Below are 121,975 nucleotides of genomic sequence, written 5' to 3'. Positions count from 1 at the left end.
CTTGGAACAGAAGGGTCAGGACTGGGGGGAGGGCAGGGAAGGGACCCAGTCCCTGGCCCCACAGCCCATCCCTCTCCCGGCTCCTTCCTCAGGGAGTTGACCCCAGGCCCAGAGAAGGCATCGGCTGCCCCCTGCCAACCCCATGCAGATTATGGGAGGTCTGGGCTGGAGGCAGGGACAGGGAATGGGAAAGAGGCTGAGTCAAGGCAGGTTGTAGGTCAGGACTGCTAAAACCCAGCTCCTTTCACACATGCTCTCACACAGCCTGCAGGGCCTGAGGGGGCTGGGAGGGCACATCCAGCCCAATCCCCCGTTACCCTCAGCCCAGCTCCTGAGGAAGCACATCTTCCTAACCGCCCAGCTATGAAGCTGTGAAATCCTGGGCTCTGTCCCAGACCCCGGTGCTGATAACAAGGTCCCGGCACCCTGCCGCCTGCCACCCCCGCCTGCTGCCAGGACCCCCTCCTCCCTCCCACCCACGCCCTGCCCCCCATTCTCTTTGGGTAATTAGATTCCTCTCAATTAGCAGATTACGATCATTACCAGCTCATCTGGCAACTAAGCTCCGCACCCACAGCTGGGGGAAGGGGGGCACCAAAAGGGGGCACGTGGGGGTCATGGGCAAACATGATAGATGATTGGGTTTCTCTGGGGCTTCAGGAATGTGGAGAGGACAGAGACCTCCCAAAGGGCCGAGTCAGGGTGGTGGGAGGTGGCCAGGGACCCTCCCCTCCCAGCACAAGGGGCCCCCACTGTGCTTGGGAGGGCTAGGCACCAGCTTAGGTCTGCCCCGCCTGCCAGGGGAGTAAGAGACACCAACCAGGCCTCGGGCGGGGAGAGCCCCCCACCCCGCCAAAAGCCAGGCTAGGAGCAGATGGAGCTGGCAAAGCGGAAAACAGGCTGGGGCTGGGCTGGGCAGGAACTGAGAAAAGCAACCACCGGGTGATCCAATATCAGGCCTGTGGCTCTCAGTCCCTGAGCCACCGCCAGCACCCCACAGCCCAACCAGAATCCTGCACCCTTCCTTTCAGAATCCTTACACTCAGAGCCCGAGCCAGGCCCATTGAAGAGAAACAGGAAGGCGGGCAAGCCGGCAGTGCTGGGGTAGGGGTGAAGGCAGGGGCCAGACAGGCTGGGAGCCTTGGGGGCCTTCCTCCCAAGCAGAGCAGCGCAAGAGGCTAAAGGCAGTGGGAGGGGGAGATTTACCAGGGCTCCAGATTCATTATTCATGAGCCCGCAGCAACGACTCCAATTTAAATGCTAATGTGGGGGGGCCTGACTCAGCTGCCCCCCTTCCACCCTCACCCCCAGCCCAGGCACAAGCAGGAGTCTGTGCTGGCTCCAAGGTTCACTGGGGTTTATTAAGGAGTGAAGAGGGAGGCCAGGAGTCCCCCGGCCACCCACGTTGCTCCTGGCACGTGAAAATCCCGCCTGGCTTCCTCTGGTCCTTTTGGACAGAGGCTGGCCATGCAGGCAGGAGCTTCGAGGGGAGCGGGTAGGAGGTAGGAGTTGGGGGGGTGTGCCTTCTGGCAGTCCCCCTCAGAGGATGATCTGGTTGGTGAAGCTGCGGCTCAACTCCTTGTGTGGCAGAACAATCGAGTTCAGGATGAGCACCTCAGCAGGGATCCGGACACGGCAGCCTGCAACGGGGACATGAGGGCACCAGGAGGAAGCCGTGGGGAGGGGAGGCCAGAGGCAAGGAGCTGGGGCCACTGCCATCGGGGAGGAATCCCTCCCTGCCCATCTGTGCCCTGGCCTCACGCTCCCAGTGACTCACAACAGGGCCTGGCACAGAGCAAGCACTTTGTAAATGTTTGCTGAAGGAATAAACACAAGCAAGCAAGCACGCACGCATGCACACACGCACACGCGTGCGTCCAATCCCCACAGGGCAAGGCCGTCACCTGTGGAGGTTTTCCACAGCCCTAGTCCCCTGGGAAGCCGTACCTAGGATGGTGATGGCAGGCAGCAGCTTCCCATCCTTGAAGAGGCTCTCACTGTCCATGTGCGCTCGGGGGTCGTTGGGATTGGGGTCATTGGGGGTACCCTCCACACGGGCCCAGCGCCCCACAGTGCTCCCCCAGCCCACAATGGTGTGCAGAACACATGTGTGCTCCTGCCAAACACAACAGTGTCAAGTGAGGGAGGAGAAGGGGCCAGATGCAGAGCCCACGGGGCCCACCCCCCCCCCCAGCCAGCCGCGGGGTGCCTACCTGCAGCATGGCCCCATGGAGGACAATGCTCTCGCGGAGCCGCACCCCCTCGCCCACGGTCACCCCCTCCCCAATGGAGACGTTGGGACCTAGCTGTGGAGAGGAACAGATACCATAAGCCCTGGAGGGCCTTGGAGAAACCCGAATCCACCCCCTTCATAGAACAGGTAGGGGGGAAGGGACCTGCTTGAGCCTGTACGATGGATGATGACAAAGCAGAGCCCCGAGCTCTGAGCTCAGGAGCTCGGCGCCATCCCACCCGTCCTGGCGGCCTAGCCCCCCACTTACCACCGCCGACGGGGCCACCTTAGCTGTGGGGTGGATGTAAACATTTCCTAGAAGCAGAAGAGAAGATCTGGGGGCAACTACCCCACACCATACCTGGTTCGGGGTTGGGGGGCGCAGGGACTGGAGCTTCACCTCTGAATCTGAGGTCAGGAGTCCTGGCTCAGAGGGCACAGGGGGCTGGGGTGGGGGGCAAAGATGAGGAAGGGGGGCAGGGGGCTGTACCTCGGATTCGTGGACCCCCGGGAGCGTGCTTGGCCAGGCGTTCTGGGTGAGTGAGCTGGTACTGGCCCAGGTAGAGGCGGGAGGCATAGAGAGCTGAACTGGCGGGAGCCACAGAGCAGAATGGGGGATTCAGGGGCCAGCAGGTGCCTACCCCCTGAAAATCTCAACTCCCAGGTGCCCCAGCCACCTCACGTAGCCATACCCCGCAGACTTGATCTGGCTCCAGATACCATCAGTGAGGTGGACATAGATCTGGCCCTGCCCAGCCAGGGCGGAGAACACGTCCTGCTCCAGGCGGATGGTACCTGCCCCTGGCCACAGGCCTGAAGAGTCCTCCCTGGCAGAGAGGAGATGCGGACATCAACTCCCCAGCTGAGCCCGCCCGGAAGGCCAACATGGTGTCTCAGGGATAGGGATCTGAGGGAATCCCACCCCCTCTCCAGGCCTGGCCAGATCTTCTCCAAAGGGATGCTCATGTCCCAGGAAACTCTGCCAGTGCCCTTACCCACGTCACCCTCCCATCCCTAGCTGGGGTGCAATCCCAGGGGACCCCCGGGCATGGACCCACACCTCATCTCTGCCCCAGGTCCAGGGAGTTCGCCCGGACATAGCTTCCCCCCATTTTCCCCTTCTCCTCCCCATCCACTCCTCCAAACCCCACCTCGGGTCACCCTCCCTCTCACGGGATGGAATGAAACACAGACACTCACCCCAGAGGAAGACAGCTGGTGAGGGCAGAGACAGTCACAGAAAGAGAGGGAGAGAGAGAGAGAGAGAGATGGTAGAGATGCCAGCTCAGCAGAAACAGACAGAGGCCCGGAGAGATGGAGAGAGAAGCAGAGATGGATGGGAGTGAGTGGGGCATGAGACAGGGAGCCAGGCGGGGAGGAGGGAGTGAAGGCCAGGACCCACAGTGGGGAGGGGGGCGGGGAACAGGTCCGGGGCCTACAAGGATGACCTGGGGAGGGGCCTGTGGCCAGCAGGGCTCTGCGGGCTATGCTCTGAGGGGAGCCTCAGCCTGACAGTGTGGGGTGTGGGTGTGTGTGGGTGTGGGTGTGTGTCTCTCTCTCTCTTTGCATGTCTCTGCACCCAAGCGTGTGTGCGCCCAAGTGTGCATGTTGCCGTCTGTTCTGAAAGACATCTCCAGGACACTCATCAGGGCTTGAGAGAAATGGACCAGAAGGGGAGTGGGCAGGCAGTGACAGAGGAGGAACTGGGATGGCTAAGGAAGAGGGACAGAATGAGGTTAGAAGGGGAGGGGACCGGGAAGGCTTGGCTGGGGATGACAAGTGGAAAGGAAAAAGGAGGAGGAAGGTGAGCAGGTGGAAACGGAGCCTGCAGAGCCTGGGGGCGGGGGTGCTCTGTGACTGGGGGGAACTTGGGGTTACAGGGCCATGGGGCCCGCCTCACAGTTGCCCATCCTGCTGGTTTCGCTGGAAGACATCCCGAAGGGGCTTCAGGGCTTCCGGGGAAAAGAGGTAGATGCCACAGTTGATGACATCACTAACAAAGGTGCTGGGTTTCTCCACATAGTGCAGGACCTGAGGACAGGGCAGGCTGGGTCCAGTAGAGGAGGGGGCCCCCTGCCCCCCAGGTCCCCCACCCCCCACCATCCCCTAAGACCTTCTGACTGCCAGCTACTCCCTGCTGCCAGGGTGGTCTTCCTAAAATGCACAGTCACTGCCCTTCACCTTCAAGGTAAGTCCCAACTACATACCTTTTCCCTCCCAATCCTCCCCACCTCCCAGCACCCCCAGCACACCATTCACTGCCATTGCACGCCTGTGCCTGGAATGCCCTTTCTCAGTGATTCATCTGGAAAACTCAGCTTTCAAAACCCAGTCAACCTTGCCACTTCCTCTGGGAGCCTGCGCTTGTCCCACCCTACACTGAGCCTCTCAGGTCTGGGCTCCCCTGGCGTCTGGCCACACCTCACTGTGGGCCCCTGTGTCATTTGCCATGGTTGACTTTTGACTGTCTTTCCCACTGACTGGGGGTTTCCTGGGAGGGAGGGATTCTATTTCTTTCGCTCTGTTTCTTTCACATCTAGCTAGTGCCTAGTATAAAACTTAAAAAAAAAAACAACACACATATTTATATGTGTGTGCCTGTTTAAGTGTATTTTTAATACTAACGCTTGAACAAAGAAAAGGGCTGTGCGAAAGTCAGTTAGGCTCAGGGGCAGGGAGTTTCACAAACAAGGACTGAGACCCTCTGCCTTACGGATCCCGCTCCCACCTCTGGAATTCTAGAGGCACAATAATACTGTTTCCTGCCTCTGTGCCCTTGCACATCCTGTTCCCTCTACCTGCAACGCCTTCCTGTCTCCTTCTTCATCTCCACAAATTTAACTCAACTCAGACTTTGCCTCCTCCAGGGAGCTCTTCCTGCCCCCAGCCAGGCAAGGCTGGGGTAGGCCTCCTTTCGTGTTCCCATAGCACACAGCGCATACATCTATCAGGGCACTGCACCCATGGAAATTAACTGTTAGCCTTTGCTCTTTGCCAATCTCTAGAAAAGATGGAAGATGAACAGCCAAGGGTACGCCCCACCTGGTTGACAGCACTGGAGCCCACCCAATTGCCTTCTAGCGTTCTCTAGAGGCAGAGGGGCGGGGGCATGAGGATACAGAGTAAGAACCCAGCCAGCCCCGTCTCTGCTCTTACCTCGTGTGTCTGTGGGTTCTCTACAATGCAGCCGTAGTTGAGGGACTGTGTCCTGTTAGCCTGAAAGACAGACACACCAAAACAATGACCTGCCTGCTCTAGGGCAGCAAGGTCTGTTTTCTTTCTTTCTTTCCCTCCCCTAAAGCACCTGGCACGTATTTCTGGCACTGACAGGCCTTCAGCAGGGGGTGAACTGACAGCTGCCCTCCCCCTCCTTCCTTCTGAGCAGCCAAAGGGATCAGGGTCTCTACCGCCGCCGCCTCCTCCTCCTCCTCCGCTACTTGCTAGGACTTCTGGCACATTCCCTTGTTGATGCCCGTTCCCACTCCAACTCTCTCTCGGCTGCCCCTGCCTCCCCGAACGTCTCTGGATCACCCCCTTTACCCCCTCCAGCCCTCCTGGCCCCCTCACCGTGGTGCCAAGGAGCAAGAAAGGGTGAGGCTGGTGTCTGTAGGCATCCAACATAGCACTCAAGGGGAAGTCGGAGCAGACATCAGCGTTGAGCACAAAGAAGGCCTCAGGGCCCCCGGCCAGGATCTGGTCCCGGAAATGGTAGAGACCACCTCCTGTGCCCAGGGGCACAAATTCTTGCAGGTACCTGTCACCGGGGGACCCCAGGGCCAGCTCAGTGAGATGAGAGGAGGCAGATAGCATGAGCCTGGGCATCTGACCCCTCCTGCTCCCAGAAATACACCTGCCTGAGGCCAATATACTCAGGGATTCAGAGATGCCCAAATAAGACCCCTCCTGGTATATAAGGGTGAAGTCTGCCAGATGCTGACTCAACCCACTCACCAGGACTCTGAGGCCTCGGGCACTGACCCCACACCCCATCCCCCCCATACGGCACATGTACACAAACACCTGATGGGGAGGTTAAACTCCTGCTGGGCAGCCTCTAGAAATCGGGTAAGGGGCTCGTCAGGTTGGTAGAAGCCAATGAGCAGAATCTCCTGCATCCCAGGGACCTGAGAGCAAGGGAAGAGGTTGGGAGGAAAAAGAACGTATCTGATAGGAAGGAATGTTGGGGGAACCCCTGGTACTGGCCCAGGAGTCCAGAGACCATAGTTTTGGTCTCAGCTGTGGGTTCTCACTTTACCACCCTGGCCTGTGTTCTCCTCCAGACAAAGAGGAAGCTAGAGGAAGTCTGTCCCTGATCTTTCAATCTTTTATGATTCTGTTGTTCCCCCGACCCCATCCCCTCATCTGAGGATCACCCTAGGAAAGATCCTGCCTACCAAACTGCATGAAAAGATAATCCATTCATTTTCCCCCATATTTATTATCTGTCAATATGAGCTTGAGATCAGCACGAGATAAGGGTACCACTTATCAAGTGCCTACATTGCACTAGGCACTTTACCAACATCATCTCTAAGCCCTGCCGCCCCACAAAGTAGGGTTAATCACCCCATTTGACCAGTAAGAAAACTAAGGCTCAGAAAGGGCGAGGAATTTACCCAAGTAAATTTACTCTCCAGGCAGAGACTGGATCCAGATAAAACCCTGCCCATCCCAATGCCTAAAGCAATAAAGAAATTAGCTCCACAGTGAGCAAGGGTTTGAGTTCCGTGCTTTGCTATCATTCAGGTTCCTCAGGCTGTTGCTTTAAATGGTCTCTAAGATTCCGGCCTGATCTCGCATTCCATGCTTTAAAAATAGGAGTGAAATCTGAACAAGAAGAGGCCAGATGAGAGACCAGATTAGCGAAGACAGCAGGGCAGCTGTACTGCACAACTCCAAGGTACACCATTCACACTGTCATTTATAAATGGCAGTCCCTGGAGTTACACCTGGTGTGAACAGGACATGGTTGGAGAGGGGGGGAAATAACAGCATGAAGGAGATGAGCAGGAAGTGAGGTGGGAGGGGGAGCCTCTGGGGTTACCTGGGCACAGGCCTCAATGTGGTGCTGGATCATAGGGACCCCCGCCACTGGAAACAGAGGCTTGGGCACCTCAAAAGACAAAGGTCTGAAGCGGGTCCCTGAGAGAGGAGAGAGAAGCACATTTCAGCTTCCTGCCTCCCTCTGCCTCCACCCCCCAGTCATTCCAGCCCAACCTCCCTACCCCTTTCCCTAGGCTCCTCACCCTTTTGAGGGCCTCCAATCAGGATCACAGCTTTGAGCATGGTGGCAACTGCTACCTAAACCTCAAGTCCCAACAGAGAAATCAGGCTCAGATCTCACACCCCAGCCCAAGAACCCCACTCACATCCCAAGCAAACCCCAAACTCCAAAGAGCAACACTTAGCCCTCTCACAGGATGTAAATCCAAAATTCAATATAGTCCCTCCTTTGACACAACACCTCACAAATCCCATACATCTGAAACCCCAACCCAGATTCCAAAGTGGCCTTAAAACCCCACAGCGATTTCTCCTAAATTCTGAAATTCGCACCCCACAATTTGATCCAACAGACTTCCCTCTGGCTATAGACACATTCAGCAAACTCAGAAACTCAGCGACAGATCTTAGACCCCAAACCTCAAAAACCCGAAACCCCAAACCCACTGATTCCCAATTGTTACATTCTTATGCTATAGGTGTTAAGCCCTGAATGCCAACAGTGAACCCTGAATACTGAATCTCAAATCCTGAGTGAGCCCCAGATACTTAACTGCGATCCTAAGAATGAATCCCAATAAAGTAACACTGGTCCGCATCTGATGAATCCCAAGTCCAAGCAAAACCCTCTATATGCTGAATTTGAATCCTAAAACTAACCTCTAAGTGATGAACCCTGAATCAAAAGGCAGATTCCCTCGGCATCTCAAACACGGAATCTACCCCCCCCCCCCAGGGTCCCAGTACTGGCGACAAGTCTGAAACTCTGGATTCGCAGGATTGATTGCTGACCCTCTGAACGCCACAACTGACTCCGTCTAATAAACCCTAGGCTCGCGTAGCCAGGGGTTGTGGGACTAACAAGAACGGACCTCCGAAGGGCCAGCCGGGACCTCCGAGCAGCCCTCGGTGTAGGGGCCATCCCCTGCCCTCTACCCCTTTCGCCACCCCTCCGTCAGCAACCTTTACCACTAGCTCTTTTTATCCCAGCTCTGTCGCCCGCTACTGCTTGCTCCTTCCGCGCACGTGTCTTCTCGCGACTCGCGAGAACTCCTTCGCGGAGTATGCCGGGAATAGCAGTTCTTAAGAGCCTGTCGTTTCCCGTAGCCCTCCCCCGTCCCCCCCCCACACCCCTCCACGCGCTTCTGAATACAAGAGAGGAGGGAGATGGGACTTATGGGAGAACAAGGGGCGTGGCCAAGGTATCTAGGAGGCGGGGCTAAAGAGAAGAAGGGTGGGGCCTAAGAGGCAGAGGCTGGAAGCTAAGATTAGGACCTTGAACCGTCTGGGAATGGGCCCAGGGGTAGCGGCTGAAGTGGGAACAGGGTCACAGGGAGAGGCGGGCCTAGAGACGAGAGGGGGTGTGGCCATCTGTGAGATGGGCGTGGCGAGGACGCCAACCCCGGCGAGTGGCTGGGGCCTGAGGTCAGAAAAAGAGAAGGCGGAGTCATAAGCTCCTTGCGCCGTCCCACTGGGAAGCGAAGGAGCTCCGGACGGTGAGAGAAAACTTATCTCAGATTTACAGTCCGTAACATAAAGCACTGAGCCAGGCACTCTCCAAACATTCCGACCCCAACATTCTGTGACCTTGGTGTGTGGGTCTGGAGTAAGCGTGGGTGCGAGTGCGGGGGAGAGGAAACGGCGTCCCCAAAGACCAGAACACGCGGAGGGTCAGAGAGAGCAGCTTTATTAAGCAAGATGGAGGAGGGTCGTCGGTCCCACCCACCCCGGGGCTTGGAGCCAGGGCGAACGGTCCGAGCGTTCCTTTCAGGCCACGTCCACGCGAGCAAAGCTCTGGTCCATGCCCAGGCTGTTCTCCACGTACACCTCGTACTTGCCGCTGTCCTCGGGCGTGGCCCGGCGAATGGTCAGCGTCGTGGTGGTACTGCCGATCTCGAAGAACACCCTGGCAGGGAGAGGGGGAGCGGGGAGGGCGGGCCGAGGTCAGGTTACGGGCGCCCGGGGCCAGGCTGGTTAGCCAGCTCTGGTCTTCAGCTCGCGTTCCCCGCCCCCGGCCCACTCTCGCCAGGGCTCTGGGCCCCGTTCCGCCCCAGCGGCAGGTCCCCGCCCTCGCCTGTCATCCTCCTCGATGTCCTCCCCGTCCTTGGTCCAGCCGACGTCGGGCGCAGGCTCGCCCATGATCTCCGCGGTCAGCGTCACCGTGGTGCCTTTGCGTGCCTTAGTGTTATCCGGTCCCTTTTGAATCTTCGCAGGGACTAGAAGAAGGGAAAAGGCGTGCGACCCAGTGAGGGTCTTTAGGGGTGAGGCGGGGCAGGGGCATCACTTCCCCAGATAATACCCCGCCCTCAATATGAGATGGATTTAAGCTCGTAGTGTGACGTTGGGCAAGTCTAGCCTCTCTGGGGCTTCATTTCCTCAGCTGTTAAACCGGACTAGTAGCTGCCCCTGCTCCTTCCCACCGTGAGGTGGAGGATCAAAAGAGATACTATGAGTGAAAGCCCGGGAACGTTTACACATCTCGGTGCCCTGGATGGAGACAGTTCCGAGGAATGAACATCGCCCTGGGGCGGAGCCAGGAGGCCCAGGCCCTAACCCTGGCTCTGCCTCTGGCTCGCTGTGACCTTGGGGCCCTGGAGTGGAGTGATTGGAGCCCATAGCGGACTTCTCCGTCTTGGCGGGGAGGGGGACCGGATGGGATCCTGAGGCAGGAAGGGCTAGCCAGCCCGCGCGTCGCCGCTCCCCAGCCGGTGCCCGCAACCCCATGGGGACTCGGCTAGGCCCAGCGGTGAGCGCGCGCTGGCTGGACCCAGCTGCGGCGCCGGGAGGCGGTGCTGCTCTCCGTGGTGGCACCGCCCCCGGGGCGCGCGTACCTTCCACGAGGATGCGCGCCGAGTCAGAGCACTGGCCGAAGGGGTTGGTTACATTGATGCTGTACTGGCCCAGGTCGGCCAGCTCGCCGTCGCGCACCACCAGGGCGACTACGTCAGGGTCCTCGAAGACATAGCGATACTTGGGCCCGTCGCGCAGCTCCTTGCCATCTTTGCTCCAGCGGATGAATGGGTCCGGGAAAGCGGCAATGCGGCAAGTCAGCTTGGCCGCGCTGCCCTCGATCAGCACCACGTCCTTGAGCGGCTCCAGCACTCGTGGCGGCCCCTTCTCGCGAAGCTCCTTCCGGGACCTATCCGAGAGCCGGGTCAGGGCCCAGAGCTCCCACCACGCGAATCTGGACCGCCCGCACCAAATCCCCTGCCCGCCCCCTCGGCCCGCTAGAACTTTAAATGTGGGGGTGGGTTGGGAGGGGGCCTGCTCTTGAATTGTTACCCTGATGAAATGATGTGCTTTTGTCGGCCACCTTTCCACACCTCGCCAACCGCTCTCCCCTAAGTCCAGTGACCCCAGCGGTCCGTAACACTGCTCAGCTCCCAGCCACCCCCACGCAGCAGTGCGCTTTCTGCAGTTCCCGCTCCCCTCCTCCTGAAGGCTCCGGGCTCCCCCTCACCTGTGGCCCCGGTAAGAGGCCTGGATGCGAATGGCCGCTCTCTGGACCTGGGGGTCGTTGATATCCAGAGTACATCCCGGAGGCGGGGCCTTAGCGGCTGGTTTTTTGGCGGGAGCTGCCTTGGACATCTGGGGAGTGCAAAACAAACATGGAGTCTAGGCTGACACAGAGACTTTGACTTTCAGCTTTTCCCCTGTCAATTCAGAACATCCTGGGGATGGGAGTGTCTGGGGCTGGTCTGAGAATTGGGACTCACCGTGGGCGGGTCGACTTCGGGACTTGGGTCCACTAGCTGGGTTGCAGGTGGGACAGAGCACTTCTGGAAGGCACAGTAGGGGCACGGGCAGGTGCTCAGCCCAGGGCCCTGGTTTTATACATCGCTCCCCTCCTTGCCTTGTTTGGCTTGGTTGCCCCAAGCCCCCCCGGGGACCCCAGCCCCGCCCCATGACCTAAGCGGGCTCCTTATTTAGCCTGAGGATGTTTGGGATGCTGGCTCAGCCGCTGAGGCAGACCCGAGGGGGAAACCTGAGCAGCTCTGGGGTGCACTTCATGTCAGCACCCGGACAGCTGGGCAGCTGGATGCGGCCCCATCCCCTCCCAGAGCAGGGGGTAACCATCCCACTCCTGGTAGTACCAGACAAGGGCCCAGGCTGGCAAGAGATTCAGCTCCCCACTGGGGCAGCTTTACACCCTGGTCAGTCCCCAGACAGTTGGACAACATGCCATTCCCAGGACACTGTCCGTTAAAGGGTGCAAGTGTTTGTGGGGGTGCCCCTGAATGAAGCCAGAGTAGTGGGGGCGGGGGAGGGACTTCACTGTCCATCCAGCCAATTATGAGAGGGCAGTGTGGCTGTCAGGACCAATCCGGAAGCACTTACTCCCCTAGTCCCAGGAGTCTAGTCTAGGCTTCTCATTTCTGCACTGTGCCCCCTGGCGGTAATCTGAGATCAACCTAGAGGGGACGGTAAAGATTTTTCAGAACAGCATCCCCTCCTACCACCCCAGTCCCACTCACTTCCCTCCATGTGACATGATACAGTCTGACTGGGCTGGGTCTGACTGTGCCTGGAGATTGGCATTAACACTGACTCCCCAGTTCTCTGCCCAAGCCCCTTTTGGGTCGTAAACCCAAAAATTGTGGATAGGGGCATCAGACTGCCTGGGAGAAGGGGTTCAGTTCACCCCTCTGGGACTTGCCTGGAGTCCAGGCTAGCCAACCCAGGGCACTTGCCTCCATGCCTTGTAACTGCCCGCCCAGGTGTGGAGCACTGTCACCTTTTGATCAGAGCAATTTTGACACAGCTCTGCTGACATAAATTACCTTTGCTCCTCCGGGTTTGGAACAAGCAGTTCACATTCCATTTTCAATGGAGATGGGAAGGGAGCTCAACATCAGAATGGGGATGGGAGAGAAATTTTACCATTTATCAAGATATGAGTTCAGGCACCTCATTTTTATATGAAAACACTTGTGGTGAGTAGGGGATTAAAGATTCTCACAGGCAAACTGTGTATCTTCATCGCTAAAATGACAGGTGGGCAAGACGTCTCTCTAGTCCCTTCCAGCTGGCTTGAACACTCTGTTATTTTATGATGATGGGGCTTGCCTCTTCCCTGGGGTCCTGAGAAGCCAGAGAGGCTGGGCTGGGCTGGGCTGGGTTGGGCAAAATGTTGTTTGGGCCACAGCCAAGGGGCCCTCAACCTCAATCACAACACACCAGTGCTAACCCTCTCGGCTCATGGTTCGGAGGAGACTTTATTCCTTTTGCTTTGCCAAGGACAGAGTTTCCAAGGTGGGGAGAGGTGGGGAGAGGTGGGAAACAGCCTCCCCTGGACACAAGAACTGGCTCCCCCCTCCCCTCCACCTCTGGGCAGGACAACTCAGTTGTAGACCCAGTGACCATTCTGTGGTTCTGCAGGGAAGCAGCTAGAGTCAAGGAGTCTTAGCACCCATCAGACTCCCCAGCATGCCACGGGGACAAGAATGTTCAGGTTGATGTGTCCCTTGGCTCTCGACTGTGGCCCCATCTCAGCAGACACACCAACCAGAGCGTCATGCAGCTGGTGGCCCACGGCCCTAACACAAAAGCATGGAGTTGAGAGGCTGTCCTCTGTGGCACTTCACACCATCATCACAATCTCGCCAATCATCATGATGAAACTCCTTCTGCTCCGGGGGCCAGGACCAGAGCTGGACTGTCTCCAGGGCAGAGTGAAGGAGACTGAGCCAGCCTTGGGGTGTGGGCTGGTGCATTCCAGAGCCCAGCATCCTCCAAGTTGCAATGACAGAATATGTGAAAAGAGGTGGGGGCCACCAGAGTCTGGTTAGATGGTAGTGGTGGAGTCCTGCCAGGACTCCAGAAACTTCAGGAGAGGCAGAAGTCCCTCCTCCCTCTAAGAATAAGGGAGAGGTGGGGCCCAGGAGGGTCAGGGTCAGGAGCCATGGTCTGAAGGTGCTAGCTCTTACAGCTCAGCTCTCATTGGCCAAGAGAAGGGTGAAATGCCCCTGTCCCACCACCCCCAGCACCCTGTACCCCCAGCCATCCCTCCCCATCGACCACACGTAGGTCCTGCTGCTTGCCATTTTTATTTTCCTTGTGACAGACAGACAGACAGCTGCACAGACAGCTGGATGGCTGGGGTGGGGGGGATGGTCAGGACAACACGGGCAATAGGAATTGGATGGAAGGGAAATTTCATAAAAGTCAATAAATAAATAAATATGAATGGGAAGAAGGACGAAGGCCACAGAGGGGTGGTGGGGACATCCTGGGGCCAGCACAGAGTGCTCAGAGCTGCCTCCACTGGGATAGGAGGAGGACAGGAGAGCGCTGGTTCCAGTAATCACTGCCCCCAGCCCCCAGCCCTCTAGGTTCTCCTTCTGGGGATGTTGGCAGCTACCCCACCCCACTCCATCCCACCCGAGTCCTCTCCTCTCCCTCCCCTACCTCGCTGCCCTCCTTCACATGCTGGTTCTGGCTCCCTAGCACTGTCTCCATGTCCTGTCCCTGCTTCACCAACACTCACTCCCAGCCCACGACCCTGATACCCTGGGCTCCTTCCTCTTCCTCCTCTCCAGCTATTCACACCTTTCTTAGTCGGTTCTCCCCCAGAACCTTCCTCGAGTCTCCTCACCCTATCCCTTGGCTTCTTTTCCTGATCTCTTACCTATTCCCTTCTTGCCCCTTTTCCTGCTTCTCTGCTCCCGCGCCCCCACCCCCACCCAGCCTGGCCCATGGGTCTCCCCGTCTGGCTCTGGCCGGGGTGGCATCAGCAGAGCCCAGGGGGCGGGGGGCGGGTGGCTCTGTCCCTGCAGGTCCATGAGGTAATAGCCCGGCTGGATGTTGCTGCTGGTGGTGTCCAAAGCCCCGGGCCCACCCGGCTCAGGATGGGCCCTGGAATGTCCCGCAGCCTCAGCGGAACCCCGAGTTGAAGCCCGAGGCCGGGCTGCGGTCCGAGCCGCTAGGGGCTGCCTGGGTAGGAGCGGAGCAGCACCTTGTGGCGGGTGGCAGCCTCGGCCCGGCGGCGCCGCTGCTCACCCAGAAACTCCTTGAGCCGGTTGGTGGTGAAGGTGAGCGTCTGGCGGCGCAGCTTCATCAGGTAGGCGTCCTGCAGCCACGGGTGGGCCAAGCAGTCCTGCAGGGAGGGCCGGCTCCTGCCAGGCCCAGCCAGGGACCATGAGCCTGCAAGGCTCGGGCCTCCCACAGACCCAAGTCCCCGTCCTGGATTCCCGGCCCTAGGTGAGGGATCTTGGCCAACTCTGGGGCTCAGTTTCCCCATCTCTGGAATGGGGAAGGTGATTCTGCCTACCTCACGGGGCTTAGAAGCATCAGTGGTGCGTAGAACAACCACTTAGGGGTAGTAGTAGTGGTAGCGGTGTATTAGCGGTGGCCGGGGAGAAATTGGGGGGATCTTCAGGCTCCGGGCTTGGCCAGGGCAGTCTGAGGCGGGGGGTGGGTAATGCTGGGGGCTTGGCAAGTGTGCGGCTACTCACCAGGGATGTACTGAGAGGACCTTTCGCAAGAAGAGTGTGGCGCTTTGGGAGGTGTTGGGGTATAGCTGGAAGGCATCAAAGCGGCCCCCCACAATCCGAGCCTCTGTTTCCTGGGGGTCTGGCTCATAGAACGGGGAGTGTCCACTGAGCCTGTTGTGGAGACAATTCAGTTGACACATGTGGACAGAAGGTCCACTCACAGCCCCAGGGGGACATTAGTGTGGGGGTTCAGAGGGGCTCAGTGCTCTGGGCTGGGCACATGCACATGTGTGTTGGGGAGTCTGTGAGGGGGAGAGGGTATAGGCGGAAGGTGCATCCCAGGGGCACTCACATGATGTAAGTGAGCACGCCCGCTCCCCAGATGTCCGTGGCAGAGCCGATGGGTTCTCCCTTCACCATCTCGGGAGCTGACAGGAAATAGAGGCCAAGCTGAACCAGCTTCCTGATGGCAGGGGAGCAGGAGAGACAAGGGAGGCCCCTGGGGGCTTGAGGAGCAGGACAAGGCCCAGGTCACAAGACCATGGATCCAGCAGGCAGGAGGGGAGTGGGGGTGGCCCCCAGGGGAGACGTGGGCCACCTGAGGAATCAGCCCAGGTACTGAATGGTGGGGTTCCCAGGACTGCAGAGGAACTGGGAACCAGGGTCACTAGCTCCCCCGAATCAGCTCTGAGGTAGAGTGCCCATTCACAGAGAACATGGCCAATGCCGGGGTTAGGAGCCGTGGAAATCAGTCTGGCTGGCTCCAATCCCAGGCCTGTCCCTTCTAGCTATGGCATGCTGGCAAGTACTAAGCCCTTCTGGCTCTCCCATTTCCTCATCTGTAAAGTGTGGCTTGTAGAATAACTCCGAGGCATAGAGCTAATGAACATCAAGTATTTAGTAGGTAGCTAAATGGTAGCCGGTTTACCTTAAGTATATATACTAGTAATGGATTCTCTGTCCAGTTTTATCAAATCCTGGCTCTAGCATTCATAACTGATATTGGACAAATACTTAGCCTCACTGCACCTCTATTTTGTCTGTAAAATGGGGATAATGTTATGCCAATCTCCAGGGCTACTGTGAAGATAAATTGGGGTAAAAAAAAAGCACAGAAAGGACTGAGTTCACTGCTTGCATACAGCAAGCGCTCACTAAACGGCACGTAAGTGAGCGGAGGGGAGTGAACTGCTGCCCCCTCCGCGAGTAGCCCAAGGCCCGACCCAGGCCGCCACGGCGCCCTCACCCATGAACTCCAGCGTGCCCGTGCGGTGGCCAAGGGGTCGCAAGGCCTGGGGGTTGTAGGGCTGGGCGCTGCCGAAGTCCACAATCTTCAGGGCGTTGTCGGGAGCCAGCAGCAGGTTGTCGGGCTTGATGTCCAGGTGCAGCACGTGGCGGCCGTGGAGGTAGTCCAGGCCTTGCAGCAGCTGCACCACGTAGGTGGCCACGTCGTCCTCCGAGTACCGGAACCTGGGGGAGGGGGCGGGCCCAGGCGAAGCAGGTGACATCCCAGCTCAGCTCCCCCCACCCTCACTCCCAGCTCCCCCCCGGAACGCCCAGTTCCCCCGCTTACCGGTCGCTGAGCCCACAGAGGAGCTCGCGGTTCCCGCAGCTCTCGGCGATGAGCACGAGATAGCGCGGGGTGATGTAGGCCTCGTGCAGCGCCATGAGCCGCTCGTGGTGCAACGTCCGCAGCACCTCATACTCCTGCAGGACGCGCCGCTTGCCCTCGGCCGCGTAGGGCACGATCTTAGCCACGAACGTCCGCCCGGTGGCATTCTCCCGGCATGCTCGCACCACCCCGAAGCGGCCCCTATGTGGACACCACGTGCTCAGAGGAAAGGAGCTGGGGAAACGGGGACCCCAGGGAGCAAGTATGCAGTGATTCTTAGTGTGGCCTCTGAAGTCCAATCCTAGGAACCTGGGTTGGAGTCTCAGCTCTGCCCCTCACTGGCTCTGTACCTCAGGCAAATCCCATAACCTTTCCAACCTCGGTTTTCCCGTCCGTGAAACGGGTGATGATAATAGTGCCACCTCTCTCTCTCTCTCTGAATTGTGAAGAGTAAATGACATCATATGGTTAAAGAGCTTAGCACAGTGCTGGCAGAAGAGATTTGAACTCAGTAGTGCCAGGCACCAGATCTCAGCCCCTCCCCAACCCTGTCCAGGGCAGTCTGGTCTTCTCTCCACATCCCTGTGTTCCCTGCATCCCACTCACTCCCCCACTCCGTCCGCCTTCCCCTCCTGGACCCACTTACCTGGCCTTCTCCTCCAGGAAGGTGTAGGGTTTCTGTGGGGGCCCCTGCCGAAGAGTGGTGCCCTTCGGCCCAGGAGAGCTGGGGGGACCACCCACAGGGGAGCTGAGCACCTCCTTGGGCGGGCTGAGGCTTCGTACAGTCACCTTGGTGGGCTCAGGAGGAGGCTCGGGGGCTGGGGGCTCGGGGGCCGGGGGTGCAGACACAAAGGAGGTCACCATATACAGGGGGGTAGAGGAAGACGCTGGGTTCACCCCTTGAGGGGTGGAGGCTGGGGTTGGGGTCCCAGTGTCAGGGACGGAAGACTTGGGCTCACTGGGGGTGGCCTGGGCACTGGGTGGGGTGGGCTCTGCTTGCTGGGCAGGCTGCAGGCCCCTGTGCTTTCGTGGGGGGGTTTGGGGCGGTGGACCCACAGCCTTGAGTGAGGACAAGGCCTGGCTGGAGGGCGCTGGGGGAGATGAAGGGCTGAGAGCGACTGGCTGAGGGGCTGGGGGAGCGGGAGCGGGAGCTGGGGTGGGGGTCAGTGATGGGGCCAGTGAGGTAGGAGAGTGAGGAGGCGGGGCCCTGGCTGGCCCTGAGGTAACAGGGGCGTCCTGGTGAGCAGCAGATTGCAGAACTGAGGAATCTAAGTGAAGACAGAGAAAATCATCACTCTGATGCCCCGGGGGCAAAACCAGGGTGCTCAGGGGTCCCTCTGTTCTCTGGCCACCCCCCTACCTCGTCCCACTGACCTTGCATGCCCCTGACGATGACCTTCTCAGAAGGGTTGCTGAAAGGCCCTTGCCCAGCACGGTTGGCGCAGGCCACACGGAATCTCACGGGCACGCCGACTGGCAGGTTGGCCACGTTGTAGTAACAGTCGGGGATGCCTGAGCTCACAGGGTGCCAGATAGACTCCCCTGTGGGCAGCATGGGGGAGGGGCTGAGGCCACACAAGGGGTGGCCCAAGCTCCCAGGGCTATCTGTGAGGAGCCCAGGGAGGCCGATCGTCTCCTGGGCTTGTGCGCCTTCCGCCTTCTGCTCCCTCCCACCCCCCAGCCTGCCCTGTCCCTCACCATCCACCCGCCGCTCCAGCATGTACGTGCAAGGTGCCCGGCTGTCTCCTGGCTTCCAGAGCACCAACGCCGTGTCCTGGTAGGTCTGGGGCACCTCAGGAGGAGCTAACTTTCCTGGGATGCCTGGCAAGAGGAGGGGAGCCCCAGTGAGCTTAGGACCCTTCAAGCCCTACCCCACCATGGGCCATCACTGCCCCCCTGAGTCCCTGCCCCAGGCTCACGGGCCACAGCCACGGTACAGGAGCTGGTGATGCTGCCTAGGACATTGGTGGCTGAGCACTCATAGAGCCCAGCATGTCGCTTGCCCGCCCGGGGGATGCTCAGCAGCTGCCGTCCATCTTTGCAGGACACGATGATCACCGACGGCTCTGATCGCAGGGACTGCTTGTCTAGGGGCCGGGAGGAGCACAGGGGGCTGCTGAGTGAGACAGCATACGTGATCCTCCAGGCCCCCCCACGTTGCCCCCTCCCCTGAGCATCCCCTGGCCTTGGGGCCACTTGCCTACCCCCGCTCTGAGAGAGAAGTGTTCTTACCTTTCATCCAGGAGATGTGGGGTGTAGGGCAGGCCGCCGGCAGGCAGAGCAGGGTGGCTGCCTCTCCCTCCAGCAGCACCTGGTCCTTGAGTTTGATGTGGAAGACTGGGGGGAAATCTGGAGGGAGGACAGAGGTAGCCATGGGTCAACGGGAACCCCGGCTCGTGGGCCGTGGAGGGACGGGGGGCTGTGTGGGAGAGCTCGTGCTGCCAGCAGGGAGCAGAGGGAAAGGTGGTCTCTTCCCAGTCAGATGTAGGAAGGAGAACCCCACACCAGGCCTTCGAGAATATTCTTTGGGGTGAGTATCACTTTCCCGGGGTGTAGAACTATCTTTTCCTTTCGTTGACTATGGAAGATGCTTGGGAGCTCCGCCATATGTTTGTGAACCACTCGGAGCGGGGCCTGGCGCTAAGGAAGTGTTCTATAAGCACTGGTTAAGTAAAATAAAAACAGATATGGAAGCACTATGCTGATTAAAATTCTGCGATACCTACTCCCTCTGAGGCACCACAGGGCAAGTGACAGGAGCCAGTGACCTGAGCTGAGTCTCCTGGGATTGAACATCACGTTCAATCAAAATGTGTAGTCTCCAAAGATCTAAAGTCAAGGCAAATTCAGGGCACAGCTCCGAAGTGTGTCAGCCTCCCCGACCCCTCGTCCCACCTGGGGTCTGGGGACACGGTCTTAGACCTCATACATACTCCTTCAGGTCAGCTAAGTAGTGAGAGCTTCTGCAGGGACAAGAGACAGTACCTGAGTGACCCTGGACCATGTTTTGTCTGTGAATTGAGGAAAACGGTAACACGAAGCTCCTAGGCTTGCTGTGAGGATTGAGAAGCATGTGAAGGGCTGAGCATGTGTCTACCATACGACAAGTGCTCATAAGTGTTAGCTTTTATCGTTGATGTGCCCAGGTGAGGAGCTAGGGACAGACCCCCCAGAGAAAGAGGCTCTTTCAGCAAAGCTGGATTCCCAGCCAGCTGGTGAGTGCGCCCATGGCTGGGCTGTGGACCGGCCAAGGTCTTCCCTCCACTGCAGCGCCCCCCTGTGGCTCCTTGGTGTTATGAGGATTTGCCTTCCTGCTCCCTGGGAAGTCCCTTTAGAAAAATCCCTATCTGGACCAAGCCACTGGGGGGTGGGGTAAGAGGGGCAGAGAGAGCTGAGGGGTCCATACGCCTGGGAGCCCCAGCTACTGCCTGTCTGAGGAACTGGGAGGGAGTGGAGGTGGGGATAAGCTGGGCAGGGGAGGAATGCTCAGTTAGAGTGAGTATCAGGAGAGCCAGCGTGACGCCCCCAGTTTCACGCTATACTCCAGTGTTCCCCAAGGAGGGGTCCCACACCGAGGCTCCAACGACGCAAAGTAAATATAGTTTCATCCGTGGCCGCCTCCAGACCAAGTGAGGGTACTGGGTAGGGGGAAGAGAGAGGGGGGCCAGGAGGAGAGGTGAAAGGTGACCCCAGTTCAGCCCTACCAGTCCCTCCCCCATTCCCCCAGAGGCCAGCCCTAGTTGGTAAAGTGGACAGGGACAGCCTTCTTCCTGCAGGGAGGGGGGAGAGGATGAGGTAAGGGGACACTGCCTCGGCAGGAAATCAGCTGCACAAGCAAAATGGAGCTGGGAGAGAAGCCCCAGTGGGAAGGAATCAGCTGTCCCCAGGCCTCGGTGCTGGCTTCTCTCTCTGTCTTTCCTCGCCTGTTCCACCCCTGCCCCCACGGGCTGGCCTCCTCCCCTCCTCTTCCCTCGCTACAGGCCCTGCTGGACACGATCACCCCAAACCCAGCTGAGGCACAGCGGGAACAGTGCTGGGGAGTTTTATTAGGAAACTGGGGAAGAACGGAACTGGTGGCTGATAAAGATTCTGCACACAGCCTGGCTTGGACGGCCTGCTCCTCTCGCATGCTGGTCTGAGACACCTGGCCCCCTGAAGCCTTTGCCTGTGCTCCCTGAGTAATGATCCCTTTTCAGGTGGGGGACTGGGTGGCCCCAGGTGGAGAATACCTCTCTCCCTGCACACTGGGGCAGAGAAACAGAGCAGGGCATACCCCAAGTCCCTGTCCCCCCTTCCCACTTCTCCCCCACACAGCACCTTCTGTAGCAGCAGGGAGGAGGGGGAAGGATAGCAAGGGTATTCAGGGCTACGGAGGAATGCAGGATTGGGGGCATGGTCCAGATTGTGGGCCTCTGGGCTGGGAGACAAAGAACGTCTTTGGGTGCCCATTCCAGCATACACACATGTGGAGGGGAGCTGTGGGGGCAGGGGAACTACGCACAGTTACAGAGACCTTTCAGGGTCTCTCAGGAGGGAGGACGCTAGCCAAAGAAAGGCAGGTGTCCCAAAGCCACCTCTTAGGGTCTGGCTGCAGAGACCCACACAGCCCAGCTCTCTGGCCCCTCCATGTACTATACCAGCTCTGTGACTTGGATGAGCTCCTTAGCATGGCTAAGCCTACTTCCTCACCGGTGACATAGGGACAGTGGTAAGAATAGTTCCCAAACAACGTGTGAGGGTTCGATGAGGCGGCGCTTGTAACACGCTTACTAGGACACTCAGCATCACCAGTTAGTGGAATTAGTTAATGCGATTATTATTGTTGTTTTCCTGATTCCAGGTCCCTTTGACTACTCCCAGCTGCGACTGCCCCTGGGGCGGGGAGGGGGCTACTCACCCAGCTGGCCTCTATTACCTGACTCGCTGCGCACATACTGGTGACCCAAATCCTCCTGGGCACCGGCAGAGAGGTTTGGCTGTGATAACCCCTTGTCCTTTCGCAGCCGAGAGAGGCCCCAGCGCCGCCGGCTTCGGCTTTCCCCAGGAGCTGTGAAGACCCAGACCCATAAGCACTTGCCCACCCTCCCTGCGGCCGGCGGCCCAGAGAAGCCAAGAACTTGTAGCCCCCCCCCCCGCACCCCCCACCCCACTGGCCTCTGCCCCTCAGCCTCCCCGCGCCCAAGCCCCGCCAAGTCCATCCTCAGGGCCTCCAGCTCCTTCTCCCAGAGCCCCTCTCCAGCGCGCCCACGCTCCTCGGCGCTCTGCACCGGTCATCCCGGCTCCGCACCCTCACCCCGGCCACTCGTGTTCACACATTCACCTGCCACGCCCCTCGGACCGCCCCGCTCCCTCACCTGAGGAGCCGGACGTGGCGCTGGCCTCGGAGCCCAGGGACTCTGCGGAGGGAGTGCTGGCGCCGGCCTGGGCCGCCAGCTGGTTGTGCGGGAGGCCGAGGCGCCGCAGACTCTCGCCCTCCGACGTGGCCCTGCGCAGCCGTCCGAACAGCGGCGTGCTGCGGCCCGACGCGCCCCCCGACTCCTCGCTGCTGCCGCTGCGCTGCAGCCGGCTGGACAGCCGCTCCAGAGTGGAGCTCAGCCGCCGGCGCACCGCCAGCACCGGGGAGCCCCGCGCCGAGCTGCCGCCCTCCGAGCTCTCCCCGTCCCCCGCGCGGGCCTCCCAGGCCGGGTGGCGCTGCGCCGGCGGGGTCCGCCGCAGACGCTGGGACAGCGACAGCGACAGGCGGCGGACGAGGCCCGGCTCCCCGACCGCCCTGAGGTCCTGCACGGAGCGGGAGCGCTCGGGCCGTCGGACCAGCTCCAGGGGCGTCCCCGCTGGGCTGGGCCGGTACATGCCGTCCTCCTCCTGGGCCCCGCGGAAGGGGCCGCGCTCCTCCGAGCGCGAGCGGCTCAGCAGTCGCAGCCCCCGCGACAGGGGCGACTCACGGCTGCGCTTGAACTTGGCCTCGAACACGGCCTCTGACTCCAGGTTCTCGATGCTGCTGCTGAGACTGCTACCTGGCCGGCGGGGCACTGTGGGGACCCGAGCTTTCTCGGCTAGCACGGGGTGCGCCCCAGCTGTAGGCGCGCGCTTCTCTGAGGCTCCTGGAGGTGGGGAGGCCACCCGGGCGAACACCGCCGGGTGGGGTCTGGGCTCCGAGGGAGGTGCCCCGGGGCCGTGCAGGGGGCCTTGCGTGTGGCCTGACAGCTGGAGCGACTGCATGATATGGGCATAGGGTGTGGTGGGGGGCGCTGGGGTTTGAGGAGCCAGGGCAGGCTGTGTAGGCTTGGGGGCTGGGACTGGCTCTAGCGTGGACTTTGGGGCCTTGTCTTGGGCAGGCTGGGGTGCCAAGGGCTGTGGGGCATCACTGGGTGTGGCAGCAGGAGGTTCCAAAGACTTGGGGGCACTGGATTTGGGGACACTGGGTTTGGAGGCACTGGGCCTCGCAGGGCTGGGTGGCTGGGCCTCGCTGAGGGCAGACAAGGAGGGAGACTCCTGTAGCCTGCGGGCCCCAAGCCTGGCCACAGGGATCTCGAGGGGTGCCCCAGCACGGCGGTGCCGGCCCCGGGGCTCCGCCTCACCCTGCGAGAAGCTGCTACTCTTCTGCAGGCCCCGTGTCTCGGGTGGGGGCTGGTGGCGAGGTGCTGCCTCGCTGGACGCAGCCCGGGCCAGCCGGGGATCCCGGGCACGGCCCCCCAAGCTCTCTAACAGGGGGCCCCTGAGGCCACTGACCTTACCATCCTCAGGGCCTCCCCGCAACAGCCGTTGGCGCAGGGCCTGCAGCCTCTGGGCATACTCGCCCTCCCCCAGGCCTCCCCGGGTCAGGCGGGTGGCCCCCGGGCTGGGGCTTCGGCGCTGCGGCAGCTCCACGGAGGCTGCCTTGTGCAGGCCCCGGCCCGGCTCCCTCGGCCCGGCCCGGGGCAGGGCGCTCTCAGCAGAGCTGCCCCTCCGGAGCTCTCTCCGCTGGGGGCTGGACCCAGCTTGGGGCTCCCGGCCTGGGGAGGGGAGGGCCTGAGGGCTGGGGGCCTCCTGGTCCTGAGAGGGGGCCCTTCCCTGCTCCTGCCAGTCCATGGGGGTGGCAGCCCCAGCCTCTGGGGTCCCCAGGGCCTCATCTTCAGTGGGAATGTCGGTGAGGGACACCCGGGAGCCCGAGAACTCGGGCTGCAGTGGTCGGGGCACTGAGGGCAGCTCCTCTAGCTCTTCCTCTTCAGAGTCGGAGGAGGATGAGAGCCCCCCGCTGGGGGGTGGTCTTCTGGGTACGGCTACCCACACCCGCTCTGGGGGTGCCCGCAGCAGCTCAGGGATGGGGCGCAGCACCAGGTGGCACTTGTAGCTGATCTGGGAGCGCTGGGGACAGGGTACTGGGGTCAGACCTGACAGGGACCCCTGGCGCCAGACTGAGCCACGCAAGCCCACCTCAGGCCCCGTGGAGAAGACCCAGGGTAGGCAGAGGGTCAGGGAACGGGAGTGAAGCTGGGGGCTGAGAGAATAGAAAGTGGATGAAGATAGATGAGCAGAAAGCAAGGGTACACGATAGAAACACGGCAGGGTTAGACAGAAAAGCTGCAGAGTGAGAAGGTGGGAGGCACGGAGGGAGGGCCCCGGGCGGACTCACCTGCCACCTCCGCCGGGAAAGGAACAGCTTGAGGTGATCCGTGCTCACCTCTGCGCCCTTTGCCTGTGTCTGCAAACCCAGGAAAGAGGGCCTGAGGAAAAGTCCTCGGTCAACCTAGACCCTCAAAGTTTGGCAGTGGAGAGACAAAGTCCACAGGAGGGGACAGTGGACTGAGCAGCATGGAGTCTGGGCTCCTGGGGGTCCCCTCCCCTTCAGATCTGTCACAACTCCCACAGCCAAGGTGCCTGTGTATGGACAAAATCCTTGAGCCTATGCGGAGAGGCAGAACATCAGTGGCTCTCGGGGTGGGCTTTGGGGATTACACCAGGGCTCAAGGCCCCGTCTGGGTACATTGGCTGCCCTCGGGAGCATGTGCTTAGGCCCCTGGCCTGGGCTCTGCTCCCCAGCTCACCATCTGTCCCCATGGCGAGCCAGCGTCCCGACATCTGGAGCTTTGGTGGGCCAGACCGACACGGATGCTTCCCTCAGCCACCCACCCAGGCTGTCCTTTTCAGAGCTCATTTATGATCCGAGAGCCCAGGCTCATACTCCAAAAGACAGATGACCTCAACCTTCAGTTGACCCAGCACAACACTCAATGGATGGTTTATTCAGTCACTCTTTCTGGGTCATCTGCTGGACCTCACTCCTCTGCCTGGCATTGTCCCCTGCACTGCTGGAGTTTGAAGATGAATGAGTGAGAGTTCTGGCCTCACAGAGCTCAAAACCAAGAGGCCAAGCCAGCCAGGCCACCCACCAACCACAGTGCAAGACAGAGGTGGATGCACAGGAGTGAGGAGGACCGGGGCTGGTCTCGAGAGGCAGGTAAAAGCCTGATGAGGATCCCCCCCAGGATGGGGGGCGCCCAGACCTGTGCCTTGGAGTCCATGATACCCCAGCTTGAGCCTCAGTTTCCTTATTAGCAAAATAGGAGTAATAATGTCTTCCTTCACGGAGCTCTTGTGAGGCTAACTGACCGCGTGTATATAAACTGCCTATCGTGACTACTGCACACAGTAGGCACTCAATAAATGGAGCTGTTAACAATGTTCCCTCTCCTCCCACCTCTTGTACCACTACCTTGCAAGACTAGACTCACTTTGAACCAAGGATGTTCTAGGGTCTCCTGTGCAGTCGGCCTCCTGTAAAGGAATGAGGATTCAGTGTGCCAGCCTATAAATGGGAACACAGGGCCAGCAAGGAGTTGGGAGACTGAATGTCTAAGGGCAGAGGCTGGGGCAGGGGTGGGGGCTGGCATGAGGGGACTCTGCCCTCAGGGGGCTCCTCAGGGCCCGGTACTCACAGCCGGTCCTGCACCAGCACTTTGATAAGGAAGCCCCGGGCCTCCCTGCTCAGGCTCAGAAATGTGGTCTCCTCGAAGGCCACGTTGTAGTTTCGAATGTTCATCAATGTTGTCCGATCGTTTTCCCCAACAAACGGGGAGATTCCCGTCAGACTGCAGAGGAAGAGGGGGCTGGCATGAGAGGTGGGCAGGACCCCAGGGCTGAGGCAGAGGCTACTGAGGGATGCCAGGGGCTGGGGACAGGTGGAGGCCCCCGGGGCTATGGGGAAGGCAGAGGTTGAGTGAGTCTGAGCAGAGGGTAGTCTTTCAGACTCTTACCTGTCCTGCCCGCCCCCACTCCCCAATAGGTGAGGAGGCAGTACTGTCTTGAGAACTGGACACCCAGCTCCCTGCCCTGGGCCCATGCTTTAGAGGACCTGTTTTTTCCCTCTAGTCATGGCCTGTTCCTGAGGTGAGGAGTCTGTGCCTAGGGGATATGCCACCCTGAGCCTGAGCCTCCCCCTTCTAGTGCCTGTTCTGACCACTCAGGGCCTCCTAGTGCCCTGCCTAGATGGCACTAAGCCAGTGCTGGCCTCTCTCTGTCCAGCCTCCCAAGCAGGCTGCCAGCATGCCTGCCCCTTACGGACGAGCATGGTGGTAGAGAGAGCTTAGACTCGCAGGCTAGGGCATTCCCCCCATTCATGCATGAGGCCCCTTGCAGTGCAGGAAGGAGCAGGGGTGTGGAAGAGAAGGGGTGGGCTGCAATCCCCAAACTGCTCTCCCGTCCCAGGCTCTGCAAATGTTAGGGGTCGGCCTGCTAGGAGATCATTGGAAACTGGGGTCCTGAGTGCAGAGGGGTCCTTACCAGAGGAAGGCAACAACGCCCACAGGCCTGTGAGGAAAGGAGAGTAATAGATGGGTAAGTGGACAGCCCACCACGCACCAGAAGGGAACAGTTTTCTACTACCATTAATCTAGTGAGGAGTGGCCTCATGGGGACAGATGGGCACAAGGCTGCCTCCTCCGGGAGGACTCTCAACCAAGAGGTCCTGAGGTCCCTGGAGGAGTCAAGGGTCATGGCAGGGCCAGCCCAGGAAGCCCACAGGAGTCTGGGAACCAAGGGGCCGTGCGTGCCTCACTGCGGGGAGGCAAGGTGGCTACAGAGGAGAAGGCCCCACACCTAGGGGAGATCAGGAGCCAAGGCTGGACAGGGCTAAGGCCTTGAGTGACTGGGTCAATTCTGATGAGGGGCAGGTAGTAACATGGGCAACAGATCCCCGTGAGCTATGCCACGGACCTACTGCCAGAGAAGGAAGCTGGACTTGGTGAAGGTCCTCTCTGCCAGTGAGCAAGTCCCCACCCAGCATGGCACTGAGAGAAGCTGGCCCGGTCCACCCTGGCAGCCCGGTGTGCCAGCATTATTACCAGATGTCGGTGACTCCAGACACAGGGGTCTGATTGACGATCTCGGGGGCCACGAACTCAGGTGTGCCGTATTGGCAGTACTGGGGTTCTCCCGGAGTCAGCTCCTGGGCATTCCCAAAGTCACAGATCCTCACCTGCTCTTCACCCTCTGCACCATCCCATACCAACAGGTTCTCAGGCTGCAGAATGCAAGGGAACGCAGGGGAGCTGAGTGAAGGGGGGAGGATGGCCCCCTGCCTGCCTCCCACAGGGGCCGCCTGCTCCCCATCCCCACCTGCACCTCACCTTGACATCCAAGTGCAGCACATGGTTCTGGTGCAGGTAGCATATTCCCTCTAGCACTTGCTGCATGTAGGCCCGGATCTGTGGAAACGGGAGGCCCAAGGTCCGTGGGGAAAGGGTAGGGTATTATGTTTGATCACTGCCAGAGCAGTGGCAAGAGGTCAGGCCATGCCTGAGAAGTGGCCTTCATATGGCTGGTGGAGACAGGTGAAACACAGATTTGAGGTTTCTGAGATCTAGGGCCTCCAAGTACAGCTGCACAGGTTGCACACAGCACAATTATAGGAGGGAACCATTTACATTATAATAAATCGAACTGTGCAGTGCACAATTTATACAGCCCTACATGGCAGGACAGCAGTGAGACTGAATAGAGTCTAGGTGGGGCTCCTTCTGAGAGAAATGTCTGGGGAATGTCTATGTGAGGAGACCGGGAAACAACAGAAGTAGGGGCCACCACTTCCCCTGGCCTACTCCTGGCACAGATGGCAGGCCCAGGACCCACCCCCCTCAGTTCTCAGAGCTCAGGTGGGTAAACACCAGTGCCCAACCCGACCCCTACCACCCACTGCCCTCACCTCAGACTCACACACGGTGGGTTTCCTGGCCATTCGCTCCAGCAGCTCCTCTGTGCATCTGTGTCCCGGATCAAGGAGAAGAGTGACCAGTGCCAACTTCTGGGCCCTCCCTGGGCAGTGCCCTCCACCCCTAGAGCTCAAGTCAGATCCCAGCTCTGCAGAGTTCTCCTTCCCCTTCAAACACATCTAATACCAGTTCCCAGTTGTGTCTCCACCCGTCCCCCCACAGCCCTGCCATCATCTGGGTGCATAGATAGGACCCCCCTGCTTGACCTCTCATTTGCTGCAGGATCTGAGGCAAATCACTCAACCTCTCTGAGCCTAGGTTCCCTCAGGCGTAAAATGGGGATGACATCTCCTCTCAACCACCCTGTTAGGTATTTGAAAAGATCAAGTTAGAGCAGAATTTTGTTGACCATGGATGGACCTTCCTGCCTCTATTTGAGAACGACCCAGAAGCCCATGACAGGTAACAGCAGGGCATTTTGCTGAGGTCTGGGTTCTCCCAGTGCAGACTGGGAGGCGGGTATGAAGGATATGGTCACCCTGCTAACGGGAGGGACAAGCTGACCACCCAGCATCCTTAGCACAGTGTGCCTCTGTTTAACCAGAGCCATCATAAAAGGATAAAATCCATTCTTTGTGAAAACAGCCTCCCAAATACAATAGTGCTGAGGCTCATCTGAAAAGGGGTCACTTCGAATGTTCGGATACACTGTACTGCATTTCGTGCACACACCTTTTGTTAGCGGTGTGACCTTGGATGAGCTACTTAACCTCTCTCTACCTCAGTTTTATCATTTGTAAAATGGGGATAATAAAAGGGGCACCTGGGTGGCTCAGTCGGTTGAGCACCCGACTCCTGGTTTCGGCTCAGGTCATGATCTCAGGGTTGTGGGATCAAGTCCCACATCAGGCTCTGTGCTCAGCACAGAGTCTGCTTGGGAGTGTCTCCCTCTCCGTCTGTCCCTCCCCCGTCTCTCTAAAATAAATTTAAAAATCTGAAAAAAATGGGCATAAAAAGATTCCATGAGATAGGCATACACAAGGATTAAGTAGGTTAATAGTTGTCGAACTCATAGAGGCTGCCAGGCACACACCGAATGCTATGTAAGTTTAAGCTAAGAAAAGGTGATGGAGGGAGGGGTGCTAAAAACTGTTGGTTTTTGCAGAAGTCTCCAGACTCTACTCTGTAAAGTCCCCACAAGATGCCTTCAGAACTCCCAACTGTCCATGGGAACATTTCACAAAAGTCGTTCGGCGCCGCCTATCAATGGGACCACTTTGTAAAGTGTAAAACATGTTGCTGATTGGCCACATGTGCCCTACCCACCCAGCCTATCCCAGGATACAGCTCGGTGACAATGACCAGTCCCCGACGCCTCTCAAAGGCCTCATGGAAGTAGAGGACACAGTCATGCTGGAGCCGGGCCAGCAGCCGGGCCTCTCGCCATGCTGATGCCTTTGGCTTGGTCTGGCTGGGGATGAACTTGGCCGCAAACTCCAGGCCGGAGCTTCGCTCCACCACGCGCCGCAGGTAGGAGAAGGCACCCCTGGGTGATGACACAGGGAGGTGAGGGGCTCGTGGTAGCCCCGGCACTCCCCGGCCTCCGAGCCTCAGACCCAGGCCCCCTTTGGCCCCCAGGCACCGCACCCCTCCTAGCCCCACACCTGCCAATCTCTTGATGGATGTCGTAGAAGTCGCTGAGTCTCCTTCCTCGCTGTTCCTCGGCTTCCCCAGCCCCCTCTACCTCCATGGCTGTCTGAGCTGGAGAGACATGCCTGGTGTTAGGTGGGGAGGGCAACAGAGGAATGAGGGCACAGACAGGGCCAGGCAGGGCAGATGGAGGAGACAAAACAAGGGCAAGAATGGTGGGGGCCCGAGGTGGGGTGCCAGGGCTGGAAGATAGGGGTGGTGTAGGAGCCAAGGGCCTGGTGAGTGGCTCCTGGCCCAGGGCTCACGTCACCTTCCCCAGGAATAAGTGCTTTGCCCCCTCCCCTTGCACGCGAGCGCACCTGAACGCACAGCCAGCTCGGCTTTGCAGGAGACTTCCCCAGCCGGGTTCCGAGCGGTGCAGGTATAGACACCCCCATCCTGGGGCCCCGTGCTGAGCACCACCAGGGAGCACTCGTTCTCTTCATACACGAAGCTCACGTGGCTACTCTCGGGCAGCAGCACCTCATCCTGCGGAGGTGGCCGTCACCTCCAGCCCACGCCTGGCTTTACCGCTACCTGGGACCCACCTTTATCTCCATGCCGGAGACCCAGTTTCATCCCTAACTCAGGCCAGGAACCCTTCTACCCCAGGGCCCAATATTATCTCTGTCCCAAGGGCCTTGTTCCCTTCAGCACCCCAAATCAGCTCCACTTTTATCCCCCACTAATAGCCCTGCATCCCCCCATTAGTCCCCTGGTCCTGAAACAGCCACCAGCATCACACAGAACCCTGGGTCCCACTCTCTGCTCCTAGCCACACCTCTGAAAACACCTTTATTCTTCTCTGTCCAGGCCCCCCTCCTCCTAAGGTGGCCAAGCCTCCTCCTGTGCAGAAATCCCTCCTCCCTGACCTCCAGGCTCCCAGCCAGCCCCACGCTGGAACCCCCGCCAGGCCTTTGTCACCCCCTGACCTTGTACCACATGATGTCTGGCAGTGGTTTCCCCTCAACCACCACAGCGAAGCGAGCGGTTTCCCCAGCCCCCACCTCCACGTCCTCCATGATGGACTCAAACCGAGGGGCCTCTGAAACACAGGGGTGAGGGTGGGGCAGAGAGGGTGACCACACTGGGGTCACGAGGTCCTGCCTTCTCAAGTCCCTCTCCAAGCCCTCCCTCAGCAACTGACTCAGGCAGAACACCAGACCCCCCCCCACTCCCTGACACCTCCCAGAGCCCCAGCACCCCACCCCTTGAGGCTCTCAAACTCGGCCCCTGGGAACACCAGAGTTCCTAGCCTGGACCAAGTTCTCTCCCCGTATATCCGCACGTGATGTTCTCCAAATCTCAGAAAACCTAAGCCACGGGGTGCAGCCTTGCTTTGTTGGACCATCAGTGTTCATTTGCCAGCTTTGAAACCAGGAGATCTTCACACACAAAAGAAATCTAGATTTCCTGCCTCTCTGGAAAAATCAGGATTGGCCACCCTGAGAGCCTCTTCCCTCACTCATTAATGGGCTGGCGCCGAGTGGCTCGATGCTGCCCTCTGTGGGTGACCGCCCTTCCGCACAGCCCGACCTCGGGCTTTACCGTCCTGCGCCCTGCAGGCAGCTCAGGCTGTGACCCTGAATTAAATTCACCGATGGCATTGCCTCTATCTTGATGTTTTCTCTCTGCATCTTATTTAAATGTTTAAGGGGGCTTTTACCAGCCGGGAGATGGCAAGACGAACAAACAGACACTGATTCTCAGCTTAGCTCTCCCACACGTGACTGTGATTTCATTCTCTAAGCATATCATTCGGTCATGTTATTTCCTGGCAAAGTGGCTTCTAATTCTCAGGATGGAATTAAATACGTATTCCAGCGTGCTTTGTGGAGGAACCTGTGACTGCCCAGTGCCCACCCTCCTGGGCATGTTTGAGGATCTCAGCTTTAAGAGGAGTGGGAGAGAGCAGGCCCGGAGGGATGAGCAGGGATGCTGGGCAGGGACCGCCACCCATCACTGGCATCCAACCTGATTTTACACAGATAAAACGGAGAGAAGAAGACACTACCGTGGGGCAGATATGGGAGAAAGAGGCCATTCCATTCGCCCTGCCTGGGGGCTGGGGGGAGGGGTTGTTGGGCACAGTGAGTGGAGCATGTAGATCCAAGCCCCAGGCCTGTTCTAGTCCTGGCCGGCTGGGACACCGTCTCTCTCTTGGTCACTGACCCAGCCAGGCTGGGCTACAGGGCTCTCAGGGGCCGGGGCCTCCCTGAACCCTAGGGCTCTTCCTATATCTGGGAAGAGAAAGGAGTCCTGCAGATGGTATGCTCAAGGAGCAAAGTGGCAGGCTCAAGGAGCAAAGTGGCAGGCTCAAGGAGGTGCCAAGGGGTGTGGGTGGGGGGGAAGGTGGGTCAAGGAGGAGACGGGGACCCGGATGATCAGTGCCGCCCCCCTCCCCCCATCTCCATCAGGGCCAGCAGGGCTGCCCCACCTCTCCCTCACACACCCTACTGCCACTTCTCTTCTGCTTTAAAGATCCCTTCCCACCCCCCCCACCCCCCGCCCAGGGATCTAGTTTCCAGTCTAGAGGTGGTGGGGGGCTGCTCCGTGAAGGTGACAGAACTAGGTTTCAAGTGAACTTGAACAATTTTTTAAAAACACCAGCAAATGTACATTTATCCACCATATGATTGCCTGCGCTCACTAAAATGTCACTTTCTTTGCATTTGGTTGGAATTGTATCTACTCAGCAGGTAACACTGTTTAGCTCGTGCTGATGTGAAGTTCTGAGTGGCAGTTATATATGTCTAGAGTTAATTAACAAACCGGAAAACAAGACAATTACTACTTAATGCATGCCACTGGTTGAGAGACTACATCTTTAAAGGAAAAATTATACAAAGTGTCCTCACCGCAAAGGTTGGGAGGCTCTATCAAAAGGGCTTGTGCAAAAGGGCGTGCAAGGTCCCCAGAGCTGGGGGTCTGCTGATCAGCTGTGCTCATTGACGGTGGTCTCCCCATGCTTGTTATATTTGAGGTCCTACATCCTGTTGTGTTTAACACAGGATGCAAAGAGCACCCTCTGGCTCTGGAGTTGGGCATGCATCTAGGCTTGAATCCCAGCTCCTGTACTTATGAGGTTGTGGGACCCTGGGCCTGTGACTTAGCGTACTCTCTGCGCCTCAGTTTCCCCATCTGTAAAATGAGGATAATAACCAACCACATCTCGCTGGGTTACTGTAAATATTTCATGAGGTGATACATGGAAGGGCCTTCGCGCTGAGCCTGGCACGTACCAGGTGTGCTCAGTAAGTATCTTATGAGTACTATCTCTGTTACTTCCACTAGCACTGGTATTCTTACAGCTGTTCGATGGACAGGCCAGACAGGGGTGTGTGGCCCTGGGGGCGTGAGGAGAGGGCCGCGGGCCACAGAGGGCGGAGAGGGAAGAAGGCCCGCGGGCACCCACCTGCCAGCTCCAGGGTGACCGAGCAGGTCTGTGTGCCATGGCGGTTGCGGGCCGTGCAGGTGAGGGGCCCCACATCTCGGCGGCTCACCCGGCAGATCCGAAGACAGTACTGGTCATCATCGGGCTGGCTCAGCTCATACACCCCTGCCCGCGCCTCCAGGAGGGCCCCTCGACAGCTAGGAGACACACGACAGGGAGGTCACCCAGGATCCAGCCACAGGGGGGTCAGACCAGGACGGCCAGAGCTGGATGGCCACAGCTGGGGAGTGAGGCATGCCAGGCGGGGCCCCACCTCCTCCAGATGACCTGGGCCTCCACATGGTTGAAGGTGACTGTGACGCTGGTGGGCTGTCCCTCCACCACATACACGATGTCCGGCTTGTCCAACACAGTGGGAGCCTCCTCCAGGGGTGGGCCTGGCCGGAGGAGAGCACAGGCTGATGTTGGGCTCGATACCAGGTCCTTAGCACCCTCTACGCCTTTAACCCTCCCAACCACCACCGAAGCTCCATTTTTGCAGATGAGGAAGCTGAGGTTCAGAGAGGTTCAGCAATTTGTCTAGGGTATGCAGCCAGGAAGGCTGGGACTGCGCCCCCTGGCTTGTCTGATCCCAGAGCCTCAGCCTCGCCCACCGTGCATGCTGCCGTCAGGAGGAAGAAGCGCTCAGACTGGCTGAGGTGGCCCCCAGCCATGCTGTTCCCACCAGAGCTAGCAGGTCCAGACCAGCCCTTGAGCCTCCACCAGGAAGACCCAGTTCCCTGGCCCTGCAGCCTCCACCCCACCCCAGAGGAGTACCCAGACTCACCACGCTCCAGGAGCTGTGCAGGCTCTGAGGGGGGCGAGGGCTTGCTGCTGCTCTTGATGGTGGTGCTGAGGACCCGGAAGGTGTGCTGGACCCCCTTACGCAGCCCAGTGGCTGCCCATCCAGGCTCCCGCAAGCCCGTGGCCAGCGCTGTCCACTGGTCCGAGCCCAGAACCTGGTGCTGCACAGTGTAGGTCAGGGCGTCTGGGTCTGGTGGGGAAGCAGCTGCTGGAGGTGGGCATTGCTGGGACATCCCCCCTTGCCCCCCATTCAGCTGGCTCAGGACCTAGAAACTCCTCATTAGTCTGCTCTGAGGACCGGCCTCAATTTCTCCTGTTGCTTCTGCCTGCCCCCATCTGCTCTTTCCAAACACTGGCCCAGCCAGCCACGCTCAGAGCCAGCAAGATGCCAGGCATGGGGTCCAGCTACAGACACGGAGGGAGGGAGCTTAACTCATATCCCAAGTCCTTGCTACCCCCTGAGGTGGGGAAACCGAGGCACAGAGCAGGGAGAAGTCATGCACAGGGAAGGGGAGGGCATTCCCAGGATCATGATCCAAGCACCAGTCCCTCTGAGAAAGGGAATGTGGTGGCCCCTTTGTGGCCTTTCCTGACGCGCAGCCACGGCTTTATCCACCTTGGAAAGGAGACCAGCCAAGTGGCTCCTGGCCATGTTCCCAGCACTCCACCCACTCTTACCATCCACCGGTACGCTTCTCTGGGCCTTGCCCCGCAGCCTGGCTCCCTTGGTGCCCCTGCCTGAGCCTGCCCACGTTCCATCCCCACCCCACAGCCCTGTGGGGCCTGACCCACCAATGGCCATGTCCAGACTCCTGGGAGGGTTCCATGTGAGCGTGATCATCCTGCCAGTCACAGCAACCACCTGTGGGGCGCCATCTGGGGGGCCTGGAACCACATCTGAAAGCCACAGGTTGGAGGTCTGCCGTGTCCCTCAGGGCCCAATGGCTCCACAGGATCACCAAGCCTCAGGACGGTGGGCTGGGGGCACAGCCACAGGCCCGGGGGCAAGGCCAGATGGCTCCCAGGGTCCAAGGAGAAGGGAGCTAATGTGGAGGCCCCTCCCTCACCCAGGCCCCCGTGGAGGGCCAGAGGCTAGGCTGTGGATGCAGCAGACCGGAGGGCACCTGCCTCACCTGTGACATAGAGGTGGGCATAGCACGCAGCTTTGCCCAGCTTGTTGGCGATGACACTCTTGTAGACGCCGGCATGCTGAGGTCCCACAGCAGGGAACACCAGGCGATGGACATCCCTGTCTGGGGGGGTGGGGGGGAGACAACGACACTGGGCCTGAGCCAGGAGGATACTTTGAGGGGTGGGCCCATGCCACCAGGGGCCTGGCCCTTTACCCCTACTGGCTGCAAGGAGCAGACAAGGGGGCAAGAGCAGGGCAGACGGCAACAAGCATGTCCACCCCACAGCAAAGCCGAAATCCAGGCTGCCAAGCCTGCACCTGCAGCCCGGCCCCTCTTGCCCGTCCCTCCGGCGACTTCTCATCTTCCCCCCACACTGATTCCCCCTCTGAGCTCCTATCCCGTTGACCGCCCCTCATCTTCGCACCTCTGGGGGTCACACCTCGGCATCAAAGTGCTGACCAGGTTTTGTTCCGCAGGCCCCTCCCCCAGCTCCCCCTCCGTCCGCACGGCCATTGCTGGTCCCACCGGCAGCACGGCACCCATGACCGCCCTCCACCGGCGCCGTCCATGCTCCACCAATGGCCCCGCGTGTTACCTCTTGACCTGGAAACCTTAAAGGCACCTCTTGCATGTGGGCTAGCATCCAGAACCCTCAGCCCAAGGGCCCATCCAGCCACGTCTCCTGCCCTTCTTCCTGCTATTCCTCCAACCCTGACAAGCCTTCAGGTCCCTGCACAAGCCACAGGAGTTCCATCTCCAGGTTTTTGCTCACAAAATTCCTCCCTTCCGGAACCTTCCTCTCTTACCCAAGACCTCTTCCTTCAAGACACAGTTCAAGCGAGTGCCAGCCTGGGAAGCCTCCTCTGCACCCCCATCCCTGACTGCCTCCCCAGGACCTCCAGTGCCAGGCCCGCACTGTGTGGGGGGTGGCCCTTCCTCTCTACTTGCACGTGCCATGGCTGCTTAAAGACAGAGCCGACATGTCCTGTCAGGCCTGGACCCCGATGCCTTACACGTAGTCACTGCCAAGGATGTTATATTATAAATGATAATAAGAGTCGTCTGTTCTGTGCCCAGTCGACGCCAGCTACTTGACATGCGTTTTTTTTCCATACTCCTTTCAACAACCCTGCAAAATTATCCTCATTTTACCAATGAGATCAGAGACATTAATGGACTTGTCCAAGGTGACACAGCTAATCAGTGATGGAGCCATGCCTTGAACTTGCTTCCCTCTGATTCTGAACCTCCTTCTTGATGCTCTGATCCCTGAATGATGATGATAAGGAGGCCATCTCAGGGGGGTCGTGAAGGGGAAGAGGCCAGCCTGTCCTCCTGCACGTCACGGCCAACCCCAAACACCCCTCCCGTCTCCGAGTGGTTATCTCCACACGGAACAGTCACCCATTCATTTATCTCCGCTGACACTATTTATAAAGGAAGAGAGAACAAAGGCTGCCACCGACCCCAGATACAGAGAGGAACAGGGACGTCTGCTCAGCTCCTGCGACAGACACCCGCCCAGGGCCTCAAGCAGAATGAGAGTCAGGGGAAGGGTCAGCGCCACAGAGGTGGCTCTGGAGAATGGGGTGGGAGCGTGGGGCACGGGGGTCGGAGGGCAGCCTGCTTAGGAGGTAGGCACCAGAGTCAGAGGGTCTGTTCCTGCCTTCGGGCAAGTCCCTGTCCCTCTGTCAAGGCTCCATTTAAGTCCCTGTCCCTCTGCTGTCTCCGTTGCCCCGTCTGCAAACAGGGATACCGGTACCCGCCCTACAGGCCCTTGATGAGGAGGCTGAGCTCAGGGCCCGGCACTCACAAAGTGCTTAAGAAAGGTGAGTTCTGTCACGTTGCAGCTGTAAGAGGAACATCACGAGACTCAGATCCCTTCGAGGACGGAAATGAGACGCTCCCGAGAGAAACAGTCCTGGCGGAAAGCACAGGGTCCCGAATCCGTTCCTCTGTATTGCTCCCCTGGCTCCTTTACTTTTGCTGTTGTTATTGACCCTGGCCAAGCAGCCTTTTGGGGCCAGACACTGCCCACGCCGGCCTTTTCACTGAAATTTCTCCAGGAAGGCATGAGCAGCCCTGCTTTATGAACAGGCAACAACAGCAGCAGTAATAATAAGATGATCATTTATGGACCACTTGCTATTTGCCAGGCCCCACTCAAAGTGCTTCGTACATATTAACTAATTTAATTCTTATCATGAGCCTATTGCAGAGGGGGAAACTGAGGCCCCGAGGGGTTCCGTAACCTTGCCCACCGTCCTGCCGCTGGTCAGCAGCAGGTTGTCCTGCCTGTCTAGTACGTGCTAAGGGGGCCACCCAGGCCCGGAGTGGCGACTCCGTGGGTGGGGCTGCACAGCTCCAGGAAGGAGGCCCTGACCTCACAGCCCCTCTGCGCCCCCTCCCGCAGGGGCCCCATCCCTGAGCAGGCTAGAAAAGGAAGGCTCAAGGGCAGGGAGAGGGTGAAGGCACTGCAAGCGAAGAGGGTGCTGGAGGGGACACTCCCCAGGGTCCCTCCCCGGACACATACACTGTGTCATGCGCCGGTCGTCGCTGCTCTGGATGCGGTGGCCATTGTGGAACCAGCTGATGGTGGGGTAGGGCAGGCCGGTCACCTGGCACTCCAGCATGGCCTCCTTGGCCAGGCCCACGTCCAGGTCCTGCAGTGGCCTCAGGAAGTCGGGCATGGACAGCCGCTCCAGCTCACCCTGCTCCGGCTCTTCCGGGATAGACGGCATCTTCTCTAGCTTCGAGCTGCAAGAGCGACATGGCTGCCCAGAGGCCCAGAGCAGCGCCCCCCCCCCGCCGGCCGCCCCAGGAGCCCTGCCGTACCTGGGGCCGGTGGCGGCCGTCCGGGGCTCCTCCACATAGAGCTGGGCCGAGCACTGGGCCTGGCCGTGGGTGTTGGTCGCGCTGACCGCATACAGCCCCTCATCCTCACTGCCCACGTGGGCGATGTGCAGAGAGTGCAGACCCCCTTCCTGCCGGAGCCGCAAGTTCTCGCTCTCCTCCACCAGGCGGCCTGGGGGAGGAAGCGGCAGAAATGCAGAGCACGCTCAGTGAGCGGCCCTGCCCTCTGGGCCTTAGGGGTCCCCCAACATCTGCAGGGCGGAAGGCCATACCAAAATGAGTCCAGGTGACCGAAGGGGGCGGGGTGCCGCTGATCTTGCAGTCGAAGTGGGCTGCACGGCCCTCCAGCACCTCCACGTCCTCCAGCAGCCAAGTGAACAGGGGCGCCAGTGAGGGCCGCACGGTCAGCCGGGCGCTGCAGGTCAGCTCATCTAGTGGGGAGGGGTCAGCACTGCGGCAGGGAAGGCCACGGAGTCCCAGGCACCCCATCCCGAAGGGCCCACCCGCACACCGGGCAGGAAAGGGGGACTGGGCCCAGGGCAGTAGATCAAGCAGAATCCAGCGAGGTCCCCAGACACTGGAGCGAGGCAGTGGGCAAGACCCTAAGATCTGGCCTTCTCAGGAGGGTGGAGGTTGGCAAGAGTGGGTGGCAGGGAGGCCACGGCGGCCGGGACCACAACGGGAGCCCCTCCTCATCGCCCCTTGCCCACTCAGGATGCTCAGCTCAGCTCTAGGAGAGGGGCCTGCAGGCCAAACCTGGTTCCTCTTCCACACCTTTCCCCTGCCCCTGGGGAAACTTTCCTCTGTGCCTGGGTGGTGCCCACCCTCCCTCCCACCCGTCCCAAACCCAGAGCAATGCTCTTTGGCCCTAAGACACTACCCCACAAAACATCTTCTGGGGGAAATAAGAACCCCTTCTGGCGACCCGATCCTCTCCTGCTTACAAAGACTTCCAGTGTCACCTTAGGCGCCCATCACCACGAGCTGGTGAGGCATTATCTCTGCCCTTCAAAGGAGGACGGGGACCAGGTCAGAGATGTCATTCATAATAATAATGACTGACATTTATTAGGTGTCACCCTTTGCCAGGCTTGTGCTGTACTTTGCTCATTATATACATTAGCTCATTAATCCTACCGGTCCCCCTACAAGGTAGCTTGCCTCATGATCCCTTTTTCCAGATGGATAGTCTAAAGCTCAGAGAGATGAAGTGACTTGTCCAAAGCCACGTGGCTGTCCGTGGCAGGGCGGGAATTGGAACCCAAGTCCGGGTGGGTTGGCTAGACCGCGGCGGACTGGCTCCCTACGGGAACACCAGCTCACATGGACACAGAAGGCACGTTGTGCCAGGTGCCACTCCACATGCAGATTTTATCCAGGCAGGTGGGCTGCCTGATCTTATTTTTGCACCCGGCTCTACACTTCCAGCCCCCTCCCTCCGGCTCCTGGGCCCCCACGGCAGCCCCAGGGCCTGAGCGGGCAGTTACCTTTGGCCGTGCTGAGCTTGCAGGTGTAGACACCGCTGTCGTCCTCATGCACAGACGTGAGCAGCAGCTTGCATTTCCGGCCATCGAAATGCATCTTGCATTTGAGCAGTGCAGGCTGCAGCAGGCGGCCTCGACAGAGCCAGTCTACCTCCACGTCGGCAGGACCCGCCACCAGGCACTCAAACAGCGCCATCTCCCCGGCCCCCACGTCCACGTCCTGCAGGGGGGCCAGCACGGCCAACGACCGGCTTTCAGGATGTGCTGGGGGGAAAGCGGCCACAGGGGGGCACGCGTGGAATAGAGACACAACGAGGCGAGGGAGACACACACACGCACACACAAAGAGACAGACAGATACAGAGAGAGAGATGCATTTTGTTCCTTTGGAGACAGGGAAAGCCCGCCCGCCTGGCCGGGACAGCAAGGAGCTCCAGGGCCTGGCTTCAGGAGGGCCACCCAAGCTGGGCCAGGGAGGGTGAACTCAGGGGAAGTGGGAGGGAATCGAGGGCAGGGGATCTGAGAGGGCCACGGAGGGGCAGAGACGGCGGCGGAAAAAAAAAAAAAACACAGCACACCAGCTGGGTACAAACTGGACTTTATTTGAGCTAAGAAACAGCTTTGTTCAAATATCTCCACACCCACGACAGCAGGCCCTTACTCTTTGGCCAAGCCTGGATAACACCCTCATTCCCAGACAGAGCATCCCGGGCCCTGACAGTGAATAGGGGAGCCCCAGATGAGCCCTAAACCTGCCCAGAGCTGGACTCGGTCAGGCCTCCTCATCAGCGTAGGGCCTGAGGGCCTCTGGCTTTTGGTCTCTTGTGAAATAGAAAGTGTTGTGCCATTTGAAACCCGTTTCTGGAATGGTGAGTGCCCCGTCCCGTTTCGTGAGCCCCTTGTCAGCAGCCTCCTGCCTCCCTAGGCCCCTCCAGCCTGTGGGTGCCATGCCCTGTCCTCTCCCGCTCTGCCTCACCCCACACCCGCTCAGAGGCGTCCTTCCCTGACTGTCACAGACACACAGACAGACAAACAGATAGACAGGGCCTGTAGCAGCGGTGACACATGCGCTCGCTGGGTGCTCCCCTGCAGGGAGAGACCGGGGGTGGGGGCAGGTGTCTTGATACCCTCATGGCTGCCCCTTCCTGGCACTCGGTCCATGTGGGGGCTCCCAGCCTGCCCAGCCGTATGTCCGCTTGGGGGGGAAGGGTCCATAGGGGCCCATGGGCTATCCCAGGATGCTGCATGAGGTGGGGAGGGGATGGAATGGGAGGCTGGGAGAGGGGTCCGGGCCGGCGGGCCGGCAGGGTCTGTGGGCAGGAGGCAGTGAAACACAGCGAGGTCCGAGAGGTGCCTGAGACAGGGGCGCAGCTCGGAGGGTAGCGGGGGGGAGCGCAGGCGGCCCCCTGAGCTCACTCGCCTGTGTACAGACAAAAACCTCAGTCAGCAAGCGGCAGGTTAGTGCAGCACACACGCACGCACACGCACACACACGCACACACGCCACGCAGACCTGGCTAGGGCCGTCTGCATGGACAGCTGCCTCTGAAACTGCCAGGGCGCCCTGCCACTCAGCTCCCCCAAGATCAGGTGCAGATGGAGGCACCAGCAGCCAGCCAGAGGCCGGGCGGGTGTCTGGGGTTCCCGGACAGGCGGAGGCCGTGGGCAACCCGGGAAAGGGCATTCACGGGCATTGGGGGCACCCAAAGCCTAGGGGATGTCAGGAGGAATCCCAAAGAGAGAGAAGCACCGAGACGTGGGTTAACACAGAGAAGCAGGGCAGAGCCAGACCCCGGAAGGGAAGGAACAGGCCAGGTAATGGGGGCCGGATTCGGGTGCAGGGAGAGCTGAAGGACTCAGAGACCAAGGAGGTGGCAGCCCCAAGAACGGGAGGCACAGGGCAGGTAACTGAGGCAGGCAGGGCCCGGTGGAGGTGACCATGACTATGAGGGTCTGAGCTCCAGCAGGGGCTGGGGGTATCCTGCGAAGCTTTCCGAGCTGGCCTCTACCAGGAAGGGAGGGATGATGGCTGAGTGCAGGAGCTAAGGAGGGGTTCCCAGCCCTGAGCTGCTCACAGGAAAGGGCGAAGTAGAAAGCAAGGTTAATGGCCAGCCCTAGGGAGGAAGACCACTAGCCCCCCAAGAGCAGCCTGGCTAAGGCCTGCCTGCTATCCCCGTTGCCTGAAAGGTCCCCTGATCTTCTGCCCCAACTCCGCGGGGGCCCAGCCCTCTCCACATTCCACGGTCCTGCTCACCCTGGCACCCCTGGGGTCCCTGCAATGCTTCAAGCCCAAGTCACCCCAAGGGCCCCTCCGAACGGGTCCAGCTATCAGACTCTCCCCACTGCCACTTCCAACCACAACAGCTTCTACACAGCAATGGGATGGGTAGGAGGGCAAAGGGGCAAGAGGAGAGAGGCGGGGTGGGTGTGAGGGAGGAGCCTGGTAAGGGCAAGGTGACAAAAGCTTGGAAGAGTGTGGGGAGAGGACAGCTGGTGGCAGGAAGCAGGGTCTCTCTCTAGCTAGCATCAGGGACAGGTGTGATTGAGCATGGGGAAGGCCGTACTGTGTAGCAGGCTGAGCACTGAACAATTCGCCGTGTGACCTTGAACAAGTCACTTCCCCTCTCTAGGCCTCAGTTTACTCAACTACAATATAAGCAACCAACTACGGGATCTCTAAGGCCGAAAGTTGGCATCCGAGCAGGGATGAGGCCGGGGCTAGGGCTGTGGGGCTGGGGTGGGGGGTGGTTCACGGAGAGTGTGAGGCACTCACCTCTGACCTCCAGGCGGGCCTCACACTGCCGGGCGCCATACTCGTTAACCGCTTTGCAAGTGTAGAAGCCAGCATCGGCCCGCTCGGCGGCCAAGATCCGCAGCCGGCACAGCCCGCCCTCTGCCTCCTCAGCAAAGCGCCGCTGGTCTGGGCGCACAGGCTGCCGGTTTCTCAGCCTGTCAGAGGGACGAGAACTCAGTCTGGGGGCCCAGGTCCTGACCTGTCCTTGCAGGCTCCTCACATCATCCACCCACTTCCCAGATCTGTCCCCTGGGTTATAGGGCCAAGTGTTCACCCTGACTCTGCCATCCCACCCCTCCCCCAGCAACTTCCCGAACACCTCTGCCTACTTGGATCTTACCCTTCTTGGAACCTAACTACAACTATTCAGCTCTCAATAGTTCTGAAACGTCTTTGTGTCTTATTTCTATTATTTATAATGAACAGATAGCTTTGCCACTTCCCAAAATGAGTAAGAAATAACTTACAATGTTAAAAAAAAATCACATAGGGGACTAGACAATTAATTACAAATGAAAACTAGGACCCAAACTAATAAAAACCCAAGCAAACAGTAATCAGGGTTTCAGGCACCCGGGATAAAGCACTGTAGCCAAGGCCCCCCTGTAACCCCTGGCTTTGGCCGCTCAGAAACAAATTGTTATGCCCGGGCCTAGCACAGGGCTGGGCGCAGAGCAGGCCTCAAAAATCACCCTGCTGTCACCTGACGGGGGTGGGCGAGGGCAGCCTTCTCTAAGAGATGACTCCTGCCCATTCATCACCAGCTGAACAGACAGGAGACCTTCTGTTACCCAAACCACTCCCCCCAGAAGGAGAAGCCCCGAATGAGCCTGAACAAAGGAGCAGGGGCATGTTCAGGAAGCGGCACCACTGGACCTGGGATAAGACCCCTGGGCAGATCCCAGGGAAGTCCACAAAGGGTCCACTCCCCTCTCCCCAGAGCCAGGCCTCACAGGGCCAAGCCTGGAGCAGGGCAAGCTGACAGGGGTGCTGCTACTCACCAGGAAACCACTGGCTTGGGCTCCCCCTGCACACGGATGCTCATGGTGACATCTTGGCCTTCTCTTACTGACTGGTCCATAAGTGAGACCTGAAGGGGACCCCAAAATGTCAGGGGAGACAATCAGGGCCCAGCTGTGGCTCCTGGGGGCCAGAGGATTCTGGGACAGAGGCCTCTTCCACACCGGGCTGCCTGAGGCTGGCTCCAGATAAGAAGGGTTAATGGGGCCAAGCTCTAGGTCTTGCGCGAACCTGGTGTGGCCCCAAGAACAAGGGCACACATGAAGGAATGGGGGTGCCCGGGGGCTGCATGCTGGCCTCAGGGGTCTGACCTTGAAAGTGGGGGGTGCCTTGGAGCCCGTGTCGGAGGAGCGGCGGTTCTGGCTGGGACTGAGCTTCATGGTGGGGGTGCGGGGCCAGGTCTCTCCAGGCTCCGGAAACTCCTCTGGGGGGCTCAGGTATTCCTCGTCAGAGGTGATGGGGCTGCTGAAAGGTGATGTGGACCCGCCTGGAAAAGGGACAGAGGACAGACAGTGGCACCAAGAGAGACGCCAGAGGAGGAAGGGGGGGGGACAGAGAGAATGAGAGAGCTGGATAGATCAGCTCCAGATCAAGGACCCTGATAAGGTCTGGAATGATCCACACAGCCCAGGAAGCAGGCCAGCCCTGCCCTGACTTTACTTCATGGGGCTCCTACTTGCTTGCTGTGTGACCTTGCTCAGATGTCTCCTGTCCCCGAGCCCCTGAATCCTGCTCTGCCCCAGACCCTCCTGGCACTGATACTGTTGAACTTCCCAAGTAGGGGAGCCACAGCAAATAGCCTGGGACAAGGGATTCAGGCCGCAGAGGGGCCTGAATGTGACACCTGAAATTCCACTGGAGCAGGGAACCCACATTCCTGGTGTGGACCTGCAAGCTCCTAATGCGGATGGTCCCCAGAGTGGTACAGCCCAGACACCCGTTTCTTGGGTGAGCTGGGCCTGGTGCAGAGGAACACACACCTCAGACAAGCCCCATCTGGGCAGTGCCAGGGCCAGTGAGGCGGCACTGTCCAGCCTGCCCTTCCCCCCTCCCTTCTCAGCTTCCTGCCCCAGATACCCCAGAGGCACCTGTGGGCCCCAGCCCTAGAACATGGACCCCCAAATTCTCGGGGGAGGGAAAAGCGGTTTGAGTCATCCACAGAGAAGGGCGACTCAGACTGGGGACGGGGAGGGGGGCACCAATGTTCGCTTTCGGGGAGGGGTGTCCCCAGGGCCCTGACGCCCTCCCCTGCAACTGGCCAGGGGCCCAGCCTCACTGAGCTGGCTCCTATCCGACTACCAAATACAGACATGAATCCGCCACAGCCCCCTGGCCCCTCCTCCTGGTTCCCCCACCCCAAGCCCCTGTGGCCCGGCCCCCCACAGGGCTGCACCCCAACTCACCCGAGACTCTGCACACAGACCCCAGACTGCGCCTGTCCTGAGGGCTCTGCCCTGGCACCAGGCCCTCCTGCTGCCTGCCCACTGCCCACCCCACCCAGCTCCTCAGGGAGCAGAAGCCCAGCCTGCCCAGCCCCACTCACTGCGCTGACCCTGCTGAAGCTCTCCACCGAGGGCCTGGGGGAGGGGAAGCAGCCTGAGGAGGGGAAGGAGGAGGTGGGGGCTGGCCAGGCAGGGACAGGCTGGATGGCAGGCAGGCAGCTGGCTGGGAAGGTGGTGCCTGCTGAGACCACAAGCAGCCAGGGCCCTGGAGCGGAGGGGGAGGAGCGGGGAGGGGCAGAGCAAGCGCGCGGCCTCGCTGTATTTAGCCACCCTGCTCATTCCCAAGCAGCAGGATCTGCCTTTTCTCTCTTTACAGTTTCTGGACCCTGACAAGAGCAAAGCCCCCTCACTGGCGCCTCAACTCAAAGTGCCGGGGCCTCAGTCCCTGGGGCAAGACGGGGGTGGCCGTACACCGCAGCACCCAAGATGCCTGCCCTGAGCCGTTCACTCCCACATACCCACCGCATGAGGCACTGATGGCAGATGGCCCTTAGGATGCCCCCTGTTCTGACCAAACCACCAAGATCCCCACGTGGGAATGTGCTGACAAGCCTCAAATACTGGAGCCAGGCCATACTCTCTTTTCTCTGGTGCTGAGAATCAGAGAACTGTCAGGACCTTCAGCCTCCTTCCCAGAAATACCCCCCTCAACCTGAGGGGGCCCCAAATCCCACCTCTGCCTCCCCCCTATTGCCATGGCAGGTTTGGCCCAGCACCACCCAGGGGCACTGGGCCTGCACCCACCTCTCCTCCTACCGGGACACCTGTTGGCATGGCGCCTCACCCTGTCAGCCTCACCAGGGCCAAGGGTCATGAGGCAGGGGCTGCTTCTAGTAACGCCCCACAACTAGCAGCCATCTGCACCTGGGCTGGGGAGGGGGCTTGGAGATCAGCAGCAGAACAGGGGAGCTGTTGAAGAGAGGTCACATGGCCTTCTCTCCCCCCTTTTTTAAAAAAAATCTATTCATCTATTATTTGAGAGACACAGCGCGCATGTGCACGCGTGACAGGGAGGGGCAGATGGGAGAGAGAGAGAATCCCAAGCAGATTCCCCACCAAGCACAGAGCCCGACGTGGGGCTCGACACTGTGACCCCAAGAGCATGACTCGAGCTGAAATCAAGAGCTGAATGCCCGACTGAACTACCCAGGCGTCCCCCCTCTCTCTCCTCTTATCACCCCCCCGCAACCCAAGGCCACATTCCCAAGCTATGACCTGTGTTTCCCAGCACTGCCAGTGGAGGAGGAGGGGGGACTGGCTGAGGAGGGGGGGCCACCATTCAGGTTGGCTGTCTTAAGGGGGAGGTGGGGAGGCAAGCCCAAATGGCGTTTGGTGAACATCTGTCCGGGGCTTGGCCACCAGCTGATGCTGAGACCACAGGCATGGCCCCTGGAGGCAGGACCCCCTCCCTGCCATGGAGCCTGGTGACCTCCAGGGTCACCTCGAGGTTGGATGGCGCTGCAGGCACTCACACCCCCAGGGAGGGAGAGCAGAGATTAAAGCAGATTGGCAAGGTTTGCAGGGAGCCTCAGAGACCCCTGGTGGTCGTTGGGGGAACTGCACGCTGGGGGCAATCACCAGAATCAGGGTCCTCAGGCCGGCTCAGAGATGGAGGATCTGTCTCCAGCTCCCAAAACCGCTGGGGTTCCATACCAGGCTCTGGTGCTACCCCACTTTTTACTAGCCCCGCCACCAAAACCATCTTTGTAGCCAGTCCCTGTATCTCAGCCCTGCTCCACCCACAAGCCGGGCTCTCACTGTGGGAAACATCCTTACACCAGCCAGGAAGTGGGGAGGAGCAGGTGCCCCCCAAACCTAACATGTACATATGCCCACCATGTGAATGCTGCCCCTATACACCCCACCACCCCCAGAACATGCTGACTCTGTGCACGTGTGTGGCCTTTCAACACTGCTTCCAGGTCGGCCTCACTTGATGAAAATACAGGTGTGAGGGAGCCCTCAAGGTGTGTGTGTGTTGGGGGGGGCGCTCTCCCTCCCCAGACCAGCACATTCAGCTCAATACCGGTCCCAACATCCCTTGAGACATTTAAGGGTAAACAGAGTCGCAGCCACCTACATGAAAGGCCTTCTACACCAGGGCTTCCCCACATCAGGACCACCTGGGAGCCTATTTAAACCATAAATTCCTGGGCTTTACTTACTCTGACCTGAAGAATTAGATTTCCTAAAACGGAGGTCAGGAAACTACATTTTTAGAAGGCACTCCAGGTGGGGCACCTGGGTGGCTCAGTCGGTTAAACATCTGCCTTTGGCTCAGGTCATGATCCCGGGGTCCTGGGATCGAGCCCCGCATCAGGCTCCCTGCTCAGTGGGAAGCCTGCTTCTCCCTCTCCCTCTGCACCTTTGCTCCTGCTCTCTCTCTCTCTCAAATAAATCTTTAAAAAAAAAAAAAAAGCACTCCAGATGATTCTTATGTGCATGAAAGTTTAGGGAGCCCTATGATCCTCATGGGAAGAGGACGACCCTAAGAGGTGAGTTCCATCTTATCTGGCCACTAAACTAACTTCAGGGCAGGGTTCTCAACCTCAGAGGTCTGGCTCCACAGCCCACATGCTTCCCACGGCACCACCTGGCCTCCCATCTTGAGCAAGGTCCCTGACTTGACAGCAGGGATTTTCAAAGTTCACGGTGCATCGGGATGGAGCTTAAACCCCAGACTGCTGTGCCCCACCCCCAGAGTTTCTGATGCTCTGGGTATGTTACTGCACATCTCTAACATATTCCCACAGTGATGCAGATGTTGCTGGTCTGGGGACCGCACTTGGAAGACCGCTGCTCCGGGAACTTCTCGGCTAACCCAACCTCCTCCACTCTTGGGCAGATCTTCACTAGTACCCCTTGCAGATGCGTGTCTGGCCCAGCCTCTGCATGACACCCAGGTTGTTCCAGGGGCTGGGAAAGTCACACAGATCTCTACCCCCACACACACACACCACTACCTCACACACAATCCTGCAGTCCACATAGCCCCGGACCATCCAGGAAGGCCTCCAGGTATGGCTACAGGGGCTAAGAAGTGGCCAAAGCACAGTCATGATTTCAGGAGCCTTTTGGCTGGTAGGGATGACAACCCCAATGCATACACAGCTCGAACAGTGAGCAGGAATAATAAAGAGGCAAGAGAAGGGCAGATGAGGGCCACAGAGTGTAGAGAGCAGATTCCTTTGGGCTCAGGGAAGACAGGCTAACTGAGGGAAAGGGTGGTATAGGAATTAAGAGTTTGGTTGAAGCAGGGAAAAAGAAGGGAAAAAGTCTTTCCGGAGGAGGAAGCTGCAGGAGCAAATATTCAGAGACAGCAAGAACATGCAGACCATTGTAGCTCAACATGCTGGCCACCGAACTGGGTAAAGCTGAGAGTTAGAGTGGGTGCCTCCCACTGCCTCAGAGGCCTCCAGACGCCCTCGGGTCGTCCCCAGGTCCGGACAGTGGAGGTCAGCTTCAGGAGTGGGGCCTTCACTCTGAAGGCGAAGGGAAGCTCCTCGAGGCTTCGGAGGGAGGGAAGGGGTGACACGCGGGCGTTAACCAGCTCGCATGCGGGGCCCGGCCATTCCCAACCCGCGCTCCACGGGCGCTGTCTCCAGAGGCGATTCCTCTAAACGTCTGCTGCGGTCGTGCCACCGTGGAAGACAGCGAGGCCGAGGGAAAAGGGAGACGCAGGCCGGCCTGCAGCTGGGAACCCATGGGTGCTGCCGTGGGCACCCTCCAGAGAAGAAGAGGTTTCTGTTTTGGTTTCAAATGGACAAGGAAGCAGAGAGAACTTGCCAGCCGGCCTGAGCTAACCATAGAGACAGTTAATTCCCCACGCGCGATTACGTGGGGTTGCTCCGCGTTAGATAAAGCGCTAGCACCCACAGGAGATTAGGTGCCTGTTCTTTCGACAGGCTGAGCGTGATGACCCCCACTCTGAGGGAGCAGCCTTGGGAGACACCCCGCGGGGCCAACCTGCTTCTGGAAGACAGGAGTCGGGAGGAAGGGCTGAGTCTGGTCAAGGGACCACGCTGTTTTTTTCAGATGCTGTCCAAACCCCCTTCAAGGATGGGCAATGGGGTCATGTGGCATTCCAAGATCCACCCCCCCCATCCATCAGCAGCTCCTGCCTTCACAGGGGAGAAGCTGTAATTCCGCAGCAGCCATGGCCAGGAGAAACGGCAGGGGCAGACGCTGGCGCCTTTCCTTTTATTCTCTGGCCCCCCATAACCAAACTCTGTTCAGTGTCAGTCATATGGTGGGACCAGAATGAGTTTGAAAAGCCATATCCTCTGGCCCAAAGGTCCTCAGCTACATCCTCATTCCCACAGAGCCTCATAAATCTTACCAAGTAAGTTGCCCAAGGGGTATACGGACCCTCACCTCACAGAGAAAACTGTGGCCAGCTAAGGAAATGTGAAGAGGCCAAGGTCTCAGCTGAAAAATGCTAGAACCTTGGGTTCAAATATACAAGATCTGTGCTTGAGGGAGGACTGAAGGCAGCAGGATGGAGCTCCGATATCCCCCTTCCTCCTGACCAGCACCCAAAGGGCCTCCTGTCAGGGCCCAAGGTGGAGGTGAGCCAAATGTGCTCCCACCAGTCATGCAGGGAGACAAAGCAGGATCACAGCCACAGTGGAGATGGCGAGTCCAGAGAGGAAGGACCCACCCACAGAGGGCATCGGCAGTCTCTGCCTCCCTCCCCCTCTACTCCCCCACCCCCGGCCACCCAGAGTGAGCTCATGAGCACAATTCTTCCTTAACCCTGAAACTCTTCCAAGTAGCAGGGAAGGGGATAGTAAGGAGTGGAGGTTTGGGAGACCCAGGGACAGGGCTTCACATCATGATCGGCCCCCAACTGGCCCTCTGCTCCTAGAGCTGAGCACCCCAACAGGGTAGGCACTAGCCACCTGAGACTACTTACACGCGTATTCATTAAAATGGAAATAAAAAAAAAAAATCCAGTTCCTTGGTCACACTAGCCACGTTTCAGGAGCTCAACAGCCACACGTAGCTAGTGGCTACCATACTGGACTGGGCACATATGGAACATTTCCCTCATGGCAGAAAGTTCTACTGATCAGCATTTCTCTAGAGCAATTCGCTGAAGCTTTCCAGGTCTCAGCTCCCTCATGCGTAATGTGGGCATAATAACAGAACTTACCACCCAGGGCAAGAGTAAATATGGTAACCCAATCAACACAGGGCCTGGTATGTAGGAAGTACTCACTAGATGCTAACTACTCATGTTCTTTTCATCCGTCATCCACCTAAGCTTATTTGCTTCACAAGTGAGTATTTCCAGCACCCAAAATCACCTGTTGCTTACAACGTCCCTAGGCAGATTGTAAGTGCTCAGTAAAGGTTGCTGGCCTTGGGCTAGTTCCATGTCACTTCATTCTCCATGTTTCTGTCTTCCTATCTGTAAAATGGGAATATTACCACCTATCATGTCCTTCTCCAAGGGATAGATATGGGGTGATGTAGCTCAAATAAGAGGAGAGGTGTGAAAGGACACTCTCCGGAGAGATGTAGAACTTGGCAGCCAGGCTGTATCAGTAAATGCTTGTGTGACAGATGCGGGCAGCTAAGAATGCTCAGCTTCAGGTAAACATACCTCTCATACTCCCCAACCACCTGCCCCAGTACACACACACCCTTTGGGAGAACGACTGTGGCCTCAGCGGAAGTACTCAGTGGGCTGGCTGGAGCAGGCTGGAAGGGGCCTGGGGCTGGGGGGTGATGAGAACCAGACCCTGCCCTCAAACCACAGCGCCTGAGTAATGGTGTAATGGGTATGGTTCCCAACCAGGAACTGAGATCTGTGGGCTCTCCAAAGCAGGCCCTTTGGGGGTGGGCACCCCAAGAGGGCACTGTGCAGTCAGCCCTGGTTTTCAGGGCTCTAGGGTGGGGGATTAAGGAACAAGAAAGGGGGGATACCTGGGTGGCTCAGTTGTTAAGCGTCTGCCTTCGGCTCAGGTCATGATCCCAGGGTCCTGGGATCAAGCCCTGCATCGGGCTCCCTGCTCAGCAAGAAGCCTACTTCTCCCTCTCCCACTCCCCCCTGCTTGTGTTCCCTCTCTCGCTGTGTCTCTCTCTGTCAAGTAAATAAATAAAATCTTTAAAAAAAAAAAAAGGAACAAGAAAGGGAGGTGGTTCCAGGAGGCCTCTTCCTATCAGACACTCTCTCCCTCAGCTGGCTGCCCCCCCTTCCTGCCTGCCCCCTGCCTGCAGCCACACTGCCTGACACCCCTTCTTAGCCCCCCCCAACTCTGCACACAGTCCAGGCCCGAGACCCCCGCCCTTGCCAAATGTCTGTGCCACCCCCTGGTTCCGCCCACTCCACTGCTCTCCAGGTCCACTGGCCCTTGTCCAGCCGCTCAGGACCAAACAGTGCCTTGTAGGGGAAGAAAGTCTGCTTCCGCCAAGAGAGTCCTGGGGCCGAGTCAGCATGACTTATGGGGGCTGTTCTCTGGGGGCAAAGCCCAGTGCCACTGACTAATGCGATGAAGCCTTTCTGGCTCCCCAGGGTGGGCTGGGGGGGAAGGCACAGACATGCCATGATGGGCTGAGGGCCCAGAGGCTGGGAAATATGGAGGAGCTGGGGCCGAGGCCTGGCAAGTGCAGGGGAGGAGTCCCTAAGACACAGTCTGAAGAATGGGCAGAAAAGGAAAAGGCAGCTTTCTGGAGCCTCATGGAAACCTGGGCACAACAGCACCCCTTAATAAGGCTAACAGCTAACATTTGTCTACAGCTTGACATAAAGCCCATTCACACGTTTGCTTTTGTTCGTGAGGATGGTAGAATAAATTATACAAATGAAGAAACTGAAAGGCAGGGAGGTTTGGTACGACAAACAGAGCTCCCAGTCAAGTGCGGACAACTGCCTTGCCCCAAGCCTCCTTCCCAACCTTAAAAGGCTCCCAAATGGCCACAAGCCAGTATCGGGGCACCCCCCCCATCCTCCTTGCCAAATCTCAGCCCAAGCCAGGTATTGACCAGAGTCCTGGAGCCAGCCCCAGGCCCCCTGAGGAAAGCTGGGAGCTGAGTCACAAGCCAGATCCCAGAGGTGATGGAAGGACGGAAGCATGTCTGGAGGGACGGCATGATTCAGCGTGGTGGGAGGGGCGAGGAAAAGGAGAAAGACTAAAACACAGGCTCCTGGGAGGGGTATGTAAGCTACAGAAGATGAAGGCCTGCTGTTCTGCAAAGCCAGATGGGTACAAACAAAAGGATCAAAGGCAGGACTGGGGCTCAGGGGAGATACCACCAAAATCACCCTTATCGTGAAGGTACAGAAGTCCTGGGCCCACAGCAAGACAGGCTCTGTAACCTCCTATCCTGTCCAGTGAGAGAAAGGGATGGAACAGCGTGGGCTGCTCCCGGTCCAGGCACACCCAGCCCCTTCTGCTGCCTCTCTACATCCCAATGTCCTTCAGGGCCCCCACGCCTCTCAATCCAGCACCCCATAACACTGACCCACTGCTTGATGCTCCTCTGCCCTGCACTGTCCTCCAACTTAGGTTCTCTGATCTATCTTGATGACCCAGAGCTAATATCCTTGCGGGCTGAGTCTGTGTCTTTTCCTTCTAGAACCCCCCTACCCAGCCTCACCTCCCCCGCCCCCACTGCCCAGGATCAGCACACCGTCAGGCCCAGCAACCTGAATGGGCAGAACTAGCCATGCACACTGACACCAGTCCAGCCCTACCCTGAACCTGAAAGAAACTGGGCTTACACCCAAAGGAAGTAGTCCAACACCAAGTGAGGGCTCTCGTAAAAATAGAAAGCAAGGCAGCCTCAATCACAGCCATCTCCAGAGAGGTGCTCTCAGCTACCTTCTCTTTAGGGCTTTGGGTTCAACAGAAGGACCAAGGGAGTGGGGAAGGGTTGTGGAACTTAAAAGCATCCTTTTTACTGGGTGTGGGGAGGGGTACCCTTCTAGAGGAAATGACCTCAGAAGGCTCCTGATGGCTTTTAAGCTCTTTGAGTTGGGAGATTCTTTTTCTCGGAGACTCAAGGAGAATTTGCCTTCCCCACAGGACCATTTTCAGGGAAATGCCAAGGGAGGATGGCATTTAGAGGATGCGTGAAGACAAATTTCAGTGACTTCATGAATTGGCCAGCCTGGGGTGTGCCTTTGGGAATCTGGCCCCCACTCCGAGGCCGGGCCACTTGGAATGCTTCCAGCAGAGCAGCCGACACATGAGAACGGACGGTGCACGCGGGCCGAGAGCCTGAGCTCTAGGCTCGGGAGTGGGACGGGTCACTGCTCATCCCACCCGGGACCCGGGGCCCACAGGCTCCCTACCAGGTTTCACGGCCAGCGCAGCGGCACAGCTGGCCTGACCCAGCTCGTTGGTGGCGGTGGCTGTGTAACTCCCGGCATCAGCCGCCCGGGCCTCCCGGAGCAGCAGGGTATGCCGCTCGCCCTCAGCCCGGATGAGAAGGCGGCCATCACTGCGCAGAGGAGACCCATCCTTCTGCCAGGACACTGTGGGGAAGGAGCCGTGTGACTGGTTGCCATGGCCCACAGCGGTCCACTGGGGCAAATCTCCCCTCACGCCACACAGAGCCCAAACCACTCTGCTCCCCACCCTAGGGAATCCTGAGGACTCCCCTGCCCCCGCCCCAGCCTGCCCCATTCACAGAAGCCCAGGTCTGCCCTCCCCTCTCCCGGGGGATTCTGAGAAATCTCCCGTAACGCACACACAGGGGTCGGGCCAGCCCCATGGAGCAGATGTCCCTCCTCCCCTACCTCCCCCTCTCTGTGTCTCAACCATAGCCTGGGCCCAGCCCTGGAGCTCACCTTGGGGTGGGGGATTGGCAGTGATGATACACTTGAGCAGCACATCTGCCCCTGGGGCCGCCACCACATTCTGCAGGGGGATCTCGAACACAGGGGCCTCGAGGGGCTCTTCTCCAGCGGACACATACGAGTCATCCGAAGACTCTGCCGGAGACATGGGTGACAGGGTAAGGGGACACGGTCCCTGTGGGGATGACTCAGGGGGAGAGTGGATAATGGCATCCTCGGATCTTAGAAAGCCAAACCCAGGGAGAAGGGCTTCTAGAAGGTCGGGGTTGGGGGATCAAGGGGTCTCTCTCCTGAATGTCCTGAGACAGGGAAGAAAAGACGGGGTGGGGGTGGGGCGTTCTCAAACAGGACAGGGCAGCCAAGACTCTACATTAGTTTGGCTTCTCAACTTCAGCCACAGTCACTGTGGTTTCTGGAGGAAGGCCCGGACTGTGTTGTGCGTGTCTATACAAATCAGTCACCGCGGAGGGTAGATCAGGCCCTGTTTCATGCAAGTGCTCTTAGCGGTAGCACCGATATTACCAGCTTCCAAACAGACAATACAAGCAAACAGCAACCCAAGCCCTAAGAAATAATACCGCCGTCACAGGGCAACATGGGGTAAACTGTCAAATTAGTGATGCCCCCGGATTCAAAAGAGGGAGCAGCGGGTGGGTCCCGGTAGCCGTCTGAGAGCCTCATGAATCAGCTTTGATCCCGTCCATCCACCAAACAGTAGCACTGCACCTACCGCACGCTAAGCTCTGTATGAGTACCAGGGAGATGGCAAGACCTAAGAAGTGCTCACAGGAAGCTCGTGCATACAAAGATATCCTGAAGCTCCACAGTAGTGGATCCCTCTGGGTACTTTCAAACTCTGACCTTCTACAAGCTAGACAAGGTACAGTCTGGTAGGTAGCCAAAGGAGCAGTGAGGATCCCAATTACGCTGTTTTCTAGCTCCATAACCTTGGACAAATTAGATAACCTCTCTGTGCCTCTGTTTTGTTATCTGTAAGATGAAGCTGATAAATAACACCCAACCTCTTGCAGAGCTGGCATACAAATTTAAATAAAATAACGCCCCTAAGCGCCCGGGACACACAGTGCCTGTATGGAGCTAAAAGGATGATGGGCAGGTACCTAATTATCTTTAAAAACTTTAAGATGGTAATCCTTAAGTGAAAAATAAAGTAATTCTGATGATGAAAAATCCAAGGTGGTAAGCGCAATGAAAGAGACCCTGACCAGGTGTCCTGGGTGCAGTGAGCAGAGGCATCTGGCCTGGGAAGCAGCAAGGGGTGGGAGCAAACCGAGGATGGCTTCCTCTGCCTCCATCCAGGAGTGGACCCCAGGCTGGTGTTCAGGGTGAGCAGAACTAGGAGCACGGGCATTCTGGATGGTGGCCACCATCCACAGGAGGACTAGGAGATGACACTCAGGCTGGCATGTGCCCACAGTCAGCTCAGCCATACAAGGACTCAAGGATGGGAGAGAGGCTAGCTTGAAAGACTGGGTCCGATCTTCGTGGCTACGGATGGGTCAGGGGATAGTCCCAGGATGGAAGCCGAGCTGGACCAAAGCTCGCCTCTACCCGGGACCTGACATTATTTACTGAGATGGGTTTCCGTCTCTTCCCACACAGAGCAGTGGAGTTTGGAGGGGCTCCTTAGGTTTCCACCACTGCCTTCCACCACGGTTAGATCCTCGACCCAGCAGCCCAGTGGACCCAGGGCACCTACACAGGCATCTGGGCACCTTTCTTTGCTCACGGCTCCACTCAGCCTCCACCAAAACACACTCGCTCGCTGCCTCACCAGCAGGCAGGTTCTAACACAAGGACCTTCACAATCCTCCACTCAACTGGAACCTGGGTCTGTAGCTTCCCTGTGAAACCACACCCTCGCAACTGCCCCACAGCTCTCCCCAAACACCCTCCCACCCAGCTCTCAGCAACTTCTCGGCCCTCCCCGAGGCCTTACCCAGCTCAGGCGAGGTGGGCCGGGCCCGACGACCTCTGCCCTGGCTGCGGGCACCTCGGCGGTCCCAGGCCCCCCAAGGACCATCCTCCTCCGGCCCTCTGCGCAGCCTCTTCTCAGCCTCAGGCCCCGCCCTGTTCTTCTCCAAGGTCTGAGGCACAGCAGCGCTCTCCTGGCCTGGCATGGCCCAGGGCAGGAAGCGCACGGCCTGCGCTGGGGGCTCCCGCTTCCGACCCGGGGGTGCTCTCGTCCTGGCCTCAGGGGGATCGGTGGCGGCAGGGGGCGGCACGGGGCTCCGGCACTCCTGGATGGCTCTGCCCCGGGTCAGCGGGAACTGGTCCCGGCGCCTAACCTCCTGCTGCGGGCCTTCCCCCAGCTCCGTCCTGCCCGCCGGCCCGCGGCTCCTGGGCCTCCCCTGCTCGTCCCCGGGCTTCCCCGCGACGCTCGGAGGGGGCGGCGAGGCGGCGGTGGCGGGGCTCTCGGCCGGAGGGGTCTTGGGGGTGGAGGGCCGGGAGAAGAGCGGGGGCTCGCCAGGCTCTCGAGGGGACGGGGCGCGCTGCAGCGTGGTGCGCAGAGACTCGTGCGAGCGCACCAGCTCCTCCCGCGACGTGGAGCGACGGATGCGGCCCAGCTCCTGAGCGAAGCGCAGCTCGAGGTCGGAGGCCGCGCTGCGCTGCCGCGTGCGCTCGTCCAGCGAGGCCGCCTTCTGCTGGAAGAGGCGGCGCCGCTCGGCCACGCTGCCCTGGGCCCGCAGCTCCTCCTGCGAGGCCCCGAGTGTGCCCCAGGGCGCTCCGCCCTCGGACTTGGGCTGCTCCAGTGAGCGCGCCTTGCGCAGGGGCACCCATGGCCGCAGGGGCGCCGGCGGTGAGTCGCTGCGCTCCAGGCTGCGCCGTCGCTCCTCGAAAAACTGCAGCTTGTCCAGGATGCGGGAGCCCGCGCGCACCAGCCTGGGCGAGCGGCCCAGTGCCGACAGGCGGCCCGAGGCCTCGCTCAGTGGCGTCTGGGGCCGGGACTCCGCCGTGCCCGCCAGCGAGGGCCCCGACGACTTGGACTTTTTCCCTCGCTTCTCTTCGGCGGTGGCGTCCTCGGGCAGCACGGGCTCCTGAGTGCGCCGGTGGGGCGATGTGGGGGTGACCGGGGGCTGGGCGCTGAGTCCCGGCGGGGTCCGCTTACCCACCCGAGGGGACGGTGGGGGCAGCAGTGCGGATTTGGAGGGAGGCGGTAGCGCGGGGCGACGAGGGGCTTCACTGGCCGGCTGAGGCTGAAGATCAGGCTCCTCCCTGTGCAAGCCGCTCTGAGGGACACTGCTGCAGAACCAAGACGAAGAGGGGTAGAAGATTTAGGGGTCTCCCCTCCTAGACCTTCAGCTCGTGATAGGAATTGGACGGTGGGGCATGCTGGGAAGGCTTGGGGGTGACATGGGTCAGACCCTCTCCCCCCCCCAAGGAAGGAACAGCCAGAGCAGGTGCTGGGGAGAGGTTGGCAGCCCTGGCACCAGAAAACTGGGCTGGTGGCTGGGCCCAAGTGCAGACTCAGCCCCTGGGGCTCTGGCCAGCCCCCTCCCCCCAGCCCCGGAAGCTGGGAAACAGCAGAAACAGAACGGAGCGGTGAGAGAGAAAAGAATGAGCTTAGGACCCAAAGGATGAAGTGGTGAGGAAAGGCAGGAGGGTTGGATGGGGCGGGGCCCTCTCAGGAATGCAGCCTCCCACTCATTCCTGCCCCCAGCTGGCCCCCACAGCCCTGCCCATCCTCAGCAGGAGTGCCCCTAGAAGAATAGGCACTAGCCTTCTGGGAGCGATGCCCTATCTCAGGGACCACCTAGCCCCTGAGGTGCCTCACCAGCGAACACAGCAGGTGGCAGCTGAGGTCCCTGGGGTGGGAGACTAGAAGAGTCAGGTTCCCCTTCCCTTTGATCAAGTGCCCCTACCACAGGCCTTTGACTTTGTCCTGCCTCTGGGAAAATTACCTTGAGTCCTTTGAAACCACCCTGCCACCTCTGCCCCACCCCCACCCCCCCCAGCACAGAAGCTCCCCAAAGGGGTATGCTCAGGAATAACTCAGCTCAGAAATAACTACTGCGTGGGCCTGAAGAAGGGGTGTGGGAGAAGAGGAAGAGGGAAGGAGCTGGTCAGCTCAGAGTACCCCTCTCACCACAGAGCTTTGCTGCCCAAGAGCTGGGCCTCAGTATCCTCCCTCTGGACTCTTGGGGGACACATCAAGCAAGGAAAGGAATCTGAGATATTAACATCATACCTGACACATTAGAGAGAGCTTAATAAAAACTCAGGAAATGGCTCACTGAATCCTTACTGGGGGCCAGGCCCGTACTAAAGGCTTAAAATGCATTCACTCCTGTCATCCTCACAACAGTCCTCTGAGCTAGCAGCTGTCTCCATTTACAGATGAAGAAACTGAGGCTTAAGAGGTAAAGTGCCTCACCAAGGTGACACGGCTAGGAAATGGCTGGTGCCAGGACTGAAACCCAGGCAGTCTGACTCCTGAGCCCTTATTCCCTCCAAATGTCTAGGATTCTGAGGGCACGGAAGGGACGAGAAATAGGGTACTGGCCACAGCAGAAGTTCTAGGGGTGCCTGAGTGGAAGGCTGTTTTGGACTACCTGGGGCAGCCAGCCCCCCCCCCACAGGCCCCACCTCTGACTCGGGGCGGGGGGGGGGAGAGGGGTGAGGTGCGGAATGGCAATCCACCGTGCCCTGAGGGAACAGAACCTCAGCCAGCCACCTGCGGGGAGGCAGAGTCTACCCTGTGGGAAGGACAGCAGAGTCCCCGAGGAATGGCTTCTGGGAACTGGGTTAAGGCTCCTAGAGAAATCTGAGAGAAATCGGGGACAGCAGAGGAGGCCTCTTGCCGGCAGTTCTGAGCGCTAGGCCCGCCTCTGTACCACAGACATCACTAAGGAAATGGGTTCCTCAGAAGTTGCCATAGCAACTCCAGGCTCAGGCTGAGGCCTGGCAAAGGAAGGCAGGGAAGGAAAAGGCAAGTCCAGGGCTCAGGAGCGCCTGGTTCATACCAACCACATAAAGCCAGGGAGCCTCCCCTGCCCCAGACCTCTCCCCTGCCTACCACTAGCCACCCCAACCACCTTCAAAACAGCCTCCCCCACCAGGCTCCTTCTCTCTCCTCCATGACGGTCCCCCCCACACACACCCATACCCATCACAAGTTAGGTCCCTCTCAGCTCCCCAAATGTCCCCCCAATACCTCCATCATCAGCCACTCCCCTCTTCTACTATAGCACTCCCTCCTGTATCTGCCAGCCCCCAAATCTCCAAAAAACGGCTCCGAAGCCTCACTCCAACACCTCCGCTCCGCTCAGGCTCCTCGCCACCCCCTGCCAGGACAACCTTCACCACCGCCCCGCCCCACCCCTGCACAGGCATGTCCCACCAGGTCCTCACGTGCTCCGAGCCTGCACCAGTCCCAGCCCTCTGCCTCCACCCCAGCCCCCTGACTCCAGCCCTCCCTGCCCGCCCCTGCCTCCCACACAGCCCACATCCTCCTGCTTTCCCAGGCCCCTGGCCCCATCTACTCCCTGACCACCTCACTCTCTTCTCTCTCCCGGCCACGCTCATGCTCCCTTGCTCTCCTGCTCTCCCGGGAGCTGCCTTGCAGAAAGGTTCCGTTCCTCCCAGAAAAAGGCCCACATGGGAACAGGAATGTGCAGAGAGAAGAAAAGGCAGCAGCTGCTGAGACAGCAGGCACGGAGGGGGCCCTGGGGGGGGGGGGCGGGGAATCCTGGGGACAACTGCAGCCTGAATGGGCAAGGTGGGAGAGGGCCCCTGGGAAAGTGGAGATCTTGGAGGGGATGAGGAAGGGACAGAGGGGTCCACGAGACCATGGCGATGGCACAGGTGGGAGCAGGAGGCTGTGGGTGGTGACGGCACAGAAGGAGGGAGGATGCGGTGTGGGAGGACAGAGTAGGTAGCCAGGGCCAGGGTGGCAGCAGGGGCGGTGAGGTGCACAGAGGGACGGATGGTGCAGGGGAGAGAGGCTGACGGAGCGGTGAGGGGCAGTGCGGGACGGCATGGTGAGGCGGAAGAGCGCGGGCCCGGGTGAGGCCATTACTTACACGTGGATGGAGAGCGCCCGTCCTCTGTACAGACTGAATGCGCTGCCATACAGGTCACTCGCCACCGAAAGGCTATCCTCTGACCCCCAGCTTGCGCCCACCAGATTAGCTCGAGACGCCCGCACCAGCGGCTCCACCCCCAGGTGCCGTGGCCCGGCCCCGGTTGCCTGTGCTTGCCTTGGGCTGCCCGGGAGGCGGCGGGAGCCACCCCTGCTGCCCGCTTCCTGCTCCAAGACCGTCTGCCCGCTGCCCCACCAGCTCACTTGCTCCTCTGACGTGCCTGTCACGGAGGTCGGGGGTGTGTCCAGGGAGGTGCCCACCAGGGTGTCGGAGCCCCCTAGAGAAAGGAGCACGGTGAAGCCCGGGCACCTCCTGGGGGAAGCCCGCCTGCCTGCTCTTGGAGCAGCCCAGATAGCTCACCCGTGGGGGTGCTGAAGTCCCCGTCATCCCGAAGCTCCAGGCGCTGGGTCCCCTGCACATCGCTGATGTCATCCTCGCCCGTCTCGGAGTCTAGAGAAGAAGGGGTCTGTGTGGGCAGGGCCCTCCTCCCTCTGACTCCAACTCTTCCCTGTGTCTCCTCCCGCCTCCCCCGCAGCAGGCTCCATCTTACCCATGGCGGGGCTGCCACACCTATCTTCTCCCCTCTCTTACCCCGCTCGTCCCCACGCCCATGCTGGGCTGCTCAGGCCAGTCCTGTGGCTTCACCTCCGAGCCCCTGGCGACTCACGCCTGCCTCCTTGGCCCTCGAGGCCACCTGCCACCGCCCCTCCCAGCCCCTTGCTGGATTACCAGGGTCTCAGCCCTCCCCATCGTCACCTGTCAGTGACAGCATATCTCCTGTGCAGCCCCCAAATAACAAGATCCTAGGTTCCAAGGCTCTAAATTTTGGGTTCCGATACCCCAGGAACAAAGGGGAGTCACCTCAGAGTTGTACTGTCAGGGCACTCGACCAACCGCAGGGCCAGCCTGTCCTCCACCCCAAACCAGCCGGAACACATCAGGGTGCAGCTGAGGCAGGGTGAGGAGAGGCCAGGGTCGGGCAGGGAGGAAGGGGGAGTGGAGGGCTAGGGCAGGAGCCAGTTTCCTACCGTAACTTTGCTTTCTGCAGGAGCGGAAAACTTCGCTTCCATAGGAGCAGCAGGAGAGAGACATGGACAGACTGTTATCAGAGCTTTTGTGGGGCAGGGCATGGTGGGTAGGCAGGACAGAGGGGGCATGAGGGTGCCCAGTGCCCAGAAATGCCCTGTGGCGATGGGCAGGGGAAGGGAGACACCTGGAATGGGCAGAGCATCTCTCATCCTGACAGCCTGCAGGCTCCCACTGTGCCCAGCTGGGGGGGCGCACAGGCTTTGACTGGTTATTCCAACTACCTCAGTGATTCTCTACCTTCGGCACTCTTACTGGTGCTGCCACCGGCCACGCGCACACACGCACACACACACACCTGCTTGTGCTCCGCCCACTCACAGACCCAGGCCCCCCATTAGGGGTCAAGCCCACCCTCTCTTAAAAAAGATTTGCATTGTGCTTTGACCCTTCCTTGCAAACCAATCCCCCCCACCCGACCTGTTCTGCATCATGGATGTGACAGGTATGCTCTTCCTGATCCTGTTCTTCTACTGCTGAATGGTTCTCAAAAGTGCCCAGTGATTAGGCTACAAGCCAAGTTTCCTGGGCATATTTTTAACTGTCCAAGATTCTAACTGGTTCTGTGCCTCAGTTTCTCTATGAGTGCCATGACAAGCAGGAGCCATATGCCGGATGCCGAAGCATGACAGTGAGCTCATCCCCACTTGGCCCCACAGATGGAGCGCCCTGAGCCGAGGCCCATGGTGGGATGTGCTAGTGAGATTCTCCCCCCACCCCTTCACCCCACAGCTGCAGGGTACAGGGCACCTCCTTGAGTGGGTATGGATGTGTTTTGGGGGATCCCACATCTCATGGGCTGTCTTCAGGGCCTGGGCATGAGGCATGAAGCAACATGGACCAAGAGAAGGAGTGGGCATGGGCCAGAGCAGGGAGCCTGTGGTCCACGCACCATGGGTGAGTCGGCCAAAGGCCCGGCGGGAGTGGCCGGTTTTCTGAAAGAGAAAAGCCAGAATGAGTTGTTGAGAGGAAAGCTCACTCCTGCTGTCCCTTACCTCCCATCTAAACCTCTATATTAAACAGAAACTCATTCCAGGGGCTTGGGGAGGGGTAGGAGGGTCACGGAAAGAGCTGCCAGCTTCCCCCGGAGGAAATGTCTCCACTCTTCCCTGCCTTTCAGCCCTCCTAGCAGGAGCTCCGGGCTACCCAGCTAGGCTCTGGGGAGGAGCAGAGGAGGAAGAAGAGAGAGGACAGCAAAGCTGCGGGTCAAATGCTGGGAGTCCGGGGACAGAGGCTCTCAGGACTGGGGACCTGAGCGACTCCCCAGAGATAGAAGCTAGGAGACAAGATAGGAGGCTGACTGACGTAAAAGAAGAGATGGGGGTGGGGGATGCTTGGATGACTGGAGGGACGAGGACACAGATTCCTGCTGGGGGTGGGGGGGGGTGGGAGGACAGATACCTTAAATAGGTGTCAAGCGGGCAGGGAGGATGATGGGGGAGCAAAGGGCAAGGTCCCCCAAGGGCCAGAGCCTCACGAATGCAGGAAGGAGGCCTGGGTACGCCGAGGACAGGGGAGGGCTTGGGGAATTTATTGAGCTCGGCGCGGATCCCTGTGCGTGGCTTCCAGGAGCTCGGGAAGATGGAAGGCTCCAGACTGGGGGGCTGGGGAAAGCCGGGGCGGGAGGCCGGAGTTGGACGGAGACGAGGGGAGACCAGGAGGCAAAGAACCCAGTGGGCACTCCACGCGCCGAAGCTGTGGCGGGGGCCTCCCCGGGGGGTCGCGGGGGATTGCGGACGACTGGGCCTGGGAGGGGGGCGGGGGGGGCGGTCTGCCCCTCGGCGCGGGGAGGGGCCGACGCGCTCTGCCACAGGCCGGGGAGCCCCCCGGAGCGCGCCCGGCCGCTGCCCCCCGCGGCGGGGTGGGGCGGGCGCGGCCCCGGCGCCCCCTCCCCCGGGGCCCGGCCGCGGTGACCCGCCCTCCCTTGGGGCGCCCAGCCCTTCCCGCCCCCTCCCGGCGCCGCCCGCCCCCGGAGCCCTCACCTGGAAACGCTTCTTCACCCACAGCTTCTTCATGGCGGGGGAGGGGGCCGCGCCGGCGGCCGGGCGAGGAGGGGACGGGCGGGGGCGGGGCGGAGTCGGAGGCGGGGCCGGGGGCGAGCGGGGGAGCGGGCGGGAGCCGGCGCCGGTGGCGGAAGGAGCTGCGGGGCGGCGGGAGCCCGGGCGGGGGGAAAGCGGCGGCGGCGGCGGCGGCGCCCAGAGCCCGCCCCTCCCCCTCCGGCCTGCACCCCACCTGGCGCCCCTTCCCTGGCCTGCTCCCCTGCGACCCCCGGGGCGGCGCTCTCCTGCCTCCGGGTACCCCCACCCCGCACCTGCCTCCTGGGCCCTGGGCACATGGGGAAACTGAGGCACAGAAGGGGGTGCAGCGGCCCCTACGGGAGTTGGGGCCAGCGTCTCATTGGCAGCCAGACGCGGCCTCCACGCCACCCCCACTCGGCTCCCGCGGGGCCGCTCTGGAAGGTCAGCCGCATCTCGACTTGCTCACTCCACAAACATGCGCACACTACACTGTGCCAGGCAGTACCAAACTCGTCGCGGCCCCGAACGCGCCGCAGGGCCACAGCGCCGGGTGGGGGCGCCTAGGTCACACACTGGGCAAGGGCCCTGGTGGGTGGGGGCTCCGTGCTGAAAGGAACCGAGACTATGAAAACCCCCAGGCTCCTCGGGAGAGCCAAAGAGGGCCCTAGAGTTTCTTGATGGTGGGTCCTCTGTCCCTGCCCCCTGGCACACACACACACACACACACACACCAGCTAAGGTGCCCAGAGGTACTCCTATTAGTCACAAATACGACTCACCTTCTCACTCACAGGTGAGCATACTCACCAAACTCTCTTTGTCCTCCTCCCATTCTGCACCGTGCACGCATTGCCACGGGGAAACTCAATTCTCCCCTCCCTCCCCTCCAACAATCATTATAACTAAGTTTCTTGAGCATTTACTAAGTGCCAGGCACTTTACAAATGTTCCCTCATTCACAACAACCTCTTATGAACACTGAACTGGCTCCATTTAACTGACAAGTGACTGAGGCTCAGAGATGTCCTATTACTTAGCCAAAGCCACACAGGTTCTGTGTCTCTACTGTCCTCTAGATCCAAATCCCCATCCCAGCATACACAAGTAGTGCCACTCACTGCTATCAGTTTTTACCTGGCTTCTGAAGTTATGTGAGCTTATGGACCTTTTTTTTTTTTAAGTTTAAAGTCGTGTCTTGTACATTCTGGGTGCATACAGGAAGTCCTGTTTCCCAGACCCCCAAAGGCAAATGTTGCACATTTGGACACATGAATGGGGATGAGCACTGAGAGCATACACGTGTGTGTCCAGATCGGTCCTGGCCAGAGGACCCTGGACACCCACAGGCCTTTCCCTGCCCACCCCCAAATACACCCACTCACAGATGGGGGAGCTGAGTGAGGAGAGGGGGTAACTTGAGCCCCTGTTCCCCAGGAGAATCCGAGGGGCTGGCACATTCCATAGCAAAAATAACCAATGGGCAGCGGGCGTGAGTGACGGGACAGCTGGGCCGAGAACAGGCCTGTGGGATTCTGTGTTCCTGCTCTGGGTCTGCACTGCTCACCCCCACAGGGCTGGCCTGGGGCATGCTAGCAGGGTGGGCCACCCCCAGCTGGCCCTAGATTGCCCTCTTTCCCCCTCCATGGCTGGCAGCTGTGCCCCTCTGCTATTTCCCCCCCTTCCAGAGAAAACCCATCTCATCATGCCATGCCTGATCTCTCACACAGACCCTCCTCTGAGCCAGATGGACCCACTCCCCTCCTCTTTGCCTTCTCTCTTTCCTGCCTGGAAAGTCCAATTTCTCCCTTCCCCCCCCCCCTTTTGCTTATCCTGCTCTGCATTTCTGACACATGGTGACATTTTTACTTACTTATTGTGTTTATTGCATGTTGTCTATCTCCCCTCACTAGGATGTGATCTCTAGGAGGACAGGAACTTGAGGGATCCCCCTCTCATGCAGTCCCTGATGAGAACTGGGCATGAATGGACGGCAACACTTTCCCTACCCATCCCCAACTCCATACTAGTTTCCTCCTGGCTTTTCATCCAGATATTCCAAGTTCCTGGTGAAAAAAATAACTGCAGAGTATCCCTCAACACAGGCTCTGGTGCATTCCCCACCTTTTCCTTGCCTGAAGCCCTCTCTCCCTGTCTCTAACCTCTCCTCTCCATGCCCTGAAGTCCCTAGCATGGTTCACGCCTATCTGTTGACCTTTGGCCCTTCGGATTGAAACCAGAGTCTTCCGGACTCTGGCTATGAAACGTCCAACTAACATGGCGAGCACTATCAGCTTGCCCCTTCTCTCAGCTGTGCCCTCTCCTCCTTACTCCCTGCCCTTTAGGCCCCCACCCCCCCCTCAGCCACACATGTCCCAAGCGTTGAGGATGGCACTTGTTCTGGTCACTTGAATTGCACATAGCTCCTCAGCCCACACAGGTGGGAGCCTGATGTTTTGAAAGAGAGGAATGCCCGCCTATCTTAGGAGACTGGGCCAGAAGATGGCTTTGGGGATGTGGTCGGGAGAAAGATGGTTAATGATGACAAATCCTGGCCTTAGTCTTTTTGTGCTTCTCTTTCTAAGGACAGGCAACGTGGACCTGAACCCCTACAGATCTGGCTCTGTCACCTCATTAGCCATGTGACCTCAGGTAAATTCCCTCTTGGAACCAGTTTTCTCCTATGTGTAACCATCACTACAGTAATCTGGGCTTAGAAGATTAAATAATGAAATGGGGTGCTATACCCATGTTAAGGATTCTACAAGGAGCCTGCATGTCTGCTGTCTTCAGTATTCCTATGCTTTCTTCATTTCTGTACCCCAAATCCCACCCTCCTATGTCCCATCCTCCAGACTCTCCAGTCTGCTGCCCACCTGTCTTCTCAAGGCCCCGGCCTCCCCAAGCCAGGCCGATATCCCTCCATCCTTGAGCAAACATCTGAGGCTTCGAGAGTGCCAGGAACCTTAGCATCACCCTGTCTTGCCGAGCCAGACAGCAGTCCCAGCCAGGAAGCTGCCTCCTTCTGCAGCCAGGTCCCGGCTGGGCTTCCTCGAGAACCCTGAAGCCCTCCTGCTGTGGATCCCAACTGAAAAAGTTTTCCATGAGTGAGTCTGAGCAATGCTAAGCTGCTTGCCCAGCTGCCCCTGACCAAGACCCGGAACTGGGCAAGTACTGGGGGGGAGGGGCAATAAGAGGAGGATGAAACAAGGCTCACGCAGTCAGTCCCCCACCATCACCAAAGCAAAGCCCTGCCCTCCCCCAAATCATGTGGAAGGGGCGTAGTAGTTAAGCACATAGTTCTCTGCAGCAGGACAGACCTCCTTCCATCCCTGCTCAGCCACCTTCTATCTGTACAACAAGAAATGTCGTTTAATCCTTTGTACCAGCTTCCCCAGGGTTGCTATGGGACTTAAATGATATATCAAAAGATGTGATGGTGTATCACCTGCCATTCATAACATTTTAAATTACTACTAAGAATTGTCACCAATTAATAATAATTACAAGACTGGTCTTGGGGTAAAGATTTCACCAGTAGAAAGTTCTCAAATGTGACTTGCCACAGCGCAATCCTCTTCTTGTGTTAACATGACTGTCAAAAGACCCCAGATCCAGTCCTCACCACACCCAGGGTCCTTTCCTTAGCCCACACCTCTCAAATATGCTGTTCCAGCAGAGCAGCCTGGAGACGGCCCTCCTGGCCTCTGTCTAGCTATGCCCAGCCAGCATTCAGCCCTGCTGACTGTGCTACCAGCTTATAGAGGGACTGGGGAAACACAGCCCTGCTGGGGGGGAGGGGGCCTAGTCTCCTGTCACTCTCCCCACTTTGGGGGAACCTAGCAGGTTAGGGGGCTCCTCCCAGAAAGAAGGCCTGGGCTACTCTCCATACAATGGACAGCTCCCCTCCCTTTCTTTTTCTCTCTCCTCCCTCCAGAATTCCTTGAGTAGGGTGGAAACCAGGAGGGGTGGGTTCTTAATTTTGGGGTGGCCATAACTAGCAACATGTTTTCTGGCAGATCTTCCTCCGTCCTGGACCACAGTGTCCTCGCCTGCAAAAGGATGCGTTTGGAGCTGCGGTTCTCTGTGGTCATGTCAACTCAAAACAAACATGGCACTCCTCGGGGCTTCCTTATCCTTCCCTAAAATCTCTCTCCCTGGGGCCCCTGGGTGGCTCCGTCGGCTCAAGGCTCAGTTGGTGAAGTGGTTAAGTGTCTGCCTTCAGCTCAGGTCGTGATTTCCAGGGTCCTGGGATCAAGTCCCACATTGGGCTTCCTGATCAGCGAGGAGCCTTGCTTGTCCCTCTGCCCCTCCCCTCACTGCTCGTACTCTCTCAAATAAATAAATAAAATCTTCAAAAGAATAAAATTTGTTTTTAAATAAAATAAAATCTCTCTCCCCCAGACTGTATTCTTACCAATCCATCATACCCTTTGATTTGATTTATGTTCTGTTTTCAGTTACCTTTGCCCTGAGAGGACCAGAGCTAAGATCCGCAAGGAGTCTGATCCTTCCCCGGCTCAGAGCTCTGCCAGGATGGGTCCCTTCCCCTGACTCCAGGCTGCAATGGCCTGTACCTGGCCAAGTACAAAGCCAATCAAGAGAAGCCAGCCTTGACTCTGCCCCAGGCTTGGCCACAGGGAGTCCAAGGAACCAGCGCTGAAGACTGTAGGACGGTGAGCAGGGTGGGACAAGGGAGAGAGGGGAGGTGCTGACAGACGGAGGCTGAGCCCGTGCCCCATCTCTGCTGCACCTCCACGCCCCCCTTTCCCCTCCAGCTGCTGAGGTCCTCCATCCTGTGCCTTCTCCGCAGCCCACAAGGATGTACTCCTATACAGCACCACCCAGCTGGAGTGAGAATTCCCTCTTGAAAATGCCTGGGACACACTCAGTGATCCCCAAGCTCTTTGCCACCTCCCCAACTGCAGCCTACTTCCCCAGAATTTTGGTTCTCAAGACTCAGTGAGCCCAAGGCTCTGTCTGAGGCCTAGAGAACAACTGGCTGGCTTAGGGGCTGAGAAAATTAAAAAGGAAACCCATACACTGACCCAAGGAGAGTCTGCCTGGGCCCGACTCCCCATACCGGGCCCAGCAGGACCCTGAGTGCCAGGCCCAATCTTGGTCCCCTCTCATCTACCTCAGATCATCATTTGTCTCTTCACACATGAGCCCGGCACCGTGCCCTGACGTGGGCAGGGGCCCAAGCACCAGCCTGAGCATCCCCCTTCCATGCCTTCTGAATCTCAGGCAGACATGGCCCATTGGCTTTCCAGACCAACTCCACAAACCCCCATCCCTCAACTGTTTGTACCATCAGGCCCCTCCCCAGCCCGCGAAGGTACACACACACACACACACACACACACACACACACACACAGGCTTGCATATGGATTCTCATACACACTGGGGAGCCCCCAGCCCTAGCTCCACCTCCTGATGCTCTGTACCCTATTCATACTTGTCTACCCACTGGCTTCCTCCAACCAGCCTGGTGCTGGTCACACCAACGTGCCCAGCAATGGCCTGCAAGGAGCTCCGACCCACCCCTCAATATTGCAGTGGGACCAGGCGAGCTCGCCCCTCTTTCAGACGTGTGCAACCCTGTGAGGTGTCTCAAGTCTAAGTTATTGGAGCTGATAAAGGCGATTTTCCCCAGACGATTTTTTCTCTCTCTCTCCAGGGAAACGAGGAGGCCTTTCACTGTGGAATTCCCAGAGAGGCCTGAGTGGGGCTCAGGTTTTGCTTACCAAATGCTGACCCTTGACCTCTGACCTGCCTGTGGGGAGCCTCCCTCCTTTGACACCCCTCCCCCCCTCCCCAAACACACACTTCCCTCTTGATTGGCACCTCTGGGTCAGCGCGGCTGAGAAGCCAGAGCACCTGGGAAGAGGGCTGCATGAACCCGGACCTCCCATGTGCCCCCCGCCCCCAGCAGCCCTACTGCGGCTCTGAGTACCCCACCCCACCAGGCGCGCCCCCGCCTCCCCATTACCTCCGACCTCCAGCACTGTGAGAACAGCCTCGCAGGAAGCCTGGCCCCGCTCGTTCTGGGCCCTGCAGCTGTAGACGCCGGCGTCCCGCGCCCCGCAGCTCCGCAGCCACAGGCAGCTGGGCTCGGGGGCCGGCGGGGGCAGGGGCTGCCCGTCCCGGAACCAGCTGAGGCTGGGTTGGGGCGTCCCGCTCACCACCACCCGCAGCTGCACGTCGCCGCCCGCCAACACCGCCGTGTCCTTCAGGGGCCGCAGGAAGGCGGGCGCCCCTCCGCCGGCCCCCACCTTGGCTCGCTTGGGGGGCACCCCCGGGCTGGGGGGTGCCCTCGTGCCCGCGTCCCCGCCTCGCGTGCCCCGGGCTTTCTGCATGGCCTCGGCGAGCTGGGCTGGAGGGGGTGGGTCTCTGGAACCGGACGGCCACGGGGGCACCCGGGGGGTGGGGGGGATGCCCTGGGAGATGAGTCCTGGGGGGCCCGGCGCCCTGCCTTCCTGCTGCCCGCCCGCCTTCGGCCTGTGTTACCCAGAAGGTCACCAGGGCGGCCGGCGGTTGCGCCTCGGGGGCTATTTTTAGGCCCCCCGGCTCGGGTTGCGAGTGAGCGGTGGAGGGAGGGGGCAGCAGAGGAGGGGACTTGGACTCCAGTCTGCTCCTTCCCACTCTCCAGGAGCCCCTATCTCCAACCCCCTGCTCCAACGGGTCCCTGAAGACTTATTCCAGATCCCATCCCCTAGGGTGCCCCGGCCCCCGGCCCACTCAGGAGTCTGGAGTTGGGTTACCCCTGGGCTCAATCCCATTGTCCTTCCACCCTCTCCTCAGGCTTCTGATTCCCAGCTGGGGGAGAGGGAGAGGAGGTCCTGGAGGACATGTCTGAGAGGCAGATGGAGAAGCAGGCCCAAGTGGAGGCGAGCAGATAGCCAGGAAGAAAGACCAGTGACCTCCCCCAGCCTCCAGGCCAGCCTGGTGAACTGGGAGCCTAGGAGCAGGGAGTTGGGTGGATTCGGGCTCCCAGCTGGCCCTGCCCTTACTTGGTGGGTGATATCGAACCTCTCTCAACCTCCTGGTTCTCATCTGTAAAAATGGGTAGTGGAACAAGGGTTGCAACAGGCAGAGAAAGGTGGGAAGGACATTCCAGGCAGAGGGAACAGCATGACCTAAATCAGAGCATGATGAAAGTAGATGACATGTTCTAGAGTCAGAGGAGTTTGGATGGATTGAACTGCAGGGGGTCGGGGTGAGTGGAGGTGGTAGTTTTGCTCGCTAAGGTCTGATGGCAGTGGGCACCGCTGGAGGGTGTTAAGCAGCAGGCAAACATGGTCAGAGCTGTGTTTTAGAAGGATCCCTCTTGGCAGCCACTGTGCGGAGGGTGAACTGGAGTTTGGAGGCCAGTTACAGTGTGGTTCTCAAAGGATGGTGCCTGGTCAAAGTGCAGACACTCAGGCCCCACCCCCCATAGACCCAGGTGTGTAGGGAGGGCTGGAAGGGTCCAGGAATCTGCACATTTAGTAAGTGGCCCCGGGTGACTCTGATGCTTCTAGGGGTTGCACTTTGACAAACATCAAGATAAGACGTTACCGCTTTTAAAAGTTCAAGTGAGGGGCGCCTAGGTGGTTCAGTCGGTTAAGCGTCCGACGTTTGATCTCAGCTCAAGTTCTGATCCCGGGGTCATGAGTTAAAGCCCCACTTTGGGCTCCACACTGGGCGTGGAGCCTGCTTAAAAAAAATAAAAATAAAAGTTCAAGTGAGACTTGTGAGGGAGCATTTCCATACGCTGACTGGTGGTGGTCACACAAATCTACATATGTGATAAAATTGCACAGATAGAATTACACACACACGCACACACACTAATGAGTGTGTGTAAAACTGGTAAAATCTCAAGAAGGTGGATGGACTAATGGCAATTTGCTGGTTGTGATATTGTACTGTAGTGATGCAAGATGGAACCATTGGGGAAAGCTGTATTGTTTCTTATAACCCCGTGTGAATCTACATTTATCTCAAAATAAAAAGCTAAACAAAAGTTCAGGTGAGAGACCTAAGCCTGACCTTGAGCCCCGAGGGGTGAAGCCTGGGAAGGCAGAGAGGAGCCAAAGGAGGAGCCCTGAGTCATCCCGAGATGGAGAAAGATACTCTCAATGTCACCTCATCCCCCACCCTCACTCGCAGAGACCAGAGTCAAAGTGTGCTTGTGTGTGTGAATGCAGAGGCTACAGAAAAGACCCCTGAAGCACTGAATTATGTCCACGGGGATTAAAAGCCTTGAGGAATGAAATTTCTTTGTTGTTGGCATGCATTCAAACTTACTCTTTGTGCTGTTCAGTTCTTCGGGTTTTGACAAATGCAGAGAATCGTGTATCTTCTACCTCAGGACCATACAGAACATCACCCCAAATATTTGCCTGAACATCCCCTTTGTGGTCAACCACAACCCCTCCACCAACCCCTGGCAACCACTGATGATAAATTGAAGTTTTACACGTGAATGTAATTCTAAAAGGTAAAAATATGGGGGAAGGCTTCGCAAGCAGATGGAACATCAAGAACAGAGGAAGAGACTATTTTGTTTTTTAATTTTTTTAAGATTTATTTATTTATTTAAAAGAGAGAGCATGTGCACACGTGAGTTGGGGAGGGCAAAAAGTGAGAATCTTCAAGCACACTCCCTGCTGAGCATGGAACCTGAGGCAGAGCTCGATCTCAGAACCCTGAGATCATGACCTGAGCCCAAACCAAGAATCCGACACCCAACCGGCTAAGCCACCCAGGTGCCCTGAGACTATTTTGAAAAACAATAACCCAAAGCCATCCAGCACTGGACCTCAACAATTTGCTCAGAATGCATGCAGTAGGTGGTCTATAAAGCTTGGTTGGTTGGTTGGTTGGTTGAATACATGAACTGTGTGGTCTTGAGCAAGTCACTTAACATCATTAAGCTTCAGTCTCTTCATCTATAAAATGGGGTAGCTCAACTCAGGGTTTCTTCATTCATTCAACAAACATTTTTGAGTTCCTCCTCTGTGCCCGCCACTGTTCTAGGCAGTAGGGATGTATCAGTGAACAAAATAGACAAGGATTCCTGCCCCTGTGGGAAAAATGGAGCAGGGCAAGGGAAATGGGAGCATGGTGGGGCTTGTACTTTCTAATAGGGTGGTTTGGAGCCTCACTGGGAATGACTGAGCCAATCTTAAAGGACTGAGGAAGCAAATGGTACAGATGTCTGGACAGGACTGCTTCAGGCAGAGGGGGGAATGTGCCCAGTAGGCTCTGAGAAGAACCAGGGGGCCAGTGGGGCTGGCGGGAGTGGTGGGGAGGGTAGAGACATGAGGTCAGATGGGTCTCACAGGCCAGATAGCCTAGCATCGTGTAGGCCATGGCACTTTTATTCCTAGTGAAAACGGGAAGTCATCTTGGAGGATTTTGAGCAGAGGAATTACATGATCTGACTTAGGTTGTTGTGATGGCTTTAAATTATTATATTAAATATTAAAATGAATATTAACTATTTAAAAGGCCTGGCACAGGGCCTGGAACATGGCTTGTGTATCTCCTGGCCGAGTGTCCGGAATGGGGACATCCAATGATGTGTGTGCTCAGCGGTGTGTGGGCCTGGGTAGGGAGGGCGCTGGCCGTGCGAGTCGCTGGCGCCCTCTCCTGGAGGAGCCCGCACTAGCTGTGACCCTCAGAAGCCATCCGGCTCTGGTCAGGCCTGCCACCCAGAGCAGCTGGCTGGCTGCAAGGCGTTCATCTGTCCCTCAGAATGGGCCCCATAGTGCTCTGCGGCCTGGCGCCGGGCTGGCTTTGTGCTGCCAGTCTGCCCTGCCTCGCGATCACAAGCCTGTGGTGTCATGGAAAGAGATCTGGACTCCAGAGGCCACGGAGCCTGGGGCCTGGTCTTCTTCTACCACAGATAATGCTGTGTGACCTTGGCAGTTCAGCCCACCTCTCTGGGCTGTGGGGAGTTTCCTGCGGGTCATAATGATGCACCATGCACCTGGCACATGGTCAGAGGTCAGTAAATGTTGGTTGGATCAGTGAATGAAGTGGGGGCTATCAGCCTTCCCAGTAAATATTTAATTTAGAGAAAAGTAAATAAAAGTGCTCAGTGGGTATTCATTCAACAAGTAGTTAAATATTTAATGAGCACCTTCTACAGAGCAAGCACTCTCCCGGGCACCAGGGAACCAGTGTGAGTAAAACGAGGAAAACCTTCCCCTTTGTTGGCTGGCATTCGGGTCCTGAACCAGAGGTCATTGACGTATTTGCGTAAGTGTCCTGGGCAAGCAGGTGAGAGGAGGAAGAGGGAGGGGTGAGTGGATGTGTGGTAAGGTCTCAGGGGTAGGGGGAGGAGGGAAGTCAGAGTGGACAGAGAGGGCAGGACTGATTTCCTGGCTTAGGGACACATGTGCCTCCACAATCCTTCCTACCTCACTCCTCAGGTGGGGTCTGAGTTGGTCTAGAAATGGGTCCCCTGGGTCCAGTGAGAAGCGAGTCAGCCCTCCGTGAGCTCTCTTCTTTCTTCATGATGTTCAGAGTCTTAGAGGAGAAGACACCAGAGTGTCCCAAGGAACAGGGAGAGATTTTGCCAGGGAGGTGATGGGGTGCATGTGTACGACCACATGGAACCCAGATCTTTTTTGGCTTATTTTGTCCATTCTTTGGGAGCACCATAACCATGTCCCCTGCCCTAGAGTGCCTGCCTCACTGTCCAGCTCCCAAGGAGATAGGCAAAGCAGAGGACTTAGAACCAGAGGACTTCTACTTAGGGATTTTTTTTGTTTTGTTTTTTATTTATTTTTTTAAAAGATTTTATTTATTTATTTGACAGAGAGAGACAGCGAGAGAGGGAACACAAGCAGGGGGAGTGGGAGAGGGAGAAACAGGCTTCCCGCGGAGCAGGGAGCCCTATGCAGGGCTCGATCCCAGGACCCTGGGATCACGACCTGAGCCGAAGGCAGACGCTTAACAACTGAGCCACCCAGGTGCCCCGGTTTTGTTTTCTGAAAGATTTTATTTTTAAGTAATCTCTATACCCAACGTGAGGCTTGAACTCACAACCCCAAGATCAAGAGGCAGACACGCTCTACCAACCGAGCCAGCCAGGCACCCCGAGAACCAGAGGATTTCTAGTCCCAGGAAGGCTCTGCTCAGAGAATGCTTCCCCACTGGGGACACAGGGTGGGTCTGAGCCTCCTCTCTTCTCCGAACCAGTGGGTAGTAGTCACAAGAGACCGAAGTATGCTGAGGAGGAGGGCTTTCTGACTGACAGAGCTGTCCCCAGCTCCAAGGAGTCAGGAGGTAGTGCATTCTCCGACACCAGAGACATTCAAGCAGAGCTTGATGACTGCTCATCAAAATGTTAGGGCGAGCCTGGGGAGGCGACTTCTGGGTTGTGGGCGTCACTCCCTGGGGGACTTGCCATCTGACTCTGAGAGTCTAAGATTTCTAGATTCTTTCCACTTTAGTGACTAGTCTACACCTAAGCTTTTTTGGAGGGTAGGGATGTCTCTAAGACCTTCCCTGACCTATGCGTCCCTTTATCCTTTATGGGATAGATGAGCGAGCGTACTCATTTAAGGGAAAGAAGAAATTGCTGAGAGGCTCCTGAAATTACTCACAGATACGTACACCACCTCTTATCCACCCGAGCCCAGCCTCACCCAAGCATTTCTCTCACAGAGAGACTAGCTCAGGTTCCAGGGCCCCCACCAGGCTCAGGAGTAAGCCCCTCACCCATCCCTCCTCCTATATCCCAGGGTGAAGACACTGCAAATGCTACTTCTAATTTCACTTGGAATTCCACTACGGGTTGATTGGGGGTAGTTCTGAGGTTTGCAGCGTTCATCCCACTAGGGCGCTAGGGGGAAAGAAACGACCACGGGTCACCAGTGGCAGACGATGGGGACCCCGGGTGTGCCCATGATGCTCCCCAGGGAAAGCTGAAGAATACCACAGAGAAGGGGGCTTTCTTATAGGGAGGAGCTGCTTAACCCAGAGGGAAGGGGCAATTTATGAGCAAGGGTAGCATCCAAGGAGAGGGATAAAGAGACACCAGAAAGGCTTTGGAAGTTTCTGGAAAAAGCCAGTTAGGAATGTCAGATTAGGGAACTTAAGACTAAAGCCCTATTAGGTTTTGGATTCTTTTTTTTTTCCCCCACAGACTGTCTGAATTTACCATGTTTGTGATCCCTACCTTCTTTTTCTCTCCTTTAAAGAGTAATCTCTTAAATCTGTGAGGACTAACTTGAAGGCCGAAGCCTATATGGATCCATCAAGCTTCCTATATCTTGGACCCAACTGGAATTTATTTTTTGGAAGGACTGAAAAGAGACAGGCTTCACTCCTGCCCCCCCCCATGGCTACCCAATGGCCCCCAAGCCTATACTTATACATTAAACGTTCCCCACAGAAACCTTTAACATACCTGTGTTAATACTTTGTTCCAGGATTTCCTCATTTTTTTTCATATGTCCTACATTCACCTATACTTACCAAATTCTCCCCAAATTTCCCTTTGGTATTTTCCTTGAGATTGCATCACATTGAAACTCTAGGTTAATGTAGGATGAAATGATATCTTTAGAGTGTTTGAGTCTTCTTCTCCAAAAACAAGATAGAACTTTCTATTTTTCTTAACATTGTTATTTTTCCTGAATCGGCCCTTGTCCATAGAAGGTGCTCAGGCAGATTTAATGGGAGGGGGCTGTGAGCTGCTTTGGGGAAGGGAATAGGAGAGCCCTACTTCAGAGCCCGTCTGTGTCTGTCAGAAAGAACAGCAGGTGCTGTCCCTGCGGCCTGATGGTCTGAAGCTGGGGTAGGGGGCCCCAGGGGGGCATTCCAGGAATTGGGGCCTAACAGGAGATATTCAAAGCTCCCTAACAAAAGCCCCCTGCCCACCCATCCCCACCATAGGCCACATACACACAGCGAGGCTGGGAGGTTCTGGGAACAGGAGGGGTGACAGGCCCCGGGGGATGGTCTGAGTGGGAAGGAAGCCAGCACATAGTCCATCACAAGGGGCCCCCAGAGGCGACCAGGCAATCAACACATCCAGGGACGTGCTAGGCTAGTACTTCTCTTTTTATTGTTTCTGTCCAGAGCCCCTGCTGCAGGGGAGGGGCAGGCACGGAGGGGGGCACCCCTCCCCCTGCCTGAGACCACTCTCTGCCTCTCTCCTCTCCTCTCCTCTCCAGCATCTCGCCCACCCTCTCTCCTTCTGAATCTCCTGCTCCCACATCTGGCACCTTCTGGGGTTCCCTCTTGCAGCCCCTGCTTTCTAAGCCCACCCTGGGGAAGGTAGGGGCCATGGGGTCCATTTCAAGCCCCCATTCCCACGGGGGCTAGTCTTCCAGTCACCTGCCCTGCTTGCTGGGGAGGCTGCCCTGTCTCTCTGACCCAGGCTAGGGAGTAGGGAGTGGGGAGGTCTATAGGTTCCATCCTGATCCTGTGGGGTCCCAACACCCTGCTCTGGGGCCCTCTCCAAAGGCAGAGGCTAGGGCCTGAGGTCACCGAGGTGGGAGGGGACTGCTCTCTCCTGGTTCCATGCTCGCTCTGCAGCTAGGAGCCAGGTTCACTCATTTCCAACATCCAGGACTCACATGGGAGGGGCTGCCTGTGCCTGGGCAGGGGTGGGCCATGGCCCCTCTGGGGGCCACGCGTGGTGGTCGGTGAGCAGGGGTCAGAGGCTGTGAGGGGAGCACTGTGGCTGGGTGTGGTGCCCTGGGATGGAAGGAGGCTGGCTTCAGGAGGCAGTGAGGACAGGGGCAAGGATGGTCTCTGGTGGCAGAGGGGTCTCTGGCTTTAGAGCACCTCGTGTTGCTGCTGTGTGGCCTCACTAACAACCTGGGAAGGAAGAGAAGCCCAGTCCAAAACAGTGCTGGCAGGAGAATGGAGCCCCAGCCCTGGGTTGTCCCCCCCGCCCCGCCCACTCCGGTGTAGCAGGACCCCCTCTCCCTCCAGGCAGGGCCTTGAACCAGCACAGCTGGCGGAAGGCACCTGGCTGACAGCCTCACAGACATACCGCAGGGCCCCCAGCAGGCTAAGGGAACCAGGCAGATGACTCACCTCCCCATCCCGGGTCTCAATGGTCTTGATCATCACCGTCTTCTTGGTATGGACCTCAGAACCCCTTTGCTCCGGGCTTGTTTCTGTAAGAGATCCATCCACACACTCAGCCTGGGCCACTCCAGGGACTGGGAGTCCATCCCTGGTCCCATGGGGTGATCTCCCAGAAGACTCCTACTCCCTCAAGATGGGCCTATTACTTTTTCAGCAAGACTTTATAGCCTGCCCTTAAGCCCAGCACCCAGCAGGTGGCTCTACAGACACTGGGGCCAGTCCCATGGCTGAGATGGGCTCAGGAGCCAGTAGACGTGCTCCAGCTATGAGCTGATTCAGGAGAGTGGGGGACCCCTGAGGCCCCAGGCCACCCAACGTTCCCATTCCTCACACACTTCTTCACTCCCTCTCCACCCCCGGGGTCCAACACAGCCTTGCATGAATTTGTACCCTGACAGAACCCCAAACCCAGTCCCAAGATACAGTTTTGGAGGACCTCATGGTACCCAGCCCCCTTTAAGAGTCCAGATGAGGGGCGCCTGGGTGGCACAGTCGGTGAAGCATCCAACTCTTGGTTTCGGCTCAGGTCGTGATCTCAGGGTCATGAGCTTGAGCCCCACATCAGCCTCCATGCTCAACGCAGAGCCTGCTTAAGACTCTCTCCCTCCGCCCCTGCCCCCTGCCCTTTCTCTCTCTCTAAAATAAATAAATAAATCTTAAAAAAAAAAAAAAAAAGAGTCCAGATGAGTAAACCATGTCTTAATGAGAGACAGACAGGAGTCAGTTACTGATTCACTGTGCTGGTGGCCAGTCCCTTGCCTCTCTATGCCTCAGTTTCTTCACCGTGAAACCCTAACAACAACGGACTACCAGGGCTACAGAGCCATTGATTTGAAAAAGCATTAAGCGGTTTCAATTGCAAGGCTCACACTTGGGTGTCTGCATAAACTACTGAAAAAAGACGTTCTGAGTTTTATAGGGTGGGTCAAATTTAGGTCCTGAATATTATGAGTTTGGTGTTCATGAATCACCTCAGCGAGCAACCAGCCTGTGATGAACGTTGTAACTCGGCAGAGCACAGCGTGTATTTTTCCCGATGGAAATGAACATCGAAGACAAAAAAGGTTTGATCTAGGAAAGGCGACCCTGCCAAGGACTCCGACTTGCTTTCCTAATGTATCATTATAGCATGTTTTTCTGCTCTCTGGGGTTGGAAAGCCACTCGATCTGCATATTATTAATGTCAGAATGGCAGAATGCCCTAGGAGCTCGTTCTTTTAATTGTTTGGCTTTGCTAAGGTTTGGCTTCATTTTTTTTTTTTTAAACGTGCATCCAACATCTTGCTCCAGCAAACTAGATTTGTTCAACAAGCAGCTGGGGGGTGGGGGTGGTGGGGGGTGCTTGGCAATTTGCCAAACAGACAATGGCTGGTGGGTGCCTTGTAGCCCAGGATGTGTGGCTCTAGATGCTTCTGCTGCCAGACCCCCAAGGACACCCCTGGTACCCTCAGAGTTTGGGTATATTGGGAATAAAAGCTGTTTGCCGATGTTCAATAATCCCAGAAGGTGCAGGGGACATGGTCAATAGAATATAATACCATGAAATAAAATAAAAAGCTCTCTCTGTTAGAAGGTGCCCCTACCTAAACTTCCCCACCTACCTCCTCTTTCCCAGTTCCCAGCCCCGTCCCCACGGTTCCATCCCCCCTCCCTGGCTGGCCTCGGGCAGTGCCCATGCTGGACTCCTGCCCCCTGCCACCCCAGCATCCACCTGCCAACACACACTCACCTCGGAAGTTGAGAGCAGAGAAGGTCTGGATGGGGAGGTTGATCCTGAAAGGGGAGAGATCAAGCCCCCGAAAGGTTAGGGCCCTCTATCTCTCCCTGTGACCACCCATCAAAGCCTGCCCTGGTCCTCACTAAATGCCACTGTCAGCTGTCCCTGTCCCACTGACCCTAACACCCCCACTTTCACGCTGCTAAGGGCACGGAGTCAAAGGGCAACTCCAGCTATCCCAGGAACTGTCCCTTCTGGGAACTGTCCCCTTCCATCTCTGACCTGCTGGCCTGACATCAGTACTCCCGACCCCCCTTGCCCTCTCTAGTTCACCAGGATCTCCTTCTTCAGGCACCGCAGGGTATATCAATAACAGCTGTAGGCCACATCCATCACGTATGCCCACCCTCCAGCCAGGCTGGGAACCTCTGGCCCACCCATGGGAGGGCTAGTTCCAGGGCAAACGCCATCCCCATTTATGCCTAGTGCAGGGAAAATACAACACATCTCGAGCTGCCTTAAAAGGTCATTATATGTACATGTAATTCTATGAAATCTGACCTCTCTTTATGTGCAGGTCTGTATTTAAACATGCCTGCTGATCATTTTAAACTTTCGATATTACTGTTTTTATGAGTATCAATAAGCATCATTTTTTTTTTTTTGAGTAATTGACCTGTTTTAAACTGAGGTTAGGTTTACCTACAGTGAAATGCACAGATCTTCAGGATGCAATTCAGTGAGTTTTGATCAGTGTCTGCAACAACGTAACTACCAGTCTAAATCAAGATACAGAACATTTCCAACACCCCGGAAAAGTTCCCTTGCATTGTCTTCTAGTCATATGTCATTTTCAGTATCTAGAAGTGAGTCGTTCTGAGCATGTCATGCTATCTTTTCCTGTGAGCTTGTGTGTGTGTGTGTGTGGGTGTGTGTGCATCCTTGGGCACGAGTCTCTGCCCCCTCCTTCTTAGCCTGTGTCCAAGGCTCTCTCTTTGTCCCTATCTGCCCCCTCCCTTTCCTTCCTCATCATTCCCCACTCTGCTTTCATCTATCCCTTGACTGGCAGGAATATTTTATGACTGGTTGCTGAACATGGTTTTATACCGCTGCTCTTAATTCTGAAAGTGGATGAGGGAATACTTCTTTTTCTCTTTTTATAGAAGCTATTAATTAAATCACTTTTTACCCAGGTGGCCTTGGTTAATTCTCTGCAATTAATGGTGTGGTGGCCTCTTGTATAAAATTATTTCCAGATCTTGCTAACGTGATCCTGAACCCCTCTCCCCTCCCGCCCCTGGGGGCAGGAATGGGCCCCTGGGCACTCCCCAGAATCCCACCACCAGCCCCTCACCGGCTTTCCTCGCCCTCCAGCAGCTTCCGGTAGGTGGCAATCTCCACATCCAGGGCCATCTTGACATTGAGCAGGTCCTGGTACTCGCGCAGGTGGCGGGCCATCTCATCCTTGAGGTGCCGGATCTCTTCCTCCAGACGTGCAATGTTGTCCTGATAACCGCTGGCCTCACTAGCAAAGCGGTCTTCCATCTCGCGCATCTGCCTCATCAGCGAATCGTTCTGCAGGACAGCGACACCCAGGTCAAGGAGAGGCATGGAGGGGTGGGCATGAGGGGCCCAGGGTGGGGAGAGACACAGCCTTGGGGCTGGGGCGCAACCCCAGATGGTAAGTTCCGGGAGTGGGCACGCTCTTCTGAGCTAGGGAACCCTGAACTCAAGTGAAGTCTTCTCTGGAAACCCAGAGAATAGAAGCGATAAAAGGAAGCATCCATGTCTTTTCTCTCCACCACCCCCATCTAGGAGACCCCTGATTCCTGAGAGTTCAACTGAGAATCCACCTGTCTGTTTTCACCCCTGTGAGAGATGTGAAGAGCCAGAGGCCCAGAGAGGGTGTGTGATGGGAACCAAGGTCACGGAGTGAGAGTGTGAGCTGTGGGCCAGAAGGAGTGGGCCGGGCGAAGTGGGCAGGCACTCACAGTGCCCTTGAGGGCGTCGATCTCACAGGTGTAGGACTGGATCTGGTGTCGGTACTCCATCATCTCCTGCTTGGCCTGGCGCAATGCGTCGTTGTTCTTGTTGGCTGCCTGGGTCAGGTCGGACACCTGAGGGCAGGGAGGGGTACTGAGATGAGGAGGCTGCAGGACGCAGGTAAGGGATGGCAAGGGAGCCTGCAGACCCTGGCTCACCCTCCTCCCCACGGAGAGAGCCACAGGAAGCACCTCCAAACAGGGATGGAGGGGGACAGGGGGGCCAGGCCCCTGGGCCAGGTTGCCCACCTTGGACTTGTACCATTCCTCAGCTTCTGAGATGTTCTTAGCCGCAATGGTCTCATACTGAGCCCGGATGTCCCTGAGGGCTGCGGTGAGGTCCGGCTTGGACATGTCCATCTCCACCTGGACCTGCTGCTCCTGAAGTTGGGCCTGTAGCTCTCGGATCTCCTGCAGGGCACAGCCGGGCCTCAGCACTCTACCAGGCCCCACCCACACGGCACCCTCACACCCCGGTTCCCACAGCCTTGCATGGCTCCTCCCCCTTTCCAGCTGTTCTCACCAGGGTCTAAGGACCCTGAGGAGGAAGGCTGAAGGCATACCTCTTCATGCACTTTCTTAAGGAATGCAATTTCCTCGTTGAGAGATTCAATCCTGCGCTCCAGGTCAATTCGAGCTAGAGTAGCCGCATCCACGTCCTAAGAGTGGTCAAGCAAGAGGGAGAGGGTCACTGATAACCCAGGCAGGGCAGGGGGAGACCAGGGGCCACCCAGGGTCAGAGGGGTAAATGTGCTGGGGGACCAAAGAGGGCTCACCGCTCGGAAGGCAGCCAAATTGTTCTCTGCTTCTTCTTTCAACTGAATCTCCTCTTGCAGCCTGGCCAGAACAGACAGACGGAAAGAGACAGTTGGTGGGGATAAAACTGGCCGTGGGGATGGCCAGGTGGGGGCTGCCCAGGGAGTAGGGCTCGGGACACCAGGAGGAGGCCTGCCTACAGGGTAGAGACAAGAGGCCCTGCCCACCCAGGGAGGGGACAGGAAATGGCCCAATTTCTTCCCCAGAGCCACACCCCGGAAGTCTATGTCCCCACCAGATTGTGACCTCCCTGGGATTAGGAACTGTGTCTATTCTATCCACCTCTATGTTCCTGTTCGCAGCCCCAGTCTGGCCCACGTAGGTGCTCAATTATTGTTTGCGACCCGGGTGGTAGGACAATGATTCTGCTCACTTGGGCTGTCAGAAGCAGGACCCACGAGTACTTGCTCTATTCTTGTTGCCTTTTCCTACTGGAAGCCTGGTGAAGCCCACCATCAGGCCCTCCAAGCTTTCTGGGGGCTGCGGCTAGCTCCCTCCTCTTTCCTCTAGCTTATCCATTCCCTTTGTGGAATGGCACAGCCTCAGCCTGGCCTAGAGACCAAGATCTGCTCTCTACCCACCTCCCCCAGGGCAGACCACAGAGGAGCCGAGAGCTACCACTTAGACTCCCCACCCCCTGCCCTTCACAGCTTGCCCCAGATTTTCCTTGTCTCCTATCAACCCCCTTCCCTCCCACCCCGCGACTGTACCGGGGCCTCCTCCCTCCGCTCATCTGCCTGTCCCCCATCGACACCACCCTGGCATCTTAAGATGCTTTTAAGGGGGCTGTCCACAGGGCCCAGGTCTCCCATTTCCACCCCGTGATGTCCCCAGGAAAACTCCTCCCTTGCAGAGTGAGAGCATGAGGGAGAGACCCGGAGTCCATCTCCCCTCAGGGGACACCGGTAGATGACTCTCTCCCCGCGGCGGGTAAGAGAGTGTCGCTGGCGCCCTGGGGGAAGGCAGGCCCTGACAGCTGCGCCCCAGCCCCGTGGCCTCGCCTCCCGCGCCCAGCCCACAGAAAGGGGGTTCTGGGAGCGCTGGGTCCTCACTTGGCCTTGAGCCGCTGCAGGTCGTCCAGCAGGTTGTCACGCTCGACGTCCACGCGGGCGCGCTGGTTGGTGAGCACCTCCACCTGGCGCCGCAGCTCGCGCAGCTCCTCCTCGTAGATCTCGGCGACCCGCGTCGGTTCGCGGCCCTTGAGCCGGTTCACCTCGGCGGCGAGCGCCGCGTTCTGCTGCTCCAGGAAGCGCACCTTCTCGATGTAGTTGGCGAAGCGGTCGTTGAGCTCCTGCAGCTCCACCTTCTCGTTGGTGCGCGTGGTCAGGAACTCCTGGTTCACGGCGTCGGCCAGCGAGAAGTCCAGCAGCTCGCCCGCGCCGTAGGAGGAGGGCGCGCGGGCCGACCCCAGCCGGCTGGCCCGCAGCGCCCCCAGGCCCCCGGCCCCGCCCGACGTGCGCGACATCTGGTACACGCGGGACGTCACCGAGCTCGAGGAGCCCTTGGTGCCGAAGCCCGCGCGCGGGAACACGGGCGAGCTCAGCGGGGAGACGTGTGGGAAGCCCCCGGCCCCGCCGAAGGTGCGGCGGTAGGAGGACACGCGCTGGCTGGACGAGTAGGCCTGGCTCATGGTGGCGGCGCGAGCGAGGCTGGGCGGCACGGAGGGGGCGGCGGGCGGCGGCCGGCTGGAGAGTGGATGCGTCGAGGGGAGACAGGGCCCCTTAGCCGTCTGCACTATTTGTATCCCTCCTGACATCAGCCCCCGCCGCCCCTCCCCTGACAGCTGCAGGATCCCGCTGTCCTGCCAGGAAGGGCGGCCGCTGGCGTGGGGGCGGGGAGGCCAGTTCCCCCGCAAGAGGCCCGCGCCCCTCCGCCGGTGGGAAGGGGCCCGTAAGAGGTGTGGGACAGGCTGGAGGACCTAGGAGGGCAGAAGATGGGCAGGCCTGCCAACCCCCTCACCCGGGGCACAGAGCATGTCTGGAATCCCTAGGCAGGCCTCTTTCAGCCCTAGGGTGCCGGCCTCGTCCTGGGGGGTAGTCAGGGGAGAGAGTGGGGGAGAGGTTTCCACTTAGTTCGAGGGTGTCCGTTTTGCTCTGAGGAGAGACTTTGGGTCATTTCCTGGAGGAACAATGCCTAGTCCCAAGAAAGACTCAAAATCACTCCCCTCCAAAGATTCTCTAGAACTGGCCAAGGTTTGGGAGGACTCAGGAAAGACAGGCATCCACCAGCCAGGCCAGAGGAAAAGGGTCTCTAGGCAGGCAGGGAGGCTGGGAGAGTACCCTGGGGGGCAGAGAGCAGTCCTGGCCAGAGCCCGCCTGCTCAGATATGCCCCCTGGTACCAGGGCTCAAGCCCTGAGCCTCAGTTTCCCTCTGGGCTAGTGCAGGCCCTTTTCCTCCCCCTCTTCGGGGTAGGGCAGAGCCTCGAGTTTATAAACAACAGGGTGATTTCCAGAAAGGGCCCGGCACCCTCTCAGTTTCCAGTTACTATGTACTCTCACCCCCACACACCAACTTCTCCTGGCTTCTGCCCCTTGTGCCCACCCCCGCCCCTTCTCTGATTCATCCCCCTACTCACACCACCCACACCCACACACACCAGGGGTTTGTATTTTGTCAGGAGCCGTGTGTCAACCCAGCCATCTCTCTGGCAGCAACAACTGCCAAGCCGGCATACCAGAGCTGGTATTTATAGAGGAGAATGCATCAATCTGGGAAGCGGGCCCACAGGAGAGGCGCTCTGGGGGGTGGGGGCGGGTACCTGAGGAGGCCTGGGGGTCGGATGGCCCAGGCAGGTTTGGGCTGATAAGCCCCAATCACTTCCCGCCCCCATAATGCCCCAAGCCCCCAGCCAGAATGGAGTCCCACAGAGGGCTTGTCCAGTCCTTCATAGCCTTCCTCCTCCCCAGTACAAGGTCCTGGCTGACCCCTGAGGACATCCCCACTTCTCCATGAGCACTGGCTGCCTCCCTACACCTCCACCTGGCACTTTGCAGGCCTCTCTTAGACCTGACCCTTTCGGAATGCCAACCTCTGAAGTAGAGTGCTGGTCCTACCCCAGCTCTGCCATCAGCAGCAGGCCTAGTTACTAGCAGGCAAGTCCTTCACCTTTCTGTGTCCTCCACTATCAAGGGGAAGTGGTCAGCCTTGCCATATCTACCCTACAGGCTTTGAAGAGGCTCGAATAACAATACGCAGGGGCACCTGGGTGGCTCAGTCCATTAAGCATCTGACTCTTGACTTGGGCTCAGGTTATGATCCCAGGGTTGTGAGATCGAGCCCCGCATCAGGCTCCATACTGGGCATGGAGCTTGCTTAAGATTCTCTCTCTCTCCCTCTGCCTCCCTGCCCTCCACTCTAAAAAAAATAATAACAATATGCAAATAATACCTTACATACGCTGAGCACCCACCATGTGCCACTCTGCTGAGCACCCCCAATCCTCCAACAAAGCTATGAAGTAGGAACTAATATCGTTCCCAGTTTATAGCTCAGGAAGCTGAGGCAGTCTGACTCCACAGCTGTGCTCCCCCCTCCCCTCCCCCCCCCCCCCCCGGAACGGATGTGAATATGCCAGGTGAACTGTAAAGGACTTTGTTACTGCTGTCTTCTCAAAGCCTTTCCACACTAAGTATCTAATTTTTATCCAAGAGACAGGCATATGAGGTGGGTGGGGAGTTCCAGATATTCTTATCCAGGCTTCCAGTCAGTGCAAGCTGTTGTGTTCTGGTTATTTTTGTGTCTCGTCTCCCCAACTAGATTGTAGGCTCCTGGAGAATTTTAGAGACCATGTGGATCCTTAGCATATCCCAGGCAACAACCGTCCTTGTTGTAGTTCCAAGTAGCCTGCAAGCTTTCTTTCCCATTCCCTTATTTTGGTAACAAAGGCTTCACACACAGAGAACACTCAATGGGTGGACAGAGGACCCAGTTCCCAGCCAGTCTTATCAACTCTATCCCTTGGACTGCAGTGATTGGCTCAAGGGGTGACCTGGACCTGAGAAGAGCCAATCAGAGACCTTCCCTGGAATTTATAGATGGAACAGGGATTACTCAGCGGAAGCCTGTGGCAGCCACGTTTCCTGCCCCGTGGGGCATTCCGGCACTAGGAGGAATGGGAGGTCAGCACACAATGAGAAGCAGACACACCTGGAGAGGAGAATGCCAGGCAGGAAATCCTCAATTCCAGCTTCCCAGGAGCCCTGGTCTGCAGCTCTACCCTTGACTTTGTGAGCCCCGCACCCCCTCACCCCCACCCCGCCGTGTCCTTCCTGACTTTGGGGCCAATAAACTTTTCCTTTTCTTTTTTTTTTTCCACTTAAGCCACTTGGTGCTGGCTCCTGTCACTCGTAGCCAAAACATTCCTGACCAATCTCTTGTAGGAGACGGTGCACCCATTTCCACACTACTAGGGAGGACAGAACACTTTCGGGAGTCCTCTCTGTGAACCGTCTCCAGACCACATAAGGAAATTGCCCTTCGGACCAGCCCAAGGCCGCAGTTCGTGGTGAGATGAAGCAGAAAACAAATAAATTATGTCACTTATTCTCTAGTCAAAATCAACATCTACCAGACTTGGCTCTGAACCACTTGGGGCCATTTCCAAACTTCAGTTCCAACCCTGAGAATCTGCTACCATGGAGGGCAGCAAAACAACACTCCAAGGCTCGCACAGCAGGTGAGAGAGGAGTGCTCCAAAACATGTTCTGAACTGGGCAGCATCTCTGGAGTCAGGGTTTCACCTCCCCAGGGGACTACTTAGAAATGGACACACAAAAAATATTAATAATTTATCTGGATGGATAATGGACTTGGCACATATTTCAAAGGGACGCCATTCTGTGGGATCGTATGCTTTTCACTCTGGTGATCATATGCTTTGGTGCACAACACATTTTCATCTTGATGAGTCCAACTTACCTATATTTTTCTTTTATTGCCTGTACTTTGGTGTCATATCCAAGAAATCACAGCCAAACTCAGTGTCATGAATTCTACCCACTATGTTTTCCTCTAAGAGTAAAAGTAAAGTTTCATGTCCTTGATCCATTTTGAGTTCATGTTTGTATGTGGTGTAAGGTAAGGGTCCAACTTCATTTTTTACATGTGAATATCCAGTTTTCTCAGCACCATTTATAGAAGACTGTCCTTTCCCTGGGGAATGGTCTCAGCACCCTTGCTGAGAACCATTTAGTCGAATGTGTGAGGATTTATTTCTGGGCTCTCTGGGCTATTCCATTGGCCTGTATATCTGTCCTTATGACAGTACCACACTGTTTTAATGACTGTAGCTTTGTAATAAGTTTTGAAATCAGGAAGCGTGAAGCTTTCAACTTTCTTCTTTTTCAGTATGGTTTGGCTATTCGGGGTCCCTTGAGATTCCATGTGAATTTTAGGATGGATTTTCCCATTTCTTCAAAAAATCATTGTGGGATTTTGATAGAGATTGCTTTGACTCTGTAGGTCACTTTGGGCGGTATTGACAGTTTAACAACAGTAAGTCTTACAATCAATGAATATGGGATGTCTTCCCATTTATTTGTGTCTTCTTAAATTTATCTCAGCAATGTTTTATAGTTTTCGATGAACCAGTCTTATGCCTCGTTGGTTAGGTTTATTCCCAAGTATTTTCTTGTTTTGATGCTATTGTAAATGAAATTGATCATGTGGGGTTTTCCCTTCATTCTGTAAATATGGTATCGTAAACTGATTGATTTTCATATGTTGAACATCCTTGCATTCCAGAAATAAATCCCACTGGGTCATGGTGTATAATCCTTTTAATATGCTGCTGAATTTGGTTTGCTAATGTTTTGTTGAGAATATTTTTACATCAATATTCATAAGGGACATAGGTCTGTAGATTTATTTTCTTGTGGGTTTTGTCTGGCTTTGGTATCAGGGGAATGCTGGCCTCATAGAATGAGTTAGGAAGTATGCCCTCCTCTTCAAATTTTTGGAAGAGTTTGAGAAGGACTGGTGTTAATTCTGAAATGTTTGGTAGATCTCACCAGTGAAGCTATCTGGTCCTGCTTTTCTCTTTGTTGGGAGATTTTGAGTCATTCTTCTTAATAGCCTCATTTGTATTTCACTGTATGGATTTGCCATAATTTATTTAGCCAATTGTTAATTGATGGACATTTATACTGTTTCCATTCTTTTGCTATGATAAACAGTGCTGCTATGAACATCCTGGGGACACAGTTTTGAATTTATAAATTTTGACAAGCTATTTTTTAAAAATAGTCACATTATTTTAAGGTCACGCTCTTTCTTGAGCTAACTGATATGGGAAATGGGAAGTTCCACTAAGACAGACCATTTCATTCAGCATTTTCAGAAGAAAGGGGACAGTTTATAAACTTGTGTATGCATTACGGTGTCCAGTACACTGGATGTTATCAACACATTCTGTCAAATCAATTAAAGAAGAAAGTCAGTGCAGGGGGTGCCTGGGTGACTCAATTGGTTAAGTGTCTGCCTTCAGCTCAGGTCATGATCTCAGGGTCCTGGGATCAAGCCCCAGGTTGGTCTCCCTGCTCAGCGCAGAATCTGCTTCTCCCTCTCCTCCCTGCTTGTGCTCTCTCTTACTACCTCTCTCTCTCAAATAAATAAATAAAATCCTAAAAAAAAAAAAAAAAAAAAGGAAGTCAGTCCTACTTTTGCTTGAAATCTTCCTGGATTACCCTGACCTTGGAGAGCCTTGGGAACTTGTGGTTAGAGGTGACTTCAAAGATCACAAGGCCGGCCTGTCCGATGTCCTTACTTCTCAGTTAAGGTTGAAATCTCTCTGGTGACTGTAGCAAGCATGGGTCCAGTGGGAACTCAGTGTCTCTAGGCAGCCCATTCCATTCCACTAAGAGTCATTGAGTACCTAGCACATCTCTGTCATGGGACAGTGGACAGCTCTGGTATTAGAAAACATTTCCTTAAGGGTGCCTGGGTAGCTCAGTCCGTAGAGCATGAAGCTCTTGATCTCAGGGTCTTGAGTTCAAGCCCAATATTGGGCATGGAGCCTACTTCAAAAAATAAAATTAAAAAAAAAATATATATATATATATAAAAGAAAACATTTCCTTATATTTGAACCCAGATGATGTGTCTCTGCTAAGCCACTTATTCTAACTTGGGAGCCAAGCAGAGCAAAGAGAACCCCACCTTCACAGACCAAATATTTGGGAGCAGTACTCGTTCCTCTTGGACACTTTGCCTGTTTCCCCATTTTCACTCTCTCCCTTCCCTGAACTAATGAACCAGCAAAACCCAAACTCATCATGACCTCCAAGGCTCCATAGGACCGGCCCTGCCCACCTGATCAATCTCAGCTCACTCACTTCCCCTTTGGGCTCACCCCACTTCAGCCACACTGCCCTCTTTTCTATTGCACGACCCTGCCAAACTCTTTCCAGCCTCCAGGCTTTTGCATTTGCTGTCCCCTGGCTTCCCCTACGCTCAGTGTCTGGGGGGCTTATGGATGCCTAGGCAGATCTCTGAACCTCACAGAGGGCTCTCTAGAACACAAGGGCCCTGGCTACCCATAGGACGTCCCAGATCCCATAGATGGCTCGGAAGGAGGGGGGCAGGTGACTGGCATTGGTGGATGGCTGGGGTGGGGACACTGACCTGGCCAGCATGGGGCATTTGGATTGAGGAAAAACTGAAAGAGGTCACAAAGGAGAGGACCAGGAGCAACTCTCCCACCTTGCCATGTCTGGGAGCGCCTCACCTACCCCAGGCCAACCCCAGGATCCCCCCAGTGTGAGGCAGTCCTGATGCCTCCCCACAGGGCACCCTCTCTCCACCCGCTGACCCCCACCTCGAGGGTGGCCTCTGCCCTGTTCTCCAGGGCCCATCCTCCTCCTCTTTCTGTTTCCCAGCCAGGCACCTTGTGCTTCTATCCCGATCTGGGTTGGGCCAGGAGGCAGCCGTTGCCTGAGAGCAATGGGGACAGTGTGGCAAGTGTGAACCCCAAACCCTGGTTCTTGCCTCAGCTTTAGCACTTGGTAGGGAGGTAGGAGGCTCAAGCAGGGGGGTGTGGGTGAGGGGTGAGGCTAAGATATGGATGCTCATCCTGGGGGTTCACCCACAAATCATCTGTGGGGCCCTGTCATCCCCTGTGAAAGGGGATCAGGCCAGGTGGCCTCTGAGGTCCCCTCAGCTTCTGACATCCTGAGTCTCTGGGCCAAGGGAGTGGGAACAGTGAGTGGTCCTCAGCTGAGCCCTTTGCTCTTGGGTGCCTCTGCGCCTCAGTGCTCCCAGAGCCCTCCTCCCAACAGCCCCCTTCCCCACTGCCCCCCCATTCCTCTCGGCTCTAGTGGCTGCATAACCTCCACAGGCTGCTGAGCAGCCCAGAGTGACTGTAAAAGGGAAGGAATGTCCAGAGGCAATTGTTTCTTCCTGATATCACCAGGGGGAGGTTGGGTTGGGGGGCCCAGCAGGACAGTGGCGTCAGCATTCTCCCTGAAACTCATCTCTCTCCTGCTGCACTGCTCGCCCCCTTCCCCAGGCTGGGCGGGCCATCCACCCCTCATCTGTCACCCTCTGCCTCTCATGGGTTTAAGACCTTCAGGCCACCATCTCTCTCCATGTGACCCCAGACCTCTTTCTGGGCCCCTAGCCTGACCGGCGCCCCCACTCCATTCTCATATACCCCTCCTCCACCTCCACCTCATCGTCCCCACACCCCTGACCCAGCTTCTTCCCCGGGAAGGCCCACAGCCTGGCTCCAACCCCGGCTTGCCCCACACTCCTTTTACAGACATGGAATGCTGCGGGTTTTCTGCCAAAGTAGGAGAAGTCTGAGGCCAATCTCACCTCCTCCCAGCCCCCAACTTCTACCAAATAGGACGCCTTGAAGGCTGGACGGGGTGCGGGGGGGGTGTGTGTGGGGGGGTGTGGGGGTAGGGCTGAGCTTCAAGGGGAGGGGCTACTGAGATGGCGGAGGTGAAGGTGCCTTGGGGGCTCTCAGCCTCCTGGATGCTTCAGGTGTTACTCGCATCAGTAGGAGATGGAGGAGCAGAGGGATGGGAACTGAAGTCAAGAGGGAAGGAGAAGGGGCTTCAGTAGCATTAGGAGAAGTCCCCGGGAAGGCATCCTGATAGAGCAGCATCCGGCTGGGAGTTGGGAGGCCAGAGGCCGGGGCCAGCTCTGGATAAGCTGTGGGACGGGACTGCGCATGTCCCTTCTCTGGGGCTCAGTTTCTCCTTACTTAAAGTGAAATATCCTGGACATTCTTCCCTGCTCTGACGCAAGGAGAGGAGAGAGAGAGGCCTTTTTCTTCTGAATCGAAGCTTCAGTGCCTCCCTGGGCAGCCTCGCTGGGAGCCTCTCTGCTCACCACAGACTCACCATCAAGGGAGACCCAGATCTCTGGCCCAGCCCCAGGATGGCCCCTATCCCATGATGAGACATGACTACACTAGCCAGCAGAAATGGGATCAGCTTCCTCCTTAGACATATGTTCTCCCTACCCACCCGCTCCTCCCAACTGCTAGGTGCTCCCGTCTTCCATCTCCCTGGACTCCCCTCCCCTCATCCCCGTGTCCTGCCCAACAAAACAAATGACGTCCCCCTGCCCTGCATCAGCTCTCAGGGGCTCAGCTGTCCCCGCACATTCCTCTCCTCAGCACACCGGCCACCCCGCACAATTCCCAGCAGTTTGTAGGGGCTACCTCTGAACTTCTCCTTCTGCCCTTCCCCATGTCCTGAAGAGACGGAGACCCAAGGCAGAGGAGCCCCCTTTCCCCACACAGACGTGCACCCCCACTCCCAGCCGAAACCCCCTCGCAGAACAGGAGAAACGCTCTTTGACCAGACTGGGGTGTATCTGGGTGGAAGAGGGGAAGGGGTCTGAGAACCGGGGTGGAGGGTGTCAGGGCGAGCTGGGAGCCCCTGAGATGGGGTCAGAGGGCGCACTCAGCCCTGCTCCCACCTCCATGCAGGGAGATGTCACAGGCTCCTTCACCTGCCCATGGATTCACACCCTAGATAGCCTCTGAAGGCCTAACTCTAATCCCTTTGCTGAAATGCAAGCCCCTTCTTTCTTTCTTAGAACTTGACCCAGAGAGAGAAAGGTAGCTTCCCCTCTTCCCTGAAAGTCTGTCAGGTTCCTGGTGCCATCACTCAGCCTCTTTCCCTGATTCATCCCCATTCCTTTCATCTTTCCTCATAGGCTTTTTTGGTTTCAGCCCCTCCAGTTTGGCCATATCTCTGATGTCCTGGGCTCTTTCCAGGTTTCCTACATCACTCTGAGGCTGTGGAGTGCTTTAAACAGGGACTGAGCAGGCCGGCAATGACCTCACATGGCCACTATGCACAGTTGCTATCTATAGCCTTATAGGATCATCCTCCTCTTCCTCCAACCAGCTGAGTCACAGTCATCTTGGGGTCCACTCAGACCCCAGGGCCCTCTCTGCCAGTCTAGACCACAGCCCACCACAGCACTGGGAGCCGTTCTAGCTGCTGAGTGGGATGCTTTATACTTCAAACCATCCAAGTACACAATGAAAGTGAGTCTCGGGTTCCAGAAGATACCCCTTCTCGGACCCTCAGTGTTTTTATAGCCCCAGTCCTTCATCCTTCTATCTTCTCACATCTGTCCAGATAGCCAGCCAATGGCCAAAATTCCATTTGACCCGGCAGAGGGATGGGTAAGGGGTGGGGGTGGGGATTTGGGAAGCAGCTGCTGGACCACTGCCTGGATTCAAATTGGATCTATCACTCGTGGGTGAGTTACTTCACCTTTCTGAGCCTCAGTTTACTCATCTGTAAAATGGCTTCCCCATGTTGTGAGGATTAGAGAGACACAGTGATTGTATACGGCAGGTGTCCAGAACACCATGCCTAGTATACAGTAGGTGCTCCATAACTGGTAGTCATGTGGGGCGTGCTATTCTGGACACCTGCCATATGCAATCGCTGTGTCTCTCTAATCCTCACAATATTAGGAAATAACCCCTATCCTCATTTTACAGTTATGGATACTAGGCTCAGAGAGGTTAGGGAAGTTCTCTAAGGTTGTATAGAAAGTAAAAACAAAGTCTGGATTTGAACCCTAGTTGATGGCTCCTAGAAACCCAGCTCATTTCTCTGTGTCTCTAAAGCCTTGACACAGATTGACTTGGCAGGCTCGGTTCTAGGTCCTTCCTTTTTTTAACTCAGCCTTATCCAGGGATCTCTGAGGAAAAGTCCCCCGTCTAGTGGGCAAGTCCTGCCCAACCTTCCACCCTGCTCCTCTCCCCAACCCCACTCTCCTCAGAAATCTGACTGGGCTTGGAGGGGGGGCAGGTTTTAGGGAGTCTGGCATCCATCCCACAGGACCTGGGGGCGCTGAAGTTTTCCCATCTAGGGAATAAAGAGGCCAGTGGGGGCCACTCTGCCTTGTGCCACCAGCAGGCCAGCTGGGCACCGGGGCTTCCCTGCCAGCCAGAGAGGATCCCCTGAGTGCACCCTGGCCCCAGACTGCCCCCAGCTGGCCTGGGCACGGGCCTCAGACAGCACCATGCACAATGCAGTCCTAGAGAGGCTGCTTCGAGGACTGGGACTAGGGGCTGGGCTGGATCCTGGGGTCCAGGGTCAGCTGCTGGGGATTCCTGCTGCTCCAACTCTCAGGCCCCAGAGCCACCCAGAGATGTTCCAGATATGCCCCCCCTTCCCAAATTTAAAGATCCTGAGAGATAACAATTTGTCGTAAACAGAGCACTGGAGTTTTTCTCCCTACCCACAACAGTTAGAACCCTATCCCCCAACTGTCCCAAAGAGCCTCCCTGATGCCCCCTCCCCAACCAGCCTCAAAGAGACAGGCCAGGATCTCCTTCTGCCCTTCCCCAGGCTCCCCAGCCACCCTGGGCACCAGAATAGCCCACTGACCACCTGCCTTGGGAGCTGGGAAGGGCCCCAGCTGGTGCTGCCAATCAGGCAGGGGGAGGGGGTTGGGAGGAGAGGAAAGGGCCACTGGGGCTGTGGGAGTTTTGTGCTCCTCAGTTTTGTGCAAAGAGCTCTCCACCAACACCCTACAAGCAACAATGTCCCCCCCCAACTTCCCAGCCAGGATAAGGCTTGGGGTGCCAAATACCCTCTCAGGATGGGGCTCAGACTGTCTCTATCCCCAACTTCTTCCCCTTCTCTGGTCTCTGCCCCCTTCCCTTCCTCTCCAGGCCATTCCTCCTAACCCCCTCCCCACCACACACACCTCTCCCTTCAAATCTGTCTCCACCTCCCCCATGGTCTCCGCCCCTCCCCCTCCCCCAGCTCCCTCTGAGCAGGGACGCCCTTGCTTGCTGACCCCACATTTCGGCCTTGCTGGGGTCAGAAGGGCTTCCTGCCTGGTGTGGGATCCCTGCCCCCACCCTTAGCTCCTGGCAGCCTCTCCGGGCTGGCCAGCTGCTGGCCCTTTGCAGTCCCCTTCTCTGAAACCTCCCCCAGCCCCAGGCCCAATTTAGCTCCTTTAATCTTCCCTGTAATCCAATCCGACCGTTTCCTGAGCACACACTGCACTTCCCAAACGCCAGTCCCCGGAGAGGGGCCGGGGCAGGGTGGCCTCAGCTATTCCCTGCCCTGGAGCACCCCCACCCTATCCCGGCACCCCTGTGGTGCTTCTCTTCTTCACACCCCTAGGAGGCCCCAGGGAGCTCCTCCTGCGTGGGCCTCTGCCATCTGGCCTCCCTGTAGCCACATGGGGACGCTAGCCTGACTCCTCACCTCGCTTTCCCACCTCTGGGCCTTCGTTAATGCTCTGCCATGTGCCTGGAACACCCTCTCCCCCAAAGTGCATTTCTTCCCGAGGAACTCTTACCCCTCCCCTCTCAAGGCCAGCTCCAGCCCGATTTCCCAAATTCCAGACTATAGACTCTGGGACCAGACTGCCTGGGTCCCTAAACCTGTCTCTGTTTCTTACTAGCCATGCGACCTCTCTGAAACTCTTCTTTCCTCATCTGTAAATGGGGATCATAACAGTGCATGCCTCAGAGGGCGGCTGTGAGGATTAATTGAATTACTTTATGTAAGTAAAGTGCTTAGAACAGTTCTGGGTAGATTGCAAGTGCTATTTAAGTATTAAATGAAAATTATCTTTTCCTGCCTTATATTACAATGACCATTCCCTCCAAGTTAAGATACCCATGAACTATGAAACACTGCATTTATTTAATAACATCATTTCAGGGGGAAAAAAAGGTTACCATGTGAAATGTACAAATTGTAAGCTGTCTTCCAGCTTCATATCTGTGTGAATTGCTCAGTAATGATATCTGTGGCATCTATTTCAGCCAGCCCCCTTTTCAGTTCCATGGGCATTCGTTGTTGGTTTTTTGTTTTTGTTTTTTTCAAGTAACCTCTATGCCCAAAGTGGGCCTTGAACTCAAGACCCTGAGATCAAGAGTCGCATGCTCTACTCACTGAGCCAGCCAGGCGCCCCTTGCATTCCTTGATTATGGTTGGTACACCAGGGCTTGGATTCAAGTTCTTACTCCCAAATGGTATTTAGCTGAGCAAACTGTTTTTCCTAAACAGCCAAGATAACTCACAAGTGTAGTGAATGTTAAATGAAATGATATATATTTCAAGGCGTTAGCACTGTATTGGATATTCCTCACAGGAGAACCATCACTGTGATGATTTAAAAACGTTTCTCTCCAGAGACGTGAGAGGTGGGCGAGAGCTAGTATTTCAGGGTCGAAGTGCCCTCCAGTGGCCATAAGGGAAAACTGCAGGCTTCCTGAGGAGCCCGGGGGCCCATCCTTTGCCTGTCCAGGAAGGAACTCAGCCCCACCCACCACCGCCCAGCCGGGCTTATCCAACCCTTCTGGAATTCCTCACATTATCTTTCCTTTTACAGAGGCCTTAAGGGGTTTAATAGGATAAGAGACCAGGGGCAGAGCTTTAGCCCAGGAAGGTCTATAGCCTGTACATACACTATTTCTCAAAACTTGTGGGCCCAGAGCTCTCTGGCAGGGAGGTAGGATGGTGGACTGCTGTGCGCTGGGCATCAGTTCTCCTGGGACCTGGACACTGGTACCTGGCCTGTGAGATACCCTTCTTGCTGCCCACATCCAGAAATCTAGCACAGACCAAGTATAGCCCATTCCAAGTATCTCCTTCTATGCTTTGACAGATTTGTCATTTATTTACCTTTCCTCACTCCTCCCTCCCTCTGTCCCTCTGTCCCTCCCTCCCTCCCTTTCTTCCTTCCTTCCTTCCTTTTCCATCAGTATTTACTGAACACTGGCTGTGTACCAAGCTTCACGTCCTAGGTGCTGGGGTTAAAAAGATCAATCCAATACAGACACACACACAGCTGCCAAGAGTTGTTCACAATGTCCCAGACACCACATGCAGAGTTAATCCTTGCATTTGAGTGTTTACAGCTTCTCTGTGTGGCTGAGTGGGAGGGCAGAGGCAGGAATATCAGATCCAGGCTGCCTGATTTCCCTTGATGAAATATGTCCAGAGTGGAAACTTTGTCTGGGCAGGTTTGGGGGCTGACTTCCCCCTCCTGGGCCACACTGCTCCTCTGAGAAATCCTCCCCATCTCAAACATTGACCAACCCCCCAGCTCCACCTGCCTCGGGGTCCCTGATCTCCCCTCCCTTCCCCCACCATTGCCCTTTGCCCAGGGCCTAGTGCTGGGGGTCAGGGAGGGCTGGATAGGGATTTTACTTACCTGAGACTTAGCATCCAAACCCAGATCGCTGGCCACGTCTGGCCAACTCCCCATTGTCCAGGATCGAGAGGAAGGAGCCTTACTCTAGAGTCATTGCATGCGGGGAGGGGGCGACTGGAGGCACCCAAGGTTCATCTTTTGGGAAGATGACAGGAGGGGGAGGAAGAACTGGTGGGTGGTGTGTGCATTGTTCCTGGGACTCTGTTGCCTCCCTGAGCTGTCATCCTCCTCCCTTCCCTTCATGATCAAACTTTTCAAGTGTCTTCCCATCCCTTCCCACCCCGTTGCTTGTTCCTAATAGTTCCATTTCCTTCGAATTCTTCCCAGCTGCCTTAGCACAGGCTACTGGTGCATCGTTGGTCCCCTCCACTCCTAGACCCGTCTAACAGAAGTGTAATGAGAGCCACATATATGTCACTTTAAATGTTCTAGCAGCCACATTTTTATGTTTTTATTTACTTTTAAAGATTTTATTTATTTATTTGAGAGAGATAGAGAGAGAGCACAAGCAGGGGGAGAGGCAGAGGGAGAGAGAGAAGCAGGCTCCCCACTGAGCAGAGAGCCCGATGCGGGGCTTGATCCCAGGACCTGGAGATCATGACCCAAGCTAAAGGCAGATGCTTAACCATCTGAGCCACCCAGGTGCCCCAAGCAGCCACATTTTTAAAAGGTAAAAGAAACAGGTGAGGTTAATTTTTATTTTTTAATATTTTATTATTTATTTGAGAGAGCGCACATGCAAGTGAGGGGAGGAGCAGAGGGAGAGGGACAAGCAGACTCTGGGCTGAGTGGTGGGGCTCGATCTCATGACCCTCGGATCAGGACCTGAGCCGAAACCAAGAGTCGGATGCTTAACCAACTGCACCACCCAGCCACCCCGAGGTGAGATTAATTTTAAAAATAGAGTATTTTAAGCCAAAGTATCCAAAATTTTATCATTTCCAACGTGTAATCAATATTTTTTAAAATTGAGATGTATATTTTTTCACAAGCTGATGTGTATATTATTTTATACATGTGGCACCTCTCAATTCAGACTTAGCCACACTCTGAGTGCTCGGTAGCCACATCGGCCCGTGGCTACCATACTGAGCAGTGCAGTTCTAGAGCCTTCGTTTACTACTTGGCTTACACGCTTTTATTATGTGTGGTTAATCGTCTCATCCCCACGCGTCTTGGCTCCCAAAGGAGATTAGAAGCCCCTCCCCGGGCCTGAGTCCCCATTTCATTCATCCCGGCCTCTCCCGTGGCACCTTACAGCGGTGTGCCCCCCTCAGGAGGCCCTCCAAGCATGTTTGTTGATGGGAGTGAGCGTTGGGGATTGATTTTGTGGTTTAGCTCTGGCTGTAAATGGTGTTTTATGGATTGTTTCTGGAGATGCACCCCGCTGCAATATTAGCAGAAACAAGCAGCCACACTGGTCAGCAGAGGCAGAGACAGAGGCCTCGGGGCAGATAGGATTCCCTGAATCAGGCGGGGGAGATCCTGCCAGACCACAGCCCATTTCTCCGGCTTAAGAGCCTGTCGTGGGGGCGCCTGGGTGGCTCAGTTGGTTAAGCGACTGCCTTCGGCTCGGGTCATGATCCTGGAGTCCCTGGATCGAGTCCCGCGTCGGGCTCCCTGCTCAGCGGGGAGCCTGCTTCTCCCTATGACCCTCACGCCTCTCATGTGCTCTCTCTCTCTCTCTCATTCTCTCTGTCTCAAATAAATAAATAAAATCTTTAAAAAAAAAAAAAAAAAAAAAAAAAAAAGAGCCTGTTGTGGGCACAGCGCGATCCTGCCTGCAGCCCCATCTCCGTAGACCTGGGATAGAGCCCTGGTCGGGGTGGGTGACACAAAGGATGTGACTCCAGCATCCCACCACCACTGGGCCGGGAGCTCCCGGGGGCAGAAAAGGAGTTATTCAGGTCGACAAGAGCCAGACCCACAGCAGATGTACAAAGCACGCTTGTCGAGTGACTAAAGGACTGGCTGGCCAGAGCCAGTGAAGCCTCTCGTTCATATATTCATGCACCCGAAAAATGTTTGTGGAGCATTGGCTATGTATCAGGCCCTGTGCTGGGTACTAGGGATTCAGCAGTGAAAAGCAGATGTGGGCCAGGCCCTCCCGGAGCTTACCTTCGGGGGCGGGTGGGGGGCAGGAAACAGGATAAATAAGTAAACCGTTGCCAATGAACCAATGAGCACCCTGACCCAGGAAGGGAAACAAAGGGGCCCAGATAGAGAACAAGGGTGGAATTCTTCAAGTGAAGAAGAAAGTCTGTCTGTGGCTTCCTGGGATACAGGACCCTCCCACCCCCAGGTCAGGGTCACCGTGTAGACATTGACCCCTAGAGGCCAGCCTGAGGCTCAGCGCTGTGAGGGCATTGCTGTTTCCAACTGCATTGATGATGTCACAATGGGCCCTATGGGGACAGGGACTGAAGACCCTGGGCCTTGGAGCAGAGAGGTAGAGGCGGGGGGTGGGGGGAGTGGGCAGAAAAGGCAGTAGGGCCCCCCCAGGCGTCTATTCAGCCTCTGGCAGACCTGGTCCGGCTCGGGAGGAGGTGAGCAGGTGACCATGGCGCTCAGCCTCTCCGCCACGTCCATTCCCAACAACTGGCTCCCAGGCTACCCTGAGGTAACCAGGCCTGTCTTCTAGGTCTGTCTTGGGTGGGAGTGCCCCAGCCAGAGCAGGGCACCAACCTGTAAGCCAAGCCTTGTCCTAGGCACTGGGGGGGATGATAAGATGAGGGAGATCCGGCCCCTGCCCTCAAGTTGCTGACTAATCAGACCCTACGCTAGAGGCTTACCAGATCAATACTCCTCGTTCTTTCTCGGCTAACTTTGGAGGAACAGTGTGCTAATTGTTGGTGGACTCATTCCAAACAACCCTGTCTGGTCCCCCAGCTTCTCTCTGTGTTGCCCCACAACAAGGCACTGTCCTCAAGGGCGGCTCAGCCATTGGCACTAGTGTTTTTGAGACTCTAGACTGTGTTTCTCAGGGTGATCTAAGGACAGAATTTGCAGCATGGGTTAAAAATGCACATTCCTGAGCCTCAGCCCAAACCTTCCAAAGCAGAATTGTCAAGTATGGGGCTCATGAATCTGCCTTTAAAAAAAACACTCTAGGTAACTCTTACCCTAAGCACTGCCCTGGTGTTTTTCAGTTTTTGGTTTTTGGTTTGAGGGTTTGTTTGTTTGTTTGTTTGTTTGTTTGTTTTTTGCCCTGGTGTTTAAATACCTCCTACGGTTCCCAAGTCCGGCTGACCAGGGTGGGTCAGTTTCTCGGTCTGAGATGGGTGTTGGCTTTGATATTTTTATTACTGATGAAAAGCCATGATTCATAGGCTCCTGGCTGTCAGTTTGGAAGGAATCAGAGGCCACTAAGAACAGAATTCTCTATCTTTTCGATCCATCTATAAAATGCCTACCTGAGCAGACACTGTTTAAAGGCCATTAAAATACCAGACACAGAATAACCCAGTCCCTGGAACTTTATAGACATATTTACTCAAACCCAAGTGCTTGCAAAAAGTAAATAAAAAGGAAGCAAAATAAGCAAGCACCCCTAGAAACACAAACTGAAAGTAAACAGCCCTGTTCTCTAAAATAAACAGGACAAATCCAGCGAGGATTAAATGACCTCTAGTCAGACAGGCTCAGAGCCAGAAATGCCCCATCCTGGCTCCGGGAGGAAGGAGAGGGGAGGCCTGTCTCCATCACCTGGGGGCATGTGCCAGGATCGCTGCCCTGGGGTTCAGGGCCAGGCCTGCAAGAGCAGACAGTATCCTGGGGGGTATGGGTGCTCCCTCGCCCTCCCTGCCAGCCTGAAAATCAGGTCAGGGTGTGAAAATCAGGTTTAAAGATCAAGAGGTGCGCCCTAAAAAGACTCTGATAAAATGCACATTTCCTGGAGGTGTAGAACCTCAAGTCACTATTATCTGCCATTTATTTCTGAATTTAGCGACCATTTATTTAGCACTTGCTGTGTTTTAGGCCCTGAGCCAGTCACTAAAGATATCCTGATAAGTAAAGCATAACTGGTGCCCTCACGTTGCACACCATTTACTATGAAAGAAACAATAATAAATGGTAACATTTATCGCTCTCTTACGATTTGAGGAACTTAACGACAAGCACCCTTATGATTTGAGGAACTTAACGACAAGCACCCTCCAGGCACTTTTTAATCCTCATAACATTATGGATCTCATTGACTCTTCCTAACGTCAATGCAGTTACTACTAGTCTTTCCCCATTTGACAGACATGTCGACTGAGGCTCAAAGTCTGTGGTGTAACAATCAGCTCTCTGAAAGAAGAAAAAAAAAAAAAAAAGCCCTGATTTGTAGTGTTTGCTGATCTTGGGAGTGTAAATCCTCCCAGGCGGGTTTCAAGCTACCAGCCCGCTGTCCCTGAATGTGGAGTTGGAAAGACGCAGGGGTGTGGGCAGGCTCCAGCATCCCCATTGCAAACAAGGCTCACAGCTAAGCACGGCTCACAGCTAAGCACGGCTCACAGCTAAGCACGGCTCACAGCTAAGCACGGCTCACAGCTAAGCACGGCTCACAGCTAAGCACGGCTCACAGCTAAGCACGGCTCACAGCTAAGCAAGTTCAAGCCAGCACTTGAACCCAGGTGTGTGTGATCCCAAACTCCGCGCCTAACCACTTTGTTACACCATCAGTAACCTACATGAGATCATTGACATCGGAAAGAGATACATCTTAAGACATACATCTTAAGACCGCCGTGAAGTGCCAAAAGTTTACAATGGTCCATAAAACCTCTTGGCTGGTTAATATCCTGTGCTTCCTCTACTTCTGTTTTTATCACCAACAGGGCAGTTGGTTTTCTTTTGAGAGCCATTTAAAAAACTTCTGATTTTGAAATAATTATCATTCACAGGAGGTTGCAAAAATAGTAAGGAGAGGTCCTGTGTACCTTTCACCCACTTTCCCTCCATGGTCCCATCTTAAATAACTACGGTACAATATCACTAGCCGGCAAGGGACATTGGTAAAAGGTGTGTGGGTATTTCTATGCCTTGTCATCTAGGATTGCCAGATTTAGCAAATAAGAATACAGGATGCTCAGTTAAATTTTGTCTTTTTGACTTTTGTTTTGTTTTAGTGAAAGTATAGCCCATGCAATATTTGGGACATACTTATACTAAGAAATTATTCTTTATCTGAAATGCAAATTTAATCAGGTGTCCTGCATGTTGGCTGGCAACCCTCATTTTATTACATGGGTGGAGTCATGCAACCACTACCCTAATCAAGATAGAGAACTATTCTGCCACCACAAACATGTTCCTTATGCTACTCCTTCACAGTCACATCTATCCCCCCCACCCTCCCTAGCCCGTGGCAACCACGAATTTGCTCTCCATTTCTGTAATTTTGTCATTTTTCCCACTTAGCGTAATGTCCATGAGATCCATCCAAGTTGTTGCACTTTTCAATACTGTGGTCCTTTTTATTGCTGGGGAGTATTCTCCTGAGGGCAAATTTTCACAAAGAATTTTTTTTTTTAAATCTCATTCATTGGATAAATATTTATTGTATCGCTACTATGTGCCAGGTGCAAACAGGGAGCAGGTGAGGAGCTGGTTGCAATCAGGGTTGGGTTTTTGCCAGGCAAGTAAGGAAATGCAGAGTGGCAAGGCATGGGCATGATTAAGACAACTGAGTGGATGACACGCTGGGTGGGAAGGAAGCAGAGCCTGGTGGGGGGGCGGGGGAGACAGGATCAATAGTTCATAGTTCTGTGCAGGTGAAGAATTAATAGAGTTGGGTGCCTTTTTCAGAAGGGTTTCCTATCTCACCCTCAGTTTATTTTTTGTTTAAATATCAACATCAAAAGAAACATTCCATCTACTTTCCCTTCCACACTTAGACACAATTTCCAAATCAGAAGTAATACAGTTTTACGTGGGCATTTTTTTTTAAGTTTTAATCTATTTATTTATTTGAGAAAGGGAGAGAGCGCACAAGCAGGGTGAGCTTCAGGCAGAGGGAGAAGCAGACACGCCGCTGAGCAAGGAGCCGGAAGTGGGGCTCAGTCCTAGAACCCTGAGATCATGACCTGAGCCGAAGGCAGATACTTAACCGACTGAGCCACCCAGGCGCCCTTTATGCGGGCATTTTTAAACTGAAAGTTTTAGGGATAAAAGTTAACCAACAAATTGCTTACTAACTCAATCAGGGTACACAAGAAAACAAAATTTTGGTCACAGAAAGTACCTAAAGATCATCTTTCCACCTGTTACTTTTTAAATTTGCTATTTAGTTTTAAAAGTAGGTAATATGTGGATGGATATAGGAAAAAATTCAAAAAGTGCAAAAGGATTTATAGGGAAAGAGAAGCTTTTGTCTTACCATAGACCCTTAGTCAAAATTTCTCCTTCCTAGAGTCAGTTACTATTTCCTTGTGACCGCTTTTAAGCATATAAGAATATATATGTGTGTCTGTGTGTTTATACACAAATGGAGCATACCATAACTGCTATTCTGTACCTTGTTTTTTCATTTAGTATATCTTGGAAATTGTTCCCTATCAGTACCTATAAAAGTGCCACATTCTTTTTACCCATACAAAGTACTTTTTTTTTTTTTTAAGATTTTATTTATTTATGAGAGAATGAGAGAGAGCGAGCCAGGGGAAGGAGCAAAGTGAGAGGGACAAGCGGATTCTGCGCTGAGTGCAGAGCCCCCCACGGGGCTCTATTTCAGGACCCCGAGATCATGACTTGAGCCGTAACCAGGAGTCCAGTGCTCAAGGGACTGAGCCACCCAGGTGCCCCTAAAGCCTCCCCTCCTAGAACATAACATTGAAAATTACAATCTTGCCGAAACTGCTCACCTCAATGCATCCTGGGATTTGTAGTTCTTAATCAGTTGAGTCTTGCATGGAAAACAGAACTTGAGCAGAAGATGTGTTAGAAACAAAAGTGCCCTTCCAACAACACTGTAGAAGGACCTGTACTGTATCCATGCACGCTGCTATCATGATGCCCAGAGGCAAATTATTTATACATTTAAACAACCAAGATATCTACCAGCAATGAGATACCCAGGGCTGTCTTGCCATCAGGAAATCAAGATCATTTTAGCAGAAGGGCCAGTACACACACCCCCCACACGCACACACACACACACACCTCCTCTTCCTTACACCATTGCTTTGGTCTTTGGTATCTCAAATCACTGTTTTTTTTTTAAAGATTTACTTACTTGACAGAGAGAGACACAGCGAAAGAGGGAACACAAGCAGGGGAGTGGGAGAGGGAGAAGCAGGCTTCTCACGGAGCAGGGAGCCTGATGCAGGGCTCAATCTCAGGGCCCCAGGATCATGACCTGAGCCAAAGGCAGACGCTTAATGACTGAGCTACCCAGGCGCCCCTCAAATCACTCTTAACAACTACATGACAAATTACTACTTAGGAAGCTTCTCTCACATACCGAGGGATCAGAAGGGACATATATATCAAATGAACACACACTGAAGTATGTGTCACCAATTGCTATGGTAACTTACAAGTATTTGCACTTTAATAGTTGTTCAGCCAAACAGAAATGAATGATGGTAGCCTTGTAAACATCAGCTAAGGACTGGTGGGGAAGATTTTCTCAGCAGGCTAAGGACAAGAATGATTCTCAGAAACATTTTTTGGATAGCTAAGGTCCCCCCTTGGCCCTCCTATTTCATAACCAATACCATTCCACTCTCTTTCCAAACCTGTTTCCATGCATTTCCATATATACATACATAAAATCCAGACATTTAGCTCATTATGTGAGTTTTACCAATGCTCTTGCCCTGTAAGTACTATTCTGGAAATTGCTTTTTTTTTCCCCACTCAATCTTTTCAGCACTTTTTTCCTATGATAATACATAAAAATCAACCTCATTGTTTTTTTACTGCCACATGGCACTCTAAAACGCTGTGTCTCAAACTTGAACTTGCATTCAGATCATCTAGGGATCTTGCTAACATGCAGATTATGATCTGATAGGTTTGGGGTAAGCCCTCGGGTTCTTTCTGCATTTCTAGAAAGTTGCCAGGTGTTGTAGATGCTGCTGGTCAAGAAATCACACTGTGAGGAACAAAGATGTAGAGTATGAGTGAAGTTGTGTGTTAGAGCTCATTTAGACCAGCCCATGAGAAATGACTGTCAAATTTCCAGGAATTTTGTGATCCTGGTGCTAAACATAGCCATCATTAAAAAATTCAATTATGTAAACTTACAATAAATTATATTGCAAACAGATAACAAATACTCAAAAATCATCACTTTCCTAGCTATTTTACTATGAATCTATGTTCTTTAGGTTATTTATGTCTATAATGTCTGTAGGGTACAAATCTATACAATGGCATGCTTTTGTGTGTCTCCTCCCAACTCCACACTCTGTTCATGTTGGCAGCTTGGAACCAGCCCCTGGCATTTCCCCAGGCCTTCTCCCACACTTCATATTACCAATCTTTCTTATTTTTGCTAATCTGACAAATCAAAAATGGCATCTCATTTTTAACTTGCATTTCCCTGATTATAGTGAGACCAAATCTCTCTTATACTCATTCCTTGGAATTTATTTATTTATTTTTAAAGATTTTATCTATTTGAGAGTGCATGAGCGGGGAGGAGAGGGACAAGCAGACTCCCCGCTGAGCAGGGAACCCGATGTGGGGCTGGATCCCAGGACGCTGGGATCATGACTTGAGCCGAAGGCAGACACTTAGCCATCTGAGCCACCCAGGTGCCCCTCATTCCTAGGAATATAATAGTATTTCTTGTTCTTGTAAATAGGACCCTTTTACTAGTATATTTTCTAGTTGATTATTGCATGGGAAAGCTGATGACTTTTAAAATCAGGCCACTCCTCCTAACCAGTTCAAATAGCTTGTCGGTTTATATTCTTAGAGGTTCTAGGTAATCAAATAATCTATAAGTAATGAGAAATTTCACTTTTCCATGTATATAATTGTTTTGCTTTGTGACACCAGCTCTGACTGCCACATTGACAACCAGCAGTAAAGTTCACCAGTGTCTTACTTCTGACTTGAAAGGAGCACTTCTCTATTTCCCCACTCATGTCTGCAGTTACGTCGTTATCCTTTCTCTTTCTGGCTTCTTAAGAGGATTTCGTTTTGTTTTTTATCAAGAATGGATGGTCAATTTATCCAATGTTTACTTTCACTTTCTAAGTAACCCATTTTGGTGATATTTGAATCTCTCACATTAGCATGTACTCTTTTTTTGTACTCTGAAGAGCATTAAAATTTTTTTAAGTTAAGTCTCCTTCCCTTATACATCGTACCCCTGTTTCAGCTCTTGTCACTGTCCGTGAATGTGTCCCTTCTCCACTAGCCAGCCTCTGGCTCTGAGAGGAAAAGAATATTCTCTCCATGACCCATTCAGCACTGAAACTTTATACCTAGTGACATTTCAATGAATGGTTAGGGAATGCCATGAATTTACACCCACCACCTGCATCTTCTTGAACACCAGCAATATGTACTCCTGTGAACTGAGGGCCGCTGGGCCTTTCCCACGGCTCCCCACCCCCCTCCCAACATTCCTACCCCGGTATATAAAGGACAGATTGTGCTATTGACCTGTAATCCTTGGAGTGCTAACACCCCTGGTTGCTGGGCCCTGTTTTGGATCCAGGGGCCACCAAGAGTCCTGATCAGAATCTATGACTAGGTGGGTACCTTGCTTTTTTAAATTGCTACTCACCACTCTTGACATATGAATATTGGGATTGTCTCCAGGAACCTGTGGAGTTTGTTTTATTTTGTCCTTTTAAGAAGTGGATAGAGTGCAGACAGGAGTCAAATTCTAGATGCATCCAAATGGCTGTGTGATCTTGGGCAAGTCATTACTTCTCTGTCCCTCAGGGACTTCCCCGGGAACATAATACTTTCCAAGGTGCATATGTAAAGGGCCAGAAAAGATCTGAGAGTGGCTTGTTCCAGGTGCCTGGAGTCAAATTAATTGAGTCCAAACCCCACTTCTGCCATTTACTGCCCTGGACAAGTGATTCGTGTCTGTACTTGGTTTTGTTCATGTATAAAACGGGGACCGTGAAGGGGCGCCTGGGTGGCTCAGTCGGTTTAGCGTCTGCCTTCCGCTCAGGTCAAGATCCCAGGGTCCTGGGATCCAGCCCCACATCGGGCTCCCCGCTCTGCGGGAGCCTGCTTCTCCCTCTCCCTCTGCCTGCCGTTTCCCCTGCTTGTGCTCTCTCTCTGTGTATGTCAAATAAATAAAATATTTAAAAAACAAAACAAAAAAATAAATAAAATGGGGACCATGAAAGTACGAAGTTGATAGAGCAGCTGTGACGATTAAACAGATAACACGTGAAGCCTTATCATAAAGCCAAAGCTCACCGTGAGCGCTCCATGAACACGAGCCCTGTTGCTTTTATTATCACAAGGGTGCCTGTGGAGAGAGAGAGCACTCTGTACAGTACTCGTCGGACCAGGTGAGCTGGCAGGGGCGAGTTTTAGCTCGTACTCTCCGACCCCGGGCAGGCGTGGGGGCGCGCGGCTCGCGGCTGTCCTAGCACCTCCCGGGCAGCAGAGGGCCCCCGCTACCGCCGAGGACAGCGAGGGCGGGGCGGGCGGTGCGGCCTAGCGAGGGGCGGAGCAGACGGCGCGGCGGGGGCGGGACGGGCTGTGCGGCCTAGCGAGGGGCGGAGCAGACGGTGCGGCGGGGGGCGGGGTGGGGCGGGGTGGGGCGGGGCGGGGCGGGCTTAGGGGGCGGGCCGAGCACGGGGGCAGGGCTAGCGGACGCGGGCCCACGCGTGGGGCCATGCAGGTAGGTGTCCACGGCCCGCCCAGCTCTAACTCCGATCCCAGACCCGGCTCGGAGCCGGCTCAGGCCTAAGCTCAACAGCGCGCTGAGGTGAGGGCTTTGCCTGACCCAAAGCGAAACCGAAAGTCCGGCCTCCGTGACCTGATCTTCCTGGGGTTGGAAAAGGGTGGCCTGCGAAAGACTGGGGGCGTGGAGGGCGGGTGGGGTATTCCCCGGCCAATAGGATTTTGGCTCCTTGGTGCAGGCCGGCCGGCTCTGAGTTAGGAGCCCTCTTGGGAGCTTGGAGCTCGGAACCCACCGGGATTTCTGGGCTGGGCGGGCACGTGGGGGTGGGATTTAGGGGGCCGGGCTGAAGCTCGAATTAGGGGGCGGGCCGACTTGGACGAGCTGGGCGGGGAGCGCTGCTGGGGTTCTGATACTTTGGCTAGAGGGCTGGAGCTTTCAGCGGAAAGAGGTTTGGCCCGGCATCTGCGTCTGTCGGTGGGAAAAGGGGCGGAAGCAGAGGTCTGAGCCTTGGAGCGATCACTTCGCGGGAATGGGGCTTATGGGAATGGGGGAGGTGGTTTCCGGGGCCTGGATAATATAGGTCAAGGGTCCCAAATCTCGTAGGAGTCTGAGCAGCCCCCCTACCCCGCCTCCACTAGGTGGCCATGACCGGTAGGGCCCGCAAAGAGGCGGTGCAGGCCGCGGCCCGGGAACTCCTCAAGTTCGTGAACCGGAGCCCCTCTCCTTTCCACGGTAAGTGACCAGGACAGGGGAGGAGGGTGGTGGCCGGTGTGCCTCCTACCCGGCTTCCATCGCTAAGCGAGGGCTTTTTCTACAGCCGTGGCCGAGTGCCGCAGCCGCCTTCTCCAGGCTGGCTTCCATGAACTCAAAGAGACGGAGACCTGGGATATCAAGCCGGAAAGCAAGGTACGTTGGGTGGGGTGGGGACAGAGAAGCAGGTCCCGAGGCCAGGACTCAAAGTCCTTTGTGCCAGCCGGCTAGATAATCCAATCAATCTCCCCCCGCCCCAGTACTTCCTGACCAGGAACTCCTCCACGATCATCGCTTTTGCTGTGGGAGGCCAGTATGTTCCTGGCAATGGTTTCAGCCTCATTGGGGCCCACACGGACAGCCCCTGCCTCCGGGTGAGGAACTGGGGCTGCGCTGGGGTAGGGGAGGCATCAGGGGAATACAGGGCAGAAGGGAGTGGAGAGGTACAAACTGGGGGCTCTATTCCTGCAGCGGGGGGAGACTTGTCGCCCCCTTCCTCCACACCTTGGGCCCTTCTCTGTCAGCGATATTCTTTCTGTGTTCCTTAGGCCTCCACCCGTCTGTCTCACCTCCAAATCACACCATTCGGCCTTCTCTGACTTCTCATTCCCCATCTTCACACTTAGGTGAAACGACGGTCCCGCCGCAGCCAGGTGGGTTTCCAGCAGGTTGGCGTGGAGACCTATGGTGGTGGGATCTGGAGCACCTGGTTTGACCGGGACCTGACCTTGGCTGGACGCGTCATTGTCAAGGTGGGAACTGGGGTTGGACCTGGGATGTTCTCACCTTCAGCAGCCTGAAGATTGACTGTGACCTTCCTTCAGGGTACCTGTGGAGAGCCCCCCCCCCAGGGAAGGGGGAGTGGGGCAGTCTGGGTTCGAGCATCATGTTGGTTAGTCTGGGTGAAGTGGGGGTTTTAACCCGCTGTGGTTGGGAGGCGCCCTGGTTTGACCTGGCCCGCTGGGCCACAGTGCCCTACCTCAGGCCGGCTGGAGCAGCGGCTGGTGCACGTGGACCGGCCCATTCTCCGCATCCCACACCTGGCCATCCATCTGCAGCGCAATGTCAACGAGAACTTTGGGCCCAACATGGAGATGCACTTGTGAGCCTGGGGCAAGGGCCGTGGTGACTGGGAGGGATGGCTGTGGCACCAGGTGATGGAAGGGGCCGCGGGGGACCTGGGACCCCGCTACCTCATGGTCGCCACAGCCAGGTTCTACTCTCGGGACCCAGTTGATGATGTCCGAGGGCCCTCATAGCTCTGCCATTTGGGAAGCAAACTGGGAATCGAAGGGCAAGGGCAGTTCCCATTGGGAGATGCCCGAGCTCAGGGGTGCCATGTCCTCCAGCTCGCCCCACGCTTCTCTCACGTGTCCCCCCACAGAGTCCCCATTCTTGCCACAGCAGTCCAGGAGGAGCTGGAGAAGGGGACCCCTGAGCCTGGGCCTGTCAATGCTACAGTAAGAGAGTCCCGTGCTCACAGGAAGGGGGAAGGAGAGGGGGAAAGGACTGATTCCCGGAGAAGGGGGAGGAGGGGAAGAGCAGACCTTCTTCCTCCCAGCATGCTTCTGCCCTGCAGGATGACCGGCACCACTCGGTCCTCATGTCCCTTCTCTGCGCCCATCTGGGACTGAGCCCCGAGGATATCTTGGAGATGGAGCTTTGTCTTGCTGACACGCAGCCTGCGGTAGGGAATGGTTGCAGGGACTCATGGGTGGGGATCGCGGGCATCCTGGCCTGCCCCAGCGTATCCCCTGAAGCACTCACCACCTCGGCCAGTCCCCCAGTTCCTCTCATCCCTCTTCTTCCCAGTAGACACCATGTCCCTCTGCCTCCAGGCCAGTGGTTCTCAAAAGGGCACTTTCGTGCTCCAGACCTGCCTCCTTGGATGCCTGCGTGGGCCCTGGGAATCAGCCCCTCCACAGATTTCTCCCCTCCTAGGAGTTTCTGCTGCAGGTGGTTGCTGTGTACTTTGAACCCACCCTGGCCCTGCACCCCTGAGGGCAGAAGTCCCAGATACGGCCCCCCTTTTTCTGGAGCCTGCCCTCAAGTCTCTCCCGGTTGCCCACAGCAGGAGATTATGAAATCTTCGGATGTTTGGTCCTCTTTGAATGTGCGCTTTCTGGGCTGGTCTCCTCTTCTGTTTATTTCCTTAGCTTTTCTTGTGTCCGTTCAGCTCCCCCCTTTTCCATGTCCCACAGGAACTGGTAGGAACCGTACACATCATCCTCCCATCCCTCAGCTCCTGCCCAGCTCCATGCCCCGTTGTCCACTCAGCCCGACCCAGCAGGATCCCAGCGCCCGAAGCCAGGGGACAGGGCGGGGTTGCACACAGAGCCAAGGAGGCTCGCTCAAACCCGGGCCTTTGGGAGCAGGGAGAAGCAGGTGAGTTGGGGCGGAGGGTTGAAGGTTGGGCCGACTGTCCTGTCTTTCTAGGTCCTGGGTGGTGCCTACGAGGAGTTCATCTTTGCCCCTCGGCTGGACAATCTGCACAGCTGCTTCTGTGCCCTGCAGGTGAGCAGCGGGGGCGCCCCCAGGCGGGGCACACCGCCGGGAGAAGCTGTGGTCGGGGCACTGCCTCAAGGCCCAGCAGGTCCTAGGAGGGCACTGGCCACCTCCTCCGTCTGCTGGCGCTTGGGCGACTGTGGGGGGGGGCCGGGGCTGAGATAGGGGAAGGCGGAGAGGCCAGCTCGGGCACCACGGGGTCTCCTCACCTGGCTCCACTGCGTCTCTTTTATATTAGCCTCTGCTTCCCGGGAGGGGCCTTCGTGTCTCATGAGGCAGCATCACCCTCCTCCCTCTGCCCCCCTGCCCTCCAAGCTTACGCCCACCCAGCCTTCTGTCTGTGCCCTTGGGGTGTCCGTGGGGCCGGCTCCCTTCCTTCCAGTCACCTTGGAGTGACCTTTCTACCCTAGTCAGTTCTGTTTCTTTCTTTCCTCTTGCTCTCTCTCTTTTCATCCCTCTCTCTCCCACCCCATCCTATTCTCGGAGACAGGCTTTGGGCCTTAATGGAGACCAGGGCCGAACCTGGGACCTGTGTCCCCTTGATGGAGTCCCAGTCACCTCTGTGGACCTCGATCTTTTCACTGGGGCCTGTTAGTTTATGTGCTCTGTGTGCTGTTTTTGACTTCCCAGGATTCTCCACTCTTCTCCTCCATTTTATTCATCCTCCTGCCTTTCACGTAGGCAGGTAGGGGAGCACACCCAAAGGGTGGTTCTCCCAGCCCAGCTAAAAGGTCTCCCGCAAGCCAGCCAATGCCCTAAGGGACAAAGGCCGGTCACAGGCCCAGCCCGCTTCATCCCGGCCGTGACGACAACAGGCAGCTGGGAGTGTGAACCTGCCAGGTATTGGTGGGCAGGGTTATGGAAGAAGGAGCAGTGAGGAGGATGCTCTTGATCCCCCCCAAACAGGCTTTGATCGACTCCTGTGCAGCCCCTGCCTCTTTGGCCGCGGAGCCCCACGTGCGCATGATCGCTCTCTATGACAACGAAGAGGTACGTGGAGGGCCCTGTGGAGGGTCTCTTCTGTGGATGGGGTCCCGTCTGTGAAGCTTCCTGCAGCCAGCTTGTGCCAGGCACCCACCGTAAGCCAGGGCTGTTCTGGAAACCACAGAGATGGAAGGCTATGCTCCCTTAGCACTTGGTCGCCCTGGCTGAGCATGTGTCAGCTTCTAGAGGTGTGACCATACCTCCCGTGTGCCACATGGTGAGCTCCTCGAGGACAGGGACTCTGCCCTTCATCCTGTAGCCCCAGGGCTCAGTGCATGGTGGGGCGTCGCTCTGCGCGCTCCCGTGAGGTGCGCTCTTAGACACCATCACAGAGCCTGAGCAGATGGGTCCTTCTCTCTCCTGGAACTGTACGGGTCAGAGTGAGCGGTTGAGGACGATTGGCCAGTGTGGTGGGGCACCTGTGCGAAGCCCCAGATGTGAGGGTTGGGGGAGGAGGAGGGGAGGAAGGTGCAGGAAGCCCACAGAGAGTGCTCTTTCTGCCCCAGAGATGACATAGGACTAGTTCGGCCCCAGCCCACCCTCAGGTTTTCAGGGGCACAGCGTTGGGGAAGTTGCTGACAACACCCCACATTCCTCATCCACTGAGTCAGCAGAGTCCTGGGCCCCAGTGGTGGTCCTGGGTGTGGGGCCCCTCTCCCTGGCTTCCGGCTCTGGCCCCTGAGCCCAGACCCCAGAGCAGTGTCTGCTGTCACCAGGTGGGCTCCGAGAGCGCCCAGGGGGCACAGTCATTGCTGACAGAGCTGGTGCTGCGCCGACTCTCAGCCTCACACCAGCACCTGACGGCCTTCGAGGAAGCCATCCCCAAGTCCTACATGATCAGCGCAGACATGGCGCACGCCGTGCACCCCAACTACCTGTGAGTCTGCCGGGCCAGGCGTGCAGTCCTCACAGCTGGGGACCCGAGTGGAACCTGCCTTCAGGCTCAGCCCCAGCCCCAGGGCCCCAGCCTCTCCCCCCTTCCCCTTCCTCCTCACTCTGGCCAGAAGGTCAGTGGTGGCTTCCTTCTGACTGCGCCAGACGCAAATGGGTCAAAGTCATGTAATGCCCAAGCCGGGTATGTCGAATAGACTCTCTCTACAGCCTTCTTTTCACCCACTGCTAGAGGATGCCTGGGACACTGTTCGGCATGCCCCTCAGGTCCTCCCGCGCTGGGTGGGAAAGAATGCTGTGGTGCATTAGTGATGTTTCCAGGGCATAGCTAGAGGTGGGTGTTGGGAGACCCACCTCCTGTTTGCCATCCACAGCCTTGACTCCGTCTCTTACAGGGACAAGCATGAGGAGAACCACCGACCCTTGTTCCACAAGGTGAGATGCACCTGTTTCTCCTTAGGGACTTGAAGGCCTGGCTGGTTCTGGGCCCCGTCTCCTTCCCTGTGGGCCCATCACCCACGAGTGCCTCACCCTCGCTTCCTGGTTTCCCTCTCCCCAGGGCCCTGTGATTAAGGTGAACAGCAAGCAACGCTATGCCTCGAATGCGGTTTCAGAGGCCCTGATCCGAGAGGTGGCCAATAAGGTCGGGGTGCCCCTGCAGGTGAGGCTGGGCCCTGCCTGGGAAGACGGGATAGAGGGAGTGGGACTGGGGGGGCATAAACAGATGATGCGTCCCCAGTGAAGTGGGGGCGGTGCACACCTGGGAGCCAACCTTTGGTGGCTGGGCTTCCAGTAGAGCGAGAAGAATGGGTTTTGGATCTGGGCAGAGCTGGAGTCAGTGCTGGGTGTGGTGTGGCCTAGCCCCGTGACGGTGGACGAGGTGCTCCGTTTCTCTGGGTCAGTTTCCACACCTGTTAAATGGGGCTGATGATGAGGCCTCCCCTGCTGGATTTCTGTGAGACCTGAAGATACAGTGTGCTCGTGACACGTGGGTTTAGTCCTGCTTTTTTCCCATCCAGCTCCCTGTGTTTCTCTTCCACACCCTGGGCTCCTCCATAGGTGAAGTTCAGGGCTGGGGAGACTGGAACTGCCGCCTGCTCGTTTTCGTTCTTGCCGTGGCAATGGCCCCTGTCGTCAGAAATAGGTGGAGGTAGAGCTATAAGGGACTGGGGCCCAGGGGGTCCAGTGACACACAGCAAGCAGGTCCTGGTGGGTCAGGACCAGGGGCTGGCATCCTGCCTCCCGGTTCAGGGCGCTCTCTGCCAAATGGAGCCCCGCCTCGGCCCACGTAGACCTGAATGTTCCCTTCTCGGGGAGGCCTCTCTGAGGAAGTGACCCTTGGAGCTGAGACTTTAGAAAGAGGCAGCTGTGGGTGAGTCTGCAGGGAGGGCATCCCCACAGAGGGAATGAGTGCAAAGGCCCCAAGGGGCACAGGAGTGCACTCGGCCTGTCAGGAGGGGACAAAGCCAGAGTGGTAGAGGCGGGGTGAGAAGCGGGGAGAGAAGCCTGCCCAGGCCAGTCGTGCAGGGCCTCCTAGGCCATGGAAGGGGGTCTGCATGTTCTTCTAAGGCAATGAGAAGACATTGGGGGAATTTTCTTTAATTAAACTCACAGCAGAAGCAGGACATGTGTACTTTAAAAAAAAACCAGGAAACACAAATAGAAATAAGAAAACATGAACCCACAGAAATTTGTGTATATGCTTTCAGATTTTTTCCTATGCATATACTTAACACATATTTTATAAAAAGTGGAATCATTTTGAATATATTGTTTGCTTCCTCTTCACTCTGTATTCTCTACATTTTCATTTCAGTACACTTCTGTTTCGGTAAATTTGTACCTAATCCTAATGCACAGATTTTTTTTTTTTTTTAAAGTGAGCTCTATGCCCAGCGTGGGGCTTGAACTCACAACCCCGAGATCAAGAGTCACATGTTCTACCGACTGAGCCAGCCAGGTGCCCCCAGATCATTTTCAGTTTTCCCTAGTTATCCCCAAAATATTCTTTACAGACTCTTGTCCCACCTGAGTATCTAAGATAGTTCAGGACCACATGTTACATCTGGTTCATATGTTGCTTAAATATCTCATAGTGTAGTGCAGCCCTCACCACCCCCTTTTAAAATAACGTTGATTTGGGGCGCCTGGGTGGCGCAGTCGGTTAAGCATCAGACTCTTGGTTTTGGCTCAGGTCATGATCTCAGGGTTGTGAGATCGAGCCCCGAGTCGGGCTCTGCCCTCAGCGCAGAGTCTGCTTGGGATTCTCTCTTCCTCTTCCTCTGCCCCTCCCGCTCGTGTGCTCGCTCGCTCGCTCTCTCTCTAAATAAATAGATAAATCTTCAAAAAAAGTAAAATAAAATAACATTGACTTGTTGAAGAAATGAGGCTCATCATCCCACATGATGTCTCACTTTCTCGATTTGTCTGGTTGCTTCTTTGTGGTGGTGCTTAGCTGGTGCCTCTAGGCCCTGTATTTCCTGTAAATTGGAATTCATGCCCGAAGGCTTGATAGATTCAAGTTAGACATTTTTGGCCAGAAGACATCATGACTGGTGTGTCTTTCATGTTGCATCATACATGTATTACCTGGGTGATCCGCCCTTAGTGATGATAAGATTGAGCACCTGATTGGGGTGCCCTCAAACCCTCCACCATATGGGGGCTTTCCTCCTCTGGCTGGACAGTAACTGTGTCAGTGATGAGTTCTCTATCAGCCAGACACCTAATGGTTTTGACACCCATTGACAGTCCTTGCCGAAATCAGTAATTCCATCCCTCCAATTCATCCCTCTACGAGTCATCCCTTCTGCAGATATTAGCTGCTATTCTTCTGAGAAGCGGAACTTTCTCCCCATCAACTAGGGCTATTTGGTTATCATGAAATACGGTTTCTACTGGAAAGACCAGATAAATGCCCATTCTTTCCCTTTAATAACCAGTTTTCAAGGTGACGTATGTTAATAGCCACTTCAAGAGGTGACACATAGGGGTTTTTTTCCTTTCCCTTTTCTGACATTAAATCAGATTTTCATTGGTTCAGTGTAGATCCAATGCACTGTAGTAATTTTATTTTATTTTTTAAAGATTTTATTTATTAGAGAGAGAGAGCGCAGGGGGAGGGGCAGAGGGGGAGGGAAAGAGAATCTCAAGGAAACTCCCCACTGAGCACAGAGCCTGACACGGGGCTCGATCCCACGACCCTGAGATCATGACCCAAGCCGAAATCAAGAGTCAGATGCTTAACTGACTGAGCCACCCAGGCGCCCCTGTGGTCAGTTTATTTCATCGTCAGATAGTCATAACTGACCAGTGGGAGTCTTGCCTTTGGACACGTGTCCTTTGACAGGACTCTTCAAAAGTTTTCTTGCTTTCTGTACAACAAGCAATTGCAGGCTCATCTCATTCATTTCTCTCCCCAGACATGGCAGCTTTGGAAGGATGGTGATTTTGGAGACTGTGGTCTGACACCCTGAGTGTCTGTTGTTATCATGGGGGACAGTGCTTTGGGGTCACTTCTGTTGACATAGCTAGAAAAAAATATCTATGTTTTGAAAACCATGAGTTAATACTATAATTCTTATTCAAAAAAAATAATAGTTATTACTTAATCTGATTTTATAATTCTGTTTTCCCTCACACTGAAAATCTCAACATTGTACATCATATTATGACTTTCTTATTTATTTTTTTACCAGAATATAGAGGAAGTGGTTTCGGAATGCCAATAGCAATATTTCTAAAAACACTAAAACTGCTGAATGATTGTTCTTTGTGTGTGTGTATGGGGGCGGGGAGAGAGTGTATGTTAAGCAAGAGGTTGATATAAACGGCACATTTTTTTTTTTTTAATTCCCTTGCCTGCTATGGATTCTTAATGGAAGGCAAGATGGTGGTAGCCGGAATGAGGGTGGCGGTAGTTCAGACGGAGAAAATGGGACCAATGCAGAATATACTGTCCTCTGGGCCTGCCATTTAATGTGGGCTTCCTGTTTTCATTCTGGTCACATCCACTCCCTGAGGGGGCAGAAGCGGGCCCCTGTCAGCCCTGCAGTTCTTAGGCGCCTTCCTCTTTGGGCTTGATGAGCAGACACTGCATGCCGTTCCAAGCCTCTCCACCCTTCCCTAGGATCTCATGGTCCGGAATGACTCTCCCTGTGGAACCACCATCGGACCTATCTTGGCTTCTCGGCTGGGGCTGCGTGTTCTAGATTTAGGCAGCCCCCAACTGGCCATGCACTCCATCCGGGAGACCGCCTGCACCTCAGGAGTACTCCAGACCCTCACCCTCTTCAAGGTGACTCCTACCTGACCCATCCTCGTGGCAGCTGGGCTCGTTCCTCCTCCAGTGCCCGGATGGGTTGCTGGGGCAACATCATTGCTAGGTGGCCGGCTTGGGTGATGGGAGCTGGCTGTCTTGGGGCTACCATGTAGGAGAGGAAAGGTCCCCATTCTTCTCCAGGCCCAGGGGCCCTGATCAGCCCCCAGAGGATAATGAGAGGATGGAGAGGGGGTGGGAGATGACAAGACTGGGAAAGTTGTCAAGTGTGGGTGAGCACCGTGCCTCTCTGGCTGGGCCCTGTGTTGGCGGGAGGTGTGCCGCAGGGCACCCCCAGCTGGCCTCCACTGATTCCAGATCCCATGTTGCTTTCCATTTTAGGGCTTCTTTGAGCTGTTCCCTTCTCTGAGCCGTAACCTCTTAGTGGATTGAGGCCTCTTGGAAAGACTTCTCTTGCACTTGAGAAGTGGTCAGTTGAGCTGAAGCTGGATTATTAAAGTGGATTTCTCACTCAGACTCATTCTGTTGTACTTGTTTGGGAACCGCAAGGGTGGGAGTTGAACCTGGCTTTGACCTCTGAAACCAGAACAGAGGGGGTAGGGAGGGGGCAGGTAGAGGAGACCACAGCTCCTGGGAGCTGATGGAGGCCTGATCTCGAATCTCTTTTCCTCAAGGCCATGCCTGAAGTCGGTGACAGGTAGGTGGGTCCACAGTTGGAAGGTCCCTTCTCCCATCCCTAGTCCTGTTTTCTGGGAAGTGACCTCAATGCACTTGCATTACCAGAAGAGTCCAGGAGCCCTTCTCAGTGCTGTGAGGTCTCCACACCCAGCACGAGGCCCCCAGAGTTGCCCTGGGCAGCCCGCACGTTCCCCTCCCTGCCCCACTCAGTCTCGTTAACTTTTATAAGCAGTCTCTTATTATTCAGTGTTTTTTTCCTCTGGTTAATAATTTCCACCCCATCATTTCTCCCTTCTCCTTTCTTTTTTCTTCCTTCCTTTCTTCCTCTCCCTCCTCCTCCATTCCCTCCTCTTCCTGCTCTTCTTCTTGTGTTTGTTCATCCCCCTTCTTTGCCTTACAGTTTGCCCAATTTGTGGTTCCCCCGAGAGCACCAGCAGTCTTACCTGTTAGTGCTAACTGTGCTGGTGACAGACGCTGCCATGGGACACCAGAGGGTGACAAGGCTCTGGCTGGCTGATGCTGGCCTTCAAAGGCACGCTGCTTTGGAACCGAGCGCCCCCTAGTGTTGATGTCCTAGGATTCCCGCAGAGCAGAGACCAGGTGGCCGCACCTGACACCTAAGTCTGGAGGGTTTTCTCAGTATGCCGTAAGCATGAGATAGGAGTATTTTTATTTCCTTCCTTGTCCTTTGGTTGAACTGGGTGATTTTTGGAGGACGTATGGTGATATCTGGACTCAGGCAGCCGCTGCCATCCCATGGGGACTGCTGGTGCTGTTTGTAATAGTAAAATGTGGACGGTGTTGGTAGAAGACGTGGCTAGTAACCCACCCCCGTCCCTCACTTTGATCACTTGGGTGGACTTGGCCCAACTTCCACCTGCCAATAGTAGCACTTCTTTGCCCGGGGGACATGCGTTTGCTGCGTGACTAGTTTCCCACTGGAGGCATTTGGAAGTGCTAGGAAACATGCTCCCCACCCCAGAGACTCCAACCAGAGACTGTCAAGACTCTAAGAAGACTCCAGCTCCCTCACATCTGGGAGATCACTCTGACATGGGTAGTTGACACTGGCCCCCTGACCCCAGCAGAATTAAGCCCGGTAACAGGCCCCTGTACTGCCCGCCCTCCCTTCTTTGTCTCGCATCCCCACGCCCCTACCGGCATTTCCCTCCACCTCCCAAACAAACTCCTTGCACTTGGATCCTTGTCTCAGGTCTGCTGCTGGGGGAGCCTAATCTAAACTAGTGTTCCTTTGAGAGTGGGAATAAGACAAGGATGCCTGGTTTTCTATTTGCAGTCAACATCGTCCTGTTGGTCCCCAGCTTGGGGATAAGGTGAGACAGAGGATAAAAGGAACACTGAAAGGGGAGGAGTAAACTTCCTTTTGATGTGATTTGTTACATAGAAAATCCGAAGGCTATATTACTTGAATTAATATCAAGATAGCTGGCTGAAAAATCAATATACCAAAATTAATTGTATTTCTTTAGACCAGCAATGAATAATAGCTAGAAAATGAAATTTTTAAAAGGACAACTTCCACAGAGCATAATAATTAAGTACCTACGAATAAGCATTAAAAGATTTCTATAGGAAAAATTATATGAAAGGAGATCCAAATAATTTGGAAGATAGGTGTTATTTGTGGATGTGAAAATCAATATTGTAAAAATACTGGTTATCCTCCAAATTGATATATAGATTCATTGCCATCCTAATAATGTAATGGGTTTGCTCCTCTCTGCTTATAAATAGTGGAAGTTGACACGTGGATTCTATAATATATATGGAAATAGCTAAAACAATTTGAAGAAGACAATCACCATACCAGTTATCAAAGCTTATTACAAAACTGATTAAGACAGTATATGAATTGGTTCAAGGGTTGACTGACCAGTGACAAGTGAATATCTGATACTTGATTTATGATGAGAGTGGCAACTCAGATGATCTTTTCAATAAATTGTGCTATGAAAATTGAATATCCATATGGAAAAATTAAGTTGGAACCCTCCCTCCCACAATATGCAAAATCAGTTGCAAATGGATTTTAGATCTAAATATAGATGGCAAAATAATAAAGCTTTTAGAAAATATTAAAGGAGAGTATCTTTATGATCTTGGTTAGGGGAAGATTTAAATAGGATACAAAGAACACTACGCATAGAGGAAAAAATTGACATATTTGACCTCATTGAAATTAAGACATCATTAAGAGGATTAGAAGGCTTATTTGCAACACATGCAATTGACATAGGGCTCATATTCAGAGTACATAAGACCTACGATCAGTAAGAAAAGTCAGATATCTAAAAGAATGGGCAAAATATTTAAATAGGCACTCCATAATAAAAAGCCATTAAATATATGAAAACTTCTTGCTCTACTTCATTAGTCATCTTAGAAATATTGGGTTGAACTGTGAAATTGTTTATGTTTGACCATTTTGACCTACAAAATGGCAATTTCATAGGGTTTAATCTAATATAAATTAAAACCATGATATGTCACCACTGTACACCCATTATGATACATGAAATTTTTAAAATCTGACAATACGAAGTGTTGGTAAGGATGTGGAACAACAGTAACTCTCATACAATGTCCGTGAGAATGTGAAGTGACAACAGTTTAAGACATCAGTTTGGCATTAGCCTCATTGACACAGCTACTCTACTCCCTTAGACGACCTCAGTAAAAGTGAGGTAAGGAAATGGAAGGACTCCATAAACTGCTTTTTGCTCCTTTTCCTGCTTCTCTTCTTGCTAAGACTATACACCCACTTTGCACATGCCACATAACGCAAACAACATATGTCCTCCCTGTGAGGGACAAAGAGTTAATGATCTCTTTAGAATAGCTAACATCTAAGGAAGGACCAGATGAGAATGACCGGACGAAGCCTTCCTATGCATATTCCAGACAACCCATGCTAGACATCTCAACGCCAAGCCCGCTTGGCTCCAAGGAATAATACCTGGGTCCTTGTCTTTTTTCTAACTGGTTCCTGGATGCTTGAGAGGACACGTACACAGGGCCACAATCCTCAGTAAATACCCCAGATACCAAGCGAAGATGAGAATCTCTCTTCCTTTCCTTTCTGAGTCACTCAGACACTGCCTCTGTACCTACACTCTCTCTCTACCTTCAACAAACTCTGCTTTCATCTCCTGCTGGCTTGCATTTGATTTCTATCTTGCATGCAGCCAGAAACCCTCTTGGCTGGTCCTGTGGGACCCTTCCTGGGTCCCTGGCCCCCGCCTGCTGACATCAAAAGCATTTGCATGTGCACCAAGAATATTCATAGCAACTGTTCCTAAGAGTCCCAAACTGGAAACATCCCAAGGGTCCATACACAATACAGTAGATACTGGGAGAGATCCCAGTTTTGTGGGGGCTGAAACATACAATTTGGGGACCCTCTTTAGGTAAAATAATACAAAATTACAAATAAAAATTTAGTATGAAAGCAAATATAAGAATGAGGACATTTAAGGAAGAATTATATGCAAAAGCCACATGATCATCTCAATAGATGCAGAGAAAGCATTTGACAAATCCACCATCCTTTCATGATAAAAAAACAACAAACATTTAACACCCAGAAATAGAAGGGAACTTCCTTAATCTGATAAAGGGTATCCATGAAAAACCCACAGATAAACATCATACTCAGTGATGAAAGAATGAAGGCTATTGCCCTAAGGATCAGAAACAAGACAACGATGTCTGTTCTCACCAATTTTAGTCAACATTAGACTGGAGCTTCTATCCAGGGCAATCAGGCAAGAAAAAGGTGTAGCTAGAATGAAAAATATAGTATAACAAATTACTTTTGCAAATCATATAAAAATATTTGATCATGTGAACACATTGCTAGGGCTCCTCCCAGAGCCTTGGAAGGGATCTATGAAGATGAGGACCCCCAAAACTGGAGGTTCCTCAGCCTCTGAATCATAGTGTAAAGTTATCACACAATGGAAGACTGTAAAGCAATGAAAATGAATACGGTACTGTTTCATTCAATGATACGGGTAAGTCTTTAAAGTATAATGTTGGGGGGGGATGCCTGAATGGTTCAGTTGGTTAAACATTTGACTTTGGCTCAGGTCATGATCCCGGGGTCCTGGGATTGAGCCTCGTGTTGGGGTCCCCGTTCAGTGGGGAGTCTGCTTCTCCGTCTTCCTCTGCCCTTCCCCCCACTCATGCACATGAGTGCTTTCTCTCAAATAAAATAAAATAAACAAAATATAATTTTGGGATACCTGGCTGGCTCAGCCAGTAGAGTATGTGACTCTTGATCTCGGAGTCATGAGTTTGAGCCCCACCCACAGTGGGCTTAGAGATTACTTTAAAAAAATCAAATATATGGCGCCTGGGTGGCTGAGTCGGTTAAGCATCTGCCTTTGGCTCAGGTCATGATCCCGGGGTCCTGGGATCGAGCCCCATGTTGGGGGGAGGGGGTCCCTGCTCAGCAGGGAGTCTGCTTGTCCCTTTCCCTCTGCCCTTTCCCCTGCTCATGCTCACTCCCTCTCAAATAAATAAATAAAATCTTTTAAAAAATACAATATGTTGAACAAAAGCAGTCAGCACAAAATAATACATATTGTAATTTAGTGAGTTGAATAGTGTCTCCCCAAAACTGCTGTCTCCCTGGAACCAAACTGGAATGTGTCCCAATTTGGAAATTGGGTCTTGCAGATGTAATTGGTTAAAGTTCTCGAGAAGAAACCCACCTGGGTTAGGTGGGCTCTAAATCCATTGATTAGTGTCTTTAAAAGAGAAAGGAGAGGGAGATGTGGACACACAGAGACATAGCAGAGATGCTGTCACAGGCCAAGGAGTGCCAGGAGTCCCCAGAAGCTGGCAGAGGCAAACAAGGATACTCCGTTGAGCCTTTGGAGGGAGCATTCCTCTGCCAACACCTTGATTTTGGACTTCTGGCCCCAGAAGTGTGAGAGAATACATTTTTGTTGTAGAGGGCAAAATGGAGTCCCTCACGTCAAGCAGGTGCCCGTGTCAAACAATGACACGGCAGATAAGGTGCTGATACCAGGAGCTATCTCTGGGACCGGCATCAGCCGACACCCCAGAACTGATAATGAGCGGAACCAGAACAGGTCTGCAGAGACCCCAAACCAATGAAATCCCTTTAAAAAGGGGAGCATTTTGGCAGCAAACTGGCAGCAGACTCTTCAGACCTGACCCCTCTATGTCTGACCGCTTAAAAAATGCAATGGCCACTGAAGCCTCTGCCCAATCGATCTCCGAACAGAACCGAGATCCTTCCCTGCTTGCACATCAGAAGCAGTCAGTGCCGAGAA

At 55.8% G+C, this 121,975-nt stretch overlaps 5 protein-coding genes and 1 long non-coding RNA gene across 26 annotated transcripts; 2 read left to right on the top strand and 4 right to left on the bottom strand.

The window, feature by feature from the left end:
- Nucleotides 1–1,336: 1,336 nt before the first annotated feature.
- GMPPA (GDP-mannose pyrophosphorylase A) lies at nucleotides 1,337–8,511 on the bottom strand. Of its 7 annotated transcripts, XM_036082939.2 has the most exons (13): nucleotides 7,480–7,534; nucleotides 7,278–7,375; nucleotides 6,254–6,357; nucleotides 5,801–5,987; nucleotides 5,390–5,449; nucleotides 4,134–4,264; nucleotides 3,434–3,448; nucleotides 2,926–3,060; nucleotides 2,724–2,821; nucleotides 2,502–2,548; nucleotides 2,214–2,306; nucleotides 1,948–2,116; nucleotides 1,337–1,640 (listed from the first exon to the last, which is right to left on the bottom strand). In XM_036082939.2, the coding sequence occupies exons 1-13, from the start codon at nucleotides 7,517–7,519 to the stop codon at nucleotides 1,540–1,542; spliced, it is 1,278 nt and encodes a 425-aa protein (XP_035938832.2). In that variant the 5' UTR covers nucleotides 7,520–7,534; the 3' UTR covers nucleotides 1,337–1,539. The 7 variants fall into 7 exon arrangements, 6 of the variants coding, with proteins under 6 accessions (XP_035938832.2, XP_035938841.2, XP_035938838.2 ...); XR_004914385.2 differs by lacking the exon at nucleotides 2,502–2,548; XM_036082948.2 differs by lacking the exons at nucleotides 7,278–7,375; nucleotides 7,480–7,534 and adding an exon at nucleotides 8,426–8,511.
- Nucleotides 8,512–9,170: 659 nt separating this feature from the next.
- SPEGNB (SPEG neighbor) lies at nucleotides 9,171–11,167 on the bottom strand. The gene is made up of 4 exons (XM_036082900.2): nucleotides 10,917–11,167; nucleotides 10,288–10,595; nucleotides 9,531–9,672; nucleotides 9,171–9,362 (listed from the first exon to the last, which is right to left on the bottom strand). Exons 1-4 carry the CDS (start codon nucleotides 11,042–11,044, stop codon nucleotides 9,224–9,226), a joined length of 717 nt encoding a protein of 238 aa, XP_035938793.2. The 5' UTR covers nucleotides 11,045–11,167; the 3' UTR covers nucleotides 9,171–9,223.
- A 2,408-nt stretch (nucleotides 11,168–13,575) lies between these two features.
- Nucleotides 13,576–62,442, bottom strand: SPEG (striated muscle enriched protein kinase). Of its 8 annotated transcripts, none has more exons than XM_036082955.2 (43): nucleotides 62,381–62,442; nucleotides 61,291–61,333; nucleotides 60,341–60,370; nucleotides 59,673–59,762; nucleotides 59,253–59,589; nucleotides 55,169–56,472; nucleotides 53,200–53,343; nucleotides 52,702–52,884; nucleotides 43,209–43,384; nucleotides 42,879–42,967; nucleotides 41,857–42,032; nucleotides 39,087–39,347; nucleotides 37,872–38,030; nucleotides 37,582–37,771; nucleotides 37,280–37,503; nucleotides 34,747–34,866; nucleotides 34,406–34,510; nucleotides 33,597–33,803; nucleotides 33,084–33,207; nucleotides 32,792–32,967; nucleotides 30,309–30,421; nucleotides 29,697–29,865; nucleotides 29,352–29,448; nucleotides 29,033–29,233; nucleotides 27,681–27,738; nucleotides 27,106–27,183; nucleotides 26,821–26,999; nucleotides 26,261–26,287; nucleotides 25,417–25,569; nucleotides 25,213–25,255; nucleotides 24,114–24,182; nucleotides 21,856–23,845; nucleotides 21,417–21,548; nucleotides 18,734–18,850; nucleotides 18,421–18,588; nucleotides 18,200–18,322; nucleotides 17,876–18,043; nucleotides 17,148–17,769; nucleotides 16,463–16,702; nucleotides 16,136–16,359; nucleotides 15,242–15,317; nucleotides 14,911–15,060; nucleotides 13,576–14,571 (listed from the first exon to the last, which is right to left on the bottom strand). In XM_036082955.2, exons 1-43 carry the CDS (start codon nucleotides 62,411–62,413, stop codon nucleotides 14,379–14,381), a joined length of 9,561 nt encoding a protein of 3,186 aa, XP_035938848.2. In that variant the 5' UTR covers nucleotides 62,414–62,442; the 3' UTR covers nucleotides 13,576–14,378. The 8 variants fall into 8 exon arrangements, 7 of the variants coding, with proteins under 7 accessions (XP_035938848.2, XP_077927471.1, XP_035938849.2 ...); XM_078071345.1 differs by having other exon boundaries at nucleotides 59,430–59,589; XM_036082956.2 differs by lacking the exon at nucleotides 60,341–60,370 and having other exon boundaries at nucleotides 62,381–62,413.
- LOC118529921 (uncharacterized) lies at nucleotides 58,749–66,768 on the top strand. Of its 5 annotated transcripts, none has more exons than XR_013447379.1 (4): nucleotides 58,749–58,881; nucleotides 64,999–65,065; nucleotides 65,269–65,520; nucleotides 66,433–66,768. It is a non-coding gene; the product is annotated as an uncharacterized LOC118529921 (long non-coding RNA). The 5 variants fall into 5 exon arrangements; XR_004914389.2 differs by lacking the exon at nucleotides 58,749–58,881 and adding an exon at nucleotides 61,569–61,703; XR_004914391.2 differs by lacking the exon at nucleotides 58,749–58,881 and adding an exon at nucleotides 61,575–61,721.
- An 8,694-nt stretch (nucleotides 66,769–75,462) lies between these two features.
- DES (desmin) lies at nucleotides 75,463–82,784 on the bottom strand. Its single transcript, XM_036082965.2, has 9 exons — nucleotides 82,146–82,784; nucleotides 81,054–81,114; nucleotides 80,841–80,936; nucleotides 80,527–80,688; nucleotides 80,227–80,352; nucleotides 79,590–79,810; nucleotides 78,248–78,291; nucleotides 76,465–76,547; nucleotides 75,463–76,242 (listed from the first exon to the last, which is right to left on the bottom strand). The coding sequence occupies exons 1-9, from the start codon at nucleotides 82,721–82,723 to the stop codon at nucleotides 76,201–76,203; spliced, it is 1,413 nt and encodes a 470-aa protein (XP_035938858.1). The 5' UTR covers nucleotides 82,724–82,784; the 3' UTR covers nucleotides 75,463–76,200.
- A 23,723-nt stretch (nucleotides 82,785–106,507) lies between these two features.
- DNPEP (aspartyl aminopeptidase) lies at nucleotides 106,508–116,489 on the top strand. Of its 4 annotated transcripts, none has more exons than XM_036082966.2 (15): nucleotides 106,508–106,561; nucleotides 107,203–107,296; nucleotides 107,382–107,470; nucleotides 107,575–107,688; nucleotides 107,941–108,066; nucleotides 108,286–108,416; nucleotides 108,699–108,774; nucleotides 108,894–109,001; nucleotides 109,751–109,828; nucleotides 110,726–110,809; nucleotides 111,520–111,680; nucleotides 112,090–112,129; nucleotides 112,254–112,355; nucleotides 115,824–115,991; nucleotides 116,355–116,489. In XM_036082966.2, exons 1-15 carry the CDS (start codon nucleotides 106,556–106,558, stop codon nucleotides 116,403–116,405), a joined length of 1,428 nt encoding a protein of 475 aa, XP_035938859.1. In that variant the 5' UTR covers nucleotides 106,508–106,555; the 3' UTR covers nucleotides 116,406–116,489. The 4 variants fall into 4 exon arrangements, with proteins under 4 accessions (XP_035938859.1, XP_035938860.1, XP_035938862.1 ...); XM_036082967.2 differs by having other exon boundaries at nucleotides 106,516–106,648; XM_036082969.2 differs by lacking the exon at nucleotides 106,508–106,561 and adding an exon at nucleotides 106,921–107,062.
- Nucleotides 116,490–121,975: the final 5,486 nt, after the last annotated feature.

The sequence above is a fragment of the Halichoerus grypus genome, chromosome 4, assembly GCF_964656455.1.
Source record: "Halichoerus grypus chromosome 4, mHalGry1.hap1.1, whole genome shotgun sequence".
NCBI lineage: Eukaryota > Metazoa > Chordata > Mammalia > Carnivora > Phocidae > Halichoerus > Halichoerus grypus.
This window is presented reverse-complemented; position numbering and strand designations above follow the sequence as displayed.

Excerpts from the sequence above, each read along its gene's own strand:
- SPEGNB (XM_036082900.2), bottom strand. The coding sequence starts at position 11,044 with ATGTCCAAGGCAGCTCCCGCCAAAAAACCAGCCGCTAAGGCCCCGCCT. Across the intron at positions 10,596-10,916 it reads GCCTCTTACCGGGGCCACAG|GTCCCGGAAGGAGCTTCGCG; the intron begins GTGAGGGGGAGC and ends GCTCTCGGATAG. Across the intron at positions 9,673-10,287 it reads GGCGCGCATCCTCGTGGAAG|TCCCTGCGAAGATTCAAAAG; the intron begins GTACGCGCGCCC and ends CCCTTCTTCTAG.
- SPEG (XM_036082955.2), bottom strand. The coding sequence starts at position 62,413 with ATGAAGAAGCTGTGGGTGAAGAAGCGTTTCCAG. Across the intron at positions 16,703-17,147 it reads TTCCTGGAGGAGAAGGCCAG|GGGCCGCTTCGGGGTGGTGC; the intron begins GTAAGTGGGTCC and ends GTGTCCACATAG. Across the intron at positions 14,572-14,910 it reads GTCCTCTCAGTACATCCCTG|GAGCCGGCCCTCCCTGCAGG; the intron begins GTGAGTAGCCGC and ends TGGGCCTGGCAG.
- DNPEP (XM_036082966.2), top strand. Across the intron at positions 108,417-108,698 it reads CCCAACATGGAGATGCACTT|AGTCCCCATTCTTGCCACAG; the intron begins GTGAGCCTGGGG and ends GTCCCCCCACAG. Across the intron at positions 110,810-111,519 it reads CTCTCTATGACAACGAAGAG|GTGGGCTCCGAGAGCGCCCA; the intron begins GTACGTGGAGGG and ends TGCTGTCACCAG.
- GMPPA (XM_036082933.2), bottom strand. The coding sequence starts at position 6,232 with ATGGGGGGGATGGGGTGTGGGGTCAGTGCCCGAGGCCTCAGAGTCCTG. Across the intron at positions 2,307-2,501 it reads AGGTGGCCCCGTCGGCGGTG|CTAGGTCCCAACGTCTCCAT; the intron begins GTAAGTGGGGGG and ends TCCTCTCCACAG. Across the intron at positions 2,117-2,213 it reads TCCATGGGGCCATGCTGCAG|GAGCACACATGTGTTCTGCA; the intron begins GTAGGCACCCCG and ends TGTGTTTGGCAG.
- DES (XM_036082965.2), bottom strand. The coding sequence starts at position 82,723 with ATGAGCCAGGCCTACTCGTCCAGCCAGCGCGTGTCCTCCTACCGCCGC. Across the intron at positions 81,115-82,145 it reads CTGCAGCGGCTCAAGGCCAA|GCTGCAAGAGGAGATTCAGT; the intron begins GTGAGGACCCAG and ends TGTTCTGGCCAG. Across the intron at positions 80,353-80,526 it reads AGGAATGGTACAAGTCCAAG|GTGTCCGACCTGACCCAGGC; the intron begins GTGGGCAACCTG and ends CCCTGCCCTCAG.